Source organism: Mauremys reevesii, linkage group 17, assembly GCF_016161935.1.
Source record: "Mauremys reevesii isolate NIE-2019 linkage group 17, ASM1616193v1, whole genome shotgun sequence".
Lineage (NCBI taxonomy): Eukaryota > Metazoa > Chordata > Testudines > Geoemydidae > Mauremys > Mauremys reevesii.
This window is the reverse complement of record NC_052639.1, coordinates 23,170,444-23,312,837: the sequence shown is the minus strand read 5'-3', so window position 1 is coordinate 23,312,837 and position 142,394 is coordinate 23,170,444. Positions and strand designations below refer to the sequence as shown.

General features: G+C 49.6%; 2 protein-coding genes, 11 non-coding genes and 1 pseudogene across 13 annotated transcripts; 6 read left to right on the top strand and 8 right to left on the bottom strand.

The window, feature by feature from the left end:
* Window positions 1-47,372: 47,372 nt before the first annotated feature.
* TRNAK-UUU lies at window positions 47,373-47,445 on the top strand. Its single transcript has one exon. It is a non-coding gene; the product is annotated as a tRNA-Lys (tRNA).
* Window positions 47,446-48,502: 1,057 nt separating this feature from the next.
* On the bottom strand, window positions 48,503-48,576 carry TRNAT-UGU. The gene has a single exon. It is a non-coding gene; the product is annotated as a tRNA-Thr (tRNA).
* Window positions 48,577-52,355: 3,779 nt separating this feature from the next.
* On the bottom strand, window positions 52,356-55,893 carry LOC120384980 (protein NYNRIN-like). The gene has a single exon (XM_039504076.1). The coding sequence runs from the start codon at window positions 55,891-55,893 to the stop codon at window positions 52,591-52,593; it is 3,303 nt and encodes a 1,100-aa protein (XP_039360010.1). The 3' UTR covers window positions 52,356-52,590.
* A 10,647-nt stretch (window positions 55,894-66,540) lies between these two features.
* Window positions 66,541-73,255, top strand: LOC120385043 (heat shock cognate 71 kDa protein-like). Its single transcript, XM_039504119.1, has 9 exons — window positions 66,541-66,611; window positions 67,841-68,050; window positions 68,871-69,076; window positions 69,226-69,378; window positions 69,489-70,044; window positions 70,460-70,662; window positions 71,192-71,390; window positions 71,898-72,130; window positions 73,111-73,255. The coding sequence occupies exons 2-9, from the start codon at window positions 67,846-67,848 to the stop codon at window positions 73,186-73,188; spliced, it is 1,833 nt and encodes a 610-aa protein (XP_039360053.1). The 5' UTR covers window positions 66,541-66,611; window positions 67,841-67,845; the 3' UTR covers window positions 73,189-73,255.
* A 13,197-nt stretch (window positions 73,256-86,452) lies between these two features.
* Window positions 86,453-86,525, bottom strand: TRNAF-GAA. The gene has a single exon. It is a non-coding gene; the product is annotated as a tRNA-Phe (tRNA).
* A 1,506-nt stretch (window positions 86,526-88,031) lies between these two features.
* On the bottom strand, window positions 88,032-88,113 carry TRNAS-CGA. The gene has a single exon. It is a non-coding gene; the product is annotated as a tRNA-Ser (tRNA).
* A 3,477-nt stretch (window positions 88,114-91,590) lies between these two features.
* Window positions 91,591-91,672, top strand: TRNAS-GCU. The gene has a single exon. It is a non-coding gene; the product is annotated as a tRNA-Ser (tRNA).
* Window positions 91,673-93,594: 1,922 nt separating this feature from the next.
* Window positions 93,595-93,668, top strand: TRNAT-UGU. The gene has a single exon. It is a non-coding gene; the product is annotated as a tRNA-Thr (tRNA).
* Window positions 93,669-98,129: 4,461 nt separating this feature from the next.
* Window positions 98,130-98,201, top strand: TRNAG-UCC. The gene has a single exon. It is a non-coding gene; the product is annotated as a tRNA-Gly (tRNA).
* Window positions 98,202-109,803: 11,602 nt separating this feature from the next.
* Window positions 109,804-109,876, bottom strand: TRNAM-CAU. Its single transcript has one exon. It is a non-coding gene; the product is annotated as a tRNA-Met (tRNA).
* Window positions 109,877-112,274: 2,398 nt separating this feature from the next.
* TRNAA-UGC lies at window positions 112,275-112,346 on the bottom strand. The gene has a single exon. It is a non-coding gene; the product is annotated as a tRNA-Ala (tRNA).
* Window positions 112,347-113,579: 1,233 nt separating this feature from the next.
* On the bottom strand, window positions 113,580-113,651 carry TRNAE-CUC. The gene has a single exon. It is a non-coding gene; the product is annotated as a tRNA-Glu (tRNA).
* Window positions 113,652-129,958: 16,307 nt separating this feature from the next.
* On the top strand, window positions 129,959-130,031 carry TRNAK-UUU. Its single transcript has one exon. It is a non-coding gene; the product is annotated as a tRNA-Lys (tRNA).
* Window positions 130,032-139,932: 9,901 nt separating this feature from the next.
* On the bottom strand, window positions 139,933-140,138 carry LOC120385237 (annotated as a pseudogene).
* Window positions 140,139-142,394: the final 2,256 nt, after the last annotated feature.

Genomic DNA, 142,394 nt, shown 5'->3' with positions numbered 1-142,394 from the left:
GATCTTGTCCCTTAGAATCACTGAGGACATTAGGGTTTGTCCTTTTTGATTCACCTTTTCCTCCATCCATCCCTCCTTTCTCTTCCTCTCTTGCTTCTTTTCTCCTTTCTCCTGTTCCCCTCCTAACACCAGGAGAGGGGGTGTGTGTGTGTGTGTGTGTTTTGTGGGGGAGTGGTCGGCAGCTCTCACTGTGGGAGGTCCACCCCAAACTGTTGAGCTGCAGTAGTGCTGGGGCAGTGATCCCCGCCAGTGACCTGGGCCATCCTTTGAGCTCTCTGGTGAGACCCCTCAGCCTCCCAATCCTCAGTCTATATCCTGATTGTCTGAGCAGGGGGTTAATGACAGGGAGGAGACTCAAGGCCTTTTTGTTCTCTTTTAAGTCCAAGTAAATAAGCCATAACCACTTATATGTTTGATGGATTTTGCTGCTTCTCTGCATTAATTGTCTCTGAGCAGTTCATGATTCTCTCTAACATTGCAGTTCTCTTAAAACACTGGCTGAATAATTACTGTGCATACTCGTTGGTCTGGAGCTCATGTGAGAGCACTTTATTGAGGTCATTCAATGTATGAAATTCAAGATCTGATGGTTAATATGAAAATCAGTGTTTGGGGAAATGGTGCCCTGGGCAAAACTTGTACTTTGGCAAAGTTCTTGGTTCAGGCTTGTAGCAGTGATGGAATAAACTGCAGGTTCAAATCAAGTCTCTGGAGTACATCCACAACTGGGATGGGCCATTCAGTCCTTTGTACAGTGCAGGGGGTTAATGACAGGGAGGAGACTCAAGGCCTTTTTTGTTCTCTTTTAAGTCCAAGTAAATAAGTCATAACCACTTATATGTTTGATGGATTTTGCTGCTTCTCTGCAGTAATGAGGCAAGTATGAAGCCTCATTCAAAGACCAGGGGTCACTATATTACTGCACAGTCAATCAATGCAGTCAATTAATGCAGTTGTAGATAAATCTCTGCATTATGCATTTTTGTATAACTTGTATATGACTTTGTATTGAACCTTGGTAATATGTTATAGCGGGCCCCTAAGGTAGTGTAATTAAGGTAAAAGAAAAGTGTCTTTTTGCTAGAAGTAGAATAAGATCTCCCCCCCACTTTGTAATCAACTGCCCTGTTGCATGAATGAGGTGTGACTGATGAAGGCGTGGAGGGCAGTACCTCCAGACAGCTGCAATCCTTGGAGAGGGCTGGCAGCCCAACCAAGGACAATCAAGCTTGGCAAGTGGGCTGACTAGAAAGAGCAGACATACTGATGGCCTCGGGGATAACAAGCAAACACCTTCCTGTGGGAACAACCCCCAGCCCAGAGAAAAGCAGCTAGAAGGACCAACAGGCACAGTCACAGATTTTGAATCTGGGAGATTTGCCCCTCTCCATCCACCGACTCGCTGCTTGCCTCCTCACCCCCCCCCACCCCAAGTATAAAGCCTCATTCAAAGACCCAAGGAGTCACTATATTACTGCACAGTGCCCTCCCCCCCCCCACGGACTCTGCCCCGCACCGGCCTCAGGCTCTGCAAGGAGTTTGGGTGGGGCGAGGAGGTCTGGGGTGCAGGCCCTGGGTTGGGGCAGGGGTTTGGGGTGTGGGATGGTTGAGAGGTTGGGCTCTGGAATGGAGTTTGGGTGCTGGGTGCAGGCTCCAGGCTGGGCCACAGGGTGGGGGTGCAGGATGGGTGGAGGCAGGGCGACTCTAGGCACCAGCAAAGCAAGCAGGTGCTTGGAGCAGCCCATTTGCAGGGGTGGCAGCCAGCAGATCCCAGCCTGGGGGCTGAGAACAACAGGGGGCCTGCTGGGAGCTGTAGCCTTAGTAGCTCCCTGCCTATAGAGCCAGCTCTGGAGCAGGAAAAAAAACTTCCATTCCCATTCCATTGGCCGCTATCAAGGGGAAAGGGAGGGGAGGAGTAGAGTAGCTGAAAACCCTGTCAATCAAGCTGTCAACAATGGTCAATGGAGAGGAGAATGGGGCACGAGTGATGGGGGTGTGAAGGAACGAGTAGTTATAGAGCCTTCAAGACTTCCCCCCTAGATGACCAGAGAAGACAGACTGATACTGAGTGTTGCCTACCTCAAGGAACTGCCCCCCAAGAAGGGAAGGAATTGGATCTAAAAATATCTCTATCCTCTTTATCCCTCTAGAGCAAGGAGGTAGTCCATCCAGAATTTAGGAGGGAGGAGGGGAGGGAGGAGGGGGACCAGGGCAGCTTTAGATACAGTACGCAGAGGATTTCCATTTCTGAGCCATCGAAGCAGAAATTGACTTTTCCTTTCCAGATTTAGCTAATATTCAGAAAGGGAATCTAGCACCTGCCTTCCAGATTTGAACACCCTCAAAATTCAGGAGTGCTGAAGCTCAATTTGGGCAGCTGTTACTTCATTTCTCCCAAATCAAATGTACTGATTCACTGTAATTTGCTGTAGAAAAGTAGGATAAACTTGAGCAAGAAATGCTTCCCAGTGGTTTTTAGGACTGGAATTGCTATTTTCAACAGCCATTGCCTTTGTTTGTTTGTTTTATAGTTTTATTTGTTTAAAAGGAAGACAGTGATATTGCATTGGCAAATTGCCCATAGAAACAAAGAATGGAACATAAGAATAATAAAGGCACCTCAACGTTTCCTCATTTCTGTAGGACAGTCTTATAATATGCATCCAGATATCCTTTAATCACACAAGCTGGAAATTGTTCCATGTTACTGCAGTTCTGTAACCATATGGGAACCAATCCTGTCTGTGTTCTGTGCACATCCAAAATTCCTGCTGAATGACCCACTCTGGGAGCAAGTTACCAGTGACCCAGGGCTGGGGTGGAAGGAGGGTGCAAGTGGGCAGGAGCCCAGAGCTGGGGCAGCACGGGGTGCATGTGTGGGGAAGATCCCAAGGCTGGGGTGGCAGAGGGTGCTGGTGTGTGTGGGGGAGAGCCAAGGGCTGGGATGGCATGGGGTGCGGGTGTGTGGGGGAGAGCCCAGGGCTGGCAGCAGGGTGGTACAGGTTGGGGGGGGGAGGCCCAGAACTGGGGCAGCAGGGGGTGTGGGTGGAGGGGGCAGAGCCCAGGGCTGGGGCAGCAGGGAGATTCAGGGAGGAGCCCAGGGCTGGGGTGGGGGCAGTCAATTTTTTTTTTGCTTGGGACAGCAAAAAACCTAGAGTTGGCCCTATCTCCACCCACCGTGAGGTAGGTAGGAGCGGATCCTTATTATCCCTACTTGAAATAGGGAGAAGATAAGGCTGAGAAAGGATAATTAACTTGTCTTAGGTCGCATAATCAGTGGCAGAGTTGGGAAGAAGACCCAAGAGCCCTGATTTTCAAACTAAGCATCGGATCTTAAATTTCCTACATTGAATGATCTGAGTAAAGTGCTCTCAGGTGAGCTCCAGACCAGCAACAGTGCACAGTAAGTATTCAGCTGGTATTTTAGGAGAACTGCAATGTTAGAGAGAATCATGAACTGCTCAGAGACAATTAATGCAGAGAAGCAGCAAAATTCATCAAACATACAACTGCTTATGACTTATTTACTTGGTCTTAAAAAAGAACAACAAGACCTGAGTCTCCTCTCTGGCAATAACCCCCTGCTCAGCCAATCAGGGTAGAAACTGAGGATGGGAGGCTGAGAGTTCTCACCAGAGAGCCCAAAGGATGGCCCAGGTCACTGGTGGGGATCACTGCCCCGCAACACACACACACACACACAACCCTCTCCTGGTTTTGGGAGGAACAGAAGAAAGGATAAAAGAAGCAAGAGACGAAGAGAAAGGAGGAGGGAGGGATGGATGAAAAGGTGAAACAAAGGACAAACCCCAATGTCCCCAGTGAATCTAAGGGACAAAATCCCAGGTACACAATAAAATTCTGCCTCCTTAAGCTCGTTTTTTTCCATGCCTAGAATTCAACTCTCACCAGATGACTGAGACTGAACAGGTTTCAAACCTCGAGGGGGCTTCTGGCTGTGATTTGTCAGTCCTCAAAGGCCAGCCAGGTGACTGTAAATAACTTACAATCATTAGGAAAAATTAGTATCAAGATTCCAACACTAGCAGTCAGACAACATTGGTTCAATTTACAAGAGATTACTTTTTATATTCCTTGGTTCCCCCCAAATTAGGAAGGGCCTGTGACCACAGGTCCTGCAGGGTACAAAGGGTAGGTCTACATCCCTTTTCTCTTTGTGCATAGTCCTGCCTGCTCCCTTTTCAGTTTCAGTTCTGCTACCACAGTACTGATCAGCACATTCTTCAGTAGCATAGGGAAGGGCAGGCACCATCACACAAGGACTATTACACAGAGACCTGCCAAATGCACACAGCAAACAAATGAAAACAAGAGATGAACATGTTATTTTTTCATTAATCCCTTTCAGTGACAGCAACCTCCGTGGCTAATTGTAACAATAGTAGATGCAGCATTTTCTGATTGAAATGATTTTCAAGTTGTGGGTGCCCCTTTATGAACAGTAATTGCCTACATCTGTGACACAAGTACTTTTCAATTCCATTAAACCTGGGGTTTTGCTCAATTACACACGATATCTTGGAATTTTTCTGGCATATTCATCATCACATACATCACCTACAAGACTCCTGCCATAACAAGGGGTTCTTTATAGGGGTTTGAAATTATTAAAGTGACCCAGCACTTTTCAATTGTAACAGCTCAGGACAAAGTAGATCTCCCTGATCCCACTTATGTAGCTATTTAAATGTAACCTAGTTATAAGGTGGCCTAACTTACTGATATTTTTGACACGTTTTCAAAAAGTGGCCTCTATTTAAATCCATGCAAATATCTGTATGCACACTTTCTGAGCACTGCAAGTCTGAATCTATCACCTGTGCATGCATCTGCTGTTACCTGAAACATGCACATGCTGCTATTTGCATGAAAACTTCTACACGCCTGAATAGAGGAGGATCCTTTGAAAATGTGGCCTTTTAATTATATTTCATACTCCACAAGAGTAGCCTAAAAACAACAACGGGATATAATAAGGCCCTGGCATCAAATGAATAAGGAACAGTATAAAAAAATCAGTAGCACTTTATAAAGAGGACAGGAACAAAATATACAGTAACCATAAAACCAACAGATAAAACACAACCCAGATTTCCCCAGGTGCAATCTAACAGGACAATTTTGCCTTCATAACTCTAGCAATACTCATCTATTTCAGCATGTAATGATCCTGTTTAAAGTATCCAGGAAACAATAAACTCTGGCCCCGGTGCTTGTACATGTTCACTTTGTTGAGTGTGGCTCACATATCTGGACCTCCCAGCTGTTAACAGCTTCACCAACCACCCCTCTGTCTTTGCTTCTGTGTATGTCACTTCATTCTGGCTCTGCAAGGTGTCTGAAATCCCAAATGCCACTTGTCCTTCTGTAAACCTATCCCAGCGGTATCCCTCCCCCAACTGCCTCCTTTGTGGTTCAATTCTACACCATTGAAATCAATGGAATTTTTTCCATTGACTTCAATTAGAGCAAGATCGGGCCCTTCAGCAATTTCCACCCAGTTCTTTCTATTATGATTTGTACCAATCAGGGTTCGGGGCCTCATTTTTCTAGGCACTGTCTAACAAAACAATGGTCCCGTGCCCCAAATATTCTGCAGCATCATGCAAAAGATGCCAGAAATGCACTCCAGCGAATTACCTTGATAACCTCTGGTGTAATCTTTCTTAATATCTGTGGTTTCTAATTCTATCAATTACTAGACAATTAAATTAAGGGGGTTAAGTTACACAGTGGTTTCTGAGAGCAACTGTTTTGAAAATCCAGTTAAAAATGTATTTTAAAGGTAAATAAATGCCTAATCTTTGCCTGAAACACAAGCAATATGAATTTTTTTTAAATGTGTGCTACCATCTCCAAGCCTCATCCTCTCTCCAGTGAAATCCCTCTTCAAATGCCTGCACTTTTTCATTTCCACCCATGCCCTTTCCCTTTTTGCCTTTACAGAGCTATTAAATTTGTTAGTCTCTAAGGTGCCACAAGTACTCCTCATTCTTTATGCTTAATGATGTACTTCTAATAAAGAATTTAATTCTATTTTTTGCCTAGAGTGACTCTGACTTTCAAATTATATTTAAGCATAGGAACTTATGGAATGGTTTAGGAATAAAAATAAATTAACATGTACAGAAATATGAAATAGAAAAACAAATAGGACAATTTCACTGCTCTACATGGGAAAAACCCACACAGAGCTTATTTCATCTTGTGAAGTTTTCTGCAGACTAAGCTAAGGGGGGGGAAAAGAAAGAGTTTCTCTAATTGTTTTAAACCACGGATGAAAAGAACCTAACATGATCACCCTTGATTAACATGCTTATTATATAATATATAAACAGGGAAACCAGGAGACAACCTGGGCCACGAAAATAAATAAGGAAGCTTTCACAAGAATCAAAACAAAGCATCATTCAGAATCTGTAAACAACTGAGCCCGCTGATCCTAAAACTCATATTATAGGTAGACATGTACCTCTTTCTCTCTATTTGAAATATTTAGATATCATCCTTAATGTTTTATTATTCTTCATGTCTCCACATTAATCCGTTTTATATTGATAGTTCCCAATGTATCCTCTGCCAAGAAATGGACTTTGTGCAGAGAAAAATCCATTTTCTAGTGCCAAAGATATTGATAATTAACATTTATGTCATGAAACTTGTAATACCAGTTTGCTAAAATAAAGCTAAGCTTTTCATTATTATTTTAGAGTTTAATTTAGTCATCCAAGGTTACTCAGCTTCATGTTTATAAATTATACAGGGCAGGGACTTAACTCCTCTTGATCGACCTGTTTTGGAATTATGACTGTACAAGTAAGGAGGTTCATAACCTTGTTTGAATATCTGATCCGGCCTTGAAAGAAGGTGATTTATGGGATCGACAAACCCTCATCATTTCAAGAATCGGCATCTGAGAACAAGATTTTCCTCTATAACACAAAGAGCGGAGCAAATCAGTTAAGTCTCTACTAGAAGCTACAACTTTGTTTATGTAAGAGTCATACAAGGTTACAAGGTCTGAGAATAGTCTGCCAGTAAGAGTATGGATTTTAGAACAAATAAATAGCTACATACTGCATAAAAATTGGAAGTTTTGAAACTACTTCTCTGATAATTCAGCACTAGCCATGCTACAGCATGTTCTAATTTACCATTTGGTATATGCTTTTGAAAATACTGAAAGTACATGCCAGTGGTCAACTAAATCATAGAAAATTCAAGCCCTATTTTACATGATGGGTGAGACATTGAAAACTGCATGACTTAGAAATGCCAGTCCCATTAAAAGTTAATGAGACTTATGTTCCTAAATCACTTACTCTCTTTTGAAAATCTCACCCATTTTCGTTTCCAGGGCTACTGCTGCCAATCACCAGTATTTTTAAGATAGTACATTTTTTGTAATTATCTGGCATAATAAAAGCACCAAAATTGTTTCCTGGAGAAAAACAAATCCAGAAACCCTAAAATACTGCAGCACTTCTGTTTCACTTTCTGTACCAATGATGAGAGGATTCTGTGAAGACAGACTTTTTTTTTACAGGATCTGAAAAATTTCTATAGTAATCAAACATATATGCCCATATTAAGCACCATAGACTGCCAAATTCCAGAGAAACAGAAAACACTCTAGACTTGTGCATGGAATTGCTTTTATGTGTTATTTCAAATGCCCTTCCTGAAGTTCTTATGGTGATCTGCGGAGGGAGGGGGGAAGAATTCTGAAGATAAAAGTCAATTCCAGTGCCATTTCTATGATTGTGGAACCATGGGAAGCCAGGGGCACTGAATTTATCACAGTATTTACATTACTGTTACAAATCCAAATGTTTCACCTATTTTCTAGAATACTTCACCTTGGTTCAAAAGAACCAAGCAAAATCACGGTGCAACGGTAATACAATTAGGGCATTACCGATGCACCCAAACTTGTAGATTGTGCAAGGAATATCAGGTTGCAACCTGTATAAGTGCAGGTAACTGTGCAAAAAGGGGCTAAAACTGATTTTCTTTAATAATTGTATTCTCTGCCATGCATTGTCAGGGATTGAAGAAAGCACATGCCCAGCTTTCATTATCTGAAGATAACCTTCCAAATGTAAACCAGTGCAGACCTGTCTTCCTGAGTCTGCAAACTGGCAGTTCCAGAGCTTCTATTCCGCCTCACAATGCTGCCAAGCACTAGCAGCTTTGGTCAGTTTCACTGCTGTTATTCAGAACCCCAGGGTGACGGTAAAACTGAGAAAAATGGTGCCTCTTTCAGGAAAAGTAAGTTCAAGCAGAATCAGGCACTGGAGCTATTCATAGAGAAGCTCATCTCGCTTCCCTCCTCCCATGGAGTAGGAGGAGGGAGGATTTCTCCCTTTGGGTCTTGAAAAAACAAGAGTGAAAAACAGGGTGCTGGGCTATGGGGGAGATCTGTGTGTGTCAGGGCACTGCGGGTCTGTGTGGGGCATTGTGCAGTTATGGTGTGGGGCTGTAGGGAAGGGCACTGGGAGGGAGGAAGGAAGGGAGGGGAAATCTGTGTGTTTTGGGAAACTAGAGAGTGGGGGTTTCTGTGTGGGGTGCTGGGCAGCTGTGGTGGGGCTGTGGGCAGGGGTGTGCTGGGCGAGGTGTGTGTGCACAGCACTGTGCATTTGTGGTGGAAGAGTTGTAGGGGGGTGCTGGGCAGGGGAGCTCTGTGGCACAGCATGGGCGCACCTCAATAGGAAAGGGTACGCTGGTAGCACACGGCCAGGCGGACCAGTGTGCCTCTGGCTCCCAACGGGGCTGCGCACCTGTGTCTGTCTGTATCCCCCCCAGCTCCACCAACGTGGCCTGATAGTTCACGCTTGCGATCTGGTCACCCTCCCGCTCCTCCATCCTTCACTCCCTTCCTGCGTCCCCCAGCCCTGTCCTCCGTCCCGTCCCCTGTCTGCATCCGTTCCTGCCCCCTTCGTCCCCTCTGTCCCATCCCTGCATCCCCCCAGCCCTGTCCTCTGTCCCGTCCCCTTTCTCCATCCGTCCCTGCCCCCTTCATCCCCTCGGTCCCTGCGTCCCTCCAGCCCTGTCCTCTGTCCCGTCCCGTCTCCATCCGTCCCTGCCCCCTTCGTCCCCTCCGTCCCGTCCGTGCACCCCCCAGCCCTGTCCTCTGTCCCGTCCCCTGTCTCCATCCGTCCCCTCCAGTTCATTTGCAGCCCAGCTCAGCCCCGGTCTCTCTCGCCAAGTGGGGCCGGGCAGCTCCCCTGCGCTGCGATCCAGCACCGGGCACCGCGGAGCACCGGGCAGGCTGTGCAGGGTGGGGAGGGATACTCGCATTGCTGACACCTGCCTGCCTCAGGGCTTTCTCCCTGCCCGCCGCGAGGATCGCCAGGGAGGGGAGCAGCGTGCCGCTGAGAGCCGTGTCCAATTGGCCGGGTGGCTGCCTGCAGACAGCACGGGGGAGAGAACCAGACAGCCCTGTAACGCCGCCGCTGCTCGGGACCCGGATCCACGCTGCTGTGCCACCGAGACCCATCAAGTGCCACGGGAGCGGGGGACACCCCCCCCACCCCAGGGAAGTGTCAGGGGCTGCTCGGGCTGGGAGCCCGGCGGAGAGTCCAGCTGGGGAGAGGCTCAAAGGGGGTAAAACGTTGCACCAAAAATATGAAAAAGTTGCCAGACAAAACCCTTTAATTACAGCTCGGACGGGCCTCCGGAGCAGGGGCGGGGCCAGCCGCGGTCCCGCCGCCGGGCAGCAGCAGCAGCGAGGCAGCAGGAGGGGGCGGCGCGAGACGGCTCCCGGGGATTCCCTGCTCGCGCCGCTGCCGGGGGGAGCCGCTGCTGCTGCGAGCTGGTGCGCGGGGGGTGGAGGGGGGGAGGTGTCCGCGCGGGCGGGGCTCGCGCCCAGAGCGCTGACACGGTCCGTTCGGAACTGTGACGCCGCCCCACTTGTGACGTCACCGCCCTCTGCCCCCGCCCAACCAGCGTGGTCACCCGGGCTCCGCCCACTGTCGCCGCGGCAACCACCAAAACAAACGTTCTCGGAACACGTGGGGCAGGGAGGGGGGTAAGGATGGGCCGTGACGCAGACAAAGCAGCTGCTGGCAGCGCGCGGCAATGACGTCACCGAGGAGGAGTCCGCCCCCCCGCTCAGCGGCGGATGCAGGGACGGGACCGAGGGGACGAAGGGCGCAGGGACGGATGCAGACGGGACAGGACAGAGGACAGGGCTGGGCGGATGCAGGGACGGGACGGAGGGGACGGAGGGGGCAGGGACGGATGCAGACGGGACCGGACAGAGGACAGGGCGGGGCGGATGCAGGGACGGGACGGAGGGGACGGAGGGGGCAGGGACGGATGCAGACAGGACGGGACAGAGGACAGGGCTGGGGGGATGCAGGGACGGGACCGAGGGGACGAAGGGGGCAGGGACGGATGGACAGAGGGGACGGGACGGAGGACAAGGATGGAGAGACGCAGGGAAGGGAGTGAAGGATGGACGGAGGGGGAGGGTGACCAGATCGCAAGCGTGAACTATCAGGCCACGTTGGTGGAGCTGGGGGGGAGACAGACAGACACAGGTGCGCAGCCCCGTTGGGAGGCAGAGGCACACTGGTCCGCCTGGCCGTGTGCTACCAGCGTGCCCTTTCCTATGTGCCCTAAGGCATTCCTATGTTATTCCATAACATTCCTATGTGCCATAACATTCTTATGTGCTGAATAAGAGCACATAACATTCCTGTGTTCCCCTCCCAACACCAGGAGGGGAGTGTGTGTGTGCCCTTTCCTATTCTTATGTGCTGATCAGTGCTGTGGTAGCAGAACTGAAACTGAAAAGGTAGCAGGCAGGACTATGCACAAAGAGAAAAGGGATGTAGACCTGCCCTTTGTACCCTGCAGGACCTGTGGTCACAGGCCCTTCCTAATTTGGGGGGAACCAAGGAATATAAAAAGTAATCTCTTGTAAATTGAACCAATGTTGTCTGACTGCTAGAGTTGGAATCTTGATACTAATTTTTCCTAATGATTGTAAGTTATTTACAGTCACCTGGCTGGCCTTTGAGGACTGACAAATCACAGCCAGAAGCTCTTTGATTTTTGGAAAGGCCCCAGATCATTTTGCAGCTGGAGTGGGCAGCACCACTCAGGCTACCGTTGATACACTAGGACCATCACAAGTTCTTCTGCTGAGCATCCAGCATGACGTTTGACCACAAAAAGGGGCAGACAAATAGAAGAGGCAATATAGTATGTAGTGGGCTCAGGGATGAGAACAAGGGACTAATCCTAGCGTTGACACTGGCTCCCACTGTGGCCCTGGTCAAGTTACATAGGCCAAAATGTCCATACTTGAGTGCCTATAGTTATGTAACTAAATCATTGACTTTAATAGGGTATTAGAGCAGTGGAAGCTACTCCAGCCATTGATCTTTTCCCATTTTGCATACTGAGGAGGGGGAGTGCTTCCTTGTGTCCCCCCTTGCAAGGATTCCCAGCACCCACGAGTTACTCATGTGGGTATTGAACATAAAATTTTCCCCATGCAAAAATACATTTTGTTTTCAAACAATCCAAGGACTTAGTTGACACGGAGAATTTTTAAAAAAAAAGGGCAAAATAGCTTGACATTTCAAAAGAAATCACTGTTTAATTTTCTTTATAGTTCAAACATTATTTTAAAGGAGTTGAACTCAGATGTTCCTGAGGTTTAACAATGAATTGTATACATAGCTCCCAGAATGGAACCTGTGCAAACAAAAAAATAAACAATAATAGTGTCTTTTAAATTCACTGTATTTTTAAAGACACACAGAGGAGAATCAGCCAGGCTGATTCATTGTATTTTCCCTGTGCTGATGAAGGAATTAGAGACAATAACAGAGCTTGACAAAACCAGCTAAAGCCACCAAACCAACTGGAGGGTTAAATCTATCAATCAGCAGTAAATATGAAATATAGGGGTGGGATCAGGCGATGCCCTGGGAGAAGCCCAGAGAACTTCTCTTCCCCAAATGTCAGAAGAGGGAAGGTGCTGGGATTTTTATCCGAATGCCCTCCCTGAGTCCTGTTTAGAGATTCAGGTTCTTTAACATTATAGCTGTCCCAAGTTTGCATAGTGCAATGCTTGAATTTACATGAAGAGAAAGTAGAGAGTAAGTAGTAAAGTTCTTCCAATTTTAAACTAGATGTATATTAAATTAAATCTGTGCTAATTAATCAGAGGCATAAAGAGTATTTAAGACAACAGCTCAGCCCCTCTCATCCACCCTCTCCATCACCATTGCCAACTTTCTCTGGATGTGTTTTTATGGATAAACTGAACTGATCTGACTGGCTGAATCAAACAATAAGTTGTTCTAAACGAATCACGATGCTTCAGGTCAATAACTGTTTGGGAAACATCTGTTACGTTACTGCTTCAACATTCAGCTGAGAAAATTATTAGATATATATTCTGATAATTTGAACAGAAACAAAGTCATCGTAACAGAACATTGAGAGAGGATCAAAGCCTTAGGTTTTGAAAATAAATATCACACGTCAACATTTTTTCCATAAATGCTTCGGCAGCGGAGACCATTATCCTAAGATAACATTCTCCAGCAGAGAGATGATCTCTTAATTAGAGCAATATGTAAACTACTTTAGGATGCTTGATATAAATCCTGCAAACTGATTCATTGATACTTTTACTAAGATGAATTTTGATATCATGGGATGAAATCCTGGCCCTATTGTAGTTTATAGAACGAGGAGTACTCGTGTCACCTTAGAGACTAACACATTTATTTGGGCATAAGCTTTCATGGGCTAAAACCCACTTCATCAGATGCATGCAGTGGAAAATACAGTAAGAAGATATATATACAGAGAACATGAAAAAATGGGGGTTGCCATACCAACTCTAACAAGATTAATCAATTAAGGTGGGATATTATCAGCAGGAGAAAAAAAAAACTTTTTGTAGTGATAATCAGGATAGCAAACAGTTGACAAGAAGGTGTGAGTAACACTAGGGAAAAATTAGCATGGGGAAATTTTTTGGAAAAGTTATTTTGTTGAAGAATTGCGACTTTTGGGTCTGTAATCAAGCGTCTAGGGAGGTTGAAGTGTTCTCCGACTGGTTTTTGAATGTTATAATTCTTGACGTCTGATTTGTGTCCTTTTATTCTTTTATGTAGAGACTGTCTGGGTTGGCCAATGTACATGGCAGAGGGGCATTGCTGGCACATGATGGCATATATCACGTTGGTAGATGTGCAGGTGAAGGAGCCCCTGAGGGTGGGGCTGATGTGATTAGGTCCTATGATGGTGTCCCCTGAATAGATATGTGGACTGAGTTGGCAACTGGCTTTGTTGCAAGGATAGGTTCCTTGGTTATTATTGTTGTTGTGTGGCGTGTGCTTGCTTCAGGTTGGGGGGCTGTCTGTAAGCGAGGACTGTCCTGTCTCCCAAGGTCTGCGAGAGTGAGGGATCATCCTTCAGGATAGGTTGTAGATCCTTGATGATGCGCTGGAGAGGTTTTAGTTGGGGGCTGAAGGTGACGGCTAGTGGCGTTCTGTTATTTTCTTTGTTGGGCCTGTCCTGTGGTAGGTCACTTCAGGGTACTCTTCTGGCTCTGGAACACCTGACATTGGCCACTGTCGGTAGACAGATACTGGGCTAGATGGACCTTTGGTCTGAGCCGGTACGGCCGTTCTTATGTTCTTATACTTGGGGAAAATGACTAGCAACCTGGCTACCATGGTATGAGCTACCTTTGACAACTGATTGCCTCCTTATTACCAGAACATCATTACAGAAAGGAAGCTTGTAATGAAACAGGGTCAGATGTGGATAGCCGGGATAGCCTCCTGCTGTGCTCATTTGGGTTTGTACTGTAGTACGGTGCAGTGTTTCTTTACAAAGGGCAATTGTTTGCTACTTTCCTTAGTAGGGACTAGGTGAAAATAAGATGAAAAATTCCAGCTTTTTGTTGGATATTGTTTATCTGCTCCTTGCACATTCAGGGTAATAGCTTAGAACTTTCACTGAAACTGAAGTTGCATAAAATGAGTTTTGTTTTAATACAGTTTAATTTAATTACTTTCAATTCTCTGATAAACACAGCATTGAGTGGTGAAAAGGGAATGTCACAAAGATAAGAATGGCAATAAAATATATACTGAAAACAACAGATGAGTAAGAGCTTCATTGTTTAAATAGTACATAGAAAGAAAAACTATTATATATTAAGAAAAATAGAGAAATTAACAAACCAAAAAACCTTCATTTAACGTTACTTACGTTTGCTTTCATCAATAAAATAAACCATAAAATAATTAGGAAATACAAAGTCAAAATTTTCAAAACGATTAAAAGGTTACGAAATTTTACGTTCTCTTGTTAGCAAATGTCCAAATAAGTGTTGCCCTGGGCACCCTTAATTCAGTCCTCTTGTGCATTTCCATGATGATGCAGACTTTCATTACCTGATCCCAGGAAGAAGATCAGCAGGAAGAAATGGAATAAGAGGAAAGAGAAGATGAGAAAAGAGGAAAGGAGGAAGAGGGAAGCCCAAAAGGACAAATTTCAAACACCCGCAGCGAGTCACAGATTCATAAATTCCAAGGCCGAAAGGAACCACTCTGGTCTGACTTTCTATTTAACATCGGCCATTGAATTTCCCTGAAAATAATTCCCACAGAAATTAAAGCAGATTGTTTAGAAAATCACACAATCTTGATTTTTTTTAAAAAAGGCCAGTTGTGGAGGATCCAGCACAACCCTCGGTGAATGGCTCCAAACCCTCAGGTTAAAAATGCGCGCTTTCTCTAGTGTGAATTGGTCTAGGCTTCAACTTTCAGCCATTGTCTGCTCTTAACCTTTATCTGCTAAAGTGAAGAGCTCATTAGTAAATATTTCTTCCCTTAGGCTCACCGCTTAACCTTCTCTTTGAATGAGCTCCTGTACTCTGTCAGCACAAGGAGTGTTTGCTAATCCTTTCATCATTCATGTGGCTCTTCTGTGAACCCTGTCCAATGTGAGAGCATCTGTCTCAAACTGTGGACACCAGAAGTGGACACAATTTTCCAGGAGTGGTTGCACCAGTGCTCAGTACACAAATATGGAACCTCTCTATTTCTACTTGAGATTCTGCTCTTTGTATGGCTCCAAGAGTCACATTTGCCCTTTGGCCACTGGGAACTCATGGGGAGCTGATTATCCCCATGACCCCAAGTCTTTTCAGAGCTGGTGGTTCCCAGGTTTGAATCCTCTATCTTGTACACAGAGCCTATATTTTGTCTTACTTTCTACACAGGTGATGACTTCTTTCGACAAAATCTAAACACAGAAATGAAAAAAACTCACAAAGTATCTCCTCCCACCAATCCCTTGGTCCTCACAGAGAGACAGCAAAGATGGAGGCTTGCTGCAACCAGGCTACAGGGGTCTCCGAGCTTCCCCCTGCCCCATCCCTGTCCTGCCTGGCTGTTGTCAAGGGAGCTGTGTGAGGTCACATCCGCCTCATCGTCTTTGCCCAATAGGCTGAATTCCTGCCAAAGGCCTTTGTGAAGTCACTGCCACACTCACCTTTCCCTTGCAGGCCTGATGTCTGCCCCTGGCCAGCCCGGTTCGATGTTTGAGTTGCACCCCAAGATCTCCCCACTTGGTCATTATTGATTCTGGGGAGCAAGCAGGCTACCCAGTAAAACAGCAGAGTCTGTTCCTCACCCCACAATGAGTTTTTCACAGAGGTGTCAGTTGAGAAACAATTTGATGGCCTAATCTGGCCTCTATTTCTCAGGCTATGAAATTTCACACACTTAGCACAATATTAAGCCCAATCGCTTGTAGGAATTCACTAAAAGGCACCTTCCAGAATGACAACAAGTTGTGATGTGAGGATAGCTGGAAACAGAGAATCCACCTTTCCCCTAGGTAATTTGTTCCAGTGGCTAGTGTCTCTCACTGTCAAAAATGTGTGCCTTACATTTCATTTGAATTTCTCAGGCTTCAGCTGACAGCCATTGGTTCTTGTTGTGCCTTTCTTGGCTAGATTGAATTAGCCCTGCCCCATGAAATCCAATCTCCTGTCCTGCTGGGAGCTCCTCAGGCAGGAGCACCCCAGTAGGTGCCTCCTAGCTGTTTGTCTTCTGGATTTGGGACAGGACTTCCCCTGTATGGATGCTCTCCGTAGGGATATCAGATGCACCTCCAGAGGCAGTGCAGAAGCAAGTGCACTGCATCAGCCTGTCATTGGGATCAGGGCTTTGGCCTTGGCAGCTTCTGCTTCAGCCACATCTCTGGGTGCCCAGGCTCAGGGCTTCTGACCCTTGTGGCCACCTCCACATTTGGGAATGTCTTGTAGTTTCAGAACGGTTGGTGGCTCCTTCCCTCCAAGCCCAGGTCTGAAGGCAGGACGGCAGTGAGGGTGGCAATGCTGTGACTCTCCTACAACAACCTTTGAACTCTTCCACTCTTCCATTTTGGTGGGGAAGCCCACCAAACAACATCTCATTGAGATGGACGTGTTCCCAGGGAATGTCTCAATTACAAGGAATCAACATTTCCCAGCTGAAATAAATGTTGTGCTGGAAAACTTTCTTTTTTTTTCCTTTCGAAAGGACTTTTGGCTTCAGATTTTTTTTTTTTTTAGACTGTGGCTTTTCTGTTTTGTGGCACACAAGCAGACAAGTTAGAGAAAACATAAAATATTCTTGCTGAAAGTTTGCAATATCTTGTCAATTTGTTTATTAAGACCAGAACAATAGCACATAAGAACCCAAAAATCAGAGGGAGAGAACATAGGCTACTGCCTATAACAGAGAGGCACAACTCACTGGGTACCTGCTGACTGACTGGTGCTAAGTCCCAAGTTTGTTCTGCCTTACTGAGCTGCCTAGCATGCAAGCACGTACAGAAACGCTGCCCAACATGTAACGTCACAGTATTCAATTTTAACACAACTGCAAATACATCAGAGCATCAACATTTTCTGTTTTACAAGGTCTCTCCTTTTTTGGAACCCTTGTTTCTAAAAAAGCCATGCGAGACTTGAATCAAATTTCAGTGACTAATTATCATGTGTGTGGCATCATCATTAATGCGTGTTCTATGTAGTTAGGTTATTGTCTTCTTTAGGAAATTTGGGGAAACAGGAGCCCTGGGAAACCCTGTTCCCCTCATACACACTGCACATTTGCTGCTACCTGGTGCTGGCTGAGCAGTAGCATTGTGACATCAGAGAGGATCCACCACTCAGCACCCGTCCCTCCAGTTCATTTGCATACTTGCGGAGAATGAATAGCAACCTGGCTACCATGGCAAGAGCTATCTTTGATGACTGATTGCCCCCTTGTTACCAGAGCATCATTACAGAAAGGAAGTTTGTAAAGAAACAGGGCCAGATGTGGATAGCCGCGATAGCCTCCTGCTGTGCTCATTTGAGTTTGTACTGTAGTAGGGTGCAGTGTTTCTTTACAAAGGGCAATTGTTTGCTACTTTCCTTAGTAAGGACTAGGTGAAAATAAGATGAAAAATTCCAGCTCTTTTTCTTGGATATTGTTTATCTGCTCCTTGCACATTCAGGGTTATAGCTTAGAACTTTAGCGGAAACTGAAGTTGCATAAAATGAGTTTTGTTTTAATACAGTTTAATTTAATTACTTTCAATTCTCTGATAAACACAGGATTGAGTGGTGAAAAAGGACCTTCACAAAGATAAGAATGGCAATAAAATATATATTGAAAAGAACAGATGAGTAAGAGCTTCATTGTTTAAACAGTACATAGAAAGAAAAACTATTATATATTAAGAAAAAATAAGGAAAGTAACAAACCAAAACCCCTTCATTTAACATTACTTAAGTTTGCTTTCATTAATAAAATAAACCAAAAAATAATTAGGAAAAGAAAGTCAGGATTTTCAAAAATGATTAAAAGGTTACGAAATTTTTACACTTCAGCTGACAGCCATTGGTTCTTGTTGTGCCATTTTTGGCTAGATCGAATTAGCCCTGCCCCGTGAAATCCGATCTCCTGTCCTGTTGGACCCCAGCCAGGAGAACCCAGTAGGGGCCTCCTAGCTGTTTCTCTGCCCGGCTGGGGACAGGACTTCCTCTCCGTGGGGATATCAGACGCACTTGCAGAGGCAATGCAGAAGTGAGTGTGCTGCATCAGCCCGGTGTTGGGCTCAGGGCTTTGGCCTTGGCAGCTTCTGCTCCAGTCACATCTCTGGGTGCCCGGACTCAGAGCTTCTGGCCCCCTGTGGCTGCAGCCAGGGCTGGGGCACTGGGCTCAGGACTTTCATGCCCTTCCCAACTCCTGACGGCACTCTGGGTACCTGGGCTCAGGGCTTCTGCCTGGCATCTGAAGTGAGAGCTCTGGGCTTCCCTTGCAGTTCCTTCTGGGGCTCAGGGTCCATTTCTCTGAATGCCCTGAAAATGGTAGGAGCCAAGCTGTTCCCAAGTAATAGGTAGGAGCTGAGGTGCTACAACATGAAACCTCTCTGAGGCTCTTATCTGCTCCACAGGGACGTCTGTCTTCTCACTCAATTAGCCGTGGGAAAGGGGAAAACCCCAAGGAGGCTCCTCCTCGCGCTCACAGGCTGTCGGGGGCAGAGAATTCACCCCAAGGCCACGCTTGTGAGTCTGTATCATAACACGCATGCACAACAGCACTGCACAAAGTTTATAAACGTCACCTTAACTCTGATGGTTCCTAACGTTTAAAGGCCCCCCGGGGTGCAACTTGGAGCTGGGGTACCGCTGAGCTCTCTGTCTCCCAGCCTGGGCTCCTCTCACACTGCTGCTGGGATAAGATGAAGCTCGCCCGTCCCTGCACTCACACAAACCTTTGCACAGGCAGGGACACACCCAGCTGCAGGGACCAGGAAGCTTCTCCCAGCTCCCCAGCCTAGGTCCCCAGTGCTGCAGCGTCTTGCCCTGGCCAAAAGCCTGACGGGATCACTTTATTACCCAGTCTGCTCCTCCCTCCAAGTGGAGAGGATCATGCACCAGTCTCTGGTCCTGAGCAGGTGCCCCAACCACATCTAGCAAAACGAAGAGTTTTAGGGGGAAATAGAACACACATTGATTAACTATGCAAAGATAGGCTTGAAGGGATTGTAAGCAATGAGCGCACAGCTCAATGCAGGTTACCCAAGAACTGAACCACAAGAACCTCTGCTTTGGCCTCAGTGGCAGATCTGGGGCGGTGAGAGCTGAATTCCAGACTCACTTTCCTGCTCAGCCGCAGCTCTTTCCCAGGTCTCTCCTCGCCGGCAGGCTCCGGCTCAGCGGCTGGCTCCAGCCACCGCAAAGAGTCCGAACCTCCCTGCCCCCAGAGCTGGGCACAAAGGGGCTAATGCAGATCTCTCCCCCATACAGACCCGGCTGGGGCAGCAGCAGCAGCCCAGGCACCCACCGGCCCCCCAGCAGCCCCCACACTCCAAATGCCCTGCACCACACACACCCGCCGGCCTCACAGCTCCTCCCCACCCTCCCATGGTCTCATGGGCTCATAGACTCGAAGGTCAGAAGGGACCATAATGATCATCTAGTCCCACCTCCTTCACAACGCAGGCCACACAATCTCACCCATCCACTTCTATAGCAAACCCCTAACCTATGTCTGACTTACTGAACTCCTCAAATTGTGCTTTGAAGACCTCAAGCTGCAGAGAATCCTCTAGCAAGTGACTAGTGCCCCATGCTGCAGAGGAAGGCGAGAAACCTCCAGGGCCTCTGCCAATCTGCCCTGGAGGAAAATTCCTTCCCGACCCCAAAGATGCTGATCACTTAAACCCTTAGCATGTGGGCAAGACTCACCAGCCAGCACCCACGAGAGAATTCTCTGCAGTAACTCACATCCCAACCCATCTAACATCCCATCCAGACCACTGGGCATACTTACCTGCTGAGAATCAAAGATCAATTGCCAAATTCATTGCCAAAATTAGGCTAGCCCATCATACCATCCCCTCCATAAACGTATTAAGCGTAGTCTTGAAGCCAGATATGTCTTTTGCCCCCAATACTCCCCTTGGAAGGCAAGTCTAAACTCCCTAGTGTCCACTTGATAGCCACTGGTTCTTCTTCTTCTGCACAGCATCGCTCGTGGAGAACAAGGACCTGCACATCTACAGTCGTACTTTATCTTTGTTTCAAGAATGAAAACAAACTACCACCTCAGAGGACCAGAACGGATTTCAGCTGATGGACAGCTTTCCTCAGTGTTTGTACATTTTAACAGGAAGATATTGAATGATGAAATTCATTTCACGTCCCCGTTCAGCGGAACTCCTGAACATACAGGAGATGGATATGAAAATATAGATCAATTAAAAAAGAGGACATGTAAGAGAGCAGCTGGACTTGAACCAGAAACCTCTCGATCCACCCTCAAATGCACCACCACTGAGTTCCCTGAGGCAGCTGAGTGTTGGAGCCAGTGATCTTGAAGAGTATGAAGGGGACACTTATTTCAAAGAGCTTCTTCCATTCCCAGACATGAGTGGTTTTAAAATGGAGTTTCATTACATTTTCTATGTGCATGTAAACACCACAGCTTGCACAATCCCCACAACTGCTCAGTCTCACCAGAGCACAATAACTTTGGAGGCCCCACACCCAGCTACCCAGCTCTGCGGCCTTTAACCTCTTCAGCAGTTCTCCAATGCCTTAAAGCCACAGGGCACAGCATGGAATTTGACCCCATTAATCCTAAATCAATTTGGATGAAAATTCTTTGCCAAAATATTTTGTTTTCCAAACCAAAAGCATCTCCCGTTTGTGGCGTCCCTTAAACTGTCTCTTCGCACACAAAGAGGAGACACTTCAATTTGGAAACGAGATAAGATGCTTCAGTCAGGGTAAGCAGTTGCTCCCCTTCATGATTGAAAGATCATAAAATGCCAGTAAAATTGACTTTCAGCCCTTACACAGCAGACCCCACTGACGGCATCTCCCCGGGGCCGGGTGGAGCCAGCTCACCTTATCAAACCTTCCCATACCCGGGGGAACGGGAAAGTGCGAGGCTGCAGCGCCACCTAGCGGCCACAGGACAAATCGCCGGCTGCTGCACCTGTGGGCACTGGGAGTTCGCTTAACATGGAAAGCTGCCTAATGCAAGGTTGGCAAAACGGGGTCTGCTGCACTACATCATCATCTGCAATGACTCAACCCGATAGGACACCTCCTGTGCTACGCTGCTACTAGTGACCCTCTCAAACAGGTCCCCACAGCTCCCCAGCCTCCCCCCACCAGGAGGCAGCTAGGAGAGGCTTGTTACACTGCTCTACAGCCAAAATGCTTCTGAAATAAATGGAGTCCAACTTTACTAATTCTGGGTCACTGAGAACGAAAATGATGCTTAAAATTCTTGATTGGCTCTAGTTTTCAAGATATGCTATTGAGTCAGTATTTATGACCCTTGACTTGGGAATGGTGGAGGATAAGTGAGTTATAAAGGGACGGATCTCAATTTAAACCAGTAATGACTAAACTACATCTTTGACTGGATCTATGAATAAATCTATGAATGGCTCTGGACAGTACTTGCTTTTAGGCAAAACAATGAAGGATACAATCTGAAGCTGGTATTGCCTCATACATGATATGAATTGCATCATGTTATTCCTAGAAGTCATGGATGATGCAATCATAATGAAGCTGAACCAATTGCCCTATATCAGCTCTAGAAATCATACAGTGTCTTGCTCTCTTATTTGTCAGTGTTTGATTTTGCAAAGGGACCCATTTCTCTTTAGCCAAAGTGAGCAGAGATGCCTCGTACTTGTGTGAACAGTGCAGATAACTTGTGCTATGTTTGTGGTGAGGTGACTTTACATCACAAAAGTGCAGTATAAACACTATGGTTAAGAAAGCCTATCACTTTTCTTTTGGCTGCAAAATTGGAGATCAGGTGTGTGTTGGAAGCAATGAGTGTGGCAATCTCAGTGAGCCGACGGAGGGTGACGGTGGTCAGAGAGAGACAACGGAAGGTTAAAGGGGCAATGATGGGCATAACGATGATGATTGTGTTGTATTTCATTCCTTAGATCTGGTGCCACGGCCGGCCCTTTAGCCTTGTAGTTTACCAAGAGTAAAACTAAATATCTGTTGAGATACAAGGGAGAGTCTGTTTCCATTCCTGCTAGCTGCACAGGGGTTTGACGTTGCTGCTTTCAATCCTCCGGCTCTGCCGAGACAAGGAACAATTCAGGCGGTCACTGAACTGAAGGAGGGAGACGATCTTCTGACAGGGAGGGACGGCTCCTCTTAAAGGTGTTTGGCAGGCAGCCTCCTTCGCAGGTCTGTCCCAACAACACCCAGTTGAAAGGGGACTCTCCTCAGCCCTCCTCAGCCCGGTGAAAAGGAGTGAGTGAGCGTGGGGGAGAGCGAGCGACGGAGGGAGATGGATTGAGTGGGCCGGGACCTCGGTGAAGGGGCAGGATGAGGGTGTTCGGTTTTGTTGGATCAGAAAGTTGGCAACCTCAGATCCAGGGGAAACAACTCAAACACTCAACGAGTCTGGCCAGGGGCAGGACATCAGCTTTGAGGGGAGGGGTGGGTGTGGCAGTGACATCACAAAGGCCTTTTGCAGGAACTCGGCCTATTGGGCAAAGGTGTTGGGGAGGGGGTGACCTCACAGAGAGACCCCGACATCAGCCGGGCAGGACAGAGGTGCAGGGCCAGGCCAGTCTCTGAGACCTCCCGGCTTTGCTGCCGCAAGTCTCCTTCGCGAGGTCTCTCCTCGAGGGCTGAGAGAGAATTAGGATTCAGAGTTGTGAGCATGAGGAGGAACCTCTGTGGAGTTTTCTCCTTTCCTACCACTGATTGTGCCGAAATCAAACTTCCCTTTGAGAAGGTAAGAGGCTCAGAGAGCTTTGGAACCTTTTCCGTCTGATCCACCTGGCGCAGGCAGCATTCTAGGCCCAGACAGCACTGGCTTCAGGTGGCAGAATTTGATTTCCTCCCTAGGTTTTGATGATTGGAATCCCTGGGGACATTGGGGTGTATCCTTTTTGGTTTATCTTTTCCTCTTCCTCCTTCCTTTCTCCTCTTCTCTTGCTTCTTTTTTCCTTTTCCAGCTTCCTCCTCTACCTAGGAGGGACGGGTCTGGAGTGCGGGCAGGGAGGGGTATTGCTCTCATTGCGGGAGGTCCTCACCAAGAGGTGGGTCTGGGTCTGAGAGTGATCCTCTGATGGTGTCCTGGGCCGTCCTTTGGGACATCTGGTGAGACCTCAGCCTCCTGCCCTCAGAGTCTCAGTGCTGATTGGCTGAGCAGGGGCTATCGACACCAAGGAGACTCAGGTCAATTTGGTCTCTTTTCAAATCAGGCAAATAAGTCACAACCAATCCAATGTATGGAATTAATCTTGCTGCTTCTCTCCATTAATTGTCTCTTGGCAGGTCATGATTTTCAGTAATGTCCTAGGTCTTCTAAAATACTTGCTGAATAATTACTATGAACCACTGTTGGTCTCTAGCTCACTTGAGGGCACTTTATTCTGATCACTCAATGTGTGAAATTCAAGATGTGAGAGAGAGGCTGAAAGTCAGGAGCAGTGTTTCCTCTAATTTGTTATGTCCATGTGTGGAATGAATTTTGTTTTGGGCACAAATATGGAGGTGAGGTGTGACACATCACCTGCATATTGCGCTCCTTACAAAATTCATTCTGCACATGGATGGTGTGTGGCAGGGGTGAGGCTGAAAGGTTTGGAGTGTGGGAGAGGCTCGGGGGGGGGTTGGGGCGCAGTGATGTGAGGGCGCCGGCTGGGGGTGCAGGCTCTGGAGTGGGGCTGGGAATGAGGGTCTCAGCATTGGAGCAGAGGGTAGGGGCGCAGGTGGTGAAAGCTCTGGGGTGGGGCTGGGAATGAGGAGATTGGGGAGCAGGTTGCCCCAGGGAGAAAGAACTGCCCCCTCCAGCCCTCTCTCCCCACAGCAGCTCAGGGCCAGATGAGAGGGCACCTGTCTCCAAGCCGCAGCAGCGCCGGTGGGGCTGGGTTGGGACTGAGGGAGGCGACAGGATTTATTTTTCCGAAGTCAAAAGGAGGAAGGGATGGAGTTATGCTTCAGTTTTTACCTCATAACCTTATTCCTGTCTAACCTACAGGACACTATGGGAATAAGACACCATGTCATGTGGTGACATCACAAGAGCAGAGGATGTGAGAACTACAGCAACTGAGAGGGTGGGGATTTAGAGTCGGATTGTTTCAAATGCCGCATTTGTGGGCTGACATTTAACAGCAACGCTTAGCTAACACAATGGAGAAAGGAATTGTCTGCTAAAGATTCAACCTGCCCCTTTGGCCAACTCCACCCCTTCCCTGACCGGAGTGTGCTCAGAACACCTCTCCCGCCAGCCTCCCCCCCCACACACACACACAAGCCCACAGCTGGGCACCCAGCACAAAGCAAGGGAGGGGGTTGCTTGGCTTGTTTTACTTTTTACTTTTCAAAAGGCTTTTTAAAAAGCATTTTCTGCCCCTGTTCCCCATGGTGAGGAAGCAGATGGTTAGTTAAACAAAAGTTAAACAAAAGTTAAAAGGTAGAGTGACTAAAATGAAATCCCTGCAAGTTGCATGGGCCCTTTTTAAAGACACCATAATAGAGGCCCAACTTCAATGTATACCCCAAATTAAGAAATACAGTAAAAGAACTAAAAAAGAGCCATCGTGGCTTAACAACCATGTAAAAGAAGCAGTGAGAGATAAAAAGACTTCCTTTAAAAAGTGGAAGTCAAATCCTAGTGAGGCAAATAGAAAGGAGCATAAACACTGCCAACTTAAGTGCAAGAGTGTAATAAGAAAAGCCAAAGAGGAGTTTGAAGAACGGCTAGCCAAAAACTCCAAAGGTAATCACAAAATGTTTTTATACATTAGAAGCAGGAAGCCTGCTAAACAACCAGTGGGGCCCTTGACGATCAAAATACAAAAGGAGCGCTTAAAGACAATAAAGTCATTATGAGAAACTAAATGAATTCTTTGCTTCAGTCTTCACGGCTGAGGATGTCAGGAGATTCCCAAACCTGAGCTGGCTTTTGTAGGTGACAAATCTGAGGAACTGTCACAGATTGAAGTGTCACTAGAGGAGGTTTTGGAATTAATTGATAAACTCAACATTAACAAGTCACTGACCAGATGGCATTCACCCAAGAGTTCTGAAAGAACTCAAATGTGAAGTTATGGAACTATTAACTAAGGTTTGTAACCTGTCCTTTAAATCGGCTTCGGTACCCAATGATTGGAAGTTAGCTAATGTAACGCCAATATTTAAAAAGGGCTCTAGAGGTGATCCTGGCAATTACAGACCGGTAAGTCTAACGTCGGTACGGGGCAAATTAGTTGAAACAATAGTTAAGAATAAAATTATCAGACACATAGAAAAACATAAATTATTGAGCAGTAGTCAACATGGTTTCTGTAAAGGGAAATCGTGTCTTACTAATCTATTAGAGTTCTTTGAAGGGGTCAACAAACATGTGGACAAGGGGGATCCGGTGGACATAGTGTACTTGGATTTCCTGAAAGCCTTTGACGAGGTCCCTCACCAAAGGCTCTTACGTAAATTAAGTTGTCATGGGATAAAAGGGAAGGTCCTTTCATGGATTGAGAACTGGTTAAAAGACAGGGAACAAAGGGTAGGAATTAATGGTAAATTCTCAGAATGGAGAGGGGTAACTAGTGGTGTTCCCCAAAGGTCAGTCCTAGGACCAATCCTATTCAATTTATTCATAAATGATCTGGAGAAAGGGGTAAACAGTGAGGTGGCAAAGTTTACAGATGATACTAAACTACTCAAGATAGTTAAGGAGATTGTGAAGAACTTCAAAAAGCTTTCACAAAACTAAGTGATTGGGCAACAAAATGGCAAATGAAATTTAATGTGGATAAATAATGCACATTGGGAAAAATAACCCCAAATATACATACAATATGATGGGGGCTAATTTAGCTACAACACGTCAGGAAAAAGATCTTGGAGTCATTGTGGATAGTTGTCTGAAGATGTCCATGCAGTGTGCAAAGGTGATCAAAAAAGCAAACAGGATGTTAGGAATCGTTAAAAAGGGGATAGAGAACAAGACGGAGAATATAGTATTGCCCTTATATAAATCCATGGTACGCCCACATCTCGAATACTGTGTACAGATGTGGTCTCCTCACCTCAAAAGAGATATTCCAGCAGTAGAAAAGGTTCAAAAAAGGGCAACTAATATGATTAGGGGTTTGGAGAGGGTCCCATACGAGGAAAGATTAAAGAGGCTAGGACTCTTCAGCTTGGAAAAGAGGAGACTAAGGGGGGATATGACAGAGGTATATAAAGTCATGAGTGACATTGAGAAAGTGGATAAGGAAAAGTTATTTACTTATTCCCATACCTTACTCCTTACCTGAGGAGGTTGTGAAGGCTAGGACTATAACAATGTTTAAAAGGGAACTGGATAAATTCATGGTGGCTAAGTCCATAAATGGCTATTAGCGAGAATGGGTAAGAATGGTGTCCCTAGCCTCTGTTTGTCAGAGGATGGAGATGGATGGCAGGAGGAAGATCACTTGATCATTGCCTGTTAGGTTCACTCCCTCTGGGGCACCTGGCATTGGCCACTGTCGGTAGACAGATACTGGGCTAGATGGACCTTTGGTCTGACCCGGTACGGCCTTTCTTATGTTCTTATGTTTTCCATTGCCCAGGAGACCCAGCCAGGGACTGATGTACTGGAGATATGTTGGGAAAAGGAACTGTCTGAATTGCCAAGGCAGGAAGCCAACAATCTACAGCAACATCATTAATCACAAACTCACTCTAAGCATGCTCCAGCCAGAAGGGAAATGGGCAGGAATTCTTGCTGATCAGCCATGGCCACACATACAGAGATGCACAGCAGTGAGGGTGCTGAGCAAGCTGGTCTGAGCGAACAATTGGAAATGATCCTTCCGTTAGAACAGAACCAGAGTGTAGAAAGGCCCAGTGTTAAGTGGTTGAGGCTGAGGCCTTAGGAAGCTGGCCTACGATACCATAGGGATCTTTCTGTGGAGGTTTGATTCTTGCCAGCAAGGGGAAGCTGGTGTGTGGTGTCTTTGTGGCTGCACTTTCAGTGATGCAGGTTTCTCTATCCCATTGTTCCTGGGTCATCCTACTAGATTGCCAGCTGCTTTTCAGCTGCAGTGTGGAGACTGTTTTTGTGTGTGGAGAGACAGTGTGTGTGTGTGTTGGGGAAGACTGAGTGTGTTGAGGTAGGTAGGAGCGGATCATTATTATCCCTACTTGAAAGAGGGAGACGCTCAGGCTGAGAAAGGAGAATTGACTTGTCTTAGGTCACAAAGCCAGTCAATGGCTGAATTGGGAATAGGACCCCCAGAGCCCTGATTTTCAAATTAACCGTCGGATCTTGAATTTCATACATTGAATGACCTCAATAAAGTGCTCTTAGATGAGCTCCAGACCAACAAGTGTGCACAGTAATTATTCAGCCAGTATTTGAGGAGAACTGAAATGTTAGAGAGAATCATGAACTGCTCAGAGACCACTAATGCAGAGAAGCAGCAAAATTTGTCAAACATATAACTGGTTATGACTTATTTACTTGGTCTTAAAAGAGAACAAGAAGGACCTGAGTCTCCTCCCTGTCAATAACCCCCTGTTCAGGCAATCAGGGTAGAGACTGAGGAGGGGAGGCTGAGCGGTCTCACCAGAGAGCTAAAAGGATGGCCCAGCTCACTGGCGGGACTCACTGCCCCAGCACTACTGCAGCTCCACAGTTTTGGGTGGACCTCCCACAGTGAGAGCTGCCGAGCACTCCCCCGCAACACACACACACACACACACACAGACACACACACACACACCCCTCCTGGTATTGGGAGGGGAACAGGAGAAAGGACAAAAGAAGCAAGAGAGGAAGAGAAAGGGGGGGGGGAATGGAGGAAAATTTGAAACAAAAAGGACAAACCCTAATGTCCCCAGTGATTCTAAGGGACAAAATCCCAGGTGTGGAATAAAATTCTGCATCCTTAAGATCATGTTTTCCATGAATTCAACTGTCACCAGAATGATCAGACCGAACAGTTTCAAACCTCGTGGAGGCTCTAACCCTCTAAACAGGGACATCTGTTTTCTAGTAAAATCACTAAAAGGAAGGAGAAAACTCAAAAGAGGTTCCTCCTGGCGCTCACGTCCGTGAACCCGAATACTCTCAGTCCTCAAAGAGAGACCTGGAGAAGGAGACTTGCTGAAGCAAAGCCACAGGGTCTCTGAGGTTTCCCTGGCCCCTCGCCCCTGTCCTGCCTGGCTGATGTCAGCATCTCTCTGTGAGGTCACCACCTCCCCACCACCTTTGACCAATAGTCTGAGGTCCTGCAAAAGGCCTTTGTGATGTCACTGCCACACCCCTCCCTTGCTGTGCTAATGTCCTGCCTCTGGCCAGGCACTTTGGAGGTTTGAGCTACTCCCTGTGGATCACCCCACTCAAGGAGCATTCGTTCTAGGAAGCAAGCCGGCTAGACAGTAAAACATCAGACGCTGCTCCCAATGCTACACTTAGTTTTTCAAAAATTAGTTGACTTTATGGCCAGAAGAGACCATTAGAGCATCTAATCTGACCCCTGCATATCACAGGCCTCCTGTATGACACAAGAGCTACTTTTGGGGTAAACACATTCCAGAAAGGCATCTAGTCTTCATGAAATGATGTCACGAGATGGAGAATGCACCAATTTCCTTGGTAGCCTGTTCCTGTGGTGAATCATCCTCACTGTTGAATATTTGTGCCTTAATTGTAATATGAATTTGTCTCTTTTCACCTTCCCTCCATTGGGTTTTTTAATGCCTTTCTCTGCTACATTAAAGAGCCCTTTAATAGCCAATCTTTCCTCTCCAGTAAGGCACTTCAACATTTCAATGAAGTCACCTTTCAATCTTTTTTGATAAGCTAAACTGGTTGAGCTCTTTCAATAGCTCACTAGAAGGCATTTTTCTCCAGCCCTCAGAACATTTGGTGGCTCTTTGCTGCCTCAACTCCAATTTCACACCATCTTTTTCAAATGAGGACACCAAAACTGGAGGCAGTATTCCAGTATCAGTCTCACTGATACCATGTCACCTCCTGTGACGTTCTTGACATAATCTGTAACTGTATAGATCACCGTTGCCACCACTGTTCTATATTTGCAGCCAATATTGTATAAAGGTGGTCACATAAAGGGTCTATGGAGAGGTGATGATTGGCTGATTATAATTATGCTATCTCTAGATATGTATCATTTTTGTAGTTGACATTATGAATATTGGCTCTATGCTGCCTGTATTTCCAACTTGTGCTATGCTTCTGGGGAACAGCCCAGCCAGACAAATTGGTGTCAGCTCTGCCTAGCCTGCTTGATGGCCCATTAAGGACCATCAGCTATACAATTGACCCATTTAGAGAAGGCAGATATGCCTTGTGGCTCAGCAAGGTGTGCAGGGACCTGCCTATGGACAGAACTCTAAGGTTTTTCTATGTCACGTGCTGGATAGAGTGTCCTTGGGACAAAGAAAGCAAAGACCACATGGCAAGAGACTATAAAAGACTGATGCCTCATCTCCATCTTGTCTTCAGTCCTGCTTCCTACCTCTGGAGGGACTTTGCTACAAACTGAAGCTCTGTACAAAGGACTGAATGGCCCATCCCAGTTGTGGATGTACTCCAGAGACTTGATTTGAACCTGCAGTTTATTCCATCACTGCTACAAGCCTGAACCAAGAACAAATTACAGCATGGTTTTATGAAAGGTAGATCGTGCCAAACCAACCTGATCTCCTTCTTTGAGAAAGTAACAGATTTTTTAGACAAGGGAAATGCGGTGGATCTAATATATCTTGATTTCAGTAAGGCGTTTGATACGGTACTGCATGGGGAATTACTGGTTAAATTGGAAAAGATTGGTATCGAAATGAAAATCCAGAGGTGGATAAGGAGCTGGTTAAAGGGGAGACTTAAGAGGGTCATATTGAAGGGTGAACTGTCGGGTTGGAGGGAGGTTACCAGTGGAGTTCCTCAAGGTTCGGTTTTGGGTCCGATTTTATTCAATCTATTTATCGCTGACCTCAGAACCAAAAGTAGGAGTGGGCTGATAAAGTTTGCGGATGACACAAAGTTGGGAGGTATTGCCAATTCGGAAAAGGATCGGGATATCCTCCAGGGAGATTTGGATGACCTTGTAAACTGGAGTATTAGTAACAGGATGAAATTCAATAGTGAGAAGTGTAAGGTTATGCATTTAGGGATGACTAACAAGAACTTTAGTTATAAGCTGGGGACGCACCAGTTGGAAGTAACGGAGGAGGAGAAGGACCTAGGAGTCCTGGTTGATCATAGGATGACTATGAGTAGGCAATGTGATGTGGCCATTAAAAAAGCTAATGCGGTCTTGGGATGCATTAGGCGAGGTATTTCTAGTTGAGATAAGGAGGTGCTAGTCCCGTTATATAAGGCGTTGGTGAGACCTCATTTGGAGTATTGTGTGCAGTTTTGATCTCCCATGTTTAAGAAGGATGAATTCAAACTGGAACGGGTACAAAGAAGGGCCACTAGAATGATCCGAGGAATGGAAAGCCTGTGGTACAAAAGGAGACTTGAGGAGCTCGGTTGATTTTCCTTAACCAAAAGAAGGATAAGAGGAGATATGATTGCACTCTTTAAATATATCAGAGGGATAAATACCAGGGAAGGAGAGGAATTATTTCAACTCAGTGCTAATGTGGACACGAGGACAAACGGATATAAATTGTCAGTCAGGAAATTTAGGCTTGAAATTAGACGAAGGTTTCTAACCATCAGAGGAGTGCAATTCTGGAACAGCCTGCCGAAGGAAACAGTGGGGGCGAAGGACCTCCATGACTTTAAGATTAAGCTAGATAAGTTTATGGAGGAGATGGTATGATAGGATAATGGGCTTAGTCAATAGGTCAATTAAGTGACACGCTGGTAATTAGTACAATGGGTCAATGATAGGATATTGTTAGCCTTTTTCCAGAGGGTATGGCTGGAGAGTCTTGCCCGCATGCTCGGGGTTGACCTGACCGCCATATTTGGGGTCAGGAAGGAATTTTCCTCCAGGGTAGATTGGCAGTGGCCCTGGAGGTTTTTCGCCTTCCTCCGAAGCATGGGGCAGGGGTCGCTTGCTTAAGGAGTGGGTGGATCGGCTTATGTGGCCTGCATCTTGCAGGAGGTCAGACTAGATGATCATAATGGTCCCTTCTGATCTTGAATTCTATGATTCTATGTTTCTATGAACTTTGCCAAAGTACAAGTTTTGCCGAGGGCACCCTTTCCCCTAACGCTGGTCCTTGGTAACATTTCTTGATGGGGGGGGGAGAGATGAGGCGTTTTCTCTCTGTTTCTTTCCTCTCCATTTTCTGCTCCTTCCTTCAATTCCAGAAACCTCCCTTGTGTTTCAGACTGTGCGGTGACACCCTCCCCACCCCAGGACTATGGAGCCTTTGGAGCAGAAAGATCCTAGGAGCTAAGGATGAAGCCAGGGGTGAGTAGCTGGCAGGAAGCAGCCCTAGCAACTCTTCTGGGAGTGCAGGGGAGGAATGACTCCCCCTTCTCTACATTCTCCCCATGGGGCTCTGCGGAGCAGGGAGGGTTGTGTGATGAATTCCATCCAACATTCCCCTTTGATCCAAGCCGAGAGATATCTCAGCTATGCACGATCCCCTTGGCAGCACCAAACAAGGGATGTTTCCCACTGCCCAGGAGACTCAGCCAGGGACTGATGTGCTGGAGATATGTTGGGAAAAGGGACTGTCTGAATTGCCAAGGCAGGAAGCAAACAATCTACAGCAACATCATTAACCACAAACCATGCTCCAGCCAGAAGGGAAATGGGCAGGAATTCTTGCTGTTCAGCCATGGCCACACATCCAGAGCTGCACAGCAGTGAGGGTGCTGGGCAAGCGGGTCTGAGCGAACAATTGGAAATGATCCTTCAGTGAGAACAGAACCAGAGTGTAGACAGGCCCAGTGTTAAGTGGTTGAGGCTGAGGCTTTAGGAAGCTGGCCTACAATACCATATGGATCTTTCTGTGGAGGTTTGATTCTTGCCAGCTAGGGGAAGCTGGTGTGTGGTGTCTTTGTGGCTGCACTTTCAGTGATGCAGGTTTCTCTATCCCATTGATCCAGGGTCATCCTACTAGATTGCCAGCTGCTTTTCAGCTGCAGTGTGGAGACTGTGTGTGGGGAGAGACAGTGTGTGTGTTGGGGAAGAGTGAGTGTGTTGTGGTAGGTAGGAGCGGATCATTATTATCCCTACTTGAAAGAGGGAGACGCTCAGGCTGAGAAAGGAGAACTGACTTGTCTTAGGTCACACAGCCAGTCAATGGCAGAATTGGGAATAGGACCCCAGAGCCCTGATTTTCATATTAACCATCAGATCTTGAATTTCATACATTGAAAGACCTCAATAAAGTGCTCTCAGATGAGCTCCAGACCAACAAGTATGCCCAGGACACTATTTCCCCTAACGCTGGTCCTTGGTAACATTTCTTGATGGGGGGGAGGGGTGAGAGACGAGGCGTTTTCTCTCTGTTTCTTTCCTCTCCATTTTCTGCTCCTTCCTTCAATTCCAGAAACCTCCCTTGTGTTTCAGACTGTGCGGTGACACCCTCCCCACCCCAGGACTATGGAGCCTTTGGAGCAGAAAGATCCTAGGAGCTAAGGATGAAGCCAGGGGTGAGTAGCTGGCAGGAAGCAGCCCTAGCAACTCTTCTGGGAGTGCAGGGGAGGAATGACTCCCCCTTCTCTACATTCTCCCCATGGGGCTCTGGGGAGCAGGGAGGGTTGTGTGATAAATTCCATCCAACATTCCCCTTTGATCCAAGCCGAGAGATATCTCAGCTATGCACGATCCCCTTGGCAGCACCAAACAAGGGATGTTTCCCACTGCCCAGGAGACTCAGCCAGGGACTGATGTGCTGGAGATATGTTGGGAAAAGGGACTGTCTGAATTGCCAAGGCAGGAAGCAAACAATCTACAGCAACATCATTAACCACAAACCATGCTCCAGCCAGAAGGGAAATGGGCAGGAATTCTTGCTGTTCAGCCATGGCCACACATCCAGAGCTGCACAGCAGTGAGGGTGCTGGGCAAGCGGGTCTGAGCGAACAATTGGAAATGATCCTTCAGTGAGAACAGAACCAGAGTGTAGACAGGCCCAGTGTTAAGTGGTTGAGGCTGAGGCTTTAGGAAGCTGGCCTACAATACCATATGGATCTTTCTGTGGAGGTTTGATTCTTGCCAGCTAGGGGAAGCTGGTGTGTGGTGTCTTTGTGGCTGCACTTTCAGTGATGCAGGTTTCTCTATCCCATTGATCCAGGGTCATCCTACTAGATTGCCAGCTGCTTTTCAGCTGCAGTGTGGAGACTGTGTGTGGGGAGAGACAGTGTGTGCTGGGGAAGAGTGAGTGTGTTGAGGTAGGTAGGAGCGGATCATTATTATCCCTACTTGAAAGAGGGAGATGCTCAGGCTGAGAAAGGAGAACTGACTTGTCTTAGGTCACACAGCCAGTCAATGGCAGAATTGGGAATAGGACCCCAGAGCCCTGATTTTCATATTAACCATCAGATCTTGAATTTCATACATTGAATGACCTCAATAAAGTGCTCTCAGATGAGCTCCAGAGGAACAAGTATGCACAGTAATTATTCAGCCAGTATTTTAGGAGAACTGCAATGTTAGAGAGAATCATGAACTGCTCAGAGACAATTAATGCAGAGAAGCAGCAAAATCCATCAAACATATAAGTGGTTATGGCTTATTTACTTGGTCTTAAAAGAGAACAAAAAGGCCTTGAGTCTCCTCCCTGTCAATAACCCCCTGCTCAGCCAATCAGGGTAGAGACTGAGGATGGGAGGCTGAGGGGTCTCACCAGAGAGCTGAAAGGATGGCCCAGGTTACTGGCGGGGATCACTGCCCCAGCACTACTGCAGCTCCACAGTTTTGGGTGGACCTCCCACAGTGAGAGCTGCCGAGCACTCCCCCGCAACACACACACACACACACACACACACACACACACACACACACACACACACACACACACACACACACCTCCTGGTGTTGGGAGGGGAACAGGAGAAAGGACAAAAGAAGCAAGAGAGGAAGAGAAAGGAGGAAGGGATGGATGGAGGAAAAGTTGAAACTAAAAGGACAAACCCTAATGTCCCCAGTGATTCTAAGGGACAAAATCCCAGGTGTGGAATAAAATTCTGCCTCCTTAAGATCATGCTTTCCATGAATTCAACTGTCACCAGAATGATCAGACCGAACAGTTTCAAACCTCGAGGAGGCTCTAACCCTCTAAACAGGGACATCTGTTTTCTAGTAAAATCACTAAAAGGGAAGGAGAAAACTCAAAAGAGGTTCCTCCTGGTGCTCACGTCCATGAACCCGAATACTCTCAGTCCTCAAAGAGAGACCTGGAGAAGGAGACTTGCTGAAGCAAAGCCACAGGGTCTCTGAGGTTTCCCTGGCCCTCGCCCTGTCCTGCCTGGCTGATGTCAGCATCTCTCTGTGAGGTCACCACCTCCCCACCACCTTTGACCAATAGTCTGAGGTCCTGCAAAAGGCCTTTGTGATGTCACTGCCACACCCCTCCCTTGCTGGGCTAATGTCCTGCCCCTGGCCAGGCACTTTGGAGGTTTGAGCTACTCCCTGTGGATCACCCCACTCAAGGAGCGTTCGTTCTAGGAAGCAAGCCAGCTAGACAGTAAAACATCAGACGCTGCTCCCAATGCTACACTTAGTTTTTCAGAAATTAGTTGACTTTATGGCCAGAAGAGACCATTAGAGCATGTAATCTGACCCCTGCATATCACAGGCCTCCTGTATGACACAAGAGCTACTTTGGGGGTAAAAACATTCCAGAAAGGCATCTAGTCTTCATGAAATGACGTCACGAGATGGAGAATGCACCAATTTCCTTGGTAGCTTGTTCCTGTGGTGAATGATCCTCACTGTTGAATATTTGTGCCTTTATTGTAATATGAATTTGTCTCTTTTCACCTTCCAGCCATTGGGTTTTTTAATGCCTTTCTCTGCTACATTAAAGAGCCCTTTAATAGCCAATCTTTTCTCTCCATTAAGGCACTTCAACGTTTCAATGAAGTCACCTTTCAATCTTCTTTTGAGAAGCTAAACAGGTTGAGCTCTTTCAATAGCTCACTAGAAGGCATTTTCTCCAGCCCTCAGAATATTTGGTGGCTCTTTGCTGCCTCAACTCCAATTTCACACCATCTTTTTCAAATGAGGACACCAAAACTGGAGGCAGTATTCCAGTATCAGTCTCACTGATACCATGTCACCTCCTGTGACGTTCTTGACATAATCTGTAACTGTATAGATCACCGTTGCCACCACTGTTCTATATTTGCAGCCAATATTGTATAAAGGTGGTCACATAAAGGGTCTATGGAGAGGTGATGATTGGCTGATTATAATTATGCTATCTCTAGATATGTATCATTTTTGTAGTTGACATTATGAATATTGGCTCTATGCTGCCTGTATTTCCAACTTGTGCTATGCTTCTGGGGAACAGCCCAGCCAGACAAATTGGTGTCAGCTCTGCCTAGCCTGCTTGATGGCCCATTAAGGACCATCAGCTATACAATTGACCCATTGAGAGAAGGCAGATATGCCTTGTGGCTCAGCAAGGTGTGCAGGGACCTGCCTATGGACAGAACTCTAAGGTTTTTCTATGTCGCGTGCTGGATAGAGTGTCCTTGGGACAAAGAAAGCAAAGACTCAACAGCGAGGTTGATTCACCACAGGAACAAGCTACCAAGGAAAGTGGTGGATTCTCCGTCTCGTGACGTCATTTCATGAAGACTAGATGCCTTTCTGGAATGTGTTTACCCCCAAAGTAGCTCTTGTGTCATACAGGAGGCCTGTGATATGCAGGGGTCAGATTAGATGCTCTAATGGTCTCTTCTGGCCATAAAGTCAACTAATTTCTGAAAAACTAAGTGTAGCATTGGGAGCAGCGTCTGATGTTTTACTGTCTAGCTGGCTTGCTTCCTAGAACGAACGCTCCTTGAGTGGGGTGATCCACAGGGAGTAGCTCAAACCTCCAAAGTGCCTGGCCAGGGGCAGGACATTAGCACAGCAAGGGAGGGGTGTGGCAGTGACATCACAAAGGCCTTTTGCAGGACCTCAGACTATTGGTCAAAGGTGGTGGGGAGGTGGTGACCTCACAGAGAGATGCTGACATCAGCCAGGCAGGACAGGGGCGAGGGGCCAGGGAAACCTCAGAGACCCTGTGGCTTTGCTTCAGCAAGTCTCCCTCTCCAGGTCTCTCTTTGAGGACTGAGAGTATTCGGGTTCACGGACGTGAGCGCCAGGAGGAACCTCTTTTGAGTTTTCTCCTTCCCTTTTAGTGATTTTACTAGAAAACAGATGTCCCTGTTTAGAGGGTTAGAGCCTCCTCGAGGTTTGAAACTGTTCGGTCTGATCATTCTGGTGACAGTTGAATTCATGGAAAGCATGATCTTAAGGAGGCAGAATTTTATTCCACACCTGGGATTTTGTCCCTTAGAATCACTGGGGACATTAGGGTTTGTCCTTTTAGTTTCAACTTTTCCTCCATCCATCCCTTCCTCCTTTCTCTTCCTCTCTTGCTTCTTTTGTCCTTTCTCCTGTTCCCCTCCCAACACCAGGAGGTGTGTGTGTGTGTGTGTGTGTGTGTGTGTGTGTGTGTGTGTGTGTGTGTGTGTTGCGGGGGAGTGCTAGTCAGCTCTCACTGTGGGAGGTCAACCACAAACTCTGGAGCTGCAGTAGTGCTGGGGCAGTGATCCCCGCCAGTGACCTGGGCCATCCTTTAGCTCTCTGGTGAGACCCTCAGCCTCCCATCCTCAGTCTCTATCCTGATTGTCTGAGCAGGGGTTATTGACAGGAGGAGACTCAGGTCCTTGTTGTTCTCTTTAAGACCAAGTAAATAAGTCATAACCAGTTATATGTTTGACAAATTTTGCTGATTCTCTGCATTAGTGGTCTCTGAGCAGTTCATGATTCTCTCTAACATTGCAGTTCTCCTCAAATACTGGCTGAATAATTACTGTGCACACTTGTTGGACTGGAGCTCATCTAAGAGCACTTTATTGATGTCATTCAATGTATGACATTCAAAATCCGATGGTTAATTTGAAAATCAGGGCTCTGGGGGTCCTATTCCCAATTCAGCCATTGACTGGCTTTGTGACCTAAGACAAGTCTGTGGAAGCAAGGAAAGAATTAATAAGGATTTGAAGGGGATTTTAATGCATGTTAGTCAGTTAGCAAGAGTCAGGCCATACTGTGACCCTTATGACGTGAGATTTGTAGAAGCAAGATAATGTAAGACAGAGTGAACTGTGTGAAAGTATTACGACCTTGCAATGTGCAGTCTTGCTTTTTCTAGTAAGATAGCAGAAAAGCTTATGTATAAACAAAATGTATTTGTTGCTTTTTACTGTCTCCATGATTGTCTAAGCTTGTCTGTAACAAAGGTATAAAGGCTTGATGTAATTGTTTACCAGTTGACAGACCTGTCCAGGACCCTGTGTCCTATGGCACTCTCTCCCTCCATTGTAATTACTGGAGAAATAATATAGTATTTGATTTTGCTGCATCCAAACAAAAAGCGAGAACTGAGTTTTTCTTCGACAATTCAATTCTCCTTTCTCAGCCTGAGCGTCTCCCTCTTTCAAGTAGGGATAATAATGATCCGCTCCTACCTACCTCAACACACTCACTCTTCCCCAACACACACACACACACTGTCTCTCCACACACACAAACAGTCTCCACACTGCAGCTGAAAAGCAGCTGGCAATCTAGTAGGATGACCCTGGAACAACGGGATTTAGAAACCTGCATCACTGAAAGTGCAGCCACAAAGACACCACACACCAGCTTCCCCTAGCTGGCAAGAATCAAACCTCCACAGAAAGATCCCTATGGTATCGTAGGCCAGCTTCCTAAGGCCTCAGCCTCAACCACTTAACACAGGGGCCTTTCTACACTCTGGTTCTGTTCTAACGGAAGGATCATTTCCAATTGTTCGCTCAGACCAGCTTGCCCAGCACCCTCACTGCTGTGCATCTCTGTATGTGTGGCCATGGCTGAACAGCAAGAATTCCTGCCCATTTCCCTTCTGGCTGGAGCATGCTCAGAGTGAGTTTGTGGTTAATGATGTTGCTGTAGATTGTTGGCTTCCTGCCTTGGCAATTCAGACAGTTCCTTTTCCCAACATATCTCCAGCACATCAGTCCCTGGCTGGGTCTCCTGGGCAGTGGAAAACATAAGAACATAAGAAAGGCCGTACCGGGTCAGACCAAAGGTCCATCTAGCCCAGTATCTGTCTACCGATAGTGGCCAATGCCAGGTGCCCCAGAGGAGTGAACCTAACAGGCAATGATCAAGTGATCTTCCTCTTGCCATCCATCTCCATCCTCTGACAAACAGAGGCTAGGGACACCATTCTTACCCATCCTGGCTAATAGCCATTTTTGGACTTAGCCACCATGAATTTATCCAGTTCCCTTTAAACATTGTTATAGTCCTCGCCTTCACAACCTCCTCAGGCAAGGAGTTCCACAAGTTGACTGTGCGCTGCATGAAGAAGAACTTCCTTTTATTTGTTTTAAACCTACTAATTTCATTTGGTGAACCCTAGTTCTTGTATTATGGGAACAAGTAAATAACTTTTCCTTATCCACTTTCTCAACATCACTCATGATTTTATAGACCTCTATCATATCCCCCCTTAGTCTCCTCTTTTCCACCTAGAGGAGAAGGTGCCATTGTTAGAGGGCTTTCCTTCCCTGCCCACTTCCCTGGTTCTTGTCACGCAGGCAGCAAAAGACCAGAAGTCGGAAGCACAGACAAAGTGAAGTTTACTGGGGTTAATTTCAAGCAAGCAGATTCCGAAGCCCTTCACACCAGTCAGGCTTATCTCTATACACTGATAGAGTCTGTTCCACATTGTTCCCTTCCCAGCTCTGACACTGCAGAGCGTTTACCCCACATCCCTACAGACAATTCTTCCCTGGGTGCTGGCTGGTGAGTCTTGCCCACATGCTCAGGGTTTAGCTGATCACCACATTTGGGGTCAGGAAGGAATTTTCCTCCAGGGCAGATTGGCAGAGACCCTGGGGGGTTTTCGCCTTCCTCTGCAGCGTGGGGCACGGGTCACTTGCTCGAGGATTTTCTGCACCCTGAAGTCTTTAAACGTCGAGTTGAGGACTTCAGTAGCTCAGACATAGGTCAGGGGTTTGTTACAGGAGTGGGTGGGTGACAGTCTGTGGCCTGCGTTGTATAGGAGGTCAGACTAGACGATTATAATGGTCCCTTCTGACCTTAAAGTCTATGAGTCTATGAACTCTGACACTGCAGAGTGTTCACCCCACGTCCCACTTCCCAGCTCTGACACCACAGAGCCTTGCCTGTGTCCCTTTTCCCGTTCCTAGTCCCATCCCCGTTAGCACCCCGTCCCCAGCCCGAGCTGACAGAGTGGAGCAGGCTGGGGCCAGGTCACCCACTTCCCGCCGCCCGGGAATTGCAGGGCAGGCCCGACCCCACACTCACAGGGCGGCGGGAAGTGGAGGATCCGGCCCCAGCCCGCTGCACTCTGCTCCCAGCCTTGGAACTTGGGGGTGGGTGGGGAAACACCCCCCAACAATCACCAGCGGTGCAGCTGGGAGCTGGTGGAGCAGAGCGGGCTGGGGCCAGGTCGTTCCACTTCCCACCGCCCGGTGAGTGCAGGGTGCACCTGATCCCTCCTGCAGTCCACCGGGATGTAGCTCAGGGGAAGGGGCGGAGTGGGGGGGGGGAGATGGGATGGAGCAGGGGTGGGAAGAGGCAGGGTAGGGGCTTTGGGGAAGAGGCAGAGCAGGGGCAGCTTTCCTGGCCGGCTCAGCCAGTCGGGGGATCGGGCTGGCCGCTGGAGCAGTACGGAGCTGCATAGGGCACCAGGAAAAATGGGGCAATTTGGTGCCTCCACATCCCTTCACCAGGCAGTGTCCCTGTTGTGTGGGCTGTCTTCATAGGTCCTTTCTCGATCTTTCTCACCCTCTTGTCTTGAGTCTCCTGTGTCTCTCTTTTCAAGCACAGACTAACTCTGGTTGTTCAGAGGAGGGGAGGACCATGCCTATGCATGGCCAGCAGACAGCGACAAAGACCCCTGGCCAGCCTGCTCCCTGCCATGCCAAACCCCCACTGAAGGCCACCCACAGATCAGCATGCGCAGCGGCTGCTGATGGTCTGTGGCCAACATCAGAAGACGGTAGGGAAGCAGGGCCAGCCACCCCCGGTGGGGCCTCTAACCGTTCCCACTCTCCGTGCTCACTTTTGCAGTGGGGCAGGAGATTTTATCCAAAGAGGCTTTTCCCCAGCTGGCGAGAAGCAGAGAAACACCCAAGCTCCCACGGTGCTATTTAGCAAACCCCCTCAAGCACATTTGGAAGAGGGAAACTGCTCTACATGCTAGCCTGGGCAGATGCCCATTTTCTTTGGCAAGTCAGGAATGGCAAAGGCGAGACTGGAAGCACCTGGGGCTCATGCCCCAGCCTTTGTGACGCCCACCCCCCAACTCTTTCCTGGGGCTCTAGCTGAAGCCAGAGCATTGGCCTGAGTGGCCAAGAAGAGGTTCCAGCCCTGAAGGAAGCAGGACTGTCAGCATGAAGGTAAAACTGCACAAGCACAACGGGACTTGACCCCCCAATCACCTGATCCAAAGTCAGCTACTTTATCCATTAGGCCACATGGTCACATAAGAAAACTCTCTCCAAGTACTTCTTTGGAGAAGACAGACACTATGTTTCTCAGACTAAGATCATCTACTGAGGGGGCTGAGACTCTCTGGGCACAAGAAGTTGAGATCCCAAAGACATATGAGACTTAATTCTATGGGGTCAGGTGCAGGACTTTGGCAGGGAGGCTTAGGTAAGGGGGACTGGGGTGCAGCGGATGGACCGGCTGTCTAGGTGCGGAGATTTAGTCGCACTGAAGCACAGGAGGGAGGAGGAGGAGGAGGAATCCTGCTGATGGTCAGTGGCTGTGCAGAAAAAAGGGTGTTGATTTCCCCCATCCTAAATGGGCTGGTTGGCTTGACCCTTCTCCCCTCTGCGGAACGTGGTGGGGACTGTAGCTCGCCCCTCGTGGGGCAGGAGGGCACAGGTGCAGGGCACTGGGCTCCGATGCCCCTGGACGGCAGCTCCGGTGGGGTCGGGCAGGGCAGCGTCTGTGGTTTACATTCTGCATTGCCTGGTGCTGAGCCATTGCACAATCCCCAGTCACGCCGCACAGCACACCTCAAGAGGCGGTGGGGGGCCAAGCAGATGATCCAGCACGAGGGGGGAGAGGAAATGTGGCTGGGGGGAGGAAAGGTCTTGGGCTGCACTGGGGGAGTGCAGAGCAGGGGTGACCCCAGAAACCTGCAGCAAAGGGATGGACAGGTGGGCTGGGTGGATAGACGAGGCAGTGAGCCTAAAAGGGGAGTGGGGTCTAATGGTCAGAGCAGGGTGGGGGTTGTGTTCTATCCCTAGCTCTGGGAGCTGAGTGGGGTCTAGAGGTGAGAGCGGGGGACTGGGAGCCAGGACTCCTGGGTTCCATAGTGGCAACTGTTTTTTCCTGTGTCTCCCTCCCTAGAGATCCCTGCCCAGCCCCCTAGCAGAATCTGACTGGGGGAGGGGGTTGCCCTGCCACTCCAGACTCGTGATTAGAACCCCTCCTCCCACGGGCACTGACATCACGGAATCTCCCTCCCACGTCAGAAAGTAGGAGCCCTTCCCCACATGAGGAGGAAGCTAGTGAGTTTCTTGGGGGTCTCTGGCAGAGGTGACAGCACCCACCAGACACCCACTGAGGGCTGCAAGGAGACCCCCCTACACAGCCCCCTGCTACAAGGGGCTGCGGGGTGCCCAGCCAGGGTCAGGAGGTGAGATGGGGTCGCAGTGGCAGGAAGGGGGCAGAGCTGGGGGTGGTGTCAGGTCGTTGCTGGCTACACAAAGAAAAACCACACCGCTCCATTACGTATTTCCCAAGGTTATAGCTGAATACAGGATTTGGAATGACTTCAGGGAAATATTTTGTTTCCAAACAGACTCCATATACCAAATGATGGTGCTAATATGCTCCCCCTGAACCCTCCCCCATGACTCCAGGATCCCAGCATCTTCCTAATTTGTAGGGTAGTTCTCCTCCCAGGCTCATGCGAAGGCGGGAAGCACCACATAGCCCCATTTCCCGCACGGGAGAACTGAGGCCCAGAGAGGCTGAGTGATGTGCCCAAGGACACTCGGAAGTCTGTGGCAGAGCAAAGCATGTTTATGCCTCCCCCGTCCCGGGTCTGGCCTGCTCCTGGGTCACTGGGTGGTGCAGGGGCGGGAGCTTGGGGGAAGGGGCAATGTGAGGGCAGAGGAGGGGTGTATTGGGGAGGGGCAGTGCGGGAGTGGGGATTCGGGGGAAGGGGCAGAGTGAGGGTGGGGCATTGGAGGAAGGGACAGGTGATGTGAGGCAGGGACCTCAGGGGCAGGGGCAGCGTGAGGGCAGGACCTCAGGGGCAGGGGTAGGGCTTTGGGGGAATGGGCGGAGCGAGGGGGGGCTCGGGGATGAGGAGGGTTAATTCAGTTCAGTGGCAGCTTTGTCTGTGGGTGACACTGTTACTGCAGGGGGTGTTCAAAGCCGGGCTCGCCCGAGGGAGGAGGAAGGGGGGGTGGCTGGGGAGGGACAGCGGGAGTGAGGGGCGCTGACCAGTAGCCGGGTACAAGGCTCCTCAGACACGCACAGAAACCAGCTCACCCCGGGGGGGGGGGTTAAAGCCCCAGCAAACAAGGGGCGCTGGGACCATCCCCGCGGTGCAGACACAGGTGTAAAGTCACCGGACGGAGACAGACCCGGCACTCACCTGCCCCGCACAGACCTGCCCCCCCCCGCCAGGTTTGGGGGGCGGGAGCTTCGGCGGCCCCGGTCCTCGCCCCTCCCCCCGCCCCGCTCAGCTGCTCTGTGCAGGGGGCGAAGCAGCGGCACGTTCCTACGGGGCAGGTCAATACACTGCACGGGGTGGGGGAGGTGTCAGGTTGACCCAGGACCCGCCCTTCCCTGGGCTCGAGAGGACGGGGCGCCCGGGGCAGGCTGGGAGTTGTAGTTCCTGGCTCTTCTCAGAGCGGCAGGGACGGCCTGGTTGCTCAGACAACGCGCCCCCTCCCAGTGCACACTGGGTAGTGTAGTTCTCCCTCTGGCAGGCGGCCTCTAGTGGAGGAGGGGCCCTATCCCGTCACTTCGCCGCACCCCTCCCCGCTCCCTGATTGGCGGAGAGCGCGCGGGACCGAGACTCGGCGCGAGGGGTATTGCCCCGCTTCCCTCGCCCCGTGGCGTCGCCGCCCGCCCCCGCCCGCCCGGCGCGCTGCGGCCGTTGGGATTCGACCCGCCGCGCCAGGGGCGGCCCCAGCCCCGGGAGCCGCGGGGGGGTTGCGCGGCTCAGTCCCGCGGGCGGCACCAGTGGGACTCCGCCCGGCGCTGCTGGGGCTCGGCGGGCGCGGGGGCAGCCGGCGGCCGGGGCGGGGCAGGTCCGAGGAGCGCTGAGGCGGGACGGTGAGTGGCAGCTCCGCACGGGCTGGGGGCTCAGACCCCCAGTGCCAGGCGTCAGGCCCAGCCCCTGCCACGCCCCTGCCCCGGGAGCCGGGCTGGGGCGGGGGGTCATAGGGCAGAGGCAGCGCGGAGTGAAAGGGCTTCACACACCCCCCGCGGGGCCTGGGGGGCAGCAGCAGGTGGGGCAGGGGCTGAGCTGCCAGGGAGCAGCCCCACGAGCGGCGGCCTGGGGCCGCGGGGCCGGGCGAGGTCCCGTCCCGTGTGCGCAGGGACCGAGGGGCAGAGTCAAGCTGTGCGTTGTCCGGCAGTTCTGGGGCTGCAGCCTCTTCGTGCCCACGGGCCCTTTGTGACCCTCAGAGCAGCCCCGGATCTGCCGTGGCCCCTCCCCGAGGCCCTGCCCTGCTCACGCCGGCCCCCTCTCTCCCCCGCCCTCACTCACTGTCACCAGGCCGGGGGGTGGGGGGCAGGCTCTGGGCTGGATTAACATGGGGGCAAATAAAATCAGGACATGCCTCTGTGGGGAGGGGGTTTCAGTTGTTGCTAAAGGTGGGGGAAGCCCTCAGTCTCTGTCTGATTGTGTGTGTCTCTCTATCTCCTCAGGAGATTGGCGTTGAGTTTCCTGGGTGAGACGCTGCTGATTCAGAAAAGGATTAGACATTTATATGGACCATATCATCCAAACTTCGCTGGTATACAAAATGTAGAAGGGATATAAATCCTTATGCTTCAGGATATAAGCCTACCACCAACTGATAGGGGTCAGGAAGAAACTTCTCCTATGGGCAGGTTAATCCATAATTGTTTGATATTGTGTTTCTCAGACTTTCCTCTGAGGCAGCTGGGCCTGTGACTTGCCCTGAAAAATAGATCATTGGTGGGCCTTTATATTATGGGGCTGATCATTTTTTGTTTTATGGTAGTGTTTAGATGTGCCAACCAAAATTCAGGGTCCCATTACAAAAACATAGTAAGAGATTGTCCTGTGCCTCAAATACAATCTAAACAAATAGACAAGATAGGCAAACAGTAGGATAAAGTATTATTAACCTCCATTTATAGATGGGGAACTGAGGCAGAGATGAAGGACCAGATTTTCAAAGATATTTAGGTGCTTAAGATGCAAACAGATGCTTAAAGGTGTTTTTGAAAATTGCACCAGCAGATTAGGTGCATAACACCCACTGATTTCAATAGGAGTTAGGCGCCAAACCTAACTTAAGCATGACTGGTCTATTTCCCATTCCAATTTTCACCAAAACCAATACGGTTCTGCTCACTGATGCCTAGAATATTCCTGGAATTTTGGAATTGCTTGGATGTGGTGTTCACAAGTTCATGTTACAAGCAGAGAAATGCTATCAAGTAGAGTGAAGAACTCACATTACTCAGTAAACAAGTTTTCAAATGTTTTCCTCATACAGATCACTTCTTCAGATAAAGAATATTTCTTCTCCCAACCCGCCCTGCCTCACACCTACAGTACCCCACAGCAACAAGAGAGCTTAGTGACATGAAAAGGTAATTTTAGGACAGGATTAAGGGCATGGGTGCAAACCAAGTGGTTTAAAAGTGGTGGGTGCAGTCAGTCATTACATGATGATGTACACAGTCTGTGACATCACACTCCATTGCCAATGAAACAATAGTGACATCTCGTGCAGAGAAGTGTAAACAAGAAGCAGGCAGCATTATCTTCTGCAGATATAAACAACTTCTTTGTCTGAGTGATTGGCTGAATAAGATATTATATTACGCCCATAACATCACAGGCCATAGGTGGTCAAAACACCTGACTTTATGGTCACCGCTGTGGTGATGGCACTTCCATATCACTGCTACCTGATGGCCATAGATGGTCAGACCTTTGGGATTTTTCCTTATATGCATATTCAGAGCCACAAGTAACAGGTGACCCATCTCAGGCGAGTAATAAAGAGATTGTGTGACACACCAGCCAGCCTCTGCCTATAAAAAGGCTGGAGCTGCCAGCAGGGCCAGCTTTAGGCCAATTCAACCAATTCCTCTGAATCGGGCCCCGCCCCTAGAGGGCCCTGTGCCCAAGCCCCAGTACAGTGTACTGGCAAGAGCCGGTGCGCTGTACCGGGGTGGCCCGGCTGTAGGGATATTAAAGAAGGTTTATATTAAACATGGTTTATAAAAGAAATGATTTATTAATTTATTGTTAATTAATACTTTATAACTTAAGGTTTATGTTAGAAGTAAATTTGTGATTCCCAACATTTAGCCTCTAACCTGCAAGCCACCAGCTGTATCTGTGTGAAGCCTGCTCAAAGAGATACTTGGTATAAAACTTGTTAAGCTCAAAGAAATACTTTGTATAAAACTTGTTAAACATTAATTATCTCTAAGTAAGCCAAAACAGTAGCTGTTATAGTGTATAAATAGAGATCCCCACCCTCTGTAAGTTTTCATCTCACTTTATCTTTGCTTGTTAAAAGACAGGGAGGGTCACATAAATTGGTAAGGCCGGGAGCAGCAGCTGAGGCAGAGGACAGCCTGGGCCAGGCAGATGCTAGGAGCAGAGCACCAGAGGCCTCTACTGGCTCCCTCCCCAGCAGCAAACAATCAGTCCCCACCCGCACCCCGGGACAGCAGCCTGGAGCCAAGGACAGTGCCCAGTGGGGGTTTCTCTTTTTCCTCTTCCTGGGGTGAGCAGGGACCTGGGGGTGTTTCTAGCAGAGCAGTTGGAACTGAATTGGGGAACCAGCTTTTAATAACAGGCAGCTCAAGTTCAGACTAATTTTGTTACAATTTTCTTTATAATGTAAAATAATTCAAAAGTAAACGGGCAGGAATGATTGGAACTCTTTTCTCCCGGGCATAGAAAGAAACGGCTTTTTGGCTTTTCATGATCCCGGAGTCAGGTTCATTCACTGTTCAGAAGCAACGTGCTCAGAAGCCTGTTGTGTTTCATTTCTTAGGTTCTGCTGCCATCGTGTGACCATTTCCTTCCCCTCCTTTCTGTCCAAAGCGCAGAGCCCAGTCCCTCCAGGGAGAGGACATCTTTCATCTTTCCTTCCTCAACAGCCCCCTTCCTTGGAGAGCCCTTTGCTGGGGTCTGGGTGGGGAACAGCCATTTCTGAGGATTAATTTCACACCATATTTGGTGTTGATATATAGATTTTACAGGCAGACTAGATCACTAGGGACCTCTGCTCTGACCTGATTCAGAACAGAGTCCAGAGAATTTTATCCAGTGACTCCTACAACCACCCCAAGATCTTCTGGCTGAACGAGGAAGGTTCATTCAGAAAGTCATTGTGTTTGGATGTAAAGGTGGGAAATGATGGGGAAATTGGCCCCTCTTTCAAGTTTAAATGTTGTAACTTCTACATCTAGACCGGGGTGGCCAACCTGAGCCTGAGAAGGAGCCAGAATTTCCCAATGTAACTGCCAAACATGCACCTTTGTATGCAACTGCTGAGTCAGTTGTGAACCTTGCTACCATTATCATTATCCCTTCGAAATGATGATGGTGATGGACACTCGGCTCGATATCCCAGTGTGCCCTGGACGTCTACAGGTTGCATTAGCCAATCCAACCATTCGGCACTTGCAGATGGGCACCTCTGTATTGTGCCTGAGTCTTGTACAGCTATGAGAGGCTGGTAGATGCCGATATTTTCCCTCTTTTTAACCAGCACTAATACCAGGCCAGGCCAGGGCTGGGAAGAGAGAGAGAGAGCAGCAGGTTTCCCCAATTGTTTCCTGCTTGATTTTTCTTGACTAGCTTCACCTCTGCACCAACTTGCACTTTTCCTATGTGAGCCTGGCTAGCTCAGTTGGCAGAGCATCAGACTTTTAATCTGAGGGTCCAGGGTTCAAGTCCCTGGTCAGGTGATAAACTTCTCAGTATGATTGTAAAAATCTGACTTTCTGGAATCTTCTTTGGTGTTACTCTTTCTCTTCAGGATTTTCCTTTCCTAAGAAGGGCCTTTGTGTGGGGGGGATTGAAGGAACAACTCCTTGACATCCCCTCTGTCCTTGCAGCCTGGAGGAATAAAGGCCTCTGGGCATAGAGCATGTTCCTCCCCTGCACACACACACACACAGACAAACACACAGAATATCCCTAAGGAATTAGAATCACCTGCTGCCTTCCCCTGTCCTGCTGGATCCCCAAATGAAGATGCCCTTCAGCCCAAACCCATGTCCCCTCTTTCCCAGTGCCCCTCAGACCCAACCTCAGTCCCTCCTATGCTCACTGCTCCTCACTCCCAACTGGAGCCTGCTCCTCTTCACCCTTCTCCTCTGTCCCAACCCACAGCCCCCTCCTATTCCCAGTGCCCCTCAATCCCAACCCACAGCCCCTCCTATTCCCAGTGCCCCTCAATCCCAACCCACAGACCCCTCCTCATGCTGCTCCTCAATCCCAACCCACGGCTCCTCCTTCCCTCCAGCAGCAGGTGCTTCAGACCCTCAGGAAGATTTTCTTGCAAGGTTTCGTGTATGAGTCTGCATGTGGATTTCACAGTATGTTGGAAATAGGTTGGGTTGCTTGCCGAAATGATCACTGGTGGCTGGTGTTGGATTCCCAGTCTCCATGTTATTGGGGCAGGAGAAACAAAGTGTTGTTATCCTTGATGTGTGAATCAAGGACTCAACCCTGTGTGTAAACTAAATGAGCTGCCCACAGATTCTGGAAGCCATAATGAGCATTTGGTGCGATAGCTCAGACCTGCCCCTGTCCCAGAGGGAGGGGACCACCTGCAAGGGGCTTGGACCACTGACCTATCAGCTCTTAACTCCCAAACTTTCAGTAACTCTATTATCAGTGCCAGTGAGTGTAATTTAAACCATAAGAAAAACCACACTGGGCTAGACCAAAGGTCCATCTAGCTCTGTATTTTATCTTCTGACAGTAGCCAATACCAGGTGCTCTAAAAGCATCTCAACAAGGCACCACTGGGAGTTGAACCCAGCATCTCCTGTTTACAAAACAGGTACTTTAACCAGCTAAACCATGGTGCCTGCCTGTGGCTAAAGTAGAGTGTCTGCTCACACCTGACTCCCTGCCATCCCCCCCTGGGCCCCACAAAGCAGAGCAGCAGGTGAGGTTTTTCTTGCAAGCTCTGTGTGTGTATGAATCTTTGGCCAGGTCTGCACTACAAAGTTATTTCAGCAGAATTATATTGCTCAGGTGTGTGAAAAACACACTATGCTCCCTCGGTTGGCACTGCAATGCCACATCTGGTGACAAAACTGCCCTGTTTTGGTGACCAAATAAAACCACTTCGATGAGCTTTTTGCAGCAAACTTAAAGTGACAGAGTGTCAGTGTAGACGCTGCTGTTCATTATATCACCATAACTGGCCTCCTCCAGTATCCCACTATGCCCTCTGTGAACTCGCCTGCCCTGCATTCCTGCTACAGAGCCATGGGGCCCTCCCCTTTCATCACTCCGGGAAGTTCTGACAGCTGAGCCTGCTGCTCTGCTCCAGCAGCCAGGAGCAAATCACTGCCGTGGATGCTGCTCTCTCCCACACTGCGAACACAGAGCAGGGTAGCGGGAACTTCCTTACATGGGGGGGGGCACCGGCATCCGAACTGTGACACCCCCAGGACACCCCTTCCCTAGAGTAGGCTCTTACCTTCTAAACAGGGACGGCTGTTTTCTAGTAAAATCAGGAAAAGGGAAGGAGAAAACTCGAAAGAGGTTCCTCCTGGCACTCATGTCCGTGAACCCGAATACTCTCTCAGTCCTCAAAGAGAGACCTGGAGAAGGAGACTTGCTGAAGCAAAGCCACAGGGTCTCTGAGGTTTCCCTGGCCCCTCGCCCCTGTCCTGCCTGGCTGATGTCAGCATCTGTCTGTGAGGTCACCACCTCCCCACCACCTTTGACCAATAGTCTGAGGTCCTGCAAAAGGCCTTTGTGATGTCACTGCCTGTCACGGACTCACAGATCGTGCCCACTCTTGGCCCCGTGCGGTCCGTGGGGGGTGCCTTTCAGTGCGACAGCCCTTCTCGGGGTCCACTCTCTCGGGGTCAGGCCCTCCACCTCCTGGAGCCGCACCTCTCTGAGCCTTAGCACGTCTGTCTCTCGCCGTGGCCCCTCAGGAGTCCACGCGCCTGGACCCCTGGGCCTCCTCACCCCGAAGGTTGATGCCCCCTGTTCTCTAGCCCGGAGTGACCCTCAGCCAGCATAAAACAGGAGGGTTTATTGAGAGTTGAACACAGCACAGGAAACTCTCAGGGCCTCAGGCCTGGCCTCTCACAGTAACAGCACATCCCAGTCCCCTTGCAGCCAGGTGGGCTCTGCCTGCTTCCCCGCCAGCCCAGAGCCCCCCTGCTTCCCAGCTGGGCCTCCGATATCCCGGGCCCCAGGCCCCACCTCTGTCCATTGTCTTTTCTCCAGGTAAACAGGGTTGCCTGGGCCTCCTCCCCTCTCTGCCCCCCTCTGGCTGGAACAGGTTGGTCACGGGGTCCTCTCCCCGCAGCCCATTGTCCTCTCACTGGCCAGAACTGGCTGTGACTCCTGAGCTGGGTGTCCGGGTCACCAGGTCACCAGTCGCTGGGGTCTCCATCCTCCAGGCCATCAGCCAGGGTCCCAAGTCCCTCTCCGATCCTCTGTAACAACAAACTCCCTCTCCCCTTGTTAGCCAAAAGGGCCCGATTCTCCCTGGAGCTTACCCAATTACGCCAAGGAAGCACGGAAACAGGAAGACGAGTACCATTAGCTTTATTGATCGATCAGCTGAGCGGGTGTTCTCGTCCCGGCTAATGCCCGAGAGAGACACACCTTACATGGCCGGATGGGCTTACCTTTATACCCCGAAACAAACAACTTTGTTGACGTCTTATTTGCGTTACTTGGCTGACCCTATAGGTCCTGTAAATGTATCTATAGGGAATATTGAAGTACATAGAATACATATATCAATCAAAAAGGAACAAGATATGCATAACTGTCACGGATACATCCATCATGATAACAGTGCAGCTGCACGGATACATTTATCATTGTAAGGAAGACATAAGATATCCCCTTTAACCCCTTATATTATCATACTAACTACTCTTGGCTTCATGCATGAGAAGATGACCCATTAGGCTAACTGCTTTTGGCCATAAGCAGAAAAAGACAGCTGCACATATGTTACGCCAAGCGTGGGCCTTGCTGATAAGCATGAACTAGGACAAACCAAGCATTAAGCTGATAATAGCTGACACAGGCTTTTCTCTCTGCTTGCATTTTAAGGCCTTAATTTTACTTATGCTAAGGGCCTTGAGTCTACCTATGCTAAGGGCCTAGTCTTGCTAACAGGCTTGTATTGGCCTATTTTTCTAACAGCTTTCCCCCCTTAAAGCATTTTAAGAGCTTAAACTTCCCCACTCCTCTGCTTCCTTTGGCCGATCCTCTGGCCGATATAAAGTCATTATTTGCTGATAGGTAACATGGGTAGCCAGTCGTCGAACTATAGCGACCAAGCAGGGGGTGAAGCAAGCGAAGGTTATAAGGGTAACTATAACAAGCATAAAAAGCAAAAAGCCTTTACGAAACCATCCCATTTGTGGCAACCAGGATGTGAACCAGTCTGTGTCCCACCCACCCCAGGTTTGGACTGGGACGTGGGCGAGTTTTCTCATTTCTTTGGTCAACTGTTTCACTGTTTGCCCATTGTCATCTATTTGCAGGCAGCAATTAGACTCATTAAGTTTTGCACAGAGCCCGCCTTCCTCCGCCAGCAAGTAATCAAGAGCTAGATGATGTTGGAGGATGGCATTTCGCATTTGGGTTGACTGATCTGCCAGCAGATCTAACGCTGCAGCTGTCTGGTTGGTTAATATTTCCAAGATAGCTTGCAGCCTGATAATGCGGTTCAGATTGTAAATTGGTTCCCTAGCTCCCGTGACAAGCTCGGTGGGATTCCAGGTGGCAGGCCCATAATGTTTGATGATCCGCTCTGGGGGCCACTCCTGAGCTCCCCAGGCCTGGGAACTTCCGGCAGTTAAAGTGGAGTCCACAAACCGCTTTTCCCTAACGAGATCATCATACACTCTAATTCCTAGTGTGTTTCCCGGTTTTGGGGCAGGAGAAAGAACAATGGCCGAATATACCCCACATAACATATCCCCGACCAATTTGGTGGAAGTCTGCGATAGGCATAAGAGCCACAGATCCAATAATGGCCCTTTAGGGCCCAAGTCCCATTAGCAAAAGGGCCATCCCAGGTATCGGGGTCCAAGGGTCGTTCATAGTATATGTGGTTGCCTGTTCCTAGGGTCCTCCGAATGGCCCACCCATCACGGAGGACGGTACCCCATCAGCAGCACAGTATTCACATTTCCATGCTCCAGCTCCTGCTTTCCACACACACTTACAACCTGACCTGGGCCTGTCGGTATTAGACCAAAAGTGTCTGAAGTGAGTTACCCGAGTTCCATTAGAGTGCTGCCATGCCCACTGATACCACCGGATCACATGCTTTTTACTAGTGGTGTTATCGCGTTGACAGGCTAGAAAGAGGGAATCAAAGAACCCATCTAGTCCCACTGCCTTACAACCCTCACCGGTATGGTGTTGGAAGGAACATCTGACCCAGCTACTATTGGTTAATTTCACATGGGTATGGTTCCATCGCCCTCGATATTTAGAGCAATCATAGGTGTGACAGCCAGGATGATGGTAGCAATCATATCCCCGGGATAGGGTCCAACTACATTTACTTTCCCCCACATACCGGCCCCCACGCCGGGTGCGATTAAGGCAAAAGATTCCCATGCCAGCGGAATAGAGACGCCAGGGGCTACTATCTGTGGACCATTGCTCCGTGCCATTATGCACGATGCTGAGGTTACTCAGCAAGTACTTGGGCTGCACTGGCTGGGCTACCCAGGGCCATTCATCCAATTCCCCTGGGCCACCGCACACCCAGCAGTTAGTGAGGTTAAAGGAACTTGCAATTATCTCTCCTAACTGCAGAAACCTGTTTTCCCAACCATAAGAGCAAGCAAGGAAACAAAACAGAAACAGGAGGAACAACTTCATTGTTTCCTTCTTTTAAAGAGTCCCTTTAAGCCCTCCAGTCCGTGATACTCCCAGTTAGAGTCTTCACCTGTGTCACCCCGGGCGTCCGGAGCCGGGGGGAGCAGAGGGCTGTTGTCCTCTTCGGTTGAGGCGTCCTCTGGATCCGAGCTAACAAAGCGTTTAACTCGCGTGCAGTGCGTCCATTTGTCGCTTCCAAGAACCTTGACGGCAGCTTGGCTGATGAGCGAAACAGTATGTGGGCCTTCCCACCGTGCTGTGAGAGGATCACGCTTCCACTTCTTGATAAAGACCCGGTCACCGATCTGGAACGAATGCACGGGTCGATCCAAGGGAAGGGCCTGGAAGGGTGCTGCGTATCGGTGTAGCTGAAACAAGACAGATTGCAGCGCAGAGACCTGTTTCCACAAAGAGTCATTCCCTACCTCCCAGCTTACATTTTCCCGGAACCCGGGGATGAGTACTCGGGGAGGGAACCCGAAAACCAACTCAAAGGGTGAAAGTCTCAGACCCTTACGGGGGGCCCTTCGAATGCGAGTAAGCGCAAGCGGCAAGGCATCAGGCCACTTTAAACCAGACTCTATACAGAGCTTTGTTAAAGTATCTTTGAGAGTCCTATTCATTCTTTCCACCTGGCCTGAGCTTTGTGGCCTCCAAGGAGTATGCAGCTTCCACTGGATACCAAGGGCCTGCGCTACCTGTTGGACCACTTGGGAGATGAAGTGACTTCCCCGATCTGACTCAATTACTTCAGGGAGGTGGTATCTGGGAAGTATTTCATGTAGCAGGGCCTTAGTAACTGCTCGAGCCTGACAGTGTCGGGTAGGGAAACACTCCACCCACCCGGTAAGCTGATCAACAAAAACAAGCAAGTATTTGTAGCCTCGGCAAGGGGGTACTTCAGCGAAATCCACTTGCCACCTTTGAAAGGGGTAGGCAGCCCAGGGTCGGCCTCCCAGTGGAACAGGGGGGCCAGATCCCTTCTGGTTAGTGCGTTGACAAACAGAGCAATTATTGACAATTCTCTGGGCTTCTGTATGCATACCCACTGCTCTAAGGGATCGGGCAGCCAAATCAACCATCGCTCCCGATCCTAAATGTCCCTCTTTATGCAGGGATTGAAGAATCTCCTGGAGCACCGGACGGGGAACGAATATTTCTCCCCCGGGTAGTTTCCACCACCCAGAGGGGGTTTGCCGGGCCCCTGCAGCTTGGGCGCAGGATACCTCCTCTGTCGTGTAACGGGGGACAGGAGTTTCAGCCTCAGTGTCCTGAACTAAAAGAAGCCACACAGTTCCCCTGCGTGCTGCCTCCTTCGCAGCCAGATCAGCCAAACGATTATACTTGCGCTGCTCTGCATCAGGAGCTTTCCCATGTGCACGGACATGGATGACGGCGACCCGCAGGGGAAGCATTAAGGCTTCAAGCAACAATTTGATAAGGGTCCCATGGGCAATTCTTTGGCCCGAGGCTGTAATGAAACCCCTTTCTTTCCACAAGGTCCCATGAGCATGTACTACCATGTACGCATAGCAACTGTCAGTGTATAGATTTATGGTCTTCCCAGCCCCCAAGCGAAGAGCTTCGATGAGAGCAACTAGTTCTGCTGCTTGAGCGGATAGAGAGGAGCTGAGTTTAAAGGGATACACCACCTCTGTGCTTCTAATTATCACAGCAGCCCCTGTGTACCGCTTCCCATCTAGTACATAACTAGAACCATCGACATATGCCTCAAGATCAGGGTTGGGCCAGGGCAAATCTGAAAGATCGGGACGGGGTTTAGTCTCGTGCTGCAGGACTTCGACACAGTCATGGGTCGGATCAACAGCACCACTGGGAGCCTGAGGGTCAGGCAGTAAGGTAGCTGGGTTGAGAGAACTGACTGTTTTAAAGGTGAGGTTCGGGGCTAGTAAAAGTCCCACCTCATATTTAGTATGCCGACTGGGGTTCAGATGTCTATCCCCCGCCCCTGTTCCTAGTATCTGGGGCACTCCGTGAGGCACCACAACCTCAGTGTCCCCACCAAGGGTTAACTTTTCGGCTTCCTGTACGAGGAGAGCAGTTGCAGCAACAGCCCGCAAGCAGGCTGGCCATCCCCTGGCAACTGGATCTAAGACTCTGGAATAATAGCCGATGGGTCTCCAGGTCGGTCCTGACTTTTGACAGAGGACCCCAGACGCTACCCCGGCTCTTTCGTGGACATACAAAGTAAATGGTTTCCGTGGATCTGGGAGAGCCAGAGCAGGAGGCTGAATTAAAGCTCTTTTAAGCTCTTGAAATGCTTTCTCTTTGTCCTTAGTCCACTTCCAATGCAGCAGACCTTCTTTAGTTAGGGCTTCATATAGGGGTCTGGCTTTTCCCCCATAGTCAGGGATCCAGAGTCGGCAAAAGCCGGTCAGTCCCAGGAAAGCTCTCAATTCTCTGGGGTTCTGGGGCTGAGGGCTGTCGAGTATAGCCTGGATTCTATCGTTACTTAAACTTCGACTCCCCTGACTAAGGCGGTACCCTAGGAAAGTGACCTGCTGTTTAACCAGTTGTGCTTTTTCCTTAGAGGCTTTGTATCCCTGTGCCCCCAGGAAGTTAAGGAGTTCTACAGTTTGTTCCTTACAAGTCTGCTCTGTCTCAGTACTTAAAAGTAAATCATCGCAGTACTGGACTACGTTGCACGCAGGGTGTCGAGCTAGGAAGGGAGCAAGGTCCCTCCGTAGCTGACTCCCAAAAATTTCCGGTGCACAGGTAAGCCCCTGCGGAACAACAGTCCAGAGGTATTGGGCTTTGTAATGGGTGTCGGGATCCTCCCACTCAAAGGCAAACAGCTTTTGAGATTCCTGATCAAGGGGGATGGAAAAGAAGGCGTCTTTTAAATCTATTACTGAGAACCAACCATGGCTTTTGGGTATCTGTCCTAGAATCGTGTGGGGGTTTGGGACAACAGGATAAGGCGCCTCTATTAGCTTATTGACCTGCCTTAGATCCTGCACGAGCCGGTATTGTCCGTTAGGCTTAGGCACTCCCATTATCGGGGTGTTATACGGGGACGTGCCCTCCCTTAGCCACCCACATTGTACAAACTTTTGAATCAGAGGTTTTAACCCGATTTGGGTGGCTAACTTAAGGGGATACTGTCGGACTCGGACGGGGCAACTCCCTTCCTTAAGGGTGATGTGTACCGGCGAGGCATTTTTGGCACGGGCATGACCTCCCTCCTCAGCCCAAACTCTGGCATTGATGCCTGGCAGGGAAGCCTCGTCAACCCCGTGGTGTGCTAGGGCAGGTTTTACAGCAGCATTAAGTAGGGCCATCTGATAGTTGGAAGCTTGTTGTTTTGGGAGCCTAACCTCCATAGCCCCATTAGTGAACGAGATCTCCGCCTGTAATTTAGTGAGGAGGTCTCGCCCTAGCAGCGCAATGGGGCAGGAAGGGCTGCAAACAAATTGATGGGATACTTGGCGGTCCCCTACTTTCACTAAGAGGGGGAGGGTTTTCTTTAGTGTAATGTGCTGCCCCTCTATTCCTTGGACCGTGACACACCCTTGGGCTCTGGCTCGTGGTGCCGTGTCGAGGGGTAGTAAACTAAGAGTAGCCCCTGTATCAATAAGGGCTGTAATCGGGCGGCCCTCTACCTTAATTTTTACCGTGGGATCCAGACTGGCGGGTTGTGCTGCCAGGAGGGGCCGTTAGGTCCCCGGCCTCCTATAGGGTAGCCCCTTCCCCCGTGCCACCATAGAAAACAGGCACGGGTGAAGTCCCATCCTTGTGTCCCTCTCCTCTAACCTGTCGGCGGGGGCATTCATTTCTCCAGTGTCCCTCTTCCTTACAATAGGCACACTGATTCCGACCCAACCGGGAGCCCTTTCCCCTGCCAATTGAGCCTGAGCGTCCTCTTCCCTTGCCCCCCTTTTCCTCTCTTCCTTCTCTCAGAGCCATAGCCAGTACGCGAGCCCCTTTCCTCTGCTCCTTGTCATCCCTGCGATCATAAACCTTCACCGCAATCCCCAGGAGCTCCTCTATATTTTTGCCTGCAGCTCCATCTAGCTTCTGTAATTTCCTTCTGATATCCTCATAGGACTGTCCAATGAAAAGGGGGATTAATACCTGCTTTCCATTGGCAGTCTCTGGATCGAGGTCAGTATACCTTTTACAGGTATCGCACAAGCGCTCATAAAAAGCGGCTGGATTTTCATTTTTCTCTTGTCTCACATTATACAATTTAGCCCAATTTGTGGTTTTCCGAATACAGCGTTTCATTCCCTGTACCACTGCCACGGCATAGCCATGGTGTTTTGTTATGTCTGGAGCCGCTGTATGTCCCCAGTCGGGTGGTGCAGTAGGGAGCCGTTCAGCTAAATCCTCTTCCCGCACCCCCGATTCTCGTAAACACTTACGGGCTTGGGAGAAAACTAAGCGTCTCTCTTCTGCAGTAAGAAGGGTATCTAGGGCAACCCTCATATCCCCCCAGGTGGGCTTATGGGCTGTAACCAAGGTCTCAAATACGGCAGTCAGCGGGGCAGGGTCTTCCGTAAACGGGGGATTCTGGTGTTTCCAGTTATACAGATCGCTGGTGGTGAAGGGGACATATACCATAGTCAGGACACCAGTACCCCCATCACCGCCAGGAAGCATAGTCTCCCGTAAAGGGCACTGAAAAACTGGGCCAGCCTTACCCGGGGAGTCCCCGAAAGGGGCAACAAACGTGGAGCTCCCTGTCCCCTGCGCCTTGAGGCCTGTCCTAGGATTCTGTTTAACTCGGTCTGCCACTGAGTCACCCTTATCAGAGTGCTCTGAAACAGACGGCTCATCCCCTCGCTCTGTGGCCGAGTCTATCCCTGCAGCCTCCTGTGTGTCAGGCAAGGGTTTTACCACTACGGCCGGGGCTTCCGCCTTCGGGGGAGGGGAAGCGAGAGCTGGAGCCTGTGGAGCTGCTGCAGCTGCCAAGACCGGGAGACCAGGATATACAGGAGGAGGAAGCATTGGGTCAGGGGCAGAAGGAAGCACGGCAGGCGGACGGGGGGTATCATAAGGGGGACAGGGCTTTTTAACAGGGCGCGGGCTAATAAGGCTCTGATAGCTTGTGCTCTGCATTCCCGTAGCCACACGGGGCTTGGCCACGAGATCCTGCCAGATATCTATATAGGGGTATTGATCCCAATGCCCATCCCGAGTGACAACGTTATGTGTAGCCTGCACTGTTTCCAGTTTGAGTGTTCCCCCTGCGGGCCACCCCACCCCAAACGTTGGCCATTCTAAGGTACAGAATTTTTCCAGATTATCTTTACACAGTACCATTCCATAATCTGCTTGGCGTCTAAACTCTGGCCAATTTTCTAACATACATCCTAGGGGTGTCCGGGTAGACATGCTTTGTCCGGACCCCATTACACCTAGATATCAGCCTGGTCACGGGTTCGGCCAACTCCCCTTGCTTTCAAGATATTCCGGTCCCGGGGGAAATTCCCCTCGCGGAAGTCTTGGGGCGGCTAGAGTTGGCTTAAGTCCTAGACCAGGCTAGTGCAACCGCGGTTTCCAAGTTGTCAGTACAATGTAAAACACAAGTATTACTATCGCAAACAAACACAAGAGGGTAGTATTTACATTCCAATACTCATTCAGCACGGTCCACGAATCAGTGGAGTTAGTAAAGTTATACATTTGCCGTGCCTGAACCTAGGTACCTTATCAGAAAACTTTTACCCACACACCTTCCTATCTGTGGGTTCCTTTACCATTAGGGGCCCAATGTCCCAACCCTCACTCTTCGGGGGCGTTAATCCTCAAACCCAAGAGGTAAACGCACTTACCGCGCCCGGAGTGGCCGCGTCCGGCAGGTGGACTCCCCTCTTCTGGTACTGTCTTGCTTCCGTGTCGGCTGGAGTTCTCTATAGAGGGGGCGTAGCCGTCCCGGTCGATTGTGGCGACCCGGAGCTCGAGCAAACCAATAGCTCGAGGTGGCCACTCTCCTGAGCCGTCCTCGGCCGCCGGTCAACGCCCCCAACAGGGAGAGAAGTCCCGGCGTGGAGTCGCCAATTTGTTAGCCAAAAGGGCCCGATTCTCCCTGGAGCTTACCCAATTACGCCAAGGAAGCACGGAAACAGGAAGACGAGTACCATTAGCTTTATTGATCGATCAGCTGAGCGGGTGTTCTCGTCGGCTAATGCCGAGAGACACACCTTACATGGCCGGATGGGCTTACCTTTATACCCGAAACAAACAACTTTGTTGACGTCTTATTTTGCGTTACTTGGCTGACCCTATAGGTCCTGTAAATGTATCTATAGGGAATATTGAAGTACATAGAATACATATATCAATCAAAAAGGAACAAGATATGCATAACTGTCACGGATACATCCATCATGATAACAGTGCAGCTGCACGGATACATTTATCATTGTAAGGAAGACATAAGATATCCCCTTTAACCCCTTATATTATCATACTAACTACTCTTGGCTTCATGCATGAGAAGATGACCCATTAGGCTAACTGCTTTTGGCCATAAGCAGAAAAAGACAGCTGCACATATGTTACGCCAAGCGTGGGCCTTGCTGATAAGCATGAACTAGGACAAACCAAGCATTAAGCTGATAATAGCTGACACAGGCTTTTCTCTCTGCTTGCATTTTAAGGCCTTAATTTTACTTATGCTAAGGGCCTTGAGTCTACCTATGCTAAGGGCCTAGTCTTGCTAACAGGCTTGTATTGGCCTATTTTTCTAACACCCTCACCTCGTTAAACCAGTAACACCCGGGGACACTGAGTCCCGCTCCCTGTGCATGCGAACCACTGGAAAACACAGAAAACCCTAAGAAAATCCCCCACTTCGACACAGAGCCCAGCAGACCTCTCCTCCTCTGGGCACCTAGAGCAGAGGCGGCTGGTACTGACGGCTCCAAGGGAAGGCTTAAAAGCCACAGAGCAGCCGAGGGCAGGGCAAGAGGAGGGCAGGACCATGCCTATGTGTGGCCAGCAGACAGGCACAAAAACACCCAGCCAGGCTGCTCCCTGCCATGCCAAACCCCACTGAAGGCCACCCACAGACCAGCATGTGGAGAGGCTGCTGATGCTCTGTGGCCATTATCGAAGATGGTAGGAAAGCAGGGCCAGCCCCCCGGTGGCGCCTCTTACCGTTCCCACTCTCTGTGCTCACTTTGGCAGTGGGGCAGGAGATTTTACCCCAGCTGGCGAGAAGCAGAGAAACACCCAGGCTCCCAAGGTGCTATGTAGCAAGTACCCTCCAGCACAGGGACAGGCGCACACTTGGAAGAGGGAAACTGCTCCACACACTAGCCCGGGCAGCCGCCCATTTTCTCTGGCAAGTGAGGAAGGGCAAAGGCGAGACTGGAAGCACCTGGGGCTCATGCCCCAGCCTTTGTGACGCCCAACCCCCAACTCCTTCCCGGGGCTCTAGCTGAAGCCAGAGCATTGGTCTGAGCGGCCAAGAAGAGGTTCTAGCCCTGAAGGGAGCAGGACGTTCAGCCCAAAGGTAAAACTGCACAAGCACAACCACGAAGGGACTCGACCCCTCGATTGCCTGATTCAAAGTCAGACGCCTTATCCATTAGGCCACGTGGTCACACAGAAAAAGGCCCTCCAGGCACTTCTTTGGAAAAGGCGACACTGACACATCCAACAAAGTGGGGATTCACCCACGAAAGCTCATGCTCCAATACGTCTGTTAGTCTATAAGGTGCCACACGACTCTTTGCTGCTTTTGCAGACACTGTGTTTCTCAGGTCAGCTACTGAGGGGGGCCAAGACTCCCTGGGCACAAGAAGTCGCGTTCCCAGTGAGATATGAGACTTAATTCTCTGGAGCCAGGTGCAGGGTTTGGCAGGGAGGCTCAGGCATGGGGGATTGGGGTGCAGCGGACGGACCGGCTGTCTAGGTGCAGAGATTTAGTTGCACTGAGGCACAGGAGGGAGGAGGAGGAGGAATCCTGCTGACAGGCAGTGGCCAGGGCCGGTGCAACCACTAGGCAAACTAGTCGGCTGCCCAGCGTGCCAAGTGGTTGGCGGCACCAAAAAGCACACTCAGGGTGGGCAGTGGAGTGGAGGTGAGCTGGGGCAGGGGGCTGGGAGGTGCGGGGGGAGGGCTGCCCGCAGCAAGTAACGGGGTGGGGGCGTGCAGGTGAACCGCTCCCTGTCCCAGTTCACCTCTGCTCCGTCTTCTCCCCTGAGCACGCTGCCCCCTGTCTAATTCTCCTCCCCTCCCAGGCTTGCAGCACTAAACAGCTGATTGGCACCGCAAGCCTGGGAGGCAGGAGAAGTGGAGCTGTGCTGGCGAGCTCAGGGGAGAAGGCGGAGCGGAGGTGAGCTGGAGCTCCTGCAGGGGCTTCCCAGTTCCACCCCCCCACCCCTGCATGGTAAGTGGAGTGACCCAGCCCCAGCCTGCTCTGCTCCCCTGGCTCATGTTGGTGTTGGCTGGATTTGTGCAGGTGTTCATGTATGTTTGCAATTGTGTGTGTGTGCTCTGCTGCCCTCTGCCAGCGCGACAACTGTTTCTCTGTATGTCACAGCCCCCGTACCGTCGATCCCGGTGGTGATTTCCCCATGTTACAAGGGCTGGCTGGCCTGACCCTTCTCCCCTCTGCAGAGTGTGGTGCAGCTCACCCCCTGTGGGGCAGAAGTGCCAAGGTGCAGGGTGCTGGGCTCTAATGCACCTGGAGAGCAGCTCAGGTGAGGCTGGGCAAGGTAATAATAATTGGAGATATACCAATCTCCTAGAGCTGGAAAGGACCTCAAATGGGCATCAAGTCCAGCCCCCTACCTTCACTAGCAGGACCAATTTTTGCCCCAGATCTCTAAGTGGCCTCCTCAAGGATTGAACTCATAACCCTGGGTTTAGTAGGCCAATGTGCAAAGCACTGAGCTATTCCTCCCCCCTATAAGTCCATAGTCCAGAGGGTTGAGCAGGAAAGAGGCACAGTGGAGATGTTTCCAGGGCCTCACATAACTTCTGCCATGTGGAGGAAAGCCGTTGTTTCAAAGTCCTCAGCACAGCTAGTGGAAAATCACAGGTGAAAGATGGGAGCTTGGAGTCACATGGGCAAGTCCACATCCATGCTTGATTTTGCTCAGTTATTGCAGGATGGATACTTTGCAGGATACGTCAGATGGAACGTTCACAGAAAAGTCTGTTCAGTGTAGATGGGTGTCTGCCATGGTCCACTGTGAGTTGTGTCCTTTTGATGGGCCACTCACTGGCTAACTACCTTGTGGGCGTTACCCCAGGAGCAAACGTATTTGAAATACAAGTATGGAGCCAGTGCTCACAACTTCAAGTACAAAAATTATACATGCATACAAATAGCATCATCATATTCAGCAAATCATAATCTTTTCATACACATCTTACATGCCACATTTTGTACCAGATTTGTAGCAAATATATAACAGTGGTTGCAATAATGATCTATATGCTCATATTTTAATCAGATAATGTCACCTGATTTTTGCATCTCCCTGTCAAAATACAACTGACACGTGTGGCTTTCTACAGAGTGTCATGATGTTAAAGTTGGGGAATTCAGTCTCTGTACTTGTGTGTAGGGGGTATTGCTTTGTGCCAGGCACACCGGGCTGTTAGCTGCACCCACTGTCCTTGCCAGGGGGCCCTGCTGAACCCTGGGCGGCTGCACTGCAGTGCTGGGGTGACTCTGCAGGGGGAGAAGCTGCTGTGGAGCAATGTTGAGCAGGTGCAGGAAGGAGCCGGGGTCACTATTCACATTCTGAACTGCACAATTTTCCAAATTTGGGAATGTCCGAGAACAATTCTAAGGGGAAGGTGAATGCAGATCAGTGACACTGGAGGTGCCCAGACCACCAACGGGGGCGGCGTGGAAATTAATAATGGGAAGATCATTTGTGAAATGAATCGTCACTGACAAGTATTGTCTCTGTCTTCACGTTGTGGTGTTAGTTAGAAGAATCAGGACATATTTTTACTATATTAATTAAACACTTAATTTTATTTAATCAAGCCAAAAACTTAGTGTCACTTATTTTTTCTCTGTCCTAGCAAGAATGAATTGAATTTCGTGACTTTCTGGAAAGTGCAGAGAGATTGAATGTGGGGAATTCAGTCTCTGGGTTTGTGAGCTGATGTTTTCCTCTCACAGGTCAGTGCCTGCATTGAAATACCCAGAGGATCTAAGGGCTGGTGTACGCTGGGCACTGAACTGGCAGAGCGACGTCTCTCAGGGTGTGAAAAATCCCACCCCAGACCCATAGAGTTAAGGTGACCTAAGCCCTGGTTAGAATTGTTCTGTCAATGCAGCTATTACAGGGATGGGAAAACCCCTCTAGTCACTGTCTACTCCAAAGTGCTATAGCAGTGCCACAGCAGCGTTTTAAGTGTAGACAGAGTGAAACTAGATCTGGCTCCAGTTTGCACTGTGGATGCTCAGGTACTAAGACTACAGTAATAATAATAATAATAACAATTCAGTGTTTCTGTAGTTAGCAGGATTTGAACCCACACAGGGCAACCCCAATGGATTTCTAGTCCATTGCCTTAAACACTCAGCTACAATTACTTCATATATGGGTGCTTGAATGTGGGTGAAGGACTCAGGCTGAGAAATGATTTTAAAAGGGGTTGTTTCATTTATTGGCCTGATTAAAAACTATGCCTAAAAGGCAGCCACTGTTGTTAGTACTTGTACCTGTGTAGGGACACCCCAATGGGTGTCAAGTCCATTGTCTTCACCAGGGGCAGTCGATTATTTTATCAAGGTACAAATTTCTTGGTCAAGTTCTAATCACCAGAGAAAACAATACACTGCTGATAAGAAGAAGTACATAAAAAGATTTTGCAGCCACCATGGGCATAACTATGATGTGTGCAGCCCAAGGTTTCCTCCCCCAGCCACACATCCTCACCCCCTCATGCTGGCTCGTCTGCTTGGCCCCTGCCCCTCTCGGGCGCTGTGCAACGTGGCTGGGGATTGTGCAATGGCCCAGCACCAGGCAACACAGAACGGACACCACACGCCCTGCCCTGCCTCACCTGAGCTACTCTCCAGGTGCATTGGAGCCCAGTGCCCTGCACCTGGGCCCTCCTGCCCAGGGGTGAGCTGCAGCCCCGCCACACTGCGCAGAGGGAGAAGGGTCAGGCCAGCCAGCCCTTGTAAGATGGGGAAATCACCACCGGGGTCGACGGTATGGGGCTGTGACATATGGAGAAAGCGGTTGTTGCGCCGGCAGAGGGCAGCAGAGCATTCGCACACACATACACACACACACACAATTGCAAACATACACAAACACATGCATGAATCCAGCCACACACACACACACACTTGCTAATATACACAAACACCCGCATAAGTCCAGCCAACACCAACACAACTACTAACAGATGCAAACACACACACAAATCCAGCCACATGAACACACACCTGCACAGCCACAATAACCCCCACAGCTGCAATAACTCCCCCACACAACCACTGCAGAAAACCAGACATACACAAAAACACACAGAAATAGACACACACACACACACCATCCCCATTCTGTACACACACCTTGGGTCACTCACTGTGACACTGACCACGACCGTTGGAGGGGGGACCCCGCACCGTGGCTATTCCCTGCCCTCCAGGGCTTGTGTAGGTGGCAGAGTGAGGCCACAGGAGGCACGATCCAGTGCCAGCCAAGGGGGGCTTAGAGGTGGGGAGGGGGGCTGTGGTTTCTGCACCACCTGGTTCCTGGCACAGGCTCCTTCCAGGATTTGCAGTTCTTACCCCATCAGAACTTCCTGCTCAGCCCCCTCCTGCTGTGCAAGATGGTTGGGGGGGAGATGGGAACTTGTGAAGGTTTTTATTCTTCCTCTGAATCATGTAGCACTGGCCACTGTTGGTGATAGGATACCTTATAGGCCCACTGACCTATTTTGCTATGGAAAATCCTATGGTATATTAGATAGTGAAGTACATTATGCAGGGGAACAGGATTACACCTTTCACCAAAGCATCCAGAATTGGCCACTGTCTGAGGCAGAATATCAGCTAAAATAGACCTCAGAAAGTTCTGGTGTGGCATACTGTAATGTTCTATAATAGAAGATTGAAGAAGTAGACACATTTGTTTTGCCTCCCTCTGAAGCATTCAGCATTAGACACTATTGGAGATAGGACAGCAGACAAAATGGACTATTCATCTATTCCACCGCATGGTAGTGGTAATAATGATTGGTAGATTATCTACAGTGCTTTTCATTAGATTGCTGAGTGCTTTACAGAAGAGGTCAGTATCATTTTCCCCATTTTATAGATAGGGGAACTGAGGCATGAGATGCCGTGACTTGCCCGCGGTCACCATGGTAGGCCCGTGAGACAAACCAGGTCTTCTGAGTCCCAGTCTAGTGCTCTAACCACTAACCACACTGCCTCCCGTATGGTTTGGTATTACACAGTGAGATGCAAACAGTGCATGATCGCCATTAAAATATCATGTATTAGCCATTGTTGGAAATGAACCCACACTACTTAAACAACTGATTTATCCCTTTATGGAGAAGCCTATGGTATGATATTGCACAGTAGGATACATAGGAATTAAACAGCTGTGTCCTGGCCACTGGTGAAGACAGGATACTAGGTTAGATGCGTCAGTGGCTGATCCACTGTCAGTACTTCTAGTCTGGCATGGTGGGTGAAGTATGTGATGATGGAGAGGTGGGGTGCATTACACTTTTCTGGGAAGCAGTGTTACTCAATCTCTTCACATTAGCAACTCCTTATTCAACGCGAAATTGTTTTGTGACTATTCCCCAGACATTTACTATTGAAAAGTAAAATAAACAAACAAAAACAAACCAATGGTAATATATTTAATCTGTGCCTGTACTTGTTTTCAAAGGTTGACCGAGAACACTTGACCTTGAAGTGTAGGGACGTGCTGGCAGTGGTTGTGGGGATTTTTTTTTTGCCTTTAATCATTAATAATACATAGCTCTTATATACAATAAACTCAGGCCGACCTAGCTACATCACTCAGGAAGTGAGACGTTTGGTCCCTCTTCCCCATGCCGTGGCTATGCCAACCTATGCCCTGGTGTAGACAGGGCTCTGTGATTGAAGAATTCTTCCCAGCTGCCTGCCTGGGTGGGGTTATGGGTTATGGGGTGCGGAACAATGTTTATGGTGGGGGTGCTGAGAGCCACTGAACCAAACTGTAAATCCCGTCTATAATGGAACCACTGCAAGTCAGGGGTGCTGCAGCCCCGCAGTTCCAGCACCTATGGGTGAGGATGGCTGACTACAGCGACTGAAGGACCCCTCTGGCCGCCGCAGCGTCTACACCACCGGCGCCCAGCGACACGCTGCAGGGCCTGGGGGTGAGGGAGCAGGGCCTTGGCATCAGCCCCAGGCAGCGGGGAGGGGGCAGGAGAGGGCACCACGGGACGGGCGGAGGGCTCCGGGGCGTGGCTGTAGCGCCACTGGGGTCCCCTGAAGCCCCGGCCTGGGCCGCGCGTCTCTCATTGGGCCCTGGACTCCGGCCCCGCCCACAGCTAAGCCGCCGTTTTGTTTCCCTGCCCCGCGCTCCCCGCGGCCGCGGCTCCCGCCTAGGCAACGAGCGCGGCCAGCTCCGCGATCGGGTCGGACTCTCGCCTCCCTCCCTCCCCGGTTCGGAATATGCAAATACAGCCACGCTGTGATACGATTGGTTAAATTACCGGCCCACCCGCCGGCGTCAAGTTCTGTTTATGCAAATACAGCGGCATCCTGGAGCTCTGATTGGAGCCCGCCCTCCCTCCGCTCCACCCCGTCCGGCCGCCGGGCCCCGGCATGAAGGTTGGGGAACGCGGCCGGCCGGCCCGCCTCCTTCCTGTGTGCGTCACTGAGGGGGCGTGCTCCGCTCGCCGCGATTGGCTCCTGCCGGGGGAGGCGCGGCAGGATTGGCCGGCGGGCGGGAAGGGGCGTGGTATATAAAGTGAGGCGGGGCCGGGGGCCGCTCTCTAGGCTGCAGCTTCGCTTTCGCTTTCTCCGCCTGCCGGAGCCGCTGGCGCTGGCCGGGTAGGAGCGGGGCCTTGTCTGGCGGGTACCCGCGAGCGGCCGCGGCCCAGCCGGGCTCTCGGGGGGGGGGCCCGACGCAGGGGGTGGCGAGAGCGCAAGCGCTAGAGCGCCGGGCTTCCCTGCCCTGTGATGCGGTGGGGGATGCTGGGACATGTAGTCCAAGGGCCTGGCCCACCTGGGGTCTGTGTGAAGTGATGCATGCTGGGGTCTTCACACCCCCGCTTTGCTTCCTGGCTGCTGCTTTGGTGCAGTGTGGAGACTTCGCTTCCCAGCATGCACTGTGCCCCCTTATCCCATGGGGCTGGAATGACCTGCTGCTGCATGCCGGGAGGTTCGCTCTGCAGAGCAGGATTCAATTCCAGCTACGTTTTTTCCATCCCGTCATCTTTTGTTGGCCGAATGGCTCAAATTACAACATGTAATACAGGATTCTGTACCCTAGGCATGGACTGTGGCTTGTCTACCGGACTAAAAGGCCATGTGACCTTAAGGTTGAGCTGTAAATGTAGACTTCATGAGTCAGGGGAGAGGAAGTGCGTGTGAGGAACTGGGAGCAAGAGGCGTGCAAGGAGCTGAGATGGCTGAGACGGGATGGATGGAGCATCCCCTTTGCAGAGAAGACACCGCCCTGTCCCGTTCCTGACTCGCCCTGACTGACACCCATCACCATTCAGAAGAAACATTGTCCCATGGAGCCTGGGCTTGGAGACCTGCAACTCTCTGGCCTCCCCAGGAAACCCCTTGGATTTCAATGTCCCCTTCACTTCCGCTTAGCCTGGCAATGTGACATCCTGCCTCCTCCCAGAGCATAGACCCCCGTGCCCCCTTCATATCCCACTCCTCCTTCCCTTGCAGCGCCACATCCCCCACCTTAAAAAAAAAAAAAAAAAAAAAACTTGTAAGGGACTTTGTCCTATCAGATAAGCTTTTTTGGTTCACTCTGAGGCCACATGGTATCCTGTGCATGTTGTGTGCCTTTGTTCTAGTAGCTACTCTGCAACTCAACTCCACGTTAATTATTGATACTTTGCACGTAAGCAAATAGAAACATGAGCTACTAAACTCATGAAGTTTAAATCTTGCTACTGTTGCTAATGTTTTTAGTTTTTTTTAAAAAGGAAAACATTAGTTCCACTAACTTCTATCTTGTACCTGATGTAGGTCATTTTTAAACATGGGCTAACAAACTGAAGTGTTTGCATGTGTAGTAAACAAGCTTCTTATTACAGGCAAAATGTCTAAGGGGCCAGCAGTTGGAATTGATCTTGGCACCACGTATTCCTGTGTTGGTGTCTTCCAACATGGCAAGGTGGAAATCCTTACCAATGATCAGGGTAACAGGACCACGCCAAGTTATGTTGCCTTCACAGATACAGAGAGGCTGATCGGCGATGCTGCAAAGAACCAAGCTTCAAGGAATCCTACTAACACAGTCTTTGGTAAGAAAAATGAAATGAGACTTTAAAACTGGGATCAGAGTACTTCAATCGTGTAACCATTAAACTGAATAAAGTTGCTGTATCATTGCTTAGCTAGCATAAAGTGTATAGCTCTTCAGCATGTTACAGGGTATAGCATCATGCAGAATTGGGCTCTCTAATTTGGATGTAGATGGAAGTTAGAGGCCTCGCTTCTCCATTGTTTCCATTTTGGCATCAGTTTAGGTAGCAGTGTCTATTTGCTTTCGATGAACACATTCTGGGAATGGAGGAACAAATGCCATCTTTTTTACAGCATATCCTGTTGTGCAGGTTGGTGCTCAAATTGGCATGAGGCATAAGTTATTTAGACTCCAAGTTTGATTCATAGTCCTTAAGCTAAAATGATCCTAGTTAATTATTATTTTCAGCTTTCATTGAGTTCAGCTGTTCCATTTTAATTAGTTTACAGTTAGACTTTAAATCAGTGGTTTTTAACCTGTAATCTGCAGACTGCCTAAGATATCCAGAGCAGTCTGCACATCCAAGGTTGAAAACTACTGCTCTAAATCATGCAACCTCCATTTACCCTATAAAGTGGAGACTTTTGCTGTTGTCCTGATACTAGTAGATAGGATGGCTTAATTGTGCTCATACCATGGCAGGAGTTAAGCCTCCATAATTCCAGTGACCAAAATAGCTAGATATTTGGGGAACGGAGTTATTGTGGGAGTTGCTTCATGTTAACTTAGACACAGGACATAACTGAAATGTTAATGACAGCATGTGTTTGTAGAATGATGAATTGGAATTGTTACTGATAATAGTTAACCCTTTTCAGGTGCAAAGCGGCTGATTGGTCGTAGATTTGATGATGCTGTTGTCCAGTCTGACATGAAACATTGGCCTTTCACTGTTGTGAATGATGCTGGCAGGCCAAAAGTCCAGGTCATGTACAAAGGGAAGACCAAAAGCTTCTACCCAGAGGAAATATCTTCCATGGTATTGACTAAGATGAAGGAGATTGCAGAAGCATACCTTGGGAAGGTGAGATTAAGAGCTGAGTTTACTCAGCTAACTCTCCTAGAATTTAAGGGGTTAATAGTTTCAAACCTAGCTTGAGCTTGATTTCATATGTTCATCTACCATGTAGATGAAAGTCTCAGATGATTCTGACTTCTTTCTCCTGCCCATAGACTGTTACCAATGCTGTGGTCACAGTACCAGCCAGCTTTAATGACTCCCAGCGCCAGGCCACAAAAGATGCTGGAACCATTGCAGGTCTCATTGTGCTCCGGATCATCAATGAACCGACAGCTGCTGCTATTGCTTATGCTTTGGACAAGAAGGTGAACAAGCTGTACTATAACACAGCTAAACAGCATAGTAGATTGTTGCTAATCAGCTCAATATTGGTGAGATGTAACATCAGTAACAAAACTCTCTCTATTCCTTACAGGTTGGAGCTGAAAGGAATGTCCTGATCTTTGATCTTGGTGGTGGCACTTTTAATGTTTCAATCCTCACTATTGAGGATGGCCTCTTTGAAGTAAAGTCAACTGCAGGTAATAACCACTTGGGTGGGGAGGACTTTGATAACCGCATGGTCAATCATTTCATTGCTGAATTCAAGCACAAGCACAAGAAGGATATTACCGAGAACAAGAGAGCAGTTCGCCGTCTCCGCACAGCTTGTGAACATGCAAAGCGTACCCTCTCCTCTAGCACTCGGGCTAGTATTGAGATTGACACTCTCTATGAGGACATTGATTTTTACACCTCGATTACCAGAGCTCGTTTTGAAGAGTTAAATGCTGATCTGTTCCGTGGCACTCTGGATCCTGTGGAGAAGGCCCTGCAGGATGCCAGACTAGACAAATCACAGATCCATGATATTGTACTGGTTGGTGGGTCCACCCAAGTCCCCAAGATTCAGCAACTGCTCCAGGATTTCTTCAGTGGCAAAGAGTTGAACAAGAGCATCAATCCTGATGAAGCTGTGGCTTACGGTGCAGGTAACTCATTCCCCCAATAACTTTTTTGGCTTGTAATGCCAGGTTTGATCATGGGTATAGATGTATGTAAAGTCTGCAAAAGACTAACACAGCACTCAAGCCATGGCTAGTAAGCGATCGTCTCCCAGGTTTACACTTAAATGTTGGTGACCTGTGGATCACAATGGCATCAATGAGAAATCACTTACACTTAGTTGAATACTGTGCATATTTCTTAAATCCTATTGGATAGCATCTTTCCAGTTCACTTGCGTTGATGAATTTGGTTCCAAATTCATCCATACTTTCCACCAGAAGTGGACTGATAGTTAAAATCTTCCGTGAATGTCCGAGCGAGTTAAAAGAAACCTGTCTTTCCAGTGACAGTATTTTACTTTGTAGTGTCTTCACACAGCTTCTTTTTTTTTTTTTCCAGCTGTTCAGGCTGCCATCTTGTGTGGCGACAAGTCTGAGAATGTAGCAGACCTGCTGCTGGTGGATGTCACTCCTCTGTCTCTTGGTATCGAAACAGCTGGAGGTGTCATGACGGTCCTGATCAAGCGAAACACTAGAATCCCCATCGAGCAGACTCAGACATTCTCCACTTACTCTGACAACCAGCCTAGTTTTCTGATTCAAGTATGTATCTGGGCTGGAGTAATATTCTTCAAATGGTTAAGGGGCTGCTACTCAATTCCCTTCAGTCTCTGTACTGCAACAAAACTAGCATAATCTGGTCTCAGGTACTGAGAACCTCCAGTTTAAACTTCAAACTCCTCTTGTAAGGAAGTACTGTACTTGTAATGGAAGTTATCTGCTGATGAGTGCGCAGGTCAATCTCGGTGAGTAGACTCTCTCTTAAGGCATGGTAGGTTTTGAAGAATCCCTTCCCTGTTTGAGAGTTGATTTGTGAAGGAGTAACTTACGGCTGCTATGATAACATTCCAAAAATCATTTGTAGCTTCCCCTAGAGGTTGAAAAACCCATGTTGGCTCAAAGTACCTTCCTTGGATGTCTGAGCGACCATAACACATACTTCACTTGACTTCCTGATCCTCAGGAAAATACTAGTTTGCAGGTAACACAGATTAAACTTCATATAGCAAAATGCTTACACTCATCTTGTTGGCCCTTGTTTCTTCTCCGCCCTGCCCCCACCCCTGGCCAGGTCTATGAAGGGGAGAGAATCATGACAAAAGACAACAACTTGCTGGGCAAGCTTGAGCTGACTGGCATCCCTCCAGCTCCAAAGGGTGTACCTCAACTTGAAGTAAAATTTGATATTGATGCCAATGGCATCCTTAATGTGTCTGCTGTGGACAAGAGTACTGGCAAGGAGAACAAGATCACAATTACCAACGACAAAGGTAGGCAGTGCATAGTCCAGGTGGGGTGGGGGAGGAGATGCAAGAGGGCTGCAGTAGTTTGTAGGACTGCATAATGTCACCTGAAGTGGGTGGGTGAGTGCATATACCAGTGATTCGTAGAATGGAAGGCCAATCTTATTGCTCTAGGGGTACTGGAACCACCAACTCCAGCTCCTTTCCCAGAACAACCACCACCTTGCTGGGGTGTACCCCAAGCTAAAGCAGCTGCCTGGTCACCCATTCATGCTGATGAGGAATGTTAAAACCATGTTGCAAATTACACAGGCATTACAGTCTGATAAAACCTTAACATTGGCTTGTTTTTTGTTTTGTATTTGTTCCTCTCATCTTCAGGGATACAGTGGTTCTCCATACTGTACACTCCAAAAAGGAAGTATGGGTTGATGTAGATAGTTTGAAGCCTAAAAATCTCATTCCATGAGTACAATATTTCTTATAGTAATGTGGCCTACAAACTTAATCCAACTGACTTACCGTATCTTACAGGTCGCTTAAGCAAGAAAGACATTGAACGCATGGTCCAGGAAGCAGAGAAATACAAAGCAGAAGATAAGAAACAGCTTGATAAGGTGTCTTCCAAGAATTCTCTAGAATCCTATGCTTTCAATATGAAGGCCACTGTTGAAGATGAGAAGCTCCAGGGCAAGATCAGTGATGAGGACAAACAGAAAATCCTGGACAAATGCAATGAAATTATCAACTGGGTGGATAACAATCAGGTATGTGAAAATTATAGCTCCATGAGAAGAATTTTCATCATCCAAAAACTGGAATTAAAAGCTCCAACAAAGCTTCCTGACTCATTTTAACCTGACAAGGAACACACTTATCGAAGTGTGCAGCAACAGATGGGCAAGTCTCCTGCCATTGTAATCTTAACTAGTGTCTTTTTGTATTGTAATGGCTTACAGAAGGCAGCAGTACCAAAATCCAAGGTGGGATCCTAGTTTCTATGGGCAGGCTGTAGCTATTGGCCTAGATTGAGTGGCAGGAGATAGCTAATGGTCGCTATGACGAGAGTGACACCAAAGCCATTCGTAGTTTCCACCAGCAGTCGAAAGACTTGTGTTGGCTTAAAGTACCTTTCTTGGATGTCTGAGTGACCATAAAATCTTTCTAAAAGACTTGCCTTAATAAATGGATTTCTCCTGGTGGTACAAGATACAATGTCAGATCAGATTCTAGTTACCAACTCAGCTAAAAGAAAGGGATTCCTGAATATTTCCTTTCCTGAGTGGACATCTTGCACTCATGAATTGAATTAAAAAGCAATTCCTTGCCAAAACTGCTCTGACTGTCTCTTTGACTGGCCTATAAGATGTTAACGCTGTAGATTACATAGGTTCCAAGCTCTTTAGCAGTGGTTACTGTTAATCTGTAGCTTTCCTTCTGCTTAATTTTTTGTCCATATTTACACTTTGTTCTAGATTCTGAATTCCTCTATGTAGCTTGTCAAATGCCTAGCTTGGCATACTACTCTCCCCCACCTATCCTTGTCACCCAGGCAAGCGGAAATTGACTAATAGTGCAAGCCTCCCCCACCCCACATGGGGTTTGCATAAAGTACACTGTGGCTTAAGCTGCCATCTTAACCCTGACCCAAGGTAAATGGGAAAATATAAGCAGTAGGTTGGTTCTTGAGCTGGCTTTCCAGGGCGCACTTGCAGTGAGTGTACAAATTGTTCTCTATATGTTCCAGGCTGCTGAGAGAGAAGAGTTTGAACATCAACAGAAGGAGCTGGCGAAGGTCTGCAACCCCATCATCACCAAGCTGTAGCAGAGTGCAGGAGGGATGCCTGGTGGCATGCCTGTTGCATTCCCTGGTGGTTGGAGCTGCCCGATCTGGAGGGCCTCATCTGGACCTTGAGGAGGTGGATTAAATGCACAGGAAGCAACCTTCCACAGCTGGCTATTGTAATAAGAGGAGGCCCTGAAACAAAGCCTTGTATTAGAGGCCCAGTATGAAGCCCAAAGCCTGGACTAAAGTAATGGTCAAGACTTTACTAATGTAAAGCAAAGTTAAGCTGTGAGCCAGAGGCAGGCCCTGCTCACAGAAGCTGGCAAGGAAAGAGCAAGATACAGACCTAAAAGGTCCTGGACACCAGGTATCAGACCGTTCCAATACTTGCCCATTCCACACAGATAACAAGGAAGAGGCTGACCCATCCTGAAGATGGGCAAAGGGGTAATATGATGGATAGAGTTGTTTTGTTCATACCAACATGTGTACAAGGTGAGGCGGCACCTTGCTACGCAGAGGGGTTGTACCTCAATACGTCAGGACTGATGTATAACTTGTTTGTACCTGGGGATAAGAATGCATCCCTGGGGCAGTGGAGTGTCCTGCCACTGACTGAGCCGGTCCATTGTTGGGGGCACATATTTGTAGTATGTCCTGTAGAGTCTGCTGGAAACTATTACTGTGCTTCGTTTGACAATAAACCTGGCCGGGTGCCTTATTAGAATCTGCGGTCCTTGGAAGTTCTCTCAGGGTCTGCTGTCAGCTCTCTGCAGAGCCAGGGTAGCACACAGAGGGAACATGCATGCAGCCAACTGATCTGAACATTGAACAGAGCAGAGTACCACACTGGTGGCATCTGACACCCAGGGGCGGCTCCAGGCCCCAGCACACCAAGCGGGTGTGGGGGGCACTCTGCCGCTGGTCCCGCGGCTCCCATGGACCTCCTACAGGCGTGCCGGCAGAGGGTCCGTGGGTCCCGCGGCTTCAGTGGACCTCCTACAGGCGTGCCGCTGTGCTTGGGGTGGCAAAATGTCTAAAGCCGCCCCTGCTGACAACAGCTATTTCTTAGCATCGAAGCAGTTGAAGAAAACTCCATTTGAGCTGCTATATAAATTGTTTCTGGGCATTTTAGGCATTCTAAATCCTTGAACATGTGCACAGGGATGGGAAGGTGAACACGATTGCACTTTATTAGAGGGGGGTGGGTGTGTGTGTCCCACACCTATGTCTACGAACTTTTATGTAGCCTGATGCACAATAACGAATGGCATAGGGGTCTTCCCACAGACTAAGTACACCACAAGAGAGTGATATGCGTACATACCTGTCATCAGTGTGTACACACACGTGCACCTATGGATTAACTGTACTCTAATATTTCTGTGGGTGAGGAATGGAATCTTAAACTTTAAGTTTCAAGGGAATTAGGCTAAACTTGGTTTCCTTAAGTTTTATTCTTATTTTGTGTATTAGGTTTTGATTTAAGTTAGCCAAGTAAAACCCTAGTCAGCTTTAACAGCTCTTAGCATTTTCTAAGCACTGCATCCCTCACTTAAGAATTGAGAAACCTGAACTGCAAGGCTGGTCCTGTGTCTCTAACCACCAGGTTATCAAGGAAGGGTGTGAGTACATTAACCAAAACTTTGTTGCATATAATACTATATTCTCATATGTAACTTTTTAAATAGCAGTAATGCAATTGTAACTTTGTAACTTTTGAGTATTTTACCATTTACTTACTAATATTGATTTTAATAAAAAGTCTTTAAAGCTATATCTGTCTCAGTGTGAGTTTCCTGTCATACCCCTGAGGGTCCTTTATAAATTCTGTGCAGACTGATTCAGGACAAAACTTTGATCTTCTGATCAAACAGATTGAGTGAGCCTACACCCATACTTAATTATTAAGATCAAATAAAATTACATTAATAAACTAAATTCCCATATTATCCAACTATATATTAGTACACCTTAAATCCGGCTACAGGCTGGTGAGCCAGCCAGGAGTCTCAAGGAGTGTGTGACAGGGATTCCAGGCATCCTTAGACCCCCTGAAAATCTCACCTGAGACATAAGTAAAGAGTTAAAGTTACAAGGAGTTAGAGAGCAAGAGTTGTGTGTCTTGCTAACTCACTGTTAAGAACACAGGAACCTGATTTCCTGTGGCTGCAGCTTGGCAGCAAGACCAGTATTTCCATTGTTTTGTGGTTTAACTTAGTTTTGATGTATCAGTTTTGAACTTTATCTTGCAAGATAAAGTAGTAGTGATGTTGTTAAATGTGTTTAAGGGGCTTTGCTGGAGGTTGAAGTTGTAACGAATGGTACCGATTAAAAATATAAGCAGTAGCACCGGGCCGCTGACCCACACTGAGTGGTGGTGGGGCAGTTAATACATGGATTTATTAATTGCCACCAAGAGGCTGCAATAACTCAGAACTTGTATAGTTCTTCAGTCCCCACAACTCTCCCAGGGTGCACCTCTGATCCATCTGCCTCAGTATCCCCAGTTGTTTGGCAGGTCCCGACAGAGGGGAAAAGACCTTTCAATCAGCTATGAGCCATCAAGGGAAGAGAGGGAACATGCCCCCATCTTTTACTTGGGACTTATTGAACTAGGTAGAAAACCAGTTTGGGGTATTGTTTCCTCCTTCTGTGAAAGGATGCCTTCAGTTACAGAATAAAGCAACAGAACGTTCATTCTAGTTTATTACATAAGCTAGTGAAGTGTTAGAATTCAAATGAGTTCTATGTTGGGTTAAGGTGAGTGGAGTAAGGGCAAGAGTAGAGTCCGTTGGAATTGCCCATAGCATGGCTTTAGAAAACCTTGCCAGAAAATACATTCAGGAACATGGAGGAGGTTTAGAACAGCTAAAGAACAGCAAGATATCTAAGCATTGTAAGCATGGGGTTTTGTGAGTAATGTATTTGATGTAGAAACAAAGCAGAAAAAAAGGCTAAACTGGTGAAGAAAATAGCTGTTAAATGTCTGCTAATGGTTTGCTGGTGGAACCCTTCTGCCCCTCCGAGTTGGCAGCAACAAGGGCCGGGTTCACTATCCAGGGGTTCTGTTTCAATAACAATGCAAAACCGGCTCGAGCCCCCACCCAGTGACCTGGGACAATTATCTACCACCCCCCCCCGGGCGCCTCTAGGAGGCAATACTTCCCCACTCGCAAGCACAGAGTCTGAGTGTAGCAAAATCCTTTTAATAAAGGAGGGAAACAATGTGGCATCATGTGGGGGAAACACCACAAACAGGATTATAACACAAATCATGAGCAAAAGACCCATCTCCAAGTACATTTGGCAATGTCCTTTTCCCCTCAGGGTCTTAAGTCCAAATCACCCCAAAGTCCAACAACCCCAAAAGTCTCTGTCCCTGGTCAGTGCCACCCTAGAGTTCAAAAGTTCATTTGCAGTTTTACCCCCCCCAGCCTGGGTGGAAATGGGGGGGGGCACACAGGGTGTAAAGGGGCATTTTATGTGGGCTGAGGCTAACTGCCCTGCCTCTCCATGGAGATCTGCTGCAGCCGTCACCATGAACAGCTCTGCTCCGCTCCACCAGCCCTCCCATGAACTACTCCAGCTGTCCACTCCCTCCCCTCGGCCAGGGTTTAGAGCAATACAACCTTTATTAAAATAAAATAGTAAACAGGGTTTACTTTAAATAATCTAAATCTGTCCTAATTTTAGTATTAAATCCAAAGTTCTTAAAGATCCCATCAATAACCAAAACCTAAATGAAAAATTGAAATAAACAATGTTTAATTTAAAACCCAAACATTAAGAAAAACTTTGTTTTTAAAAACAAAAACTAACAAATGCCATAAATTAATAATTTCAACATTTTATCAAAAAGGTGTGCTACTGCAGGATGAGAAAATAACATAAAATAAATAAGCCTGACCACTAAAGCCTCCTATAAAGGAATTGAATCCTTGAATACTGGCCAAATCTGTATAAAATATGTAGAATTATGTCAAAACTGGTGTTGCAGGTCAGCCATTCGAAGCCAGCAAATGTCAATTAAAAGCTCCATTCCAACTAAAAAAGACAAAACAACCCAATAAACCAAAACGGTCACAGCCTGAAACAAACCTACACAGAAGCAAAATTAAACCTTTGCCAACACTGGAACAAACAATGTAAATGTCTAATTCTAACTTCTTGTTTCTCCCAGGAGGAAAGTGTTTTGCATCCCAGTAACCAGGCTGTCACTGCAGCTTTCCTTTCACTAAATAAGATTTTTACCAAATATAATTTGCCCTCAGTTTTCTCTATGAGAAATTGAAATTGTATCTTTGCACTAGTATCCCAAGTGTGCAAGTCCATCCCCTCAGAGTAGCCCCATCCCCTGAGCTCAGGGAGACTCCCAACTGGTTTGTGCATTTGTAACCTTGGGGCCTGAAGCTGATGAGAGAAAGGGAAGTGAGCGATCTTGGAGCTTTCCGATACCCCTGCTGGGAGCAGAGGAATTGACTGAGTGATGTCCTGGCTAATTTTCACCTTGTTCTCTGCCAGCAGGCTCCACTGGAGAGCTGGGAGTGACTTGACCATGGCAGCACCCTATGTACATTTTGGGGCCATTGGGGTGAAATGTGAGTACTTTTGGGGTTGGGACCCACATGAGAAGGGATGTGCACAAACTGGAGAAAGTCCAGCAGAGGGCAATAAAAATGATTAGGGGGCTGGGGCACATGACTTACAATGACCTACAGGCCATATCCTGTATGTTAAGCTAAGGCAAAGTGAGCATATCTATATTGTGACCTTTTACTCAGAAAGGAAACTTGACCTTTATCTTGTTACTTAAATAGAGAAGTACCCACGCCTGTCTAGACCAATCGACAATGGAGAATGGCATAAGGGGTTTTTCAGTGTTGTACCCACAGAATTAACAGGTACACCAAGAGGAACTTATGTGCATATGTACATGTCATCAACACGCACAAACATACTAGCCTATGAAGTAAGCGTACCTAACGTTTTGTGGATGGGAATGAAATTTGGGCATAGGAGGAAGGATTTCCGGCGCTTGTGCCCTATGAAAGAGGTAACCCACCTCGCTAGAGCACGTCGCTCTATCATTCTAACTTACTTCCTCCACTCTCTCTCTATCTACTATCAGTAGGCGCCTGTACTTGTTCTTAAACTTTAAGTTTCAAAGTAACTCGGCTAAGCTCAGTTTCCCTAAGTTTTTATTTGTTTATTAGGTTTTGATTATAAGTTTAACATAGTCAAGTGAACCCTAAGTAACATTAGCTTTTTCTAAGCACTGCATCTTTCACTCAAGAATTGAAAAACCTAAACTGCAAGGCTGGTCCTGTGTCTCTTACCACCAGGTTATCAAGGAAAGGTGTGAGTATATTAACCAAAACTTTGTTGCATATAATGCCATATGTATCTTTTGAATAGCAGTAATGCAACTGTAACTTTGTAACTCAATTATATTAAATAAAATGTAAGCTAATAAATTAAATTTTCATCATATTTTCCAAATTAATATTATTAGTACACCCTAAATCAGGCTACATGGGACAGAGAATTGGAGTGCAGGGGGATGAGGGCACTGGCTCTGGGGGTGCAGGCTTTAGGGTTGGGTTGGAATGATAGGTTCAGAGGGCAGTAGAGAGCTCAAGCTTAGGGCAGAGAATTGGGCTGTGAAAGCTCTGGAACAAAGCCAGTAAAATGAGAATTTAAACATGAGAAAGAAAAAGATCAGACTAGAACAAAAAATGGTGGGGGTTGAAAAGTTTGAGATACAAGTAAGAAAAAAACACCCCCCTACCCCAGAGCATTTAAGAACTAAATGAGAAATACCTCTCCCCCGCTGCACCAACAACTCTAACAGGAGCTGACTGAGGAAGAATCACCACTTGCCAGCAGTTTGGTTTGGTCTGGAATGGACCATGAACATCTCATTCCCACAAATCTGGTGTGTCTGGCCTGGGACAGGAGGGGCTCCTCTCCTCTCCATTGGGGACATGGCGGGATGAGAGATGTGACAGGGCTTGATGGGAAATCATTATTTCCCTGATCATGTGCCAGTCCTAGTCCTTGCTGACCCAAACAAACCGTTTATCCTGCATGCTGATGCCAGTTTGGAGGGCCTATGAGCACTCTCGTACCAGGAAGTGGAAGGCAAATGTAAATCTGTGGCCTTTGCCAGCTGAGAACTGTCAGACAGCGAAACTCGCTATCCCATCCACCAGCTGCAGTTCTTGGCCTTGAAATGGGCCATCACTGAGAAATTTTGAGACTACTTGTCTGCTGCTCAGTTTCAGGTATGAACAGAGAACAATCCACTGACTTATGTGTTAACAAGGGCTAAGCTGGATGCTACAGGGCAGAGATGGGTGGCTACTTTTGCTAGCCATAACTTCAGCATTCAATACCAATGAGTTGGTATAACAGGGAGTGTGATTTATCAGGACCACCAATTCTTGGCTGGGGGGAGGGTGTAAGCAGGGTCAGAATGAACTCTACCCTGCCATCTGTTGGTGTTGTGTTGTAAAGGCATTTAGTTGCTGATGTGCATGGTCACACCCACCCCGCATTGCATGATGGGGGTGCTTGTCCAAATGGTGATTTTGGCTGCTGTGGGATCCCCAATCTCTTTCTTATTAGGGCAAGAGTAACAAAGTGTAGTGAACCTGGTGATATGAATCAAGGACAGTAGAACGGAATTTAGCAGTTCTTGATTTCTGGACTCACCAGAACCCACATGAAACTCAGTATACAAGGGACATGGGTTCCAAAGCAGAGTGAATTAAAAGAGATTGAAAATCAATATTTGCACTTAATACTAGGTTTCTTTTAAAATTTCTAAATGCAGATTTTATGATTTTTTTTCTTGCTTTAGTTAAAAAAATATAATTATTTATGATAGAGAACATTTAAAAACTTTGATGCTTAAGTGTACATTTTAGATACAATTTAGTGGGTTGTCTCTTATTTCACATAAAAGCCAAACCTGGCAGAATAGTTTAGCTGGAAGAAAAAGCAGAGCAGAATTGTTAGTCAATAGTCAGTGGGTGGGTTTATGCAAATACTAGACTCATGGACCGGAGGAGGGGTGGGGGGGGGCACACGCACCATCTCTGAAACTAATGCTTGCTACTTCACTCCATAACACCACACACAGAGCAGCCCTTTACCTCTCAGGACCAAAAGACACCGTGAAAGAGATCTAACAGCACAAGCTTACAACAAGCAACTGGAGCACAAACAACAATTTTAAGGATTCAAAACCACCTCTGTCTTTCCACACCAGGGACAACAGAAAGGACCAGCACCTGCAAGAGACCACCAAACATCCATTCCTACCTCCCACCCCATTTTGTCCTTTGGAACCCATGCCCCTTAATGGTGAGTACTTTCCAGGACAGGGTGACGCTCTCAGGCCTCAAATGCCAGGTACAGTTACTCTGTCCTTGATCCGAAATCAACAGGAAAATACACTGGATTACTCCTGCCCCAATAAGAAAGAGACTGGGGATCCCACAACACCTGAAATGACTGTTTGGACAAGCACTCCCATCATGCAACCTGAGGTGGGTGTAACCATGCAAATGACATCAGCCCCAAAAGGCCTTGACAACACATCACCAACAGATGGCAGGGTAGAATTCATACTGACCCTGCCTCAACTAGATTGTGGCAAAGATTCCAAAACACCAAACATTAAACCTCACCAAACATGGGTCAATCCATCCTCATCGTCAAATCTGCTTGTTATACTCCACACCTGAACAGTAGCCCTCCTATGGACAACATACCCTCCTAATTCAGAGTCTGTACGTTAACCTTTTACCCCCAGTTGGGGCTATTGCAGATTATGTATTCCTTACGCCACCCGATCTTAAACAGAACTTCGCACCCCTTGGATAAGCTGTACGTTGTTCCCTGAGCACCAGAAACTTCTACGTCTAAACTCTGTACCGTACACATTTTTTTCTTTGAACGTCATCTTAATAAAATGTTGACTTTTGTTTGAGATCCCGGCTCCTGTTCCTTTGCAAGGCGTGTGCGTTCGCTCCGGGTTATAGTCTGCTAATACAGCGAGAGGGGGGGAGGATATAGCCAGATGCGCTCGCCTGCTGCAGACACGGATCCAAGGCTGAACCTCGTCCCCCACAAGCTGAAGGCTTAACTGAAAACAGTTTAAGAAGTGCTCCCGTCTCCGGCACTCAGCTACCCAGCTCCCAATGGGGTCCAAACCCCAAATAGATCCCTTTTGCCCTGTAGAAGCTGTAAAATCCTGTGACCAGGGCAGCAGCCTAGCAGCCTGCACATCTGTCTGCCAGCGCGAGAGCACGTAGGGCACTAATCTGGATAGTGGCAGCTGGGTGGCAGGGGGAGGGTGTAAAAACCAGCAGAGTGGTGCAGCGGGAGCGTGCTGGGCCCATAACCCAGAGGTCGCTGGATCGAAACCATCCTCTGCTAGGTGAGCGCTTGTTTCTTTTCCCTCTGGGCCTTCAAGCCAGGCGGTGACCAGCAGAGCACCAAGAGCCTAGGCCATGAGGCAAGAGGTGGCTGAGGCGGCGGCCTGCCAGGGAGCTCCCCGGCACCTCTGGCTGCCTGGGCTGAAGGCAAGAGGCAGGCCTGGGCGTGGTGAGGGCCTCCTGTCCTGGAAGGAGGCTGCAGTGCTTCCTGGTCCCCTTTTCCCACCACCCCGGCAGGCGGCTGCTGCGGGAGAACACGAGGGAGGCTCTGGGGGCGCTAGGCAGCGCTGTGTGTGTGGCTGTCAGGGGAAAGAGCCGAGGCTCCGGACTCGACCTGCCATTGACTCGCGTGGCTCTGCGCGGCCGTCAGCCGGGGCGGGCCAGGCTGCGGACGTGACTCAGGCTTGGGCCGCATGGCCGCTTTCCTGACGAGGCATGAGGCAGGCCAAGAGCTTTGCACAGCGTACAGGGAAGTGGGAGGGAGGCGTCTTTGAGCCGGCCTGTCTCGTCCGCTTCTCCCTTGCCGCTTGGGCGGAGGCGGGAAGGGAGCGAAATGTTCCCGGCTGAAGGTTTTGCACTCGGCCTTGAGGATTAAACCTGAGCCTCCGGCACGGCTGCTGGGAGATGCGCTTTTGCAGCGCGGCCCCGACACTCTTGTAGGCAGCAGGTGAATCCACTGTGTCCAGGAGGGAGCCTTCGAGGCGGCAAAGGGGACATCACAGCTCCCAGCAGACCTTGAGGAGCCCATGAGGAGCCTTCAGTGGCATCCCTGGGGGAGCATAACCCCCCCTCCTTTCCATTAACAGCTGAACTCACTGACCCATGATACCACAGAGACACCTACCAGCAGCTGGTTTGCCAGGGCCGCTGCCCAGCACCCTGCAGCGCTTCCTGCCAGTGCCAGAGCTCACCAGGCGCTAGCCTGGAGCCAGGGCCGCTAGGCGCTGCTGAAGAAAAGCCAGCAGAGTGACACAGTGGAAGCGTCCTGTGCCCAGCACACAGAGGTGGATCAATCAAAACCCTCTTCTGCCAGCACCAGGCCTCCTGCTTCTCACACTGGGCCTGCAAGCGAGGGGGCGGCTGGCACAGCGCCAAGAGTCTAACCTGTGAGGCAGGAGGTGGCTGATGCCCGCAGCCTGCTGGGGAGCTCCCAGAAGTTATTAAGGGACAGAGACTCCTCAGTGCCCTTAGTAACAAGGGTTTGGGGTTCCCCAAGGCCAGTAAGGGGGTCACTATGTCTGTCTTATAACCCTGGGTGTCAGGTCGCAAGTCTAGGGGCTTGGCTACACTTGCAAGTTTGAGCGCATTAAAGCAGCCCCGGGTGCCCTAACTCCTGAGGTGTCCACACTCGCAAGGCACATGGAGCACCTGGGCTCTGCAGCTGGAGCGCTCCTGGTAATCCACCTCCATGAGAAGCATAAAGTTCACTTTGCCTCGGCTGAAATGCCCAGGTGTGAGTGTGACGACGTGTTGTATTACTGCACTGTGACTGGCCTCTGAAAACGTCCCATAATCCCCTGAAGTCAAGTGCCCACTGTGGTCATTGTTTTGAAATCGGCATGCGGATATTCCCTTTCAAAGCTCTGTTTCCGACAGCCGGCTGCTTATCTGCTCCGGGACAAAGCAACCATTACTGGGAATGCTGCTGCCGATGATGCAGGGTGTGTGTGTGAGAGAGAGAGGTGGGGGAGGGTGGTCTGCTGCTGTCCGAACACACAAGACAGCATGCTGACACACTCTCAGACCCCCAAACACACTGTCTCTCCCCCCACATACACACTCCACCCCCGCCCCCCATTTGAAAAGCACATTGCAGCCACTTGCACACTGGGATAGCTACCACAGTGCACTGCTCTCTGTGGCATTTGCAAGAGCTGCTAGTGTGGCCATTCCAGTGCACTTGCAGCTGTCAGAGTAAACACACAGCAGCATTTTCCCTGCTGTGGTCTCCGAGGGCTGGTTTAACTCCCAGCGCTCTACATCTGCAAGTGTAGCCAAGCGCTAAATTTGCCAGGCCAACCTACATAACACCTAACATATTTGAACCTCTTCTTTTCACACGGTTGCTCAGTCTCAGGTTCTGCTTTGTCTCCAGACAGATCCATTCTCTTTCAGAACAGCCTTGCTCTTTCTGTCTGTGTCGGAGTAAACACTCCCCTTCACTCTATTCTCAGACAAACACTAGTATTAACTGTTTGCTACTGATGGGTTTAGAAAGCATTTGTCAAATGGAAGATTCTGTTCCTGGAGGACTGTTCTGAAGATCCAGTACTTTATACAAGAAGAGAGGAGTTTTTCACCCCGGATGGGCCTTGAACCCACAATATCTGGTTTAGGAAGCTAATGTTTTCGCCATTAGGCCACTGAAGAGCAGTAGAAAGGTAGATGGAAATTCCCTCTCATAATTGCACATTTCTCACATTCACTCAGAAGCCAAATACCCCATTTAATGGCCTTACAGAAATGTCTGTATCCCCTGGCAGCGAGGCAACTGGGCAGGTCGCTGACAGAGCTGAGCACCACCTTTCTGCCAGCCATCGTTAGAGAAGAACCCCACCCTGGAGTCACCCCTCCCTCCTTCAGCACCTCCACGGCTGTGGCTCTGAGTGGTAGTAGGATGATTAGGGGGTGAATCCGGGACTGGAAGGGGGGTGAGGTCGGCCTGTAAGGAGTAACCAGGTGGGGCTGACCCAGGGGGAGGCTGTGGGCTGCTGGTCAGTTTAGATCAAAGCTGCACAGCGACCTGACACCCAGGGTTATACCTCATCAGGAAAGCGCGCCATGCGGCCCAAGCCTGAGTCACGTCCGCGGCCTGGCCCGCCCCGGCTGACGGCCGCGCAGAGCCACGCGAGTCAATGGCAGGTCGAGTCCGGAGCCTCGGCTCTTTCCCCTGACAGCCACACACACAGCGCTGCCTAGCGCCCAGAGAGCCTCCTCGTGTTCTCCCGCAGCAGCCGCCTGCCGGGTGGTGGGAAAAGGGGACCAGGAAGCACTGCAGCCTCAGGCCAGGACAGGAGGCCCTCGCCACGCCCAGGCCTGCCTCTTGCCTTCAGCCCAGGCAGCCAGAGGTGCCGGGAGCTCCTGGCAGGCCGCCTCACCCAGGAAATAAGGAAAAGGGGATGAATAAAGAAGTCAGGAAATAACAAGGAAATGAAGCAACAAAGAATCCTGTGGCACCTTATAGACTAACAGACGTTTTGCAGCATGAGCTTTCGTGGGTGAATACCCACATCTTCGGATGCAAGAATAAATCTGAGCGGTATCCGAAGAAGTGAGTATTCACCCACGAAAGCTCATGCTGCAAAACGTCTGTTAGTCTATAAGGTGCCACAGGAGTATTTGTTGCTTTACAGATCCAGACTAACACGGCTCCCCTCTGATACAAGGAAATGAAGAGGTTTGTCGAACGGGTTTCTGCCCCATTTACCATCTTCTCAGCTACCGCTCAGAGTTAAAGACCTAGAGTCGACCTATCGGCATAAGTACAGATGGTTGGATGGGAATTAAAAGGAGCTGCTGTCACAAGTGTTAGGTGCCTGCAAGCAGCATGCAGAGCGTTTAAAAACACCGCAATTAGAGGCTCAGATGAAACGTTTGCCCTAAATCAGAAGCGACAATAGGACGACCAGCAGAACGCCACTCTAGGTACATGGCAGAGTAATGGAGGCCGTTAGAGGCAAAAAGTCATTCCTCAAAATTTGGAAATCAGATCCTAGTGAGGATAGTAGGAAGGTGCACAAACTCTAGCCTGTTAAGTGTCAAAGTGTAACAAGTCAGGCCAAGAAAGAATCTGAGAAGCAACGTGCTAAAGACACAAAAGCTAAGCATAAATCCGGTCAATGCGAGTCCTGGCCTGTCCCCGCAGAAAGGTGAACCCCCTCTGTGGCTGGAGTGAGCTCCTCTAAGCCGACCTCACTACAGACCTGCGCCAGGTAGTGCTCATTGTAAAAATGTTTCCTCTGAAGGTTGGGAAAACGGGACCAGCGGTGCTCAGGCCGGCTGACACAATTAAAATCCCCCCCAACACCAAACATCATGCAGCCCAGAGGAAGGGAGCCTTTGATCTTCCCTCTCATGCCTTAACTGGGGACCATACACACTAATATAGCAGTAACCAGTGCCACAGAGCACAAAGCCCACCAGTAATGCCCTCCCTGGTTGGAGCTCCACCACCTTCTGTACTCGCACCGCGAATGTGAAAAACAAGACTCCAGCCCCATCGTTCTTCCCTGGCCAGGAGGCCCTTCCTCCAATCACCCTCTGCCTATTGAGCTACCCTAGAGTTGTTAATGTGCATTTCCTGAACACCCACCATGGCCAAGTCCAGCTGCTCCAAGGCACTGAACATCAAGCGCCTCCTCCTGGGCCCCCAAATCCCTGCCACCTTCCACACGGCCACTTTTACAGATTCCCCTTCCCTGGTACTGCCCTTGCTCAGCTGCACAGAGGAGCTTCCATCCCCAATCCCTGCCTGTCACTGCCCAGCAGCCCTCTGGCACCATTCCTGAGGGTCACCCTGCCTTGCTGTCTTCCTGCCATGTTGGGAAAGACAGATCCCATCTCTCCTTGTTAAAAGTCAGGTGGGCCAAGTAGGGGCAGAAGCCCATTCTATGTTTTCCTACTGCAGAGCCCAAGATCAGAGACTCACCATCAGTGCCACCCACAGGGGAGGCAAGTGGGGAAGTTTGTTCCAGGCCCCACAGGGGCCCCATGAGAATACAATGTTGCAACTTTTTTTAATGGAAGGGGCCCCCAAAATTGCTTTGCCCCACAGCAGCTCTGCTCACCTTGGGTGCAAGTACCACTGGGCTGCCAGAGAACAAGCTGCCCCCCTGTACAAAGAGAATAAAAGAACCTGTCAAAGCCTGGGATTGAACCAGGAACCTTTAGATCTTCAGTCTAACGCTCTCCCAACTAAGCTACTTTGGCAGCCATGGAGCAGTATTTTGGCCTGTTGCTTCTCTGCCCGGGATGTTTTTGCAGCAGTTGCACACAAACAGGACGTCATTGGGAGCGGCCCATGAAGACAAGACTCGCTTTTGCCTGCCTTGCTCAGCTTGACTTGCTGCCTCACCCCGTTCCTGCCCTAGTGCCCGGGTTGACCTGGTGGTGGAAGGGGACGGGGGGCCAGTGGTGTGGGGAGGAAGTTGAGCTGGACCCTGAGCTAGACTAGACCCTGGCAGTGAGAGTCTGGCCACCACCTGCCGCCCCACCCTGTTGTCCTGGCTTCCCCCACTGGGCGTCATTTCGGGAGGGAAGTGGGGCTTCTGCCTCCCCTCCCCGATTTTCACACCGCAGAGGAGTGCGGACAGGAAAACGAACGGCTGCTCCACACCCCCACCGGAGGAACCCGGCGCCCTTAGCTGTGGGGAGTAAGAAGTGGCTGTTGGCTGACAGGGCCTGTCCCCGAGGAGCTGGAACAGCAGCTGCCGCCTCCCCCTCGGCTCCAGGCTGTGGGAATTGCTCATTGCCTGGCTGCATGGGCGGCTGCTGCTCCGTGCTCTGGAGAGCGTCTGTATTGCTCTGTCAACCCCCCGTCTTCACTGAGCCAGTCTGGTAAGGTCCCAAGTGCCCCCTCCGGCCTGGCAGCTGAGAGTCTGTGCAGACATCAGCCCCCCTGCCAGCCCCACAGGCAGCAGCAGTGCCAGCCCCCCAGCACCACAGGGGCACTCGATGCACTTCCTGAGGGGAAATGGCTCCTTGGCGTCCAGCTGCTAGAGTGAGAGCCAGGAGAGAGCAGTGTCTGGCTCACCTTGGGGGAGACAAGAGACCTGGTGAGTGCGGATCTCCCTCAGCCCCCCCCACAAGGCTGGTCAGTTTTATTGTCACTGTGATAGTCGGTGCTTCCCTTCAGGGCCGGCCCTAGAGGGATCCGGGGTATGGGACAAATCCCCCCTTTCCTCCCCAGGCCCTGCCCCCCACTCCACCCCTTCCCCCAAGCCCCCACCCCTGTCCCATCTCTTCCCGCCCTGCACCTTCCTGCCCCATTCCTCTCCCTCGCCCACTCTCCCTGCTCCTCCCCCCCCAGCGCCTCCTGCACCCCACTGAACAGCTGATCACTGGCAAGTGTGAGGAGCTTGTCAGCAAGGCCTGTAGTGGGTGGGGGGGAGCTGGCTGCCAGTGGGTGCTGAGCACCTTTTTTTCTCTCTGTTGGTTCTGCAGCCCCGTAGCTCCCATGGAGTCGCTGACTCACATGCTAGAGAGAGGAGCAGAACCAGGGCTATGGCTGATCTATGGGGCACTAGGTGAGTGGCAGAGGCTTCAGGTGCTGAGAGTTTGCCCGACCCCTCAGGTACACAGTGTGCGGGAGTGTCCCAGGCATCTCGATGAAAGGAGCAGAACAGAATTTACTTGGGGTGGGGAGAGAATTGAGAGTGTCTCAGGGGGTTGTACAGAGGTATTGCCCGGGTGAGAGACTGGCTAAAACACAGGCCTCGCTGTGAGCAGGATTTGAACCTGCGCAGGGGAACCCTATTGGATTTCGACTCCAACGCCTTAACCACTCGGCCATCACAGCTGTGAGCACAAAACTGCCCCAATGCCAGAGAAACTGGTAAAGAATCACAATGCCCAGGCGTGAAGTCATCTGAACTACAGGATTCCCACAGCAAACCTGGCTCCCAAAGCACAGGGGGGATTTGGGGTTTGTTCTGTTTGCTTAGCCAGGTGCCACAGGAGTCTTTGCTGCTTTTACAAATCCAGACTAACACGGCCCCTCTGATACTCCTAGTGACACTCTCCAATGGATCCCCATCCTCCACCCACCTTGAGCTAGGTAGGAGCGGATCATCATTATCCCTACTTGAGAGAGGGAGAAGCTAAGGCTGAGAAAGGAGAATTGACTTGTCTTAGGTCACACAGCCAGCCAGTGGCAGAGTTGGGAATAGGACCCAAGAGCCCTGATTTTCAAACTAACCATCAGATCTTGAATTTCAAACACTGAATGACCTGAATAAAGTGCTCTCAGATGAGCTCCAGACCAACAACAGTGCACAGTAATTATTCAGCAAGTATTTGAGGAGAACTGCAATGTTAGAGAGAATCATGAACTGCTCAGAGACCATTAATGCAGCAAAGCAGCAAAATTTGTCAACATATAACAGGTTCTGACTTATTTCCTTGGTCTTAAAAGAGAACAACAAGGACCTGAGTCTCCTCCCTGTCAATAACCCCCTGCTCAGCCAATCAGGGTAGAGACTGAGGACGGGAGGCTGAGGGTTCTCACCAGAGAGCCCAAAGGATGGCCCAGGTCACTGGTGGGGATCACTGCCCGAGCACTATTTCAGCCCCACATTTTTGGGTGGACCTCCCACAGTGGGAGCTGCAGAGCACTCCCCCACAACACACACACACACACACACACACACACACACACACACACACACACCGCTCCTGGTGTTGGGAGGGGAACAGGTGAAAGGACAAAAGAAGCAAGAGACAAAGAGAAAGGAGGAAGGGATGGATGGAGGAAAAGGTGAAACAGAAAGGACAAACCCTAATGTCCCCACTGATTCTATGGGACAAAATCCCAGGTGCGGAATAAAATTCTGCCTCCTTAAGTTTGTGTTTTCCATGCCTAGAATTCAACTGTCACCAGATGGATCAGACCGAACAGGTTTCAAACCTCAAGGAGGCTCTTACCTTCTAAACAGGGATGGCTGTTTTCTAGTAAAATCATGAAAAGGGAAGGAGAAAACTCAAAAGAGGTTCCTCCTGGCGCTCACGTGCCTGAACCCGAATACTCTCTCAGTCCTCAAAGAGAGACCTGGAGAAGGAGACTTGCTGAAGCAAAGCCACAGGGTCTCTGAGGTTTCCCTGGCCCCTCGCCCCTGTCCTGCCTGGCTGATGTCAGCATCTCTCTGTGAGGTCACCACCTCCCCACCACCTTTGACCAATAGTCTGAGGTCCTGCAAAAGGCCTTTGTGATGTCACTGCCACACCCCTCCCTTGCTGGGCTAATGTCCTGCCCCTGGCCAGGCACTTTGGAGGTTTGAGCTACTCCCTGTGGATCACCCCACTCAAGGAGCGTTCGTTCTAGGCAGCAAGCCGGCTAGACAGGAAAACATCAGATGCTGCTCCCAATGCTACACTCAGCTTTTCAGAAATTAGTCGCCTTTATGGCCAGAAGAGACGATTAGAGCATCTAATCTGACCACTTGAGGATCACTTGAGCTGCAGTCAAGCACTCTACCGCTGAGCTATACCCCCACAATGACCTGAGTAGGGAATCGTGATTTTCAGGACTTTGAAGGACAAACCCTGATTCATCGAGCTCCTTTGCCATTCCCAGACCACAGGTGGTTTTAAAAATGGGGTTTGATTAAACTTCTTAAATGTGGCAAACACCACAGCTTGCACACCCACCGATATAGCTTCTCCCACTGACATAGCTGCCACCTCTTGGGAAGTGGATTAACTACACCCCCAGGAAAACTCTCTCCCCTCAGCATAGAGCAGTGGTTCTCAAGCTGTGGGGCAAGACCCCAAAGTGGGTCATAACCGTGTTTTAATGGGGTTGCCAGGGCTGGCGTTAGACTTGTTGGGGCCTGGGGCTGAAGCCAAATTTCTGAGCCCCACCACCCAGGGCTGAATCCTTCAAGCTCTGGTTTTGACCTCCCCTAAGTGGGGCAGGGTTCAGGCTTTGTCTTCCCTGCCTCTGCTCAGTGGGGAGGGGCCTGGTCCCTCTTTCCAGGGCCATGGAGTAAGTTTTTTTTGGGCAGAAGGGGGTTGCAGTGAAAGGAAATTTGAGAAACGCTGGCATAGAGCCTCTGAATATGTCTAGACTTGGCTCCCTGTGGCAGATCAGACACGGAAAGTACAGCCATGGAGACACCACACACCAGCCTTGCCTAACAGGCAAGAATCAAACCTCCACAGAAAGACGCCTGTTGCTTTCTAACCCATCTCCCTAAGCCCTCAGCCACCACCACTTAACAAAGGGGCTTTTCTACACGATGGTTCTGGTCTCACTGAAGGGTCATTTCCAATTGTTTGCTCAGACCAGCATTAGGGAAAATGGTGCCCTGGGCAAAGCTTGTACTTTGGCACTTCCCCATTGCCCCTGGACGGTCCCCACTCCCCCTTTACCGCTAGCTCCTGCACTCCCACCCCTTGCACCTCCTTCACCCCTAACTCCTGCCCCCTCCTGTGCCCCCTTTGCCCTTAACTCCCTGGGCCACCAGCCATTGCCCCTCTCCTGCAGCCCCTTCACATGGCTCCAGTGCTGGGGGCCCGCACTTGTTCTCCCTTTCCCTGGGCTTTGGCATCACTAGCCCCTGCTTAGCGAGTAGGGTTCAGTGGTTCCCAAAATGTGGGGCATGACTCCTAGGGGGACACAGAGGAACATGCATGGGGCACCTCAGGGCCTGAGCCAGCCCCATGGAGGAGCAGCACTCAGCCCCACTCTGCCCCAGCTCTTCCCCAACCCCAACGTCAGCCTGGGGCTCTGGCTCCCAGCTCAGCCTCGACCCCTTACCCCTGTCTGCACCCCTCTCCCCAGCAAGCAACAGCCCCACTCCCAGCCTCAGTTCTTGACTGCGGCTTCCAAGGCCACAGCCATGGCTAAGAGGGCACAGAGTGAAATGTTTGGGGACCACTGGTTTAGGGTGATGTTCTCAATCACTTCTATGAAGTCCAATAAAAGCTATTCCTCACCCACCCACACCCTCCATCAGGACAGTCTAGGTATGTTCTGCTGCCCTTCAATCATGCAGGAAGGATAACAACATTTCATTCCATTGAATCCTAAAGTGATTTGTAACCCACCACCAGCCGAAACTGGTCATTTTGGGAAAGCGGCCCCATCATGCTGCATACCTAGGCAGAGTAGGTGTGTCTGTGCAAACACGCTCTGTTCCTGAAGTCTTTCCCCAGCTCCTCACTAGATGTGAGGGGGAGCTCATTCAGCCCCTGCTTCTGCGTAGTATTTAAAAACTCCTTATTGGCCCTAGCTCTGCTGGCCTTAGATTTCTCCTCCTGTCATTTTAACAGCTCAGATGAGGTGGCCGAGTGGTTAAGGTGATGGACTGCTAATCCATTGTGCTCTGCATGCATGGGTTCAAATCCCATCCTCATCGGATGCATTTAGTTTTCACCCTCCTTTGTAGACAACCATCTCCCTTTGGTACAATGACAGCTCAAACGATCTTGCTTCTTGCAAACAAAAACCTTCTCAGAAACTCAGAACTCCCTTGCTTTAAATAAAATGTCTAAATCCCAGATTTCTTTAAAAAAGAAATTCTCTAGTGCTGTATTTCTTAGTTTTTATCTCAAGAGGTAACATCCTCATCTTCTCCCCAAAACACCCTGGGACCTGCCCAAATTATTAAAATACCCTCAACTCGAGCAAGGCCACAACAGTGAACCAGAGCTAGTATCTAGGCCAAGCTGTTCTGAAGGAGGCAACTCAAACATTTTCTCCCTGCTTCCCTTGGCCAAGTCTGACTGAGAAAACAAAATTCCCAAACTGAAAATTTTCTGCTGAAAAACTAATACTAGTCTGTTTGGGGACTTTGGTTTGAAAGTATTATTGTTATTATTCTCTTCTGATTTCTGAGTCAGTTCAGTTCAGTCTTTTTCCTCCAGGTGTGTTTCCAGCTGCTGAGTTGTGGGGGAGAGAGGCCAGGTCATGATGTCTCTTCCCTCTTTCATAGTTTCCTCTGACTTGCTAGGAAGCTCCTTTGCTACGATGTGAGTCAATCAGTGTCCATTGTCGCTGTGCTATCTCGGAGAAGCCTGCATTGTACACGGTTCCTGGGATGGTCCTTGGGAGTGTGGATCCCTTCAATGGGCCAGCAGCGAGTCTGGCTCCTCCCTTGTCGCACCTGAAAGTCTGGTGGGGGGCATTTCCCAACCTCATAACATATCTCAGTAACGCACACAGAGCAAAACTTCATAACTTCCCAACCAATGCGAGCACACACAATCCAACACGATATTAATGTTCAACAGATCAAGACTTTTGAAATGACACCTCACCAGGCAGACTTTGTACGAACCATCTCATCATTATATGAGAGTGGTGAATATGGGGCTTGCAGGGTGCTGCTCTGAGCACAGCGTGCCACACCTGGGCTTACATTGCAATGGAGACGCCCTTAGAGTCCATCTCTCCTGGGATAAAGATGGCCCACACCTGACTCTCTGCCAATCCCCACTGGGCCCTGAGAAGTGTTGTTCGTGTTTGGATTCTATAAAGCAGAGGAGCAGATGAAGTTTTGCTCCCAAGGTGTGTGTGTGATTCTTTGGACAGGTCTACACTACAAAATTAGGTTGGTGTAATTACATGACTTAGGCTGGCAATGCAGTTCTATCAAGCTAATCCCGGTGTAGATAGCGGCTCAGCTGTCAGAACTTTCTGGAGCTATGAAAGGGGAGGTACCCAGCCTCTGTAGCAGGAATGCAGGGCAGGTGAGTTCACGGCAGGCATGGAGGGATACTGGTGGAGGCCAGTTATGGTGATATAATGACCAGCAGCATTTACACTGACATTTGTCACTTTAAGTTTGCTGCAAAAAGCACTAGGCCTCTCGTCGAGGTGGTTTTATTTTGTCACCAAAACAGGGCAATTTTGTCGCCAGACGTGGCATTGCAGTGTGTGCACCAGCCAAAAGCTGCTGACCGAGGGAGCATCATTCATCATTCATTCATGCCCGTCACCCCAACCGGGGTATGGGCCGCCAACGTTGTGTGTTTTTCACGCATCTGAGCAATATAATGATGCTGAAGTAACCTTGTAGTGCAGACCTGGCCAAAGATTCTCTCTCTCTCTCTCTCTCTCTCTCACACACACACACACACACACACACACACACACACACACACACACACACACACACACACACACACACACACACACACACACACACACCTACCTTGCAAGGAAAACGTCACCTGCTCCTCTGCTTTGCAGAATCCAAACACAAGCAAAGCTTGTCAGGCCCCAGTGGGGATGGCAGGGAGTCAGGTGTGGGCAGACACTGTGCTGTTGCCACAGGCAGGCACCATGGCTTAGCTGGCTAAAGCACCTGCCTTGTAAACAGGAAATCCTGGGTTCAATTCCCAGTGGTGCCTTATTGACTAACTCTTGGGCAACCTGGTATTGGCTACTGTGGGAAGACAAAACACAGAGCTCTTTGGTCCAGCCCAGTATAGTTGTTTAAATTATACTCACAGGCACTGATAACAGACTTACTGAAAATTTGGGAGTTAAGAGCTGATAGGTCAGTGTTCCAGCCTGTCACAGATGACCCCCCTCCCTCTGGGACAGGGGCAGGTCTGGGCTCTCACACTGAATGGCTCATTGTGGCTGGCAGAACCTGTGGGCAGCTTGTTTAGTTTGTACCGAGGGTTGAGTCCTGCTTTGTGCACCGTGTGTGAGGATGAAAATCCTAAACTGCCCTTTGAAATAACGAATGCAGCAGGACGTGTTATTGTCTCTGCCCCAAAGCAGACAGACCAATGGAGAAATGCCATTGAGTCCAGGCTAATACTCCACTGCCATTTTACCTTGTTTGCTTGCTAAACTCCCTCCCAACCTTGAGGGCTCCCAGAGCCCGGTATTGAGCCTGAGCCGAGAGGTCTACGCTGCAAATTTACCACCCCATGGCCCTAGCCTGGGAGCCTGCACTGGCACGGGACAGCGCTGGGTGTTTCATTGCAGTGTGGACATAGCCCAGCATTATGTCTATACTGCCATTAACACACCCAAGTCACTATTCTCAAACCCTGGGTCAGTTGATTCAGCGTAGACACTTGGGCTTCAGCCCAGCCTCCAAGACCCCATGAGGGGTGAGGGTCTCCGAGCCTGGGCTCCAGTCTGAGCCCAGATGTCTACGCTGTAGTTTTTAGCTCCACAACCTGAGCCCCAGGAGCCCAAATCAGATCATCCAGGCCAGCCGGGCCAGTGGGATTTTATCACAGTCTAGATGCCCTCTCAGGGTATGTCTACACTGCAATGTAAGCCCAAGGTTAGTAGAAGTCATGTCAGCAGCCCCAACACATAAACATAAACCACAAGGGAAAGACCCACCCCCCAGATAAGCTGGGCAGTGTCCTTCTCCCTACGGTTCGTAAGTCCAGCAACCAAAAGTCCTTTAACATGAGCCATCCCCGCTCTGCACCCCACTCACAGCTGTTGTCCTTAGTCAGAGCAAGCCCAGAGGTGCCTCTGTAGAGTTCACCTGCCATCCTGGGTGGAAAAGGGGGGAATATAAGAAGGCTCCATACTCACTATGTTGTCTAGGGACTCACTCATCCCTCTACAGCCACCCTGTCCTAAAGTTGGTCTGACACCTAAATTTTAGCATTGGGACCCAGACCCCAGCCCACTCAGCTTTGGAACCCCTGTCCCCTGCCTAGCAAGTGCTATTGAATTGAGGGTGAGTCCCTCAATCGGGGTCTGCCAAGCACAGTTGTGCTGCCCTCGATTCACACAACAAGGATAACAACCCTTTATTTCTCCTGCCCCCAATAACATGGAGACTGGGAGTCCAGCACCAACCACAAGTGATCATTTCGGCAAGCAACCCAACCTATTTCCAACACACTGTAAAATCCACATGCAGACTCATACACAAAACCTTGCAATAAAATCTTCCTGAGCGGGTCTGAAGCACCTGCTGCTGGAGGGAAGGAGGGAGCCGTGGATTGGGATTGAGGAGCAGCATGAGGAGAAGGGGCCTGTGGGTTGGGACAGAGGAGAAGGGTGAAGAGGAGCAGGCTCGGGTTGGGAGTGAGGAGCAGTGAGCATAGGAGGGACTGAGGGTTGGGTCTGAGGGGCACTGGGAAAAGAGGCGACATGGGTTTAGGCTGAAGAGCATCTTCATTTGGGGATCCAGCAGGACAGAGGAAGGCAGCAGGTGATTCTAATTCCTTAGGGATATTCTGTGTGTGTGTGTGTGTGTGTGTGTGTGTGTGTGTGTGTGTGTGTGTGTGTGTGTGTGTGTGTGTGTGTGTGCGCGTGCGTGCAGGGGAGGAACATGCTCTATGCCCAGAGGCCTTTATTCCTCCAGGCTGCAAGGACAGAGGGGCTGTCAGGAAGTTGCCCCTTCAAACCACACACAAAAAGGCCCTTCTGAGGAAAGGGAAAATCCTGAAGAGAAAAAGTAACATCAAAGAGGACTCCAGCAAGACAGTGTAAGATCTTGGGGAGTAGTTTATCACCTGACCAGGGACTTGAACCCTGGACCCTCAGATTAAAAGTTTGATGCTCTGCCCACTGAGCTAGCCAGGCTCATAAAGAAAAACAGCAAGTTGGTGCAGAGGAGAAACTAGTCAAGAAAACAAGAGCGGGAAACAATATGGGAAACCTGCTGCTCTCTCTGGCCTGGTCAACACTACGAGTTTATATCGAATTTAGCAGCGTTAAATCGCATTAACCCTGCACCCATCCACACAACGAAGCCCTTTATATCGATATAAAGGTCTCTTAATACCGGTATCTGTACTCCTCTCCGACGAGGAGTAGCGCTGAAATCGGCATTGCCATGTCGGATTAGGGTTAATGTGGCCACAATTCAACGGTATTGGCCTCCGGTGCTATCCCACAGTGCACCATTGTGACCGCTCTGCACAGCAATCTGAACTCGGATGCACTGGCCAGGTAAACAGAAAAAGCCCCATGAACTTTTGAATTTCATTTCCTGTTTGCCCAGCGTGGAGCGCCGATCAACACAGGTGACCATGCAGTCCCAGAATCCAAAAAGAGCTCCAGCATTGACTGTAGGGGAGATACTGAAGCTGATCTTTGTATGGGGAGATGAATCTGTTCTATCAGAACTCCATTCCAAAAGACGAAATGCCAAAACATTTGAAAAAAATCTCCCAGGCTATGATGGAGAGAGGCCACATCAGGGACTCAACACAGTGCTGAAACTTAAGGAGCTGAGACAAGCGTACCAGAAAGCCAAAGAATGAAATGGACGCTCATGGAGGGAGGGGCGGCTGATGACTGTAGCTATCCCACAGTTCCCGCACTCTCCAAAACCATTGGAATTCTTGGCTGAGTTCCCAAAGCCTGAAGGGTCAAAAACATTGTCACGGGTGGTTCAGGGTATATGTCATTGCCCCCCCTCCCCCGTGAAAGCAAAGGGAAAAAATAATTTCTCGCTTTTTTTCAATGTCACCGTATGTCTACCGGATTCTGCTGGCACATGTTGTGCTGCAGCACTACACAGCAGCATCCCCTTCCCTTCCCTTCCCTTCCAGATGGCAGACGGTACAGTAGGACTGGTATCAGTCATCGTCATCCCGTGAGTGCTCCTGGCTGACCTCGGTGAGGTCGCCCAGGGGCACCTGGGCAAAATGTGAATGACTCCCAGGTCATTCTCTTCTTTAAGCTTTGTCTAATGGAGATTCAGTCCTGCCTGGAATATCATAGCAGCTGGAGGCTGCCCCCCCTCCTCCTTTGAGCTCTACTTGCAGAGGCAATAAAGTCAGTGTTGTTTCAAATTCCTGCATTCTTTATTACTTCATCACACAAATGGGGATAACTGCAACAGTAGCCCAGGAGGGGTGGGGAGGAGGGAAGCAATGGGTGTGGTTGTTGCAGGGGCACCCCTAGAATGGCATGCAGCTCATCATTTCTGCGGATGTCTGGGGCTCTGACCCGGAGTGGCTGTTTGCCTCTCTGGTTCTTTAGTAGGCTTGTCTGATAGTCTAGACAGGACTGACTCTCCCTTTAGACAAAACGTAAAGAAGGGAATGACCGGGGGAGTCATTCCCATTTTTGTCCATGCGTCCCCGGCCGACCTCACCGAGGCCGGCCAGGAGCACCCATGACAGCAGCAGACAGTACATTATGACTGGTCACTGTCATTGTCAACTTGCAAAGCAGCAGATGGGATGGGATGGCTAGTAACTATCTTTGCTAACTTGCAAAAGGCAAGGGGATGCTGCCGTAGCGCTGCAGTACCGCGTCTGTCAGCACCATCCAGTAGACATACGGTGACAGTGAAAAAGGCTGAACGGGCTCCATGGTTGCCGTGCTATGGCGTCTGCCGGGCAATCCAGGGAAAAGGGCACGAAATGATTGTCTGCCGTTTCTTTCACGGAGGGAGGATTGAGTGACAACATTTACCCAGAATCACCCATGACACTGTTTTTGCCCCATCAGGCATTGGGATCTCAACGCGGAATTCCAATGGGCGGGGGAGACTTCTGAAACTATGGGATAGCTATGGGAGAGCTACCCACAATGCCACACTCTGGAAATTGACACTAGCCTGTACATGGACGCACACCACTTAATTAATGTGCTTAGTGTGGCGCGTGCACTGACTTTATACAATCTGTTTCCAAAAACAATTTCTGTAAAATTGAATAATCCCATAGTGTAGACATACCCTGTGATTAACAACTTTGCTGGCTAATTGAAAGGCTTTGCTGGCTAATTGAAAGGCTGATGGTTCAAACCCAAGTGAAGATGGAGGTGTTTTTTTAGTGATGAGAATCCAGTACATTTTAACAGGCAGAAAAGTGCCTCAATGCTGCTCTAGCCTCATTGGGCAAGCATAAGTGGCACTTTTGCCAGATGCATTGGTGGTATAGTGGTGAGCATAGCTGCCTTCCAAGCAGTTGACCTGGGTTCGATTCCCAGCCAATGCAGGGAAGTGACATTTTCTCTACTGGGAATTGGTTTTATTTCAGTCACGTTGTATCAGTTTATCAATGAAATGAGAGAATCAATGTCCTGCAGGTCATTCAACACACAGTGGAGGAAGAAAGGGGTGGGACTGTACAATGAGCTGTTGGAGTTATCTGGTATTACAATGTTTGGTTTATTTAAAAAAAAATATCTTTACTTCCCTCTCCCTTTTAGACTCAAAGCCTTTAAGGTCAGAAGGGAACAATGTGATCATCTAGTCCGACCTGCTGCACCTTGCAGGCCAAAAGACACCACCCACCCACTCCTGTAATAGACCCGGGAGGGGAGGCAGCTCTGTTCATTGCCCCTACCCCAGGCAGCACATGGAGGCCCACTGCTCCTCCCCATCAGTGTGCAGAGATGTGCCAGCAGCACTGAGGTGGCTCCCTGCCCACTCTGCCTCCGTCCCTCCGTGCCACTCCCAGAAATGGCCGGCATGTCCCAGCATCCCCTGGGGTGGGGGGGAGTGTCTCCATTCATAGAATCATAGAATCATAGAATTCAAGATCAGAAGGGACCATTATGATCATCTAGTCTGACCTCCTGCAAGATGCAGGCCACATAAGCCGATCCACCCACTCCTTAGCAAGCGACCCCTGCCCCATGCTTCGGAGGAAGGCGAAAAACCTCCAGGGCCATTGCCAATCTTCCCTGGAGGAAAATTCCTTCCCGACCCCAAATATGGCGGTCAGCTGAACCCCGAGCATGCGGGCAAGACTCTCCAGCCAAACCCTCTGGAAAAGGTTATATCATACCATTGACCCATTGTACTATTTACCAGTGTGGCACTTAATTGACCTATTGACTAAGCCCGTTATCCTATCATACCATCCTCCATAAACTTATCTAGCTTAATCTTAAAGTCATGGAGGTCCTTCGCCCCACTGTTTCCTCGGTAGGCTGTTCCAGTATTGCACTCCCTGATGGTTAGAAACCTTCGTCTAATTTCAAGCCTGAATTTCCTGACTGACAGTTTATATCCGTTTGTCCTCGTGTCCACATTAGCACTGAGCTGAAATAATTCTTCTCCTTCCCTGGTATTTATCCTCTGATATATTTAAAGAGTGTAATCATATCTCCTCTTATCCTTCTTTTGGTTAAGGAAAACAAACCGAGCTCCTCAAGTCTCCTTTCATACGAAAGGCCTTCCATTCCTCGGATCATTCTAGTGGCCCTTCTTTGTACCCGTTCTAGTTTGAATTCATCCTTCTTAAACATGGGAGACCAAAACTGCACACAATACTCCAAATGAGGTCTCACCAACGCCTTATATAACGGGACTAGCACCTCCTTATCCCTACTAGAAATACCTCGCCTAATGCAACCCAAGACCGCATTAGCTTTTAACGGCCACATCACATTGCCTACTCATAGTCATCCTGCGATCAACCAGGACTCCTAGGTCCTTCTCCTCCTCCGTTACTTCCAACTGGTGTGTCCCCAGCTTATAACTAAAGTTCTTGTTAGACATCCCTAAATGCATAACCTTACACTTCTCACTATTGAATTTCATCCTGTTACTAATACTCCAGTTTACAAGGTCATCTAAATCTCCTGGAGAATATCCCGATCCTCTTCCGAATTGGCAATACCCCAACTTGGTGTCATCCGCAAACTTTATCAGCCCACTCCTACTCTTGGTTCCCAGGTCAGCAATAAATAGATTGAATAAAATCGACCCAAAACCGAGCCTTGAGGAACTCCACTGGTAACCCTCCAACCGGACAGTTCCCCTTCAATACTACCCTCTGCAGTCTCCCTTTAACCAGCTCCTTATCCACCTCTGGATTTTCATTTCGATCCCCATCTTTTCCAATTTAACCAGTAATTCTTCATGCGGTACTGTATCAAACGCCTTACTGAAATCCAGATATATTAGATCCACCGCATTTCCCTTGTCTAAAAAATCTGTTACTTTCTCAAAGAAGGAGATCAAGTTGGTTTGGCACGATCTACCTTCGTAAATCCATGCTGTAATCTATCCCAGTTGCCATCGGCCTCATGCTCCGAACCACTCTCTCTTTTAAGATTTTTTCCATGATTTTGCATACTACAGATGTTAGACTAACAGGCCTATAATTCCCCGGGTCACTTTTTTTCCCCTTCTTGAATATAGGAACTACATTAGCTAATCTCCAGTCAGTCGGTACAATCCCCGAATTTAGGGATTTATTAAAGATTATCGCTAACGGGCTAGCAATATCCTCGCCAATTCCTTAATATTCTAGGATGAAGATTATCCGGCCCCTGATTTGCTTCCGTTAAGCTGTTCAAGTTTGGCTTCTACCTCAGATACCGTAATGTCTACCCCCATATCTTCATTCCCATCGGTCCTCTATCACTATTCCTTAGCCCTTCATTAGCCTCATTAAAGACCGAGGCAAAGTATTCGTTCAGATATTGTGCCATTCCAAGATTATCCCTAATCTCCACTCCGTTTAAAGTTTTAAGCGGTCCCACTTCTTCTTTCTTGGTTTTCTTCCTATTTATATGGCTAAAAAACAGTTTGCTAGTGGTTTTAATCCCTTCGCTAGGTCCATCTCCACTCGTCGCTTTGCCTTTCTCACAGCTTCCTGCACCCTCTGACCTCAATAAGGTAGGTTTCCTTGCTGATCCCTCCCATTTTCCACTCCTGGTACGCTTTCTGTTTTTCTTAATGACCCTCTAAGACGCTTGCTCATCCAGCTCGGTCTAAAACTGCTACCTACGAGCCGTTTCCCCTTCTCTCGGATACATGCCTCTGACAACTCCTGCAACTTCAACCTGAAGTAACCCCAGGCGTCATCTGCCCTTAGATCCCTAAATATGTTAGCCCAGTCCACTTCCCTAACTAGTCGCCTTAATTTAGTAAAATTAGCCCTTTTGAAATCATACACCCTAGTCTCAGATGCACTATTGATTATCCTCCCATTTATTTGGAAACAAATTAGCTCATGATCACTGAGCCAAGGTTGTCCCCTACAACAATGTCCTCAACAAGGTCCTCGTTACTCACCAAAATCAAATCTAAAATGGCATCCCCCCTCGTCGGTTCAGCAACCACTTGATGAAGGAATTCATTAGCTATCACGTCTAGGAAAAGCTGAGCCCTATTATTATTACTAGCATTTGTTTCCCAATCTATATCCGGGAAGTTAAAGTCCCCCATGATCAAGCAGTTCCTATTAGTGTTTACCTCCTTAAAAACATTAAAGAGCTCTCTATCCATCTCTAAGCTAGATCCTGGCGGTCTATAGCACACCCCAATCACTATCCCGGGTGAGGCTCTGGTAGTTTTCTTCCCAATGTGACCATTGCCCAAACAGACTCTGTATTGTCCATTGCAGTGCTAGTTATCTCATTACATTTCACCTCATTATTGATATACAGTGCTACTCCCCCACCTTTACCTTTGCATCGGTCTTTCCTAAACAGCACATAACCTTCCATACCTGTACTCCAGTCATGGCTACTGTTCCACCATGTTTCTGTTATTCCTACGATATCCGGTTTCACCCCGGACCAGGAGCTCCAGTTCCTCCATTTTGTTACCTAAGCTTCTCGCATTGGTGAACAAACATCCTAATTTTTCCTGTTGGGCTCCTCTCACTCTTTTCACCCAACTCGGTAGGGACACAGTACTACCAGTATGACTTGTAGATCTAGTATCTGTCCCCCCCATCTTCCTTACACGTAACCGCCCCCCTCTGGCTATATCTGTTGTTATCTTGTTGTCCTCACTCCCAATGTGAAAATTTGGCGTGGAGAGCACTAGGACCTCTCCGACCGTCTCCCCAGTGTCTAGTTTAAAGCTCTTTTAATCAGATGAGCCAGCCTCCCTCCTAGAAGTCTACTTCCTTCCCTACTTAGGTGGAGCCCATCCCTTGAGAACAGTTGTCTGTCCCCAAAAGCCTCCCAGTGCCCATACATCCCAAAGCCCTCCTTGTAACACCACTCCTCAGCCAACTATTAATCATCACGATCCTCTCACCCCTTTGCCGCCCTTCCCTAGGGACAGGTAGAATCCCACTGAAGATCACCTGAGCCTCAATTTCCTTGAGCGTCTTACCCAACCTGGCATAGTCTCCTTGATCCTCTCTAGCGAGAATCTAGCCGTGTCATTCGTTCCTACATGAAGGATGATCAAAGGGTTCTTACCCGCTCCTCTTAGGATCCTTTTCAACCTCAGGTCCACATCCCGTATTTTAGCACCCGGTAGACAGCACACCCTTCTGTTCTCTGGATCGGCCCTGGTCACAGGCCTGTCCAACCTTCGCAGCAGTATGGAATCCCCAATCACGTAGACCTGCCTTCGCCTGGGGACAGCACGGTCCTCTAACCTATCCCCGTTCCCCTGGTTGCAAGCTCCTTCCATTCCTATCATCCCTTGTGGTTCCCTTAAGCCATCCTGTATCCTCCCTGGGACCAAACTTGGTGCTACTTCCATTGACTCCTCCCTTTTCTATGGGACTGGCCGCCGCCTCTTTTCTTTGGCCTCCCACTGTCAGCTACCACTTGCTGTACCCCTTCCTCATTCTCCAAACCTTCAAACCTGTTCCTTAGCTCAATTTCCCCTCACTGGCTCTCCTTTCCTTGGCCTGCTTCTCACGGTCACATGCTTCCACCGCCCATCTTCCTCCTCTGGTGGTCCCCTTCCTTGGCCTCAGCCCCTGCTCCCCTGTGCCCCTGGGCGTTCCCTTCAGTTACTGCTTGCCATTGCTCCATCAGCCTCTCAAACCCCGTCTATTCTCTATCAGGGTTTCCACCTGCAGCTCTAGGCCCTGGATCTTTCCTCCAGCAGCTCTATTAGGCGACACTTCATGCATACATAGTACTGTTCTGGGTCCCCTGCTAGGACCAGGTACATACCGCAGCTGCTGCATGCTCTCATCCTCGGTGTGTCCTCTGCTGCTTGGCTCATGGCTGCTGCTGTCTCGGCCTCGCTTGGTGTTCTTACCTGGTGAGCACAGGGGACACGGTGCCACCCCCTTCCGCCTCCCCCTCCAAACTCCCCTGTTAGCCTCTGCCCCGAGTACCAACTCCGCAGCGCCCATTGGCCAGGAACTGCAGCCAATGGGAGCTCTGGGGGCAGTGCCTGCAGGCAGCGGCACACAGAGACCCCCTGGCACGGCCCACCTAGGACCTGCTGCCGGAGGGTTGTGTGTACCGGTCACTTTGGGAGCTGCAGTGCCCGGGGTAAGCGCCACCCCTCCTGCACCCCAACCCCCGCCCCCCGCGCAGAGCCAGCACCCCGCACCCAAATTTCCTGCCAGAGCTTTGCTTCTCTTCCTTTCACCCAGAACCATCGTCCTTCTCCTGGGCTGCAAGTAGCCACCCCTGGGAAGCCAAGAGGCAGGCACAGGATTCTGCCTCCCAGCAGCCAACCGCACCTCCCCAGGCTTTGCAGAACGACTGGTGGTGCTCTACTAACCCCACTTAGCCGCACTGAGGCGCTTAGCTTCTGCCCTGCCTTCCTCAGCTCGACTTTCCTCTTTTGCCCCATTGCTGCCTCACTTCCTCCTTTGGCAAGTCACACAGAGGAGGCAGCAGGAAGAGCCGGCCGCCATAGGCCAACCTCCCAGGGCAGAGGAGACCAAACCACAAGTCTTCAAAAGGTGACTGGCCAAGATCCTCTAGCTTTCCCCTGCTGATGCCAAGGCTTTTTCCCAGCTCATTTCACCACCCTCTGCCAGGCAGGGGTTGAGTTTATCACAGGTGTTACCCAAAATTGGGCCAGCTAGTAAGCTAATGACCCACCAGAGTTTGGCAGAAAGCAGCACGTTTATTATACTGACAGCTAAGCTCAAAAGAAGAAGCGGGGGGCAGCGGGGGTGACACACTCACACTTGCATACTCACGCTCCCAGGACAGGCACAGCACTGGAGATGTCAGGATTCTGCAAGGTAAGGCAGTCCGGGCAAAGGGCATTCACTGGAGGTACAAGCTTGTGAGTGCTCTCCTGAGCACAGGGCCCTTCCCCTTTTAAGGGCCTGCACCTCATGGCCTGCGACTAGAGATGACTTGGCTGCATCTGGTTGGTCACACTCCACCTTGGGCAGTGTCCATGCTCTGGGTGTGTGAGTGCTGCCTAATTAGCGTCCCAGACACCTTGTCTACCTGGGAGCTCTTCTGCTCTTCACCCAGAACATTCATCCCACGAGCATTCCAGGAGGGAGCGGGAGGGGAAAAGCCACTTCACAGGCATTCAGAGAGGGAGAGGAGACAAAAGTGGGAGCAGGGGAAGTACAACAGACCTTCTGAGCATAGAAATCACTGCTGCTCCTACAACAGCAGGGACAGGCCAGTAGGAGCTTGGAAAATTAAGCCATTGTGTTTCTGCCTGGTTTTGAACCAGGGACCTTTTGCATGTTAGGTAAACGTGATAACCACTACACTGCAGAAACTCTGTCAAAAGCCTTTGCCCCTCCCTTCATAAGTACATAAGAATGGCCATACTGGGTCAGACCAAAGGTCCATCCAACCCCGCATCCTATCTGCCAACAGTGGCCAATGCCAGGTGCCCCAGAGGGACTGAACAGGTAATGATCAAGTGATTTCTCTCCTACCATCCATCTCCACCCTCTGACAAACAGAGGCTAGGGACACCATTCCTTACCCATCCTGGCTAATAGCCATTCATGGACTTAACCTCCATTCATTTATCTGCAAAAAGAAAGAGGAGTACTTGTGGCACCTTAGAGACTAACAAATTTATTTGAGCATAAGCTTTGCTGGGCTAAAACCCACTTCATCGGATGCATGCAGTGGAAATACAGCAGGAAGATATATATATATACAGAGAACATGAAAAAAAATGGGTGTTGCCATACACACTATAACGAGAGTGAGCAGTTAAGGTGAGCTATTATCAGCAGGAGAAAAAAACCTTTTGTAGTGATAATCAGGATGGCACATTTCCAACAGTTGACAAGAAGATGTGAGTAACAGTAGGGGGACAAATAAACAAGAGGAAATAGTTTGACTTTGTGTAATGACCCATCCACTCCCAGTCTTTATTCAAGCCTAATTTAATGGTGTCCACTTTGCAAATTAATTCCACTTCAGCAGTCTCTCATGAGAGTCTGTTTTTGAAGGTTATTTGCTGTAATATTGCAACTTTTAGGTCTGTAAATGCGTGACCAGGAGATTGAAGTGTTCTCCGACTGGTTTTTGAATGTTATAATTCTTGACATGTGATTTGTGTCCATTTATTGTTTTACGTAGAGACTGTCTGGTTTGGCCAATATACATGGTGGAGGGGCATTGCTGGCACATAATAACATATATCACTTTGGTAGATGTGCAGGTGAACGAGCCTCTGATAGTGTGGCTGATGTGATTAGGTCCTATGATGATGTCCCCTGAATAGATATGTGGACAGAGTTGGCTTTGTTGCAAGGATAGGTTCCTGGGTTAGTGTTTCTGCTGTTTGCTTGCTGGTAAGTATTTGCTTCAGGTTGGGGGGCTGTCTGTAAGCAAGGACAGGCCTGTGTCCCAAGATCTGTGAGAGTGAGGCATTGTCCTTCAGGATAGGTTGTAGATGCGCTGGAGAGGTTTTTGTTGGGGGGCTGAAGGTGACGGCTAGTGGGGTTCTGTTACTTTCTTTGTTGGGCCTGTCCTGTAGTAGGTGACTTCTGGGTACTCTTCTGGCTCTGTCAATCTGTTTCTTCATTTCAGCAGGTGGGTAATGTACTTGTAAGAATGCTCGATAGAGATCTTGTAGGTGTTTGTCTCTTTCTGAGGGGTTGGAGCATATGTAGTTGTATTTTAGAGCTTGGCTGTAGACAATGGATTGTGTGGTGTGGTCTGGATGAAAGCTGGAGGCATGTAGGTAAGCATAGCAGTCAATATGTTTCTGGTATAGGGTGGTGTTTATGTGACCATCGCTTATTAGCACAGTAGTGTCCAGGAAGTGGATCTCTTGTGTGGACTGGTCCAGGCTGAGGTTGATGGTGGGATGGAAATTGTTGAAATCATGGTGGAATTCCTCAAAGGTTTTCTTTTTCATGGGTCCAGATGATGAAGATGTCATCAGTGTAGCGCAAGTAGAGTAGGGGCATTAGAGGATGAAAGCTGAGGAAGCGTTGTTCTAAGTCAGCCATAAAAATGTGGGCATACTGTGGGGCCATGCGGGTACCCATAGCAGTGCCGCTGACTTGAAGGTATACATTGTCCCCAAATCTGGAATAGTTGTGGGTGAGGACAAAGTCACAAAGTTCAGCCACCAGGTTTGCCGTGACATTATCAGGGATACTGTTCCTGACGGCTTGTAGTCCATCTTTGTGTGGAACGTTGGTGTAGAGGCCTTCCACATCCATAGTGGCCAGGATGGTGTTTTCTGGAAGATCACCAATGGATTGTAGTTTCCTCAGGAAGTCAGTGGTGTCTCGAAGATAGCTGGGAGTGCTGGTAGCGTAGGGCCTGAGAAGGAGTCTACACAGCCAGACAATCCTGCTGTCAGGGTGCCATTGCCTGAAATGATGGGGCATCCAGGATTTCTACGTTTATGGATCTTGGATAGCAGATAGAATACCCTGCTGCTTTTTGGCCTGCTGCTTCTCTGTCTGGGATGTTTTTGTCAGTCCTGGCACACAAAAAGGGTATCATTGCAAGCGCCCACGAAGGCGAGATGAATTTTTGCCTGCCTTGCTCAGCTTGACTTGCTTCCTCACCCCATTCCTGCCTTAGATCCTGGGTCGCCTGGTGGCTGAAGATGGTCCATTGTCTCGAGCGGTGCCAGAGCCTGACACAGTGCCCCGGGCCGCTTTGCTCTGCACATGCCGGCCATGCACATTTGCAAATACTTTAAAGATCCTGTCAGTAAGTTCTGGAGACAGTTGCTCACCTTCAGAGGAAGCTCCTAAAATTGGCCTGTCTCACCCAGTGGTACATTGACCTCTGTTCAGACTGAGCCGAAGGGGGGGGGCTCGCTGCTGTGGCTGCCGCTGCTGTGAGGGTGGCCACTGTTGCGGATGAAGCCATCCTGGAAGCACCTTCCACCTAGCCACCCACTGAAAATCCTGTAGGATGTAAGGTGGGAATAGAAGAACACGGGGGGGGGCGGGGGCCTTCCTAATTTCCTCCCCCTTCCGCCACTATTGGCCATCCCATACCTGGTGCTGCACCCAGTGGGGTAAAACTACGACGGCCTTTTCGGTAGAGTCAGTTGGGTTCTTTCTGGTTGTCCGGTCTTTCTCCTCGGGCCTGTCCTGCCCTCCATCTCAGCCACCCACTGAAAATTGAAAAACAAAAAAGTAGAGCCGTACAAGGCTTCAAAGCCCACCAGGCCCAACCACCATTTCTAATACAGCAGAAAAGCCGCACTTCTCCTGACTAGGTAGGGACGTCCTATGGCCCCACAAGAAGTGGAAGGTCATCGTGTTCGGTCTCAGCAGCATTCGTGGAGCAGGGGGAAACACATGGCTGAGGTTAATGACAAGGTCCCCTTACGCCACCGGCTGAGCCATTCCTCACAGGCCAGCAACCATTTCTCCCAGTTCGCTCCCCACCTCGTCCCCAACCGAACGCTAGAAGGCCCAGCCATCAACCTGCAAACTCTTGCTGCCCTCCTCTTCCGCCCTGACTGATAGGGGAGTATTGAGCCTCCTCCCTTAGGCCCTTCAGCATCCCTGGGGAACACCAACACCGCCCAAGTGACTTTGGGCCAGTAGGTCAACCAATAGGGCTGCCTCCTAGGCCAGCCTGCAGCCCAGCTTCAGGACTCAGAGGAAATGGAGCTCGCATCCCTACCTACAGGACTCCAGGCACGGCCAGGCTTCTGGATCAAACGTCCCCTCTAGTGCTCAAGTCACAACAGCTAGCGGGTAAAAGACAGGCTTTCATGGCCTTTGAGAAAGCAAGATCGAGCCTTGGAAGACCCAGCAGGGTTTGTGGCACAGGAATTGTCCTCAGATCCCACCGAGACTTCAGCTCAGATTGCAGGATTCAAAGTCCCGAGTGCTGCCCTTACACCATGGGACCAATAGGGAACCCCCAGACCTCTGCTGAGCTCTGGTGTGGATGACCCTGTGGGGGCAGCCCTGCCTTTACTCACCAAGTTGGCCTGCAGCAGTTTGCTGCAGCTCCCAGAGGCCTTTCTTAAACCAGACTGAGAGGCCAGTGGGCATGTGAGGAAGTTGCCCCTTCAGTCCCAGGCAGTACATGGCCCTTCCTAGGAAAGAACAAGTCCTGGGGGAAAAGGTGATGTCAAATAACAACTTGGAGAGATGCCTTCTTTCCTTCTGTGGGGAACTGTTCCCTTTTTACCTGACCAGGAACTTGAACCCTGGACTCTCAGATTAAAAGTCTGATGCTCTGCCAGCTGAGCTAGCCAGGCTTACACATAAGTGAAGCAAATTTCATGAAGAAGAGAAACTAGTCATGAAAATGAAGGCAGGAAACAATACAGAAAACCTGCTACTCTCACTCTCTTAGCAGTCATCGCCCCAGCCTGCTCCTCCATCTGGAGCCCTGAGGTCTTATTCTTTTTTCAGTTAAATATCAAATCCAGGAGAAAACACAGTTATACAAAGCAAAATGAAATCACAAACAGAAATGTCATTGGAAATACAGAAATAAAAAAGGAAAATGCAAACCACATCACTTTATCGTGTCGGGGCCATTCCTGTATCGAGAGCACCCGCCAAGGTCCCTGTGTGCTTACGAGAAACCTGGAGGAACTCATACCACAGCCTGAACATGAAACTCAACTGCTCCCAGGTGCTGCAGTAAAACCCTTTCCCTGCTGTGACGTTGCACTCCATAGGATTTTATGAAAATATGCTAATGAGTGTGAATATAATGTAACTGGAACATTCTTCATGCAAAAGGTCTCTTGTAAGGTATCATTACACAGCTTATAATCTACTGTGTGTGTTCATCCTATTTGTATGAACCGATCATTCCTGTATCTGAAACTAGAAATATGAACTATAACTCTGAGGTCCTGTTGTAATGATGCAAAGTGTGGGCCATTAATAGTGGTTTGGACTCTTGATGGCTCCGATCAACCAGGACAATTGACTGGAGATGGCTCTGTCCTGCACCATCTGTGAGTCAGGCCAGGAAGAATGAAGGCTTGGGGGTCTCACAGGACATGTGACCATGTCACCTGGTACAGGAATCCATCTTAAACCTGGGGCTCTTCCCCAAGAGAGAGACAAGAATTCCTGCCTTGTACCAAAGCTGTATAAGGGGGTGGAACTGAACAAACATGGCTGCAGTCATGAGACATCCCCTAGCTACCACCTGAGCTGGAACACGGACTATACGAGGTGAAAAGATTGGGCCCAGACATAAAATAAGTCTAGTCTGCAAAAGAAGCTTATTGGAAGATCTCTGAGGGTGAGATTTGATCTGTATTGAGTTTCATACTGTATTAGGCTTGGGCTTGCATGTTTTTGTTTTATTTTGCTCTGTGAAAAATACAAGGTCCATAGAGAAGGAAAAGAAAATGCCCTAGAAAAGTCTGTGTGTGTGTGTGTGTGTGTGTGAGATGGGTGGGAGGGTGTCTAGAAACCACTTTCCTCTAGTTTCTTTTCTCTGATTTCCTGTAGAAAATCTGAAGCAGGGAGCAAAAGCCATTGCCTTCTCTGAGGCTTGAACTCAGGACCTTCAGATTATGAGACTGACACGCTGCCAACTGCGCTAAGAAGGCTTGGAAAAGTTTTAGGCTCAGTGTTTATAGGACCCTCCTACAGCAGTGACTGGGGCAGGGAAGGAGCCAGAGATGTGCTGGAAGAAGCAGGGAGCTCTGGTGACCAGAGACTTTTCATGGCAGCTTTCACAGCAGCAAAGAAATCAATTCAGGCTGCCAGTGAACAATCTACTGGAACTAATGGCAGCACAGGGGGGATGTTTCCAAGCTATGCACCTACTGCCACATTTTAGAACTTACTCTCCTTTTCCTAGTAGGGCACTTTCCATGCAAATTAAGCAAAGCAAGTTGGGGAAACTACACAGGTAATAAAAACCAGTGCTCTAAATAAGGCTTGAATTCATAATCCCAGCAGTAGCCCCCTCTGCGCTCACCAGTTGCACCACTGCAGGTGCCTCTTAGGCAAAGCTGGGAAGCAGGCAGTTATCAGTCTCTGTGATTCAGACCTTTGCCTGGTAATTGAAAGGTTGATGCATCAAACCTAACTCAAGATGCGGCTTTTCAGCCATGAGACTCCAGGACATTTTGACAGAAAGAAAATCTCCTCTGTTTTGGTTTAGCCCCATTTGACTCCTTCTGCTCGTCTTCTCCCCCTCCCTCCAGTCTCTTTCCTTCCCCATTGGGGCCATGCAGAGAGGAGCCCCAGTCAGTCTCTGTCACAGAGTCTGTATCCCATAAAGGGAGGGAGGGAGGGGTTGCTCCAAAACACTGATAATGGGGTGGGGGGGGCCATGGTTAGGGGGAGAAAGGATGGAGAATTAACAGTGGGGCCCAGAGAGATTCCCCCAGATTGGGGAGATCCCCTGCTGCCCCCCATCAGCCAGCTGTGGGAAGAACAACTTGGGATTGCTTGGGGAAGCCACCTTTAAAAACACAAGTGTAACATTCTAGTTACATTTTAATAACACCAAAGCCTCCTCAATCCCAGGGTCACGATCACTGGAATGATTTTGCCTTGATATTTTACCAGCCGCAGACACAAAGCGAGTCAAATTACAGTTTCCGGTCGGAGTCAGTGCACACACAAGAATCCGGAGGCTTTAATTCCTTAGGTTCTGCTGCCATTTCATTTCTGTCCTGTTCCAAGATTTATCATTGTGCAAAGCAACGTTAGGCCCTTGGGAGTGTCCCCTCAGTGCTGCCTGCCACCCTGGGCAATTTAAAAGGGCCCAGGGACCCCCGCCACCACCGCCAGCAGCACAAGGGGACTAAGTCTGTTTCTTGACCGCCCTCACTCCATTTGGCTCACCACTCCCGGGAGTTGCTGGCACGTCCCTGGTGTGGGGGAGGTCTCCACGCTGCCCCGCCCTGAGTGCCAACTCTGCCAGCTGTGGCAATGGGAGCTGCGGGGTGAAGTCTGCGGGCAGCCATGCACAGAGACACCCCTGGCCCTCCCGCTAGGGGCTGCTGCCAGAGGAGGGTGCAGGTTGCTTTTGGGAGATGCCTGAGGTAAATGCTGCACCCCTCACCCTCTCCTGCACCCCCAACCCCAACGCAGACCCCACACCTGCACCCAAACTCCCTCCAAGAGCTTGCCCCCTGCACACCCTCCTGCAGCACAACCCCTTGACTGAGCCCAGACCCTGCACCCAAACTCTCCCAGAGCCCAGCCCCTCCCTCCTCACCCAAACTCCCTCCCAGAGCCTTAGGCAGGTGTGTGTGGGGGGGCAGGACTTGGTCCCATTCTGGGCACCACCAAAAATTGTACAAACCTGCCGCCCCGTCCAGCCCAACCTTCTGCTGATGCACCTCAGCCCACACCCCTGCAGGGTTTGAAGCTTCCATTGCTTAAATTCCAGGACACTGAGGATTTCAGCTCCCTTTGCCCAGAGGGAACTTCACCCCACTCCCAGCCAGGTTCTTGTCCATGGGATCACTGTAGGGGGGCTGGGTCCCGCTGGGTCTTTTCTCTCTCTGTGACAGGCCAGGGTGCAATAACTGGGCATCTGAGCACCCAGGACCTTCTGTGGGGCTGCCATTCCCCTTCCCTTCTGTGGTCTCATCAGTCATTGACTCCAGCCTTTTTTCTATCCATCATCAGCACCATCCCAAGCAAACTGCACTCGCCTCAAAAAGACAGTGTCCCCTGGTGGGTGTAAATCACTGACCTCTCTCCTCTCTGAGCACTGACTGCCCCTGTGTTTCCTTGCCTCTCAGTCTGTGCAGATGGGACCTTTCCTCCAGTGCTGGAGGATTCGCCCTTCTCATCTACCCTTGTCCCAAGCAGCACAGCAGGTGGGAATCTTAAATGTACCAAGGTGACTTAGGAGCAGAAACCACCCCAGACCTTCCATGCATTGGCACTTGCCCCTCACTGAGCAGGATTGAAACTGGTGCAGGAGACTGCTGGGCCACATCCTCTGGGCATGAGCAAAGCAGCAGGGTGAAAAAATGAACTTGGAGATGCTGGGGATTGAACCCAGGGCCTCATACATGCAAAGCATGTGCTCTACTACTGAGCTACATCCCCAGATGGTTTAGGTGGGCTATGGGTTACACTCAGAGCCCTCCTGTTTCCACTGCATCCAGTGACCTATAAGCCTCATGAGAAGCCCATTCCCTCTCTGAGGGCCAATCCTGCTCTCCTGGAGGTTAATTGTTCATAGGGTCACTTAGCAGCAGGGCCAGATTCTATGTGTGGGGCAGAGAGAGTTTGTGCCCTGGACTCAGGGTGCAGAGATACCCTCAGCCCTCTCCCCTGCATTGGGTGGGGGGTGCTGCCACCCCGTGCTGCAAGGTCATGGTGGGGGACGCTGTGAGAAGCTCAACACCTACCCTGGCGGCAGAAGCGGGGGGGAGCTCCAGATGTTTCCACCTGCCTGTGAAGTCCAGCTTTCCCCAGCACATTCACTGTGGTGCAATTGGGTCACTGTTTCCATGGCTGAACAGCAAAGAATCATTCCCAGTTCCCTTCTATCGACAGCAGGATTAGCCTGTGTCAGTGGTTAATGAGGTGGATCTTGTGGTAGATTGTTATTCATTCCCCACCTTGACAATTCACACCGTCCCTTTCCTACTCAAATCCCCAGCACCTCGGTGATCCTGGTAGCAGGGTTGGGTCCTGAGATTTTCAGGGTCCTTTTTCCTCCACCTGGAGTGAACTCAGCTTTTCCCCCATCCCAGACAATCCATGAAATAACAACAGGGGCATAAAGAAAGAGGGGAGGGAACATCTCACAGCCAGGGCTGGATGTGCCCAGGGCCCCCTGCTTGTCCATTGTTTCCATGGAATTTGGCCCCCTGCTTTGCACAAGGGACAGAGAAAGATCTTGCTGTTCCTGTGTCTGTGCAAGGAAAATTGTGCTTCCCTAGGAAAGAGAGGCGGGAAATGGCCCCATGGTGGGACAATATCCTCAGGATTAAGACCTAAGGACTCAGGCTGAGACCTGATAGAACTGCACGCATCTGGGATTTAACAAATTGTCTTCCCTGGAGCAGGGCCAGATCCAGCGTTTTTGCCGCCCCAAGCAGAGGGGAAAAAAAAAATGCTGCAATCAGCAGCAAGTCCTTCCTCCAAGAGGGCCAAACTGCTGCTGAAGCCTCCCTTTCCTTTGGTCGCCCCAGGCACCTGCTTGCTGCTGTGGTGCCTGAAGTCAGCCCTGCCATGGAGACAGTGGGAAGATGGGGGCATCAGGAAAATACCATGGATTCGTTTACATTGCAAGTGAAGAATAACTGAAGCATTTCTGGTTTAAAGTCACTTTTCCCTGACTGGGAATTGAACCCAGGCCTTGGCAGTGAGAGTGCCAAATCCTAACCACTAGACCAGCAGGTAGCTGATGTTATTTTTTTTCTCTCTTATGCTACACTTTCTTAGGCTACTTTCTATCCACTTTCTGAAACTGCTCCATTGTCCATTCCCTGAGGGGCTGGGAGCAGAAAGTGCAGGAATCCCTGTACTCAGGGTCACAACCTGAGCCCAACCCAAGCCACTGAAACAAACTCAAATCATGCTTCCTCCAGCAGGATCACAGAGCCACACAAAAAAACCCCATGAGGAACAATCCTCCTCTGTCTTCATTTACCCCATCACAACCCTCTCAGCAGCCCGCTCTTGCAGGAAGGACACTGATTTGATAGGAGCTCTGGCATAGAGACCAAGGGAGGGGTGTTGCTCCCCCTGGGTGTGAGCTGATCACATTCTGATTCCATGTAACGGGGCTCTGAGCTTTGCCATCTTGTGAGTTCTGAGTGCTGAGACCCCTGGACCCTTCTGCTGGGAGCATGGTGATTGCACAACAGCTGCAAGCCCTTTTCCCGTCTCCTTGTCCTCCTCGGCTTCCCCAGATCTTCCCCACAAATGGTTCTATCAGGCGCTGGAGGGATCTAAGGACCTGCAGGTTTCCCTCACCTACCTCTTAAGGCAAACAGTGATTCCCTTCTCTGACACTCCTGGGTCAGGCTTCTTTTGAGTTTTTCCTCAGGGACCTGATTCCTGTGAAAATGTGTGTGTGGGGAACTGGCTTGTCTACCCTCTCTGGGAGCTGAGAAGCTTTTTCAGACTCTCCCCCACTAGATGAGTCCAACAGCACCTCCCACTGGTGGGAGAATCCTAAATGCCACCCTCCCCGCTGGTTACTCTGACCAGCTGATGGTGACAGCATGTTAAATCAACCCCAGCTCTCTGGGCTAGAGAGCAGCATCTAACCAGCCTTGTGACAGCTCCGGTTTGCTCGCTGGAGCCATAATGAACCAGGAAAGAAGGCAAATGTCAGACAGGGAACCTCAGCTCCGCAAATAAATGCCCTCAGGGCTCCTTCTACACTGCGACTGGGCACTTGACTGACTTCAAATCCAGCCAGCCCAGTTGGTAGAGCATGAGACTCTTAATCCTGCCAGCATGAGTTTAAGCCCCATATTGGGCAGCAGCAACAGCTCTTAGGTGTCACTCTTATGCTTATAGTCACAGCCCAAAATGAAATAAATTCTCTGTCCGCTCTACAATCTAAGGCAGATCAGGTTCCTTCCTCTCTGAGCTTCAGTAAAACATGAAGAGAGAACAAATAGAATTTCCTCCTTTTCCATTCTACCCCAGGCAAGAAGAGGGGATAATAACCATTTAACAGATGACTGCAGAGAGAAAAGTTTGGTCTTTATAAATAGGATGATGATCAATTGGTCTCCATGTCCACTGACGGTAGGACAAGAAGTAATGGGCTTAATCTGCAGCCAGGGAGATTTACGTTAGATGCTGGGAACAGCTTTCTAACTCTGAGGGTACGTCTACACTACGGGACTATTCCGAATTTGCATAAACCGGTTTTGTAAAACAGATTTTATAAAATCGAGTGCGCGCGGCCACACTAAACACATTAAATCGGTGTTGTGCGTCCATGGTCCGAGGCTAGCGTCGATTTCTGGAGCGTTGCACTGTGGGTAGCTATCCCGTAGCTATCCCATAGTTCCCGCAGCCTCCCCCGCCCCTTGGCATTTCCGGGTTGAGATCCCAGTGCCTGATGGGGCAAAAATCATTTTCGCGGGTGGTTCTGGGTACAGCCTCACCCCTCCCTCCCTCCCTCCCTCCCTGAAAGCGGCAGACAACCGTTTCGCGCCTTTTTTGCTTGGTGAACCGTGCAGACGCCATAGCACAGCAAGCATGGACCCTGCTCAGCTCCATACCGCAATCGTGAATGTTTTAAACACCTCGCGCACTCTCGTGCAGTATATGCTGAACCAGGACCTTCGAACCGAGGCGAGTAAGAGGCGGATACGGCAGCGGCGATGACAGTGATGAGGACGTAGACACAGAATTCTCTCAAACCGCGGGCCCCGGCGCTTTGGAGATCCTGATGGTAATGGGGCAGATTCTATCCATTGAACGCCGATTTTGGGCCCGGGAAACAAGCACTGACTGGTGGGACCGCATTGTGTTGCAGGTGTGGGACGATTCCCAGTGGCTGCGAAACTTTCGCATGCGTAAGGGCACTTTCATGGAACTTTGTGACTTGCTTGCCCCTGCCCTGAAACGCCATAATACCAAGATGAGAGCAGCCTCACAGTAGAGAAGAGTGGCGATAGCCCTGTGGAAGCTTGCAACGCCAGACAGCTACCGGTCAGTCGGGAATCAATTTGGAGTTGGAAAATCTACTGTGGGGGCTGCTGTGATGCAAGTAGCCAAAGCAATCACTAAGCTGCTGCTACGAAAGGTTGTGACTCTGGGAAACGTGCAGGCCATAGTGGATGGCTTTGCTGCAATGGGATTCCCTAACTGTGGGGGGGCGATAGATGGAACCCATATCCCTATCTTGGCACCGCAGCACCAGGGTACCCAGTACGTAAACCGGAAGGGTACTTTTCAATGGTGCTGCAAGCACTGGTGGATCACAAGGGACGTTTCACAAACATCCACGTGGGATGGCTAGGGAGGGTTCATGACGCTCGCGTATTCAGAAGCACTACTCTGTTTAAACGGCTGCAGCAAGGGAATTACTTCCCAGACCAGAAAATAACAGTTGGGGATGTTGAAATGCCTGTCGTTATCCTGGGGGACCCAGCCTACCCCTTGATGCCATGGCTCATGAAGCCATACACAGGCAGCCTGGACAGTGGTCAGGATCTGTTCAATTACAGGCTGAGCAAGTGCAGAATGGTGGTGGAATGTGCATTTGGCCGTTTAAAGGCTCGCTGGCGCACATTACTGACTCGCTCAGACCTCAGCCAAACCAATGTCCCCTATGTTATTGCTGCTTGCTGTATTCTCCACAATCTCTGTGAGTGTAAGGGGGGAGACCTTTATGGCGGGGTGGGAGGCTGAGGCAAATCACCTGGCCGCTGATTACGCGCAGCCAGACACCAGGGAGATTAGAAGAGCACACCAGGAAGCTGTGCGCATCAGAGAAGCTTTGAAAATGAGCTTCATCAATGGCCAGGGTACAGTGTGACTGCTGTGTTTGTTGATGAACACCCAACCCCCTTGATTGACTCAGTCCCTGTAAGCAACTCCCCCTCCCCTTCGAGTACAGCTTACTTATGCAAATAAAGTCACTCTCATTTAAAAAGCATGAATTCTTTATTAATTCATTATAAAAAGAGGGAGAGAAGTAAGGGTGTGCTTTGGGAGGAGGAAAGGAGGGATGGAGAAGGCCATTAAAAAAAAATTCAGAGTAACGACATCCTTCTGGTTGGGCTGTCCACGGGGGTGGAGTGGGCGGGTGCACGGAGCCTCCCCCCACGCGTTCTTACACGTCTGGGTGAGGAGGCTAAGGAACATGGTGAGGGGGGAGGGTGGTTATACAGGGGCTGCAGCGGCACTCTGTGATCCTGCAGCCGTTCCTGAAGCTCCACAAGACGCCGGAGCATGTCAGTTTGATCACGCAGCAGCCCCAGAGTTGCATCCCGCCACCGCGGATCTTCCTGCCGCAACCGCTGATTTTCCTGCCGGTCTTCCTGCCGCCACCTCTCATCTCGGTTGTCCCTCCTGTCCTCACGTTCACTGGCCTCTTTCCTGTAATTTGAAACCACGTCCTTCCACTCATTCAGATGAGCTCTTTCATTGCGTGTAACTTCCATAATATCCGAGAACATCTCATCTCGCGTCTTCTTTGTCCTCAGCCTTATCTGTGCTAGCCTTTGGGATGGAGGAGGGATGGTTGAAAATTTGCAGCTGCATGAGGGAGATAAATATTTAGAAAGATACATTTTACAGAACAATGGTTATACTGTTTCACAGTGAACATCACTATTCACCTAGCACATGTGATTTCCCTACAAGGTCGCATTTTTCATCTTAATAGTGACTGCTTGCAGCTCTGGGGTTACAGATCTCACAGACACATCAGGTCCAGGCATCAGAATTCAGCTTGCATGCGGCCATGGTAAGCCACTGTCTCAGTGATTTACCCTCCCCAACGCATGGCTAATACCACGCTAGCTCCTGCTAATCAACAACCTTCCCCTCCCCACCCACTGCTTGTCCGGTAGCTTGGGGAAGATCGCCTCGCTGGTGACCAAACAGAAAAGATCATTGGCATTTCACTCCTCCCCTCCCCCCGCTTCGCTACGTGCAGGAAAGTGTTTTTTTTAAGCTGCTGCATTCCACGAACCCAGTAGAGAAATGGCCACCCCCCTTACTTAAATTCCTGATTTTTAACCAGGTTATCCTGAACGATATCACTTTGCTGAGGATAACAGAACAAGATAAAGAGCGGATGCTTCTTGAATGCCAGCAGTCCCCGGGACCATACACTGCGATGCTTTGCCACGCAATGATCCCTGATTACTTGCTACATGCATGGCATGGTAAAGTGTCCTACCATGGTGGGCGGAACAAGGATGCCTTGCCCAGAAACCTTCTGCAAAGGCTTCTGGAGTACCTACAGGAGCGCTTCATCGAGATGTCCCTGGAGGATTTCCTCTCAATCCCCGGACATGTTAACAAACTTTTCTAAGTAACTATACTGTCTGCGAATGCATCCCAAGTCCTCAGGGCAAATCAATCATTAAAAAAGGCTTGCTTAAAAAACACTGTTTGCTATTTGCAAAGGTACACTCACCAGAGCTCCCTTCCATGGCGTCATTCTCTGGAATAGTGTTGCCTGATTTGGGGAGGGTTAGTAGGGACAGTGGAATTTATCCACTTAATTTAGGTTTATTTAATAATTAATTTTCTAATTAATTAAGAATGTTAGTAATAATTAATAGATATTAATAATATGGGTATGGCTCGCCAATATGTGTGATCAGAAGATAAAAGTTCGTCTTGAATCAGGCTTCACAGAATTTAATACCAAGGAGATTGGGGTATAACAGGAATTACACTGAGACAAAGTTTAGTCAAACAAGACCTTTTATTTAAAATCAATGAAACAAGAAGTAAATGTAAAATGTTAAAAGCAGTATGAGATTACAAAGTATCACAATTCTTTAAGAGATATGATATGATATTATACAGTTCTAAATGCACTCTGCAGCAAAGAGTACTAAAGTGAATTTCACACCTCTGCTAGAGGAAGTATAGTTATAAAGAAACTGGTTGTAAATTAAACCCTTCTTAGCATAGATGCTTAGAGGTGAAGTAGAAATTAAGAATTATTTCATACTCACAAAGAATTAATACTACGACTAGCATTGACAGCTTTCGTAGGAGAAGGAGGCTTCGAAGCAGGTTGAGACGACCAGGAAACAGAGAGATGTATCGCCTGCCCTAGTGGTGGATTATCACACCTTTTATAGGTAAAAATCCTTCCCTTTATGCCCAAATTTGTCTTTCCCCCATGGAAAGGTGAGGGTACCTGTTTTCATAGGCTGACCTTTGTGTACGTACTAATGACAACTATCTACGTATTTTGTGGTAGACTTGTTATATTTTGTGGGCAGAAATACCCTACTTTTGCACCTAACTAGGTGAAAGGTTAGCAGATATTCAGAAAGTCCCTAGACAATTTGCGTAGGTTTGTTTCCTAGTATCACTTTTCTGAGTAAGGGTCTTAAAGGTTGCTTTCAGCATCACAGAGGAAATAGGCCAGGATGTCTGGTTTAGAAGCTTCTAGGTATCTTGCATTTATAGCTATTGCAAATTCTATTAATCTATGCAGCCTACACACTTTTATCAAAAAGACATTTTATACAGACCAACAGATTAATCCTCAGGGCTACACGCCCCCCTTTGACGGGGTGGTTTACATAAAGAAACCCCGTCACCTAGGACTTAATATCTGTGGGGCCCTTTTTAGTTTCATACCTGGGCAAATTTTGGTATGTATCAGGAATGGGCACCATGTATATATATTCATCTTTATCCCCAGATGGTGCTCGTCTATGCATTTGTTTAGGGGATTGTCTGGGTGTCTGTCTAGGTCTCTGCCTAGTTTTTGGCTTGGGTTTGTTGCATTTATACAGCATATAACCTAACATAAGGAAATTAATCACAATCCCAATTCCTTGGATAATTATCCATACTTCTAATCCGAAATTTTCTCTGGAAGTTATTACAGGCTCATTCCCTTCATTCATTAATTGGGTAATAACTTGTTGGGCTTCATCCATATTGTTAGTAATTTGAATGAGGTGAGTCTCTTTACGAGTCATTAAGGATTTCAGTTGCAACCCTAATGGTGGAATATAAGCCAGAAAAGTAGGTGTACTTTGAATAGTTAAATTCTGGTAATCAGGGTTAGACTGAATAATGGTAATGTTCTCAAAAATAGGAATAGGGGAAATAACTTGATTTCCTATTACCGTGGGTTGCTTTGGGGTAAAACAGAAATTTGGCTCTGTGATAGGACACTCCAAGGGACCATACTGGTACCTCTTTTGATTGGTAACCACGCAAAATTGGTTCCCTCCAGCATAGGTCACCCTCTCCATCGGAGTCTTCCATGTGGTCAGCCTCACCAGGCATGACGATGATGAATTCTGTGCTTTCTCTCCCTGTAGTCCACACAAAACAGTGTCTGTTTCAAACACATTACACCTACAGATATACTGGGGTCCCTTTTCAGAACAACAGGCCATCTGTGGTACCTTCCAAGTCTGAGTTGGAGTGTGATAGACTACCAGGGGAGGTGCATTAACGCGTTCCCTGTAGATGTCATCTTCGAGGTGACCTATAGAATGGATAGCAGCCAATTGCCTGTACACATCTCTGTCTGGGTCAAACACTGGTAACGAGACCGTGAATGAGACATACAAAGACCGTGTCATCATACAATCTTTTGTAAGAGAACAACTGTCTCGGTTGGGGTGAGGTGTCACAGATCCTATCTCTCTCATAGCACTGACAAATGCTGGCATGCATCCAAACAAGTGGATCTTTCCTTTCCCAGCTTTTGAAAACATTTAGGACAATACCAACTCATTAGTTGTTCATCCTTAATTAAGTCAGGGACTTCTCCTAATTTTAAGGATCGTAATGCATCAGTAATTGTGCTTACAACATATTCCCATATACAGAACATATAATTTCTTTCCCCAAATCCCCTTAACCTGTTGAATCGGGTTGTTGACCAGTTCTGGATTAAGTATAATAGTCCGTTCCTTCTTTGTTGGTATGTTCTGTTGCTTGGGCTCAGACAACTGAGTGTGATCCGGTCGTCTGGTTTCCTGGGGTTGCAATAGTTCAGTTTCAGACTTAAGATTTTGGCATAGTCCTACCCTTAGAGCAACAATAAGGGTGTAATAAGTCAAAAATGTCAATGTCAATTTCATGGTTGCAAACTGCTGGGCTCCAGTTGTTGCGATTTCGTCTGATCACTTAAGTCCTGAGGAGGAAGTTGCTCCTGCGACCTGGACGATCGATACAGCTTTAACTGGTTAGCATGATAAATCTTGTCTCTATTATGCTTTCCTCCTGTTACTCTGATCTTATATACTGCTGAACTGAGTTTATCAATGATTTGGAAAGGTCCAATCCATCGATTACACAATCCATGTTCTGGTGACTTATATGACAATAACATTACTTGATCTCCTACCTCCCAAGTATTCTCTCTCTGGTTTTTGTCAAAGTAAGCCTTTGCCTTACGTCTGGATTTTCCCAATTTAGCAGCCACCTGCAAGTGAATGTGATTTAAATGTTTTTGCAGATTTTGCAGGTAGGTATCCATTTTTATTCCCTCTAATTGAGTGCCACTAGCTTGCCAAATTAAATGTTCTGGTAATCTCATTGTTCGGCCTATCATCACTTCAAAAGGTGTTTTATCAGTAGATGCAGCCGGTGTCGTCCTCAATGCCATTAAAATTAAAGGCATGAGGGTGTCCCAGTTACGTCCATTGGCATCAACCAGTTTCCTCAACATCACTTTTATAGTCCGATTGGTTCGTTCCACCATCCCAGATGACTGTGGTCTGTATGGGATGTGTAGTCTCTGGGACTCCCATCAATTTAAGACAATCCCTAAAGAACTGTCCTGTAAAATGTGATCCCTGGTCTGATTCTACCTTCAGGGATCCCCAGCGAGAGAAGACTTGTTCTACCAAAACCTTGGCAGTGGCTTTTGCAGTATTGGCTTTAAGAGGAAATGCCTCTATCCACTTTGAGAAAGGATCGATAATCACCAATAGATATTGGTTACCTCTTTGAGTCCTTGGCAAAGGACCTACAAAGTCAATCTGCAAAGCCATCCACGGACCTTCATACACCTGGGATCTTAGTGGCGCATTTCTTTTGGATGGAGTAGGATTAGCTTGGGCACATGCCAGACAATTTTCACAATATTGTTGCACATCCATCCTAAGAAGTGGCCACCACCCTACAGATGCAAGACGTTGGACAGTTTTGTCCACTCCCTGATGTCCTCCTGTAGGAGTGTCATGGACCATGTACATCATTTCCCTTCGTAGGTGAGCTGGAACTACCCACACAGGGAAAGGACCTCCTGTATACATGAGAACTCCATCTACGATTTGTAACTGCTGTTCATGTCGTTTGTACAAAGGGTCTATTGTTAGTGATCCCTCTTTGTCTATTTTGGAAAGCTCTAAAATTACTTTTATTATGTCCTTATCCAATTTTTGCATGTCTTTTAGATCTGGTATATTGGGTTGTACCAATTTAGTTGCAGCTACAGGACATTTAGGATTAGGGGTAATAACAGAATACTCCTGATCCTTACTTTCCCAAAATTCTCCTGATCGGGCTCCTTCACGGGCCAATTTATCAGCTTTCTCATTTTCTATAGCATAAGGGTCTAATTTCCAGTGAGCTTTTACTTTTTTTATTTTGATTGGCCGCTCTGAAACAGTAACTATTACTGTTAACCAATGGATGTATCTCATCAGTGATGCATACCTAATAGGTGTGCCATCAGAAGATGTAAAACCATTTGTTTCCCAATATGGTAGGAACTCTGTGAGAGAATTGCATACCCATGCAGAGTCTGAAAACAGACAGATATCTTGGTATGTGGTGGTGATGGAGAACTGCACACAGTACTCCAACACACAAGCCACTGCAGCTAATTCTGCATATTGAGCCGAATGTGGAGTGCATGAATATGCCTTTTCCCAAGGCTCTCCTTTCCCCTCAGGGGGAACTGCATAGATTCGAACCCAGTATAGGGTTTGCCTTGATGGTAATAACTAGAACCATCAACAAAGAATTTATACCTATTAATGGGATCTGTCTCCTGGATTAAAGGTTGAAAGAGCTTTTGTTTTTCCTCCCCCCTTAGATCCAATTGATCAAAGTTGGGACACTTGTGTGGCTCTCCCTGATATAATAGAGCTGTTGGTAACAAGGATGGTGTCCTAATAGGTTTGACTGCAATATCTTTTCCTTGCAGTAATAATGCCCAGTGAGCAAGGCGAGCATTTGAAACTTGCCCATCTTTTACCCTGTTGGACAGTAAAGACTTAATAGTCTTTTCTATATATGGATTTGCTTGTTCTGGGTAAGGATACTGTTTTTGGGCTGAAATTTCTCCTCCTTCCACAACAATAGTGACGGCCATGCATCCACAGTCATGTTTGTGTTTAGCAAAGGCATCTGCATGTTTGTACAGTAATGCCTGTAACTCAGGTTGGTCTGCATGTTTAGCCACTATTTTGTCCAAATCATACCCTTCAGGTTCAAAGTCCTCCACTGGAGATACCATGCCACACTCAGGTATGACTTCTGGAGAGTCATCCTTTTCCTGTTCTACTGAAAGACACAATAATTGGTTACACAAATCAAGAACACATCCCTGTTTGTATAAGAAATCAGTTCCCAATAAGGAATTATTTGGGTCTGCTAACTTCATTAATGCAAAAGTATGATTCTTTCTTAGGTGACCTATTTGTACTTCAAGGGGTGTAGAAAGTGTGGTAGTAACCTGATTACTTGCAAAGGTTGCAAGTGTCTTGGTACATCCTGATGATAGAGGAGAGGATCTAGGATCCTCGACATGGAGAATACTGATTGCTGCTCCAGTATCTATAATGAGATTCCTGTCTAGTCCCTCTATTACTGCAGATATTGTGGGTCTTCCACTTGTATCTCTGCCTAACGGGGTTATGACTACACTCGGGGTTGTTTGTAGTCATGCAGCATATGCTGTCAGATAATCAAGGGGTTCCTCCTCTATCTCCTCAGAGGCAGCCAATTCTGGAGGAGTGGCTGTCCACTGGGGAAAAGGGGATGGATCGACGGAGGCCACTGGACGGTTCAAGGTTGCTGAGCCTTGGCCTTCCATCATCATCAGCTCATTCACACGGGCATGAAGTTCTCGGATAGCCCGTCGTTGAGCCTCAAGCGTCTGTTGCACTGTTTTAAACATTTTCACAACTGAGTCCTCAGTTTTGTGCAAAGGCGGTGATTTGGGTCTCTGCAGACGTGAACTGTTCTGTGCAGCATCTGAAAAGAAAGGAACACGATCCCGGGCTCCTGCATAGGATCCAAACGCATAACCCTGTCGAGGGGCCTGGCCACTCGAAGGTCCAGGGTTATTACGTGGGTTAGGGTCATTTTGCCAACGTTGATACTTAGGGAATTTAGGAACTCCTCGTCCTAATCCTGGCTGAGGTTGAGGTCCCTCAATCCTCACCGTAGGATTAGTTTGTGGTTCCTGAAGTACTGCAACCGGGGCTCCACGCCGACCTAATTTAGAGCCTCCTGTGCATGTGCTTTAGCCAATAAGGCTAATGTTCTTTTAAAGAAATATCATCAGTGATATGCATATTAACCATTTCTCTTAACTGAGGAAGAGAATTATTAACTAACAGACTGATATATGGCAGTTCATCTGTTTCCTCTTTGATATGACTCCGCCAAGCTGCACTCAACCGCAAATGAAACTGATGTGGAGTTTCATTAGGTTTCTGCTTTAAGTTAGACAGAATTGCTACTCCAGCTTGCCCTGGGTGCTGATTATGTTCCAATAGGGCTACTGTCTCTTGAAAACTTTTCTCCCTACCCTAAACTTAAGTGGCAAAGTACTCCACAATGCTCGATTCACTGTGAGTTGTAAGATTTTAACCCAATCTTCCCTTGGTAAGCCAAACACTTTTGCTGTCTCCTGCACACGTTGTGCATGCATAGCAACTGAAGAATCCTCCATCATTCCTACTTGCTTAGCTACCAGGTCTAAGGTTTTAATATCTGTAACAACTGCTACAGGACAATCAGAATTGGAACCTGCAGTTCCTTCTTCTGGATCTGAATCTGAGCTTTCATCTGAGCTTTCATCTGAGCTTAAATCTACAATTTCTATTCCTTGCCTCCTTCTACCTGGATTCACATTTTCCTCATCTGAACCATCAAAACTTTCCACTGGAGAGAATCCTGGGTATCTAGGATAACTTTCCATGAAATATCTATGGCTTACATCCAAAGTGTCTCCACACTGACGCAGGACATCTCTTAGTCCACTAAAGTCTGGCGTGGTAGGGCGTTCTACTGATACACTAGGTGATACCAGCATATACCACGGGGGTGTAGAGGACCCACGAAATTCCTGGGGTCTAGGCAATGTTGATTGCCCAAATGCCAATAAATGTCCACCCAAAGGGACTGGATTTTCTACTCTATATGGTGCTAATGTAACATTGGGTGGAGGAGCAGGAATTCTATTCCCTGCTTGTTGTTGTAGCTCTCTTTGTAACTTAGAGATCACTACATCACATGCATTAGCTACCTGTGTTACCTGTGATACGGCCTCTTCTAACCCTTGAACAATGACCGATTGTAAAGGTATCGCTTCTTCACTCACAGAAGCTGTCTCTACAGAAGTAGAGATCTTTTCCTCTTTCTCTGCTTCTCTGTTTGTGTCACTAACTGCTTCACTGACTGTGACACTTGTCTCCGCCTCCTGAACTGTCACTTCAGAACTTCCGTCTCTTATCGGCAGACTGTCAGTTTTCTCTGCACTGCCAATTTCCTCTTCTGACTCTACAGATTCAACTTGCAAATTCGCTTCTAAAGGTACTGTGTTTGCTCGAGCTAAGGCCTGGTCTACACTAAGAATGGGGGTCGAACTAGGGTACGCAAATTCAGCTACGTGAATAGCGTAGCTGAATTCGAACTACCCTAGTTCGAACTACGTACCCGTCCAGACGCCGCGGAACCGAACTCCGCGGCTCCAAGGTCGACTCTGCTAACTCCAGCTGCCGAGGTGGAGTACCGGAGTTCGAACTAGCGCTTCCGGAGTTCGAACTATCGCGTCTAGATCAGACGCGATAGTTCGAACTCCGGAAAGTCGAACTCACCGCGTCGACCCGCGCGGTAAGTGTAGACTAGCCCTTAGTCTCTTGTTTTACTTCTAGTCACTGGTCCAATAAGATTTTCTACCTCTGTCGGGTCCACCATACCAATAGGAATGGGAATCAATTCTTCAACTTCCTCTGCTCTATTTTCTCCCTTTTCTAGTTCTTTAATCTTTTCCAACAGCCGACCACGGTCCACTCTATAGGCTACCAGCATCTGCTGAACTTCCCTGAGTAACTCCATCTTTTTATCCAATTTCTTTCCCAATGAACTACAAGCTACAAGCAAGCATTCAACAGCTATTCCCTTCACCACCTTAGCTCTTTTCTTTTTCTGCTCTGTTTCATCCTCAAATACATTACTCACAAAACCCCACGGGTTTCTCTGCTCAGAAATCATTTTACTATTTCTCAGCTGCTCCAAACCTCCACCATGTTCCTGAATATATTTCCTAGCAAAGTTTTCCAAGGCTAAACTGCTAGAAATTCCAACACACTCCACTCCTGTGCTATCTTCACTTTTAACACTCTTACTACGAAATAGAGAATTCATCTCTTTCTTTTCCTAGTATATTCACTAGAATCTAGTATATTCACTAGAATCAATCCTCTGTTGATTTACTTCTGATACACAAAAAGGCGTCCCTTTTACAGAAACAACAGGAATATAACCCCTTAACACCGGTTTAAACACTGTATCATAAAAGTCCCAAGTAAATAGAGGGAGTGGGGATACTCTCTTCTCTCTTCTCTCGATGGCTTATAGCAGATCGAGAGGTCTTTCCCCTCTGTCGGGACCTGCCAAATATCGGGGAATACTGAGGCAGACGGATCAGAGGTGCAGTCCGGAAGAGTTAATGGGACTAAGATAAGGTATCTTTGAACTATTCAAGTTCTGACTGATTGCGGCCTTTCTGGCGGCTATGAATACCTTGCTTTATTAACTCCCCGCCACCACTAGTGTGGGTCATCGGATCCAATGCTACTGCGAATTATTTTATTTGGTACCATTCATTAACTTCTTCAACATATAAAAACCCCTTTCTGTGCGCGCTTATCACTTTAAAACTTTATTACTTTAATATTCAGTTATCAATACAGTTAAAATCCTTTAGGCAAAAGTGAAAGTAAAAACCTTAAGATTGCTTAACCACAATACAAAACGGAAATACTGGGCGTGCTGCCAGCAGCAATAACCACAGGAAGTTGTCTCTGGTTTAAGAATAAGATTTTAGAATTTTACTGAAATTAACTATTTACTTACGGTTCAAAGAAAAAGTCTCTAAAGGGTCCAGAAATTCCTGTCACACACTCCTTAAATCTCCTCCTGGCTGGCTCGCCAGTCTGTTGCCTGATTTGGGGAGGGTTAGTAGGGACAGTGGAATTTATCCACTTAATTTAGGTTTATTTAATAATTAATTTTCTAATTAATTAAGAATGTTAGTAATAATTAATAGATATTAATAATATGGGTATGGCTCGCCAATATGTGTGATCAGAAGATAAAAGTTCGTCTTGAATCAGGCTTCACAGAATTTAATACCAAGGAGATTGGGGTATAACAGGAATTACACTGAGACAAAGTTTAGTCAAACAAGACCTTTTATTTAAAATCAATGAAACAAGAAGTAAATGTAAAATGTTAAAAGCAGTATGAGATTACAAAGTATCACAATTCTTTAAGAGATATGATATGATATTATACAGTTCTAAATGCACTCTGCAGCAAAGAGTACTAAAGTGAATTTCACACCTCTGCTAGAGGAAGTATAGTTATAAAGAAACTGGTTGTAAATTAAACCCTTCTTAGCATAGATGCTTAGAGGTGAAGTAGAAATTAAGAATTATTTCATACTCACAAAGAATTAATACTACGACTAGCATTGACAGCTTTCGTAGGAGAAGGAGGCTTCGAAGCAGGTTGAGACGACCAGGAAACAGAGAGATGTATCGCCTGCCCTAGTGGTGGATTATCACACCTTTTATAGGTAAAAATCCTTCCCTTTATGCCCAAATTTGTCTTTCCCCCATGGAAAGGTGAGGGTACCTGTTTTCATAGGCTGACCTTTGTGTACGTACTAATGACAACTATCTACGTATTTTGTGGTAGACTTGTTATATTTTGTGGGCAGAAATACCCTACTTTTGCACCTAACTAGGTGAAAGGTTAGCAGATATTCAGAAAGTCCCTAGACAATTTGCGTAGGTTTGTTTCCTAGTATCACTTTTCTGAGTAAGGGTCTTAAAGGTTGCTTTCAGCATCACAGAGGAAATAGGCCAGGATGTCTGGTTTAGAAGCTTCTAGGTATCTTGCATTTATAGCTATTGCAAATTCTATTAATCTATGCAGCCTACACACTTTTATCAAAAAGACATTTTATACAGACCAACAGATTAATCCTCAGGGCTACAATAGTTGCTTGTGAGGGCTGGGAGCAGGGTAATTCCGTCAGGGTGATAAAAAGCTCCTGGCTGCTGGGGGTCACGGAGTGCTGTGTGCTCTCTGCTAGGTCTTCCTCTTCTTCTTCCTCTTCATCTTCCCCGTCTGCATAATCCTCAGACATGGCAGAGATTACAACCCCCACCTCGGAATCCACGGTCAGGGGTGGGGTACTTGTGGCGCAGCCCCCTAAAATTGCATGCAGCTCAGCATAGAAGCGGCATGTTTTTCGACCTGCCCCGGACCTTCCGTTTGCTTCTTTGGTTTTCTGGTAGGCTTGTCTGAGCTCCTTAACTTTCACTCTGCACTGCACTGAGTCCCTGCTGTGGCCTTTATCCGTCATAGCCTTAGAAATTCTTTCAAATACTTTTTCATTTCGTCTTTTGGAACGCAGTTCTGTTAGCACTGAATCCTCTCCACATATAGCAATCAGATCCAGTACCTCCCGAGCGGTCCATGCTGGGGCTCTTTTTCGATTCTCAGGAGACTGCATTGTTAACTGTGCTGATGAGCTCTCCACGCTGGGGAAGCAGGAAATGAATTTCAAAAGTTCGCGGGGCTTTTCCTGTATACCTGGCCAGTGCATCCGAGTTGAGAATGCTGTCCAGAGCGGTCAGTGGTGCACTGTGGGATACCGCCCGGAGGCCAATACCGTCGATTGCGGCCACACTAACCCTATTCCGATATGTTAATACCGATATTAGCGCTACTCCTCTCGTCGGGCAGGAGTACAGAAACCGATTTAAAGAGCCATTAAAATCGATATAAGGTGCCTCCTAGTGTGGACGGTTGTGGCGTTAAATTGGTTTTACGCTCCTAAAACCGATTTAAACGCCTAGTGTAGACCAGGCCTCAGCCTCCTACTTCACCAATGTCAGACTCTGAGTGCAGTTAAGCTCTGGAATAGGCTCCCAACGGCGTCTGTGGTGTCTCTCCTCAGAGGTTTTTAAGAACAGGTTGAACAAACCTCTGTCGAGGAGACTCTGCATATACTTGGTCCCATAGACAACCTGCTCTGGCTCTATCTGCTACCTTCATCGTGTTTGGATGTAAAGGTGGGAAATGATGGGGAAATTGGCCCCTCTTTCCAGTTTAAATGTTGTAACTTCTACATCTAGACCGGGGTGGCCAACCTGAGCCAACGTAACTGCCAAACGTGCACCTTTGTATGCAACTGCTGAGTCAGTTGTGAACCTTGCTACCATTATCATTATCCCTTTGAAATGATGATGGTGATGGACACTTGGCTGTATATCCCAGCGTGCCCTGGACGTCTACAGGCTGCATTAGCCAATCCAACCATTCGGCACTTGCAGATGGGCACCTCTGTATTGTGCCTGAGTCTTGTACAGCTATGAATGGCTGGTAGATACCGACACTTTCCCGTCTTTTTAACCAGCACTAATACCCAGCCAGGCCAGGGCTGGGAAGAGAGAGAGAGCAGCAGGTTTCCCCTATTGTTTCCCACTCATTTTTTCTTGACTAGCTTCACCTCTGCACCAACTTGAAGTTTTTTTATGTGAGCCTGGCTAGCTCAGTTGGTAGAGCATCAGACTTTTAATCTGAGGGTCCAGGGTTCAAGTCCTTGGTCAGGTAATAAACTTCTCACTATTTTTGTAAAAATCTGATTTTCTGGAATCTTCTTCGGGTGTTACTCTTTCTCTTCAGGATTTTGCAAATCCTAAGAAGGGCCTTTGTGTGGGGGGGATTGAAGGGGCAACTTCCTGACAGCCCCTCTGACCTTGCAGCCTGGAGGAATAAAGGCCTCTGGGCATAGAGCATGTTCCTTCCCTGCACACGCAAACACACAGAATATCCCTAAGGAATTAGAATCACCTGCTGCCTTCCCCTGTCCTGCTGGATCCCCAAATGAGGACGCTCTTCAGCCCGAACCCATGTCCCCTCTATTCCCAGTGCCCTCAATCCCAACCCACAGGCCCCCTCCTCACGCTGCTCCTCAATCCCAACCCGCAGCTCCTCCTTCCCTCCAGCAGCAGGTGCTTCAGACCCCTCAGGAAGATTTTCTTGCAAGGTTTCGTGTATGAGTCTGCATGTGGATTTCACAGTATGTTGGAAATAGGTTGGGTTGCTTGCCGAAATGATCACTGGTGGCTGGTGTTGGATTCCCAGTCTCCATGTTACAGGGGCAGGAGAAACAAAGGGTTGTTATCCTTGTTGTGTGAATCAAGGACTCAACCCTCGGTGCAAACTAAATGAGCTGCCCACAGATTCTGGCAGCCACAATGAGCATTTGGTGCAAGAGCCCAGACCTGCCCCTGTCCCAGAGGGAGGGGATCATCCACGAGGGGCTTGGACCACTGACCTATCAGCTCTTAACTCCCAAACTTTGAGTAACTCTATTATCAGTGCCAGTGAGTGTAATTTAAACCATAAGAAAAACCACACTGGGCTGGACCAAAGGTCCACCTAGCTCTGTATTTTGTCTTCTGACAGTAGCCAATACCAGGTGCTCTAAAAGCATCTCAACAAGGCACCACTAGGAGTTGAACCCAGCATCTCCTGTTTACAAAACAGGTACTTTAACCAGCTAAACCATGGTGCCTGCCTGTGACTAAAGTAAAGTGTCTGCTCACACCTGACTCCCTGCCATCCCCCCCTGGGCCCCACGAAGCAGAGCAGCAGGGGTGTGTGTGTGTGTGTGTGTGTGTGAGAGAGAGAGAGAGAGAGAGAGAGAGAGAGAGAGAGAGAGCATCTCTGGCCAGGTCTGCACTACACAGTTATTTGAGCCCAATTATATTGCTCAGGTGTTTGAAAAACACACAACGCTCCCTCGGTCGGCAGCTTGTGGCTGGTGCACACACTGCAATGCCACGTCTAGTGACAAAACTGCCCTGTTTTGCTGACAAAATAAAACCACTTCGATGAGAGGTCTAGAGCTTTTTCCAGCAAACTTGAAGTGACAGAGTGTCAGTGTAGATGCTGCTGTTCATTATATCACCATAACTGGCCTGTGCCAGTATCCTACAATGCCCTCTGTGAACTCGCCTGCCCTGCATTCCTGCTACAGAGCCATGGGGCCCTCCCCTTTCATCGCTCCAGGAAGTTCTGACAGCTGAGCCTGCTGCTCTGCTCCGGCAGCCAGGAGCAAATCACTGCCGTGGATGCTGCTCTCTCCCGCCCTGCGAACACAGAGCAGGTGGTGGGAACTTCCTTACATGGGGGGGGCACCGGCATCCGAACTGTGACACCCCCAGGACACCCCTTCCCTCGAGGAGGCTCTTACCTTCTAAACAGGGACGGCGGGTCTCTAGTAAAATCATTAAAGGGAAGGAGAAAACTCGAAAGAGGTTCCTCCTGGCGCTCACGTCCGTGAACCCGAATACTCTCTCAGTCCTCAAAGAGAGACCTCGAGAAGGAGACTTGCTGAAGCAAAGCCACAGGGGTCTCTGAGGTTTCCCTGGCCCCTCGCCCCTGTCCTGCCTGGCTGATGTCAGCATCTCTCTGTGAGGTCACCACCTCCCCACCACCTTTGACCAATAGTCTGAGGTCCTGCAAAAGGCCTTTGTGATGTCACTGCCTGTCACGGACTCACAGATCGTGCCCACTCTTGGCCCCGTGCGGTCCATGGGGGGTGCCCCTTTCAGTGCGACAGCCCTTCACGGGGGTCCACTCTCTCTCGGGGTCAGGCCCCCCACCTCCTGGAGCCGCACCTCTCTGAGCCTTAGCACGTCTGTCTCTCGCCGTGGGCCCCCTCAGGGAGTCCACGCGCCTGACCCCTGGGCCTCCTCACCCCGAAGGGGATGATGCCCCCTGTTCGCTAAACCGGAGTGACTCTCAGCCAGCATAAAACAGGAGGGTTTATTGAGAGTTGAACACAGCACAGGAAACTCTCAGGGCCTCAGGCCTGGCCTCTCACAATAACAGCACATCCCAGTCCCCTTGCAGCCAGGTGGGCTCTGCCGGCTTCCCCTCGCCAGCCCCGAGCCCCGCTGCTTCCCAGCTGGGCCTCTGATATCCCCAGCCCCAGGGCCGGCTCCAGACCCCAGCACGCCAAGCACGCGCGTGGGGCGGCCCTATCCCGGGGGGGCGGCAGGCTGGGCCGGCGGATCTGCCGCAGTCATGCCTGCGGGAGGTCCACCGGAGCCCCGGGACGACCGGACCTGCTGCAGGCATGACTGCGGAGGGGGCGCTCGTCCTGCGGCTCCAGTGGACCTCCCGCAGCTACGGACATTCGCTGGTCCCGTGGCTCGGCTGGACCTCCCGCAGGCATGCCTGCGGAAACTCAAGCGGAGCCGCCGGACCTGCGAACCGTCCGCAGCTGCGGGAGGTCCAGCCGAGCCGCGCGACCAGCGGACCCTCCGCAGTCATGCCTGCGGGAGGTCCGCTGCTCCCGGTCTCCGGGCACCTCCCGCGCATGACTGCTTGGGGTGGCCAAATCGGTAGAGCCGCCCCTGCCCGGCCCCAAGCTCCACATATGTGCATTGTCTTTTCTACAGGTAAACAGGGTTGCCTGGGCCTCCTCTCATCTCCTCTCCGGGTCCTCTCTGCAGCCCATTTTATTCCCACTGGCCAGAACCGGCTGTGACTCCTGAGCTGGGTCTCCGGATGACCAGGTCACCAGTCGCTGGGGTCTCCATCCTCCAGGCCATCAGCCGGGTCCCAAGTCCCTCTCCGATCCTCTGTAACAACAAACTCCCTCTCCCTTCACCTCGTTAAACCAGTAACACCTGGGGACACTGAGTCCCACTCCCTGTGCATGTGAACTACTGGAAAACACAGAAAACCCCAAGAAAATCCTCCACTTCGTCACAGAGCCCAGCACCTCTCCTCCTCTGGGCACCTAGAGCAGAGGCAGCTGGTGCTGACGGCTCCAAGGGAAGGCTTAAAAGCCACAGAGCAGCCGAGGGCAGGGCAAGAGGAGGGCAGGCCCATGCCTATGTGTGGCCTTCAGACAGGCACAAAAACACCCAGCCAGGCTGCTCCCTGCCGTGCCAAATACCAGGGGCGGCTCTAGCAATTTCGCCGCCCCAAGCACGGCAGCACGCCGCAGGGTGCGCTCTGGCGGTCGCCGGTCCCGCGGCTCCGGTGGACCTCCTGCAGACATGCCTGCGGAGGTTCCGTTGGTCCCATGCCTCCGGAGGAGCATCCGCAGGGACGCCTGTGGGAGGTCCACCGGTGCCACCTGCCACCCTCCCAGCGACAGGCAGAGTGCCCCCCGCGGCATGCCGCCCCAAGCACGTGCTTGGCGTGCTGGGGTCTGGAGCCGGCCCTGCCAAACCCCCACTGAAGGCCACCCACAGACCAGCATGCAGGGCAGCTGCTGATGCTCTGTGGCCATTATCGAAGACGGTAGGAAAGCAGGGCCAGCCCCCTTGGTGGCGCCTCTTACCGTTCCCACTCCAGGTGCTCACTTTGGCAGTGGGGCAGGAGATTTTACCCCAAGAGGCTTTTCCCCAGCTGGCGAGAAGCAGAGAAACACCCAGGCTCCCAAGGTGCTATGTAGCAACCCCCGTCCAGCACAGGGACAGGCACACACTTGGAAGAGGGAAACTGCTCCACACGCTAGCCCGGGCAGCCGCCCATTTTCTTTGGCAAGTCAGGAAGGGCAAAGGCGAGACTGGAAGCACCCGGGGCTCATGCCCCAGCCTTTGTGACACCCAACCCCCAACTCCTTCCCGGGGCTCTAGCTGAAGCCAGAGCATTGGCCTGAGTGACCAAGAAGAGGTTCCAGCCCTGAAGGGAGCAGGACGTTCAGCCCAAAGGTAAAACTGCACAAGCACAACCAAGAAGGGACTCGAACCCTCAATCGCCTGATCCGAAGTCAGGCGCCTTATCCATTAGGCCACGTGGTCACACAGAAAAAAGCCCTCCAGGCACTTCTTTGGAAAAGGCAGACACTGATGCATCCAATGAAGTGGGGATTCACCCACGAAAGCTCATGCTCCAATACGTCTGTTAGTCTATAAGGTGCCACACGACTCTTTGCTGCTTTTGCAGACACTGTGTTTCTCAGGTCAGCTACTGAGGGGGACCAAGACTCTCTGGGCACAAAAAGTCAAGTTCCCAGTGAGATGTGAGACTTAATTCTCTGGAGCCAGGTGCAGGGCTTTGGCAGGGAGGCTCAGGCATGGGGGATTGAGGTGCAGCGGACGGACCGGCTGTCTAGGTGCAGAGATTTAGTCTCCCTGAGGAGGAGGAGGGGGAATCCTGCTGACAGGCAGTGGCCAGGGCCGGTGCAACCACTAGGCGAACTAGTCGGCCGCCCAGGGTGCCAAGTGGTTGGGGGCACCAAAAAGCACACTCAGGGGGGGCAGTGGAGTGGAGATGAGCTGGGGCAGGGGGCTGGGAGGTGCGGGGGGAGGGCTGCCCGCAGCAAGTAACGGGGGAGGGGGCGTGCAGGGGAACCGCTCCCTGTCCCAGCTCACTTCTGCCCCGTCTTCTCCCCTGAGCACGCCGCCCCCACTCTAATTCTCCTCCCCTCCCAGGCTTGCCGCACTAAACAGCTGATTGGCACCGCAAGTCTGGGAGGCGGGAGAAGTGGAGCGGAGGTGAGCTGGGGAGGGGAGCTGCTGCAGGGGGCTGCCCGGCTCTTCCCCATGGCCCCTGCCCCTGCACTCACTGCATGGTAAGTGGAGTGACCCAGCCCCAGCCTGGTCCACTCCCCTGGCTCCCAGCCACGCCACCGGCGAGTGCTGTGGGGCAGTTCCCCCTCCCCCAAGCTTGGGAGCCAGGGGAGCAGAGCAGGCTGGGGCCCCAGGCCTCCATGGGGGGAAGCAGAAGGGGGCTGGCCCCAGGCCATCGTGGGACATGGGGGGCTGGCTAATTCCTGCGGGAAGTGGAGTGACCCAGCCCCAGCCTGCTCTGCTCCCCTGGTCCCAGGCTTGTGTTGGTGTTGGCTGGATTTGTGCGGGTGTTTGTGTGTGTGTGGCTGGATTCATGCATGTGTTCATGTATGTTTGCAATTGTGTGTGTGTGTGTGTGCTCTGCTGCCTTCTGCCGGCACGACAACCGTTTCTCCGTTTGTCACAGCCCCCATACCGTCGACCCCGGTGGTGATTTCCCCATCTTACAAGGGCTGGCTGGCCTGACCTTTCTCCCCTCTGTGGAGTGTGGCGGGGGCTGCAGCTCACCCCCTATGGGGCAGGAGTGCCAAGGTGCGGGGTGCTGGGCTCCAATGCACCTGGAGAGCAGCTCAGGTGAGGAAGGGCAGGGCCTGTGGTGTTCGTTGTGCGTTGCCTGGTGCTGGGCCATTGCACAATCCCCAGCCACGCCGCACAGTGCACCCCGAGAGGGAGTGGGGGGCCAAGCAGATGATCCAACACGAGGGGATCATTCTCATGGGTAGCTGTCCAGTGGCAGTGAGTTCCACAGGCCTCGGCACATGCTGTGTGGGGCAGGAGGTCCTTGTATTTGGAGCAGTGGGAGTGAACTGTGTGCAGTTGTGTCTCTGAGCACGATTGTGAATATTGTGGTGTGGGGGGAGCGATTGTGAGTGTGGCTGGGGGTGTGATTGTTTCTCTCTTTGGGGTTGGGCTAGCATGTCCCTGTGGGTGTGTTGTGTGTGAGTGTTCTTGGGATTGTGTGAGTCCCTTTGTGTGTGTGTGTGTGTGTGTGTGTGTCACTTGCTGCAGGATACAAAATCCTGCAAAGCCACCACACACACAGAGTGGGGCTCAGCCCCACCAGCAGGAGGCAGCAGGGACACACACGTCTCTCCTGGGCCAGCGTGGACAATTTCCCATCAGGACCCGGCACAGTGCTGGTGCCCCCACACGGGGTGGGCAGTGACCGAGGGGGCGGGGGCGGGCCAGGGCTTTGGGTGTATGGGGCGGGGGTAAGGCTTTGGGGAAGGGGCGGAGCAGGGCTTTAGGGGCAGGCACAACGGTGGGGCGGGGCTTTGGGGGCGGGCACAGCGGGGGCTTGGGAAGGAGCAGGCCGGGGCGGGTCTGTCCGGGGGTGTCGCTGTCCCTGCAGCAGGTGTTTAGAGCCGGGCTCCCCCGGGCAGGGGCGGGGGCAGCGGGGGTGCAGGGGCGGGGATTTGGGGCGGGCACAGCGGGGGCGGGGCTTTGGGGCGGGCACAGCGGGGTGCAGGGGCGGGGCTTTGGGGCGGGTACAGCGAGGGCGGGGCTTTGGGGCGGGCACAGCGGGGCGGGGCTTTGGGGCGGGCACAGCCGGGGTGCAGGGGCGGGGCTTTGGGGCGGGCACAGCGAGGGGCGGGGCTTTGGGGGCGGGCACAGCGGGGGCGGGGCTTTGGGGGCGGGCACAGCGGGGGCAGGGGCGGGGCTTTGGGGGCGGGCACAGCGGGGCTGGGGGCCTGGGAAGGACTCATTCCGGCCGGGGCGGGTCTGTCCGGGGTGACACTGTCCCTGCAGCGGGTGTTTAGAGCCAGGCTCCCCAGGGCAGGGGCGGGGGCAGCGGGGTGCAGGGGCGGGGCTTTGGGGGCGGGCACAGCGGGGGCGGGGCTTGGGGGCGGGTACAGCGAGGGGCGTGGCTTTGGGGCGGGCACAGCGGGGCGGGGCTTTGGGGCGGGCACAGCGGGGCAGGGGCGGGGCTTTGGGGCGGGCACAGCGGGGGGCAGGGGCGGGGCTTTGGGGGCGGGCACAGCGGGGGCTGGGAAGGACTCATTCCGGCCGGGGCGGGTCTGTCCAGGGTGCCGCTGTCCCTGCAGCGGGTGTTTAGAGCCGGGCTCCCCGGGGCAGGGGCAGGGGCAGCGGGGGTGCAGGGGCGGGGTTTGGGGCGGGCACAGCGAGGGGCGGGGCTTTGGGGCGGGCACAGCGGGGGCGGGGCTTTGGGGCGGGCACAGCGGGGGTGCAGGGGCGGGGCTTTGGGGCGGGCACAGCGGGGCGGGACTTTGGGGCGGGCACAGCGGGGTGCAGGGGCGGGTCTGTCCCGGGGTGTCGCTGTCCCTGCAGCGGGTGTTTCGAGCCGGGCTCCCCCGGGGCCGGGGGCGGGGGGGGGGCAGCGGGGGTCGGGGGGTGACTCGCGGCCGGTGCGTGGGCCCGGCGGACCCCCCCGGCCCCGCTCCCCCCCAGCCGGGGTTACAAGGGCGCCGGGAACATCCCGCGGGGCGGACACGGGGCTCCAGCCCCCGCACAGAGCCAGACCCGGCCCCGCCCCCACCAGCCGCTTTGTGCGGGGGGGGGAAAGGGGCGAAGCGGCGCAGCACGTTCCTGCGCGGGGCAGCGTCACACCCTGCACCGGGGGGCGGGGCTCTCTGGGGGCGGGGCGGGGATGAGGAGTTGCGCTGGGGGGAGGTGTCAGGTGGACCCAGGGACCCGCCCTCACCTGGGCTGGAGAGGACGGAGGCGCCCCGGGGCAGGCTGGGAGTTGAAGTTCCTGGCTCGTCTCACAGCGGAGGTGACGGCAGGTTGCTCAGGCAACGCGCCCCCTCCCGGTGCACTCTGGGAAGCGTAGTTCTCTCTCTCTCTCTCTTACACGCGACCTTCTATTGGAGGAGGGGCCGTAACTCCTCACTTCGCCGCGCCCCTCCCCGCTCCCTGATTGGCGGAGAGAGCGCGGGACAGAGACTCGGCGCGTGGCGGGAGGCCCCGGTTCCCTCGGCCCCAGGCTTCGCTGCCCCCGCTCCCCGGCGCGCTGCGATCGTTGGGATTCGAATCCCGCTCGCGGCCAGGGGCGGTCCCGGAGCGGGGGAGGGGGCTGGGCTGCTGCGCTCTGTCCTCTCCTTATGCCGCCCAGGTGGTGGGGAAGGTGACCTGGAGGCAGGGAGCCCCGATGTCGCTCCTTGCTCCCCCCTCACAGCCCCCTAGGGGGGCACAGCCCAACATTGGGGGGAGCAGTAGCTACATATGCGAGTTGCACTTTAATGATACAGAGATTGCCCTAAAGCACTTTATATTTCACAGTGTAAATATTTGTAATAAAACTATATATAGTGAGCACTGCACACGTCGTATTCTGTGTTGTAACTGAAATCAATATATTGAAAATGTAGAAAAACAAAATATAATCCCGTAATTTTAAATTGGTATTCTATTGTTTAACGGTGCGATTAAAACAGATTAATCATGATTTTTTTTAAGTTAATAGCGTAAGTTAACGGCAATTAATTGCCAGCCCTAGATTTGAATGTTTCTGTCACATGCAGGACAAGCTAGAATATCTGTGTGCAGGGAAAGAGCCTGGGGGGAATTGTGCTGTGAAATTATTTCCTGTTCTGACATGTCCCCAGTTGCCTTTTTTGCCCTAACAGGCTGCAGTGCAACATCCATGTTTTGCTCCAGCTCATTCCGTCCTCCCAGGGGCCGGGGAAGGGAAATGGCTGCGGTGGAGCCAGTTGAGGGAGGGATGATCAGGGAGTTGCTGGCGGGTTCCCTTGGCGGGGAGAAAGGGCAGTAAATACATAGGGGGTGGGAACTTCCAGGAAGGTTGGTCTGGGTGGGAGAGGGCAGGAAATTCCCAGGGTGGGGGACAGGGAGTGACTAACCTGCTGGGATTTGTTTACTGTGAGGCTCCAGCATTTCTCAAGTGTGGCCACCAGGGGCTTTTATTGTGGCCACAGGCTCCTGGGCTGTAATTGAGGGGGAGTCAGGGGCAGCAAAGCAGCGGCTCTTTCCCCCGGGCTGCCTGCAGGGGCTGGTCCCTACCCCCTTCCGGAGTCATAAACACTGCAGGAGCAGGCAACCAGTGGGAGTTCCCCACCTCCCCACGTGCGGTGGGGCTCAGGCTTCAGGCTTCTGCTCTGGGATGGTGGGCGACAGGCCCAGTCAAGATACATGGAACATAGGCTGGGTGGGGAGAAGTCTGTGTAACTCATCCAGTTATTGATATACATGTGACCTCGAATATTGCCAATCTGTGTGTGTCCCCCACACACACAGAACCCCCCCCCGCCCCCAACCAACCATCTCCCAAACAGACCCTCAGTCTGGAAAGCATTCATCCCTCATATTGTTGAAAAGACTCACAGCAAACAGAAGAATCTCAGCTTTTAAAACAATCCTCCAGCAAGCAGGGCCGGCTCCAGACCCCAGCGCGCCAAGCAGGCGCGTGGGGCGGCGTTGTTGGGGCAGGGCGGTATTTGGCTCCGGCGGACCTTCCGCAGTCATGCCTGCGGGAGGTCCACCGGAGCCCGGGACGAGCAGACCTGCCGCAGGCAAGACTGCGGCGGGTCCCTCTTCCCGCGGCTCCACTTGAGCTCCCACAGGCATGCCTGCGGCGGGTGCGCTGGTCCCGCTGCTCGGACGGAGCTCCCGCAGGCATGCCTGCGGATGCTCCACCAGAGCCGGGACCAGCGCACCCGCCGCAGACACTTCTGCCCCGGCCACGGACGGGAAGGGCGGCGCGCGCACCGCCCTGCTTGGGGCGGTGTAATTTCTAGAGCCGCCCCTGCCAGCAAGACAAAGAAACTCACATCTGTAGACTCAGAAAACACTCCCAAGAAATTTTAACAATATGTTGTTATGAAGAAACCAAAGTGCTAAAGAAGCCTGATTTTTCAACTACTTTAAATTTTTTCTCAAATCAGCATCTTTAGAGTGAAACTTTTCTGCTTTTCTAACCAGACAATTCTCCCAAAAGAAGAGAGACTGGTCCTGGAGACACTGCAATACCAGGTCAATGCATGGGGTGGACAGAGCAAGCTCCTATTCCATCCCCTTGTTTCAAAAATAAATTTAACATACAGTCCTCCAACAAAGGACCTATCAGATATTAAACTGATAAGAACAGATCTAACTTAGATAATATTTTTACCTCAAGGTTCCCCAGACACAGATAAGGTTTTCATCTCGAGGCCAAAAGACCAAAACATCAAGACATTTGATCACATCCTTGAAGAGACCAAGAGACTACTCACACCCTCTGAGCTCAAAAAGCCAAGAAGCAAATTTAAAGTTTATTAGAGCATATTTAAAAATAAACGATACAAAATGTTTGAAGAGTCAGTTATTGTGTCATTGGGGGTAGGATACAGGCTGTAGGGGGATATTAGCGTTTGGGTATTGGACGGCACATACATATACACAGTCTGTCATGTCCCCAATGCGGGTATATTGTGGGTGAGTTCAAGGTACAGACAACAAGCAGTGAGGGTACATCACTCATACAAACAGGTTATGGATAGTCATGAGCACAAATAAATGAACCAAATGGGTAATGATGATAGGATGATCCTCACAGGGCAGAGTTCAGTGTGGTTGGTTTAAGGCTCAAAAATAAAGTCTAACAGGGAAGTTTACAGGTCATTTCAGCCTTATGGGTGCGTGAAATCATGCCGGCTTACTCTTTGCATTGATGGTGGGCCGTGACGTACTCTGTGTAAATATCTCTGAACCAGATCTTAGCTCCTACATTTGATCTTAGCTCCAAGGAGCCGAGAAACAATGCTAAGAGTCTCAAATGCTAGGCAGCCGCTCTTCCCACTGCTTTCTACTTCAGCACGAGGAGCTCCCAGACACACACCAAACACCATTCACAAAACTTTGATAACTAGGTAACTCGAAGTGATGATCACTTCCCCGAAATGACTCCACTGGAAGAATTCAAAGCAAGAGCCCTTAACACACAATTCTGTTCAAAGACAGAGAAGTCTTTCACCCTCCTTCCTCTTGCTGGTTTCCCTGTACACTCCTAATTTGCATAAACCCACCCACTGACCTGTGACTAACAATCTCTCACTTTTACTCTTACAGCAAAACAGGCCAAAGAAAGCCTATGCAAGCGCTATCCCGCAGCCCCAATGCTCTTTTCTGCTCCTTCTCAAACGTACAGTTATCAGGCACACATAAGATAGTTTTGCTCCATACCAGTCCAGTTCCTTGCTGTTTCTTGTCTAACCACTGCACACACGTGGTATAACCCTACCCTGAGCTGATTCCCGACTTTTGTGCTCAATACAGGAAAACGAGAATTGAGAGAGAAGCTGTGCAGGGAAGTCTTCCTCAACTTGCACTCCACTCCCCAAGGGCCTTTCGGGGTCTTCTATGGACTTCAGGTTCCATTTGATTGCCAAGGTTTGTGGTCTTATTAATTAGCCATCTCCTAATGCAAGGATGCTGCATGTCAGACTAAAGATCGATTTTCCAAAAGAGCTGAGAAACAGAACTAAAGCTGAGCCTGAGGTGTTACATTTCCATGAGCATCCAGAATCTGACTGTGCCCTGGCAAGTTCAATGCTTCCGAAAGAAACCAGAAAATAAGGAGCCCATCAGGTCCCCCTGCTAGCACCCAGATCTAGTCAATCTGCTGGGAAATAAGGAAAAGGTGATGAATAAAGAAGTCAGGAAATAACAAGGAAATGAAGAGGTTTGTCGAACGGGTTTCTGTCCAATTTACCATCTTCTCAGCTACCAATCAAAGTTAAAGACCTAAAGTCGACCTATCGGCATAAGTACAGATGGTTGGATGGAAGTTAAAAGGAGCTGCTGTGGCAAGTGTTAGGAGCCTGCAAGCAACATGCAGACCGTTTAAAAACACTGCAATTAGAGGCTGTGACAAAGTTCCTCCTCTACCTTGGTGTGTCCTGCGCTTATTAGCAGATTTGCTCACCTCAGTGATCTTCCCCTCTGGTGGAACCCACAGTCTGGGTCAACTCCTCCTGTGTCTGATCAGGAGTTGGGAGGTTTGGGGGGAACCCAGGCCCACCCTCTACTCCGGGTTCCAGCCCCAGGGCCCTGTGGATTGCAGCTGTCTATAGTGCCTCCTGTACCAGCTGCATGACAGCTACAGCTCCTTGGGCTACTTCCCCCTGGCCTCCTCCAAACACCTTCTTTATCCTCACCACAGGACCTTCCTCCTGGTGTCTGATAACACTTGTGTAACTTTAGCGCCCTCGTGGCCAAGATGGAGTCTGCTCTGCAGGCAGCTCTGGCCAAGAGACAGCGCGTGCAGGAATGCAGCAGGAGAAATCCCTTCCACCCCAGGGGCACCTGTTCCAACCCCCAGAGTGAACACACCCACCCACAGGAAAAGCACAGTCTATATAACAAAGGGAGATATTTATTTACAGAGGGCTGGGAGGAGAAAAACAACAAGGGGAAA

What these genes read in the sequence shown, in the direction of transcription:
- LOC120384980 (XM_039504076.1), bottom strand. Translation starts at nt 55,893, where the DNA reads ATGGCCCTACTTAATGCTGCTGTAAAACCTGCCCTAGCACACCACGGG.
- LOC120385043 (XM_039504119.1), top strand. Translation starts at nt 67,846, where the DNA reads ATGTCTAAGGGGCCAGCAGTTGGAATTGATCTTGGCACCACGTATTCC. An exon ending in AGCCTAGTTTTCTGATTCAA is followed by an intron (nt 70,663 to 71,191) that starts GTATGTATCTGG and finishes ACCCCTGGCCAG; the next exon opens with GTCTATGAAGGGGAGAGAAT. An exon ending in CACAATTACCAACGACAAAG is followed by an intron (nt 71,391 to 71,897) that starts GTAGGCAGTGCA and finishes CGTATCTTACAG; the next exon opens with GTCGCTTAAGCAAGAAAGAC.